Source organism: Miniopterus schreibersii (assembly GCF_964146895.1).
Source record: "Miniopterus schreibersii genome assembly, chromosome: 13".
Taxonomy (NCBI): domain Eukaryota; kingdom Metazoa; phylum Chordata; class Mammalia; order Chiroptera; family Miniopteridae; genus Miniopterus; species Miniopterus schreibersii.
The window spans coordinates 49,957,655-50,101,833 of NC_138113.1; the positions used below are offsets into that span (position 1 = coordinate 49,957,655).

Consider the following 144,179-nt stretch of genomic DNA (forward strand, 5'->3'; position numbering starts at 1 on the left):
TGTTGATAGTCATGTATTCACTTATCTAAAATTCACAACCGTCTTATGAGTTACACACGCTTATTGTCCCCATTTCAGGGTATTGTTAGGAAATGGGGTTGTGAAGCTCTGAGTTGGTCACTTATGCTTGGCCACCACAGGGAATAATTATAAAACCCGGCTCAGATATGTGTTATATTACAGCTGTCTCAAAGTTCACAGTGGGTTGGGAAGTTCAAATTGAATAATGCATATACAATGCACATAGTGTAATGCCTAGCATATTGTAAGTACTCAATAATGTGATTGCTGGTGATATTGATTTTGTAGTAAGGCAATGACAGTTCAAAAACCATGTAGACAGAGGCTGTAACTGAGAGAATCTAGGATTTACAGAATGCTTTGCCATATTTTGCCATGTGTCTTAGAGAAGCAAATGTAGGGAGCTCTTTTTTGTAAAGGAAACAATATCAAATTTTAATAAAATACTACTGAATTCTGGAGACAATGAGTGAGGTTTACAGACTTCATTCCTTTAGCAAATAGATAAATCTGTTGAAATGAAGGCCAAATTGTCTGTGTCAGAGTGTCAAGTCGTGAAACCTGTAATTCCTGATAGTTCTGCAGTTGTTTGAGCAGAGATGGTCAGGATGTAAAATGAGAAGACCTGTGTTTTGAGGTCATATGTCCTTTTGCCAGAGGAACTCACAGTGAAACACTCTTACTTTAGCTGGCCCGGGAGAAGCTGGTGACAGCTTATTAGAATACACAGGGCCATTAACTCTTCAAATAATTCTCCGGCAATCAAAACATTGCTTATTGTTGTCATTCGATTGCAGAAGTAATTGGTGATCTTCAGAGAAAAACAGAAAAACATGAGCAAACAAGAAGAGATTATCATAATCGTAGCCTCCAAATCTCACCTATCTATAAATACCTTAGTGGAAACCTTTCCAGAACTCCTTCTATGCATTTTTAAAAGAAACAAAAGTAGGATAATAGCACAATGTACACTTTTTTATAAATTGCTTTCTTTACTTGGCAACATATTCTGAATTTTTTGTTTTGTTTTAGTTGATGCATTTCTGCAACATCATTAATCTTTGCATAGATATACAATCATCAATCTAATTTTGAGGTTCCAAACAAAGCTTTGTTGGCCATCCTTGATTCTACCACAAGACTCTACATGTTATCATCGCTGATAATTTCCTTAGGAGAAGTTCTCTAAAAGAGGAATTGCCTTGTCAAAGCACTTGAACATGTATAAGATGTTGTGATACATTTTCCAAATTGCCCTTCAAAGAAGTTGCTCCGATTTACCACTCCCGCTGTCAGTGCACATACTGTTACTTTAAGACAAGCTCCAAAAAAGAAGATTGTGATAAGCTCACGTATGTCCCTTTTTATCTGTGAGTAGCCAAATACAATGTAAATAGAATTGCTTTCTCCATCTAAATTAAGATTAGGGTAGTCTGCTTGGGGTAATCAGGGCTAGCAGAAGGATCACTCCACAGCTGGGAGCTTGAAACGTAGAACAATGGATAAAACTACAAAAAGAAAGGAAAAGCCTACTCAAAGAAAGGTGAAGCAATTGGTAGCATATTTTTGCTGATCTTGTAAAATTGCTTTTTTAAATGTATGTTTTACAAAAGAACAAAGGGACTTCAGGGAGGTTATTCCAAGGCTGGAGGGTAAAAGAACTAGGAAGGGGCTTGCAGGCTCAGAAGAGGACTTCAGGAAGTCCAGATTGAAAATCTAAGGATTAATTGTTAGCAACTTGTGCTTACACAGCACTTTTATAGTTTCCAAAGCACTTTTTAAAAAATGGTTGTTTTTTTTTTTATTGATTATTAGAGAGAGAGGGAAGGGGGAGAGAAGAAGAGAAAGGGAGAGAGAGAAACATCAATGTGAGAGAGACACATCAATTGGCTGCCTCCTGCACGAGCCCCAACCTGGGCCAGGGGTCGAGCCTGCAACTGAGGTATGTGCCCTTAGCTGGAATTGACCCCAGGACCCTTCAGTTGGTGGGCCATCGCTCTAACCACTGAGCCAAATCGGCCAGGGCAAATGATGAAATAATTTATAAAATTCCTAAGGGGGGTGGGTGTTGTGACAAGGTAAACCTTGTCAGAAAAGCACAGAGTTGGCTCTCCTCTCCCACCCTCCATCTGATGTTCTTCCTTTAGGCGTGCCTCTGCTTCCTTTCTCCTAAGCTCCAAGGGCCCTTCTTTTGCCTCTGTAACTTATTTCCTGAGCCCATGCAGCCCAGTGACTCACTTCTTCCATGGCTCACTTCTACCCCTGTGACTTTCTAAATAAACTTTTGCTCGTATTGGGCAGGGTGGGAGTGGGTGGGGAGCGTGGAGCTTTAGGGAGTGCGAAGGCCTAGGAAATGCCGGGTGGCGTGCTAGTGGCAGAGCGGTGGGTAATATCTAACTGACCCAGGGTGAACGTGCGTAGTGAAGAGAAGGCCAACATCTTGGGGTAGGGAAAGGGCCAGGGAAGAAGGGCCAGAGGAGGAGAAAAAGAAGGCATGGCCAGATACCCAGGAGGAAACCAGCTGTGAGGTCACCGGCTGGAGAAGGGAAGAAACAGGGAGGGCCCATGCACTGTTAACATATTTGAAGGATTTCTTGTGGGAAAGAGATTAAACTTGTTTTATATAACAAGCATGTGACGAGCACATATACAACACAAACATGATCTGTGTGTTACATCAATCGCTGCTGTCATAGGTGGCAGCGACACCAGCCTGCAGTGTTTGAGGGACTTCATGCTTTGCTTAGCAGAGCGGTGGGTTGTAAAGTTGGTAAGAATGTGTACAGGTTGTACTAGTGAAAAGGACGGTGGAGATAGTAAAAGAAGGGTCATCCTCTTGAGTAAGAGCCATATGTAATGTGGAAATAAAAGGCAGTTATAAACCTAGAAAGCCCCAGATTCATACAAGAGTAATCTTATGATGGGAAGCGTGGGAATAAAAGACTATAGGTCACTAAATGTTACGCTCCTTGGTAGGGAAAAAAAAGGAATCTTATAGAAAACTAAAGAGGTGAGGGGGAAATCCTATTTAAATTTAAATCTGTTAGATTACCCACATGAAATGCCACTTTTAAGTCAATATTATCAAAGAACAGCAATTTCACGTGGTTTCCCCTTATGTATAGATTGTCTATTGTTATGGTAAATGAAGACCAAGAGACTTTGAGATATTAAATAGCTAAGTACAGTTTAATTGTAAAATTTCTGTTTACTTTCCCAGGAACATAATCTTTAATTGCAACTAGTGGGATTTGGGAATGCTTCAAGGAGAGGTGTTCGCAGTGGTGTTGAAGACTGCTTGACTTAGTAACGGAGATGGTGTAGAAAAACATCCCAGGCCAAGAGCAGCCGCATAAAGGAACGGCTAGAACAGTGCCTATGGCATGCTACCTTTTGTGTAAGAAAGGAAAACACAGTATATATTATTTGCTTGTGTAAATGTTTAAATTTTCTGTATTCTTACAAGAAACTGATGTCAGTGGTTGACTATTTGGAGCTGGGTGTGGAATCTGGGTGGATGCGGGACAAGGGTGTAGGGAGGACTTGCTACTGGGCCTAGAGTTTAAGATCCAAGAGAGAATTTAGTGGATGGTGTTAGATCACGAAAACCTTGAATGCATTACTATAGGGTTTGTACTTTAGTTTCTAGGTAATGGAGAACCACTATAGAATTTTAAACAGAAGATTGAAATAAAATATTCACGGAAGGGGTAAGAATTTTCTCTGTAACACCTGAAGTGCAAGAAATGTTACATTCTTTCGTGTTCCAAAATGAAATCAATTTTGCTTCATCCTTCATTTATCACAACTGGCAAAAAACAACAACGGGTTTTTTGGGAAATGGTGGTGTTGGGAAGGAGTTATCCCCATCTTCCTAACTCCGTTAGGATCATGGAAGAGTTATGGGAGCTTATGGGTGGACTAAAGAAAAATCTCTCAGCCTATGGCCTCAACGTTGCTGTTTCTTCATACCTTGGAGCAGGACCGACTTACATAATTTGCAGGGTCCAGGGCAAAATGAAAATGCAGGGCCATTGTTCAAAAATTAAGAAATTCAAGGTGGTGACAGCTGAGCATGAAACCAAGTGTGGGGTCCTTCTGTGGGGGGGGCTCTTTGCTACTGCACCGATCTCAGTCTCAACAGCTGGCCCTGCCTTGAGGGCTGGCAACCTCTAGCGGGATACACTTCTTTGCTAAACTAAGCTCCAGGAGTCTCCACTGTGTTTCCCCCGAAGCTTGGTGCTTGTTGCCCAGGCCCTTGGCTTTCTCATCACCACCAGCGGCGATCTTGCCATCTCCAGAGCACTGCTGCCCTGCTTGCTCAGTTCCTCCTCAATTTTCTTATCTGAGTCTGAGTTTTCCTGAAAGTAGAACCTGAAACAAAGATTTGGGTGCTGTAGTTATTTGGGAAGTTGACCTAGAAGCAGGAGTGAGATACAAGGAGCCAAAGAGGCCAAAGAAATATATAGATGTTTAAGTGAGATGGCCACTGCTGACCATTCCTACCTACAGCTGGGAAAGAAGTGAGGCCAACTGGCCCTGGCTGGGTGGTTCAGTTGGTTGGAGCATGGTCCTGTACACCAAAAAGGTTGTGGGTTCGATTCCAGGTCAGGGCACATACATAGGTTTTGGGTTTGATCCCCTGTTGGGAGTGTATGGGAGACAACTGATCAATGTCTGTCTCTCACATCGATGTTTTTCTCTTTCTCTCTCTCTCTCCCCCTTCCTGTCTCTCTAAAGATCAATAAAAATATATCCTCAGGTGAGGATTAAAAAAAATAAAATAAAATAAAAAGAAGTGAGGCCAACAGGAGTAAAGTGGTGCACAAGGGGTGTCCCTTAGAATGCTTCCCAAACTTTACTATGCACACAAGTCATTTGGGGATGTTGCTAAAATGCATATTGTGACTCAGTGGGTCTGGGGTAGCGCTTGAGATGCTGCATTTCTGCACACCCCCAGGTACTGCTGGTGCTGGTGGTGGTCTGCAGATCACATTTTGATCCACAAAGCATTGCATCTCAACCTCAACCCCCTGCCTCTCTTCCTGTCTCTCCAAGAACTCAGACTTGGCCTCCAAGCTTTAAGCACGTAAAGCACAAGGGCAGAGAAGGAGGTAGAGATCCCCTTCCATCTACAAATTGTTCCTATTTCCTCAATAGGTTATCTGGATGGATCTATTTTAAAAAGGTAATACAGATGTCAGTATGAGGCATAGAAAAGAATCATGAAGAAATGAGAGGCAGCTATGTCAAGCAAGAGTTGGCAAGGGGTCTTGAAGGTTAGAATGGAAGCAGCCACCCAGCCAGAGTGGCTCCATTGGTTGAGTTTCAGTCCCTGTGAACTGAAAGGTTGTCAGTTCGATTCCCAATCAGGGCACATACTCAGGTTGTTGGTTTGATCTCTGGTTGGGGGTGAACAGAAGGCAATCCATCTATGTTTCTCTCTCACATTGATGTCTCTCTCCCTCTCTCCTGCCCTCTGTTTCAGCATGTCCTTGGGTGAAGATTAAAAAAAAAAAGGAATGGAAGCAGCCCGAAGAGACTTTTCAGAGGTCCACTCAGCTGGCTGAGGAAGCCAACCTGATGTTAGCAGGAGACCGAGAAGGGAGGAATAAAGGCAATTGCAGAGGTTTGAGCCTGGATGTGCCAAGAATGATGAGTGTACCATTAACCAAAAGAGGCAAAAAGTGCAGTAGCTTGTGAGGGAATATGAGTTCCCTTTCACTCACACCAAATTTTAGGAGCTGTATGTCCTTGTATCTAGGAGAAATCCTAGATCAGAACAAAATGGTAAAATAAATACCATAATGGATATCAAATGAGTATGGATGTGAAGTACAAAGTGTTTAGAAATAAGAATGTCAGGACACATATTCATTGAGTGGAAGAAATCTAAAATAATGGGGGGGCTGTTTTGGTAGTGTAGGGCAATTCTACTAAGAAGTTCTAGATAAAATAAAAACCTTTGCTCATAAGGAGGCCTGTCTCATTTTTTTCTATAACAAACTGTTGTAAATCTTTCAGAAAACCTTTGAAGCTTCCAGGAAAGCCAATCCACTCCCTGCCATATCTTCTCTGATATTAGAATCTGAGAAGCTGGAGTTACTTGTCTGGGATCTTTTATGAGCACAGTTTATACACAAAATAGTCTTCTGTGTTCCCTTTTAATGTGGTTAAATGAATGTATTTTGGAATGTAAATTTTTTTCTAATTTTTTAAAATTTACCAACAATTTTACAGGAAAAAATACATATAAAACAACTTGGTAGAGCTTTTGGATCTTTCCTCAATTCTCATTAGTGTATATGCATATGATTTACATGTTCCTCGTGGTATTGGCTGTGAGTCAATGGTGTGTAAATTGCTTAATGGCCACTCATCCCTTTGTAATGTGACCTAGATGTTCCCCTCGTCAAAATATGGGGTTTGCCTCTCCTTTTGAATCTCAGCTGGCCTTATGACTGGCTTTAACCAAGAGATTACAGTATCTGCTCTTGCCCTCTTGCAATGCTGCCACCAAAATATGAAGAAGCTTGACCTAGCCTGCTTCCTGCGAGAGACCATGTTCAGAGATAAAGGCCCACCCTTCAGCCAGCACCAAACTCCAGACATGTGAACAAAGCATCTGAGACCATCCAGCCCCAGTCTAGCTGCCAGATGATTATAGTCAGATGAGTGATTCCCAGGCCACGCCAGCAAACACACCATGCAGCTGAACCCAGCACAAATTGCTAACCCACAGAATTGTAAGCAAATAAAATGATGGTTGTTTTAAGCCACTAAGTTTTAGGAGTTTGTATGCAATAACAGTTAACTGATATAATTGGGTACATGATATTTGCAATTTGGAATTATCATTATTTTGGATATAATTTTTTATGTATTTTGACAAGTTGCAAGATAACAATTTAAAATGATTATATGCAGTTATATTTTATTACTTCACCACAGTTTACTTAAATTTTTCCCAGTCATGAAACATTTGGTTTGTATAGTTTTCCATTTTATGGATAATATTATTCTAAACATCATTGTATAAGTGGCTTCTAGATTTTTTTCCCTTTTCTCTAGGAAATTTTCCTAACAAAAGTGAAATCAGTGGGTGAAAGGATGTCACATATTAACTCTCATTACATATTGCCTGACTGTTTTCCAAAAGATTATTATCAATTTACAATGCAGCCAGCAGCATACCTATCTCCCCATGCTCATTTAGCAAACTTTCTATTAATTTAGCAACTTTTAAATTGAGTATGCAAATATTAACTTTATATCTTGATTAATATTCACAGATAGAGCCCGGCCGGGAGTGGCTCAGCGGTTGAGCATCGACCTGGGATCCAGGAGATCGGGGTTTGATTCCCTGTCAGGGCACATGCCCGGGTTGTGGGCTCGATCAGTGACTCTCTCAACATTGATGTTTCTGTCTCTCTCTCTCCCTCTCCTTTCCTCTCTCTGAAATCAATAAAGATATATTTAAAAAAAAAAATCACAGATAGAAATAGATACAGATTAAGAGATATATAGACAGACTCCATGCAACCACACACCCACCCAGATGAAGATTCAAAACATTTTCAGCTCCCCAGAAGTTTCTCTGTGCCCTTTCTCAGTCACTACCACCCCCAGAAGTAGCCACTGTTCTGACTTCCATCACCACAGATTAGTCTTGTCTAACCTTAAACTTTGTACAAATAACATCGTACAGATTGTACCCTTGTGTGCCTGCCTTCTTTTTCTCATCATTACGCCTATGAAATTCATACATATTCTTGCTGTGTATGGCAGGGGCTCAATCTTTTTTGTTGATGAATATTATTTCATTAAATGAATATACCACAATTTCTTTATCCATTTTTCTTTTGATGGACATCTGGGTAGCTTTCAGGTTGGTGCTGTTGGCCTATTTTAATAGTTCAATTGTTGTGAATTGGTACCTTAGAGGTTCCAAATAAAAGAACAGAAAAAAACTCCAGAAAGGAACTAAATGAAATGGAGACAAGCAATCTACCAGATGCAGAGTTCAAAACATGGGTTATAAGGATGCTCAGTGAACTTACGGAAGAGTAGATAAATTCAGTGAAAATTTTAACAAAAAGATAGAAACATAAAAATGGAAATAATGTTACAGAACTGAAGTCATTTTTCACCTACTTGCATCAAAGCCCAACCAAATACAAACAAGAGTTTGCAGCAAAGAAAGTAAAGGTTTGTTTAAGGAAATGGTGCCAATCCTGGAGTCACAGGTATGGTCTAAAATTTGGCTCCCCCATGGCCTGCATAGCATTGATTATATATGGGGAAAAATTGTTCATGGTGATTAAGAGAGTAGGGGTCGTAGGCTCTACTGATTGGTTGGGGCCAGGGTTGGGAGTAGTTGATCACTGTATCAGGTCCTGATGTCAGCCATGGCGCCAGTCTGTCTAGGTTCATGAGGATGTGGTCGGTAGAGTCATTCTACTTTCTTGGGCCTAAGGCTAAAACATAACTGAGATCACAATGTTACCTTTAGTTTGACTGAAACTCTGTTCCCTCGATCAACAGATCTGAGGCTTTTTCTTAAGACAGTTTGACACTGACCAGAACCTGGTGTTCTATCTAAGGGCTTTAAAGGTGGAATGAAAAAAAAAGAAAGGAAGCAAATGAGTCATGGTGCCATTAGACTATGGTGTCAGCTTGAATCAAGAAGGCAGAAAGGAGAAAGGGTCATAGGCAGAAATAGAGTTTCTGTGTGGTTAAAATAGAAAACATAAAAAAAGAGCCAGCTAGAAATGAAGAATACAATAACTGACATGAAGAATCCATTAGAGGGACTCCAAATTAAATTAGATGAATTAGAGGATCTAATCAGTGATTTGGAATGCAAGGTAGCAGAAAACACCCAATCAGAGCATCAAAAAGAATAAAGAATGCAGTGAGGACACATACAAGAAATAACCAATGAATGCATAAGTAAGTGGAACAACAAATCTCTCTCTCTCTAATCAATAAAAATAAAAATAAGAATTAAGAATCCAAAACAATGAGGATAGTTTAAGAGGCCTCAAGCATAAAAACATTCTCATCATAGGGGTACCAGAGGAGAAGAGAGAAAGGAATTGAAGACCTATTTGAAGAAATAATAACTGAAAATTTCCCTAACCTAGTGAAGGAAATAGACATACAAGCCCAGAGAAGTGCAGAGGGTTCCAAACAAGATGAACTCAAAGAGGCCCATACTAAGACACATCATAATTAAAATGCCAAAGATTAAACCTAAAGATAGAATCTTAAAAGAAACAAGAGAAAAGTAGTTAAATACAGGGGAGCTCTGTCAGCTGATTTCTCAACAGAAATTTTTCAGGCTAGAAGGGATTGGCACAAAATATTCAAAGTGATGAAAAGCAAGGACTTTCAACCAAGATTACTTTACCCAGCAAAGCTATCATTAAGATTCAAAGAACAGATAAAGAGCTTCCCAGACAAGAAAAGGCTAAAGGAGTTCATTACTACAAAACCAAAATTACAGGAAATGTTAAAGAGAAGATATTCACCAATGTATATCCAATAAAGGGTCAATATCCAAAATATATAAGGAACTCATTCAACTTAACACCATAAACACAAATAATCCAATTAAAAATAGATAGAGGACCTGAATAGACATTTCTCCAAGAGGAAATACAGATGGCCCATAGACATATGAAAAAATGCTCAGCTTCACTAATCATCAGGGAAGTATCACCTCATACCTGTTAGAATGGCTATCATCAATAAATCAATAAACAACAAGTGCTGGTGAGGATGTAGAGAAAAAGGAACTCCCATGCACTGTTGATGGGTTTGTAAATTCGTGCAGCCACTATGGAAAAGAGTATAAAGGTTCCTTAAAAAATTAAATATAAAACATAACACATGACCTAGCAATTTCACTTCTGAGTATTTATCCAAAGAAATCCAAAACACGAATTTGAAAAGACATATGGACTTCTATATTTATTGCAGCATTATTTACAATAGCCAAGATGTGGAAGCAATCTAAGTGTTCATTGACAGACAAATGGATAAAGAAGTGGTACGTATAAACAATAGACTATTACTTGGCCATAAAGAAGAATGAAATCTTGCCATTGGCAACAACAATGATGGACCTAGACAGTTTATACTAAGTAATATAAGTCAGACAAAGAAAGGCAAATAACCATGTGATTTCATTTATGTATGGATTCTAATATGAACAAAACAGAAACCTACTCATAGATACAGAGAAATAATTAATGGTGGCCAGATTGAGAAAGGCATGGGGGATGGGTGAAAAAAGGGGAGGGCTTAAGATGTATACATTGCCAGTTATAAAAACAGTCATGGGAATGTAAAGTACAGCATAGGGAATATAGCCAATAATATTGCAATAACTATGTATGGTACTAACTTATCAGGGTGATCACTTTGTAAGTTATATATATGTCTAATCACTATGTTGTACATCTGAAACAAATATAATATTGTATGTCAATTGTAATTGAAAAAATTAAATTTTTTTTTAAAGAATCCATGAGAGAAAAAAGTCATATGGATCACAGAATGCTACAGACACACATGCACGCACACACATATGTCCATACACATTATTTTTAGTGAAATGTTATAAAGATATATCAGCTTAGGTGACTGTTCAATTGCAAGTTGTTTTAGTGTAGTTTTGTTCTGTTATTTAGAAATCTAAGTTTGATGAAAGGTCATGCAGAAACCCACCATTTAATTCAGCAAAAACACATTCTAATCCTGTACCCTTCAGTCTCAAGAATTTTCAGTGCTGTTTACCACAACTTGGTAGCATTACACAGCATATGCAGGACTAACTCAGACTTTATATTAATCTCCAAAGGTCTAAAATTGCAAAGCAAATATCATGAGGTGAGTGAGAGCTTTGTGACGGACACTCACTCATGACAAGGTTATATAACAAGTAAAAATAGAGTATTTGGTTAAGAAACAACTTAAATACTGACAAGTTTATCTACAAGAAAAATCCACAAAAGGGAAAGATCCAGGAGGGCTCTCCTGAAGTACGGAGGCTTCAAGTGAAAATAGTGATTTAAACTGCCTGTGAGGCATTGGATTAGACTTCAGGGGATTGGGAGAAGGACATGGTTCGCAGAAGGATGGGACAGAAGCAAGAACAGTGTGAGCAGAGAAAGTGAGACTGATTGAGATTAGAACTGAAGGTTCATGCTGGGAAGCAGTTTTGAGGCCAAATGGGCCAGTGGTGAGTAGGACAAGGAAGGTTATTAGATTTAATAGTGGGCAGTGCATGGAGATGGTAGAAGTGCTATTTCAGGGGACTTGTGGTCAATGAATAGAACTATTTATTATTTATAATATACTGTTTGATTTTTTGTGAATAATATCCTTCACAGCTTTCCATGAAAAATAACACTATTATCCTAAAGATCCCTACAGAAATGTTTATGCTTTTATTTGGCACTGAATCTAGCTCTTCATAAGGAGCAGTCTCCATGCCCTCCCATATGTCTTACTCCTTCAGGCTGTTGCAGATCCAATCAGAGGCTCCACGGTAAAGCAGTTGGTTCTTTGGCTTTTGCATAAGTCTCAAAATAATGTGCATCATGAGAAGAGGGACAGACAGCAAAGGGTCACATGGTATGGCACATATCTACTGTGTTCCTTTCGTATCACAGGTGAATGCACGTATAGTTAGAGATTAAAGAAATGCCCTAAGAGTTGGTTAGATGAGAAGAGTTCTATTTCAATACGATGGTGTGTTTTAGTTGGTTGTGCTTTATTGGACAAACATGATCAGCAGTTGATCTGGAAAAAGGAATTTAAATTATCCACATTTCATAGCATCACAAATCCAACTGTAAAGAGAGAAGATATCTACATATATATGGATGAGTCTATAAAAATTTAAGATATAATATTACTCAAACCAAACATAGAAATGACATAATGAATGCTTAAAATTTGTGTAACCACCTTCTTACATCGCACACGAGAATAAACTCAAAATAGATTAAAGACTTAAATGTTAGACTCAAAACCATAAAAATCCTAGAAGAAAACTTAGGCAGTAAAAGCTTGGTCATTTCTCATAGCAATATTTTTTCTAATATATCTCCTCGAGCAAGAGAAACAAAAGAAAACATAAACAAATGGGACTACAACGAACTCAAGAGTTTTTGCTTAGCAAAGGGAACCATCATCAAAATAAAAAGACAACTCACTGAATGGGAGAATATATTCGCCAATGATACATCTGATAAGGGGTTAATGTCCAAAATTATAAAGAACTTATAAAACTCAACACCAAAAACCCTCCAAACAATCCAATAAAAAAATGGGCAAAAGACCTGTGTTCCATGTCACTAATCATCAGAGAAATGCAAATTAAAACCACAATGAGATATCACCTCACACCTGTCAGAATGGGTGCCAGCAACAAATCAACAAACAGCAAGTGCTGGCGAGGATGTGGGGAAAAGGAAACCTTCATGCACTGTAGGTAGGAATGCAGATGGTGCAGCTACTGTGTGAAGCAGTATGGAGCTTCCTCAAAAGATTAAAAGTGGGAACTACCTTATGATCCAGCAATTCCACTTCTTGGAATTTATCCGAAGAAACCAGAAACACTAATTCGAAAGACTATGTGCACCCCTATGTTCACTACAGCGTTATTTACAATGGCCAGGATTTGGAAGCAGCCCAAGTGCCCATCAGTAGATGAGAGGATAAAAAGCTGTGGTGCATTTACACCATGGAATATTCTCTGCCGTAAAAAGGAAGACAATTTTACCCTATGTGACAGCACGGATGGGCCTGAAGAACTTTACGCTAAGTGAAATAAGCCAGTCAGAGAAAGACACGTACCACATGATCTCACTCATATGCGGAATTTAATGAACAAACTGAACTCAAAATAGAGACAGACTCAGAGATACCAATCGAAATAGAGACAGACTCATAGGTAGAGAGCAGGCAGACAGCTCTGGTGTTTGGGGGTGTAGAGGGATTGGGCAAAAAGGGGGGGGGGAAGGGAACTCGAGGACATGGACGACAGTGTGGTGATTACAGAGGATGGGGGGAGTGGAGGTGGAAGAGGGCATGGAGAGGGTAAATGGTGATGGAAAAAATATAAGAAAAGAAAAGAAAAGGAAAGAAAAAGAAAAACCCTAAAGACATAACAGGAATTTTTAAAGTTATGATTGGAAAGAGAAGAAGATTAAGGAAAAGACCTTTACTTGGATAAACACTGTAATAATACAATGAAATGAAAAGAAAAAAATTTGTGTAGTTATTAAATGCTCCAAAAATTTCAGGGCATTCAAAATAACAGCTAAGAAAAACCTGGTTTATTACATTTTTATTTATAAAATTTTATTCATGTAACTTACTTTTAATGACATGAGATTCTACACTTTTCTTTCATTTTTTTGTTTAAATCAATAAGAAAAGTGATTGTAGTTATGAATATGAGTAAGCTACAGTCCCTGGGATGAGACTTTTGAGGACTTTGGGCGGCAGTGAGTGTATTTTGCCTGTGGGAGGAATGTCAGTCACTGGGGAGGCAGCCTTTGTGATGGCTACCAGTGGTCCTCCTCTTCTTGCTTTTGTGTAATCCTCTCACTTTGAAAGTGGGCTGGGCCTAGCGACTTGCTTCTAACAGATGGAATACAGGACAGGTGTCCCGGCCAGTTTGGCTCAGTGGTTACAGCATCACCCCGCAGACTGAAGGATCCCTGGTTTGATTCCGGCCAAGGGCATGTACCTCGGTTGCAGGCTCCATCCCCAGCCCCGGTTGGGAGGCGACCAATCAATGTGTCTCTCACATCGATGTTTCTCTCTCTCTCTTTGTCTCTCTCTCTGTCTCTCTTCTCTCTCTCCCCCTCCCTCCACTCTCTCTGAACAAAAGCAATGGAAAAAATATCATTGGGGGAGGATTAATACAGGAAAGATGAGGATGTCACTTCTGAAATTGGGTTATAAAGATAGGTGACTTTTGTCTTGCTGCTTCTCTCTTTTTTTAAAAAAAAAAAATCTTTATTGATTTCAGAGAGGAAGGGAAAGAGAGAGAATCATCAATGATGAGAACGTGGTCATTGATGGGCTGCCCCCTGCACACCGCTGACGGGGAATCTCCTGGGTCCTAGGTTGACACTCATCCACTGAGCCACCCCCGGCTGAGCCTGCTGCTTCTCTCTTGCTTATTCATTCGATGGAAGCCAGCTGCCTTGTTGTGAGCTAATTATAGATATCATATAGTGAGGTCATGTTTTTTAATCCACTCTGCCAACCTCATCTTTTTGTTGTTGGTTGTTTTTTGTTAATTCTCACACTAGCATGTTTTTTTCATTGATTTTTTTTTTTTTTAGAGATAGTGGGAGGGAGGGAAGGAGGGGGGTGGAGAGAGAAACATTGATGTGAGAGAGACACATCGACTGGTTGCCTGCCACACGTGCCATGACTGGGGCAGGGATCAAACCTGCAACCCAGGTATATGGCCTTGACTGGGAACCAAACTCATGACCCTTTGGGGAGAAGGCCAACGCTCAACCACTGAGCCACACTGGCCAGGGCCAACCTTGTTTTTTAATTGTTGTACTTAGACTGTTTACATATAATGTATCTATTAATATGTTAGAGTTTAAGTCTGCCATTATATTTTTTGTTTTCTATGTGTTCTGTTTTCCATATCTCTAGTTTCTTTTTCTCTGCCATCTGTGGGTTACTTGAACATTTTTGAAGAATCCTATTTTGATTTATCCACTGTTGACATAAGAAATGCCCAGCCCTGGCTGATGTGGCTCAGTTGGTTGTATCATTGTCCCATACACTGAAAGTTTGTGGGTTCGATTCCCAGTCGGAGCACATACCCAGGTTGTGGGTTCGATCCCCTGTCAGGTACATGGGAGGCAACTGATCCATGTTTCTCTCTGTTTCTTTTCCTCTTCCTTCCTGTCTCTCTAAAATCAATAAAAACAGCTCCTCAGGTGAGAATTAAAAAAAAAGAAAAAAAGAAATGTCCAATCCTGTAGAGAATTTTTATGAGTTCATTTGAACAAAAGTGATGATATATGTAGGGAGCAAGATCTCAAATGCTCCTGAGAGTAACAGTTTTGCAGCTTCTTTTATGCACTTAGAATTAAGCGGGGAATGTAAAAAAGGTTACATGGAGGTGAGAGAAAGCAAGGTGGGAATTGGATGACAGGATAGTTAACAAGATTGTGTGCTTTCTTGAGGGTGGTTACAAGTAATTTCAAATGTGTATAAGCCTAGATCAGGGGTGGGGCACGTCCTGCCTATAGACTGTATATGGCCCTTGAAATCATTTGGTCTGGCCCTGCCAAGGCAACCGCAGGTGGGACTCAAAAATCAATAAATACAGGAGCTAATTTTTAAGTTGATAATTTTGTATGACCCAAGAATGATGATATAAATAGCCAAGCGGCCCTTGGCAGGAAAAAGGGTCCCCACCCCTGGCCTAGATGAACAGGAACAGTGGACAGGGCTTGCTTAAGGCAAAGATAAACCTTTTACTAAAGAAGTTATGTGTCTGGGGCATGACTACCCATTACAGGCCCAGTTAAGAATTTATGACCAGATCACTCTGTGAGATTACGTTCCATAGAATTCCTGTTTTTTCATCCACACTGGTGTTTTTCACCAGGTTTGTTGAGCTATAAATGACACATAACGTTGTGTAAGTTTAAGGCATACAATGTGTTGCTTTGGTAAACTTTTATATTACAAAATAATCACCACCTCTATAGTTTTTAATTACCATTTTTATTACCTATTTTTAATTTTTTGGTAAAATATACATAACATAAAATTTATAATTTTTAACCATTTTAAAATGTACAATTTGGTGGCATTAAATACATTCGCTATGTTGTCCAACCATCTCCACTGTCCATTTCCAGAACTTTTTCAGCATCCCAAACATAAACTCTGTACCCCTTGAACAGTGAATCCCCATTTCCCCCTTATCCATAATATTTTTAAATTTTACCCTTTGTGCAGTTTTTTTAGTGGTTTCTTTACATATTACAACATTATCTATACTTATCACAATCGACTCGTGTCACCATGTTACCTGTTCAAGTTAAGTAGAGAAACCTTACCTTCATTTACATCTTTGGCCTCTCTGTTTATAATATAACATAAAAGGGCTTCTATGGAAAGTAACCTCACAGGGCGATCTGACCATAAATTCCTAACTGGGCAGGTCATGGTAGGTAGCCATGCCCCAGACACATAACTTCTTTAGTAAAAGGCTTATCTTTGCCTTAAGCAAACCCTGTCCATTGTTTCTGAACATCTAGGTTAACACACCTTTGCAATGCCTCTTTCCAGACCCCTCTTTCTAAAGCCTGAACACCTTTAAGAGAGCACATAATCTAACCTTTCTATAATCTGACCCCTGCCTTGCTTTCTCCCACTTTAGTGTAATCTTCCTAACACTCCCTCCTTAATTTCAAATGCACAAAAGAAGCTGACAACTGTCATATTCTTGGTAGCATTTATCTCAGTCTGTTGAGATCTTGCTTCCATGTATATACTGTTTGATTCAAATAAAGTTTTATAAAAATTCTCTACAGGTATGGACATTCTTATGTCAACATACTTACTCTACATACAACATTGTTAGAGTTTTTGCTTTCACTGTTAATTTAGAAATTTAGAAAACTAAAGAGGAAAAGGAAAGCTTATTGTACATACTAATATTTTTGCTTATTGTGTTATTTCTTTCTTCTTGATGTTCCAAGTTTCCTTCTTTTATTATCTTCTTTCTGTTTAGAAAACATTGCTTTTGGTAGGTCTGCTTATGACAAATTCTCTTAGTTTTTCTTCATCTGAGGATATCTTGATTTTATTTTCATTATTAAAGAATGTTTTCCCTTTTCCTGTGGGAGCCACCTTGAGAGGAGTGTGGACACTGATATCAGTGTACTCTGAACAGAGGAAATCATCTGGCAAAAATGTCACTTTGCTTGCTGTGTGTAAGGCTTCCATTTAACCAGATATTGTGAACTTTGTTCACTCAAAATTGTGCAAAAACAATAGACAGCCCTATGCTGTCAGTGAATTGGCAGGTCATCAAACCAGTGTTGAGTCTTGGGGTCCTGGCAGAACTGTGGCTTGAATTCCTAGAGTTTGAGGTGGGGGAACTTATCATTCTGGCCAGGATGCTTTTGGACATGTGTTGTGGGGGCTGCACATTTGCACCGACCAAAACCTGGTGCTGTTGGCACCACAGAGTGAACACAACACAGCAGAGATATGCCATCTGCTCTGCCCTGGCTGCCTCAGCCTTACCAGTGCTGGTCATGCCTAAAGGCCATCATATTGAGGAAGTTCCTGAACTTCCTTTGGTGGTTGAAGATGAAGTTGGAGGCCACAAAAAAAGAGGCTGTTTTGCTTCTTAAGAAACTTAAGGCCTGGAATGATATCAAAAAGGTCTATGCCTCTCAGTGAATGAGAGCTGGCAAGGGCAAAATGAGAAACTGTCATAGTATCCAGCGCTGAGGACCTTGATCATCTATGAGGACAACAATATCATCAGAGCCTTCAGAAACATCCCTGGGGAAGCGCTTGAGATCTTGCTCCCATGCATATTTCATCAATTTGGCTCACATAAACTCTTTTTATTTTTTAAATTAAATTTTGTTTTTGTTTTAAAATAAACTCATAAAGATTATCAACAGGGTTGGATATTTCTTACGTTGATGAGGTTTTTATAGGAAAAAGGAAGCAGAGAAAGGAGAAAATAAGGCTGAGATCTAGTGATGGAATTATTCTGCTTATTGTAAGCAAACTGAACATTTTGAAACTTGCTCTTGGTGGGCATCTGGGCTGTTTCTGCATTTGGACTGAAAGTGCTTTCCACAAGTCAGATGATCTGTATGGCATCAGGCATAAAGCTGCCTCCCTCAAGATTACCTATAACCTTCCCATGCTCAAGATGCTCAATACAGACCTTAGCAGGGAATCTTGAAAACCCCAGAGATCCAAAGAGTCTTCTGAGCACCACGCAAGAAGATTCATCACAGAGTCCTGAAGAAGAATCCACTGAAAAACCTGAGAATCATGTTGAAGCCAGACTCATATGCAAAGACCATACGTGAGAACACCATTCTTCACAGGGCTAAGAACCACAAGCTCCGGGTGGATAAAGCAGCAGTGCTAGGCTCCAAATCAGATGAGAAAAGGGTTCCAGGCAAGAGCCTGTGGTAGGGAAGGAAGGAAAGAAGACTTTTGGTGATACAAAACAAAAGCCTTTGGTGGGGAGAAAGACTGCAGCTACCAAGAAACCAGCAGCTGAGAAGCCCAGAGAAAAGGAACCTACCACAAAAGAAAAGAAGCCTGCAACATAAAGTTAAATTTGTTTATTCTGTAAAGGTCATCACTTTGGAGAGCTAATTTTGAATAAAAACCTAATCAAAGTCAGTGAAAAAAATTATTTTCACTGGACACAGGATACTTGGTTGATAATTCTTTTCTTTTAGTACTTGAAAAATGTTGTGCCACTTCCTTCTAGGTCTTGTGGTTCAGGTGAAAAATCTGCTGTAATTCATATTTGTGTTCCCCTTTAATGCATCATTTCTCTCTGGCTGCTTTCAAGATATTTTCTTTCTCCTTAGTTTTCAGAAGTTTAATTGTCATATGTCTCTTGAAGTGGATTTCTTTGGTTTCATTTTATGTGAGATTTGTTCAACTTCTTGAATTTGTAGGTTTATGTTTTTTACCAAGTTAGGGAAGTTTTCAGCTATTATTTCTTTGAATACATTTTCAGTCCTCCTCTCATACTCTTCTCATTCTGTGACTGCAATGATATGATTGTTACCTTTAAAAAAATCCTGTAGTCCTTAACACTGTTCTTTTTATTTCAGACTATTTTTTTCTCTGTGTTCAGGTTGGGTAAATTCTATTTGTCTGTTTCTCAAGTTCACTGATTCTATCTCTGTTATTTTTATTATGCTATTGAGCTCATACAGCAAGATTGTATTTTACTTATGTATTTTTCAGTTCTATAATTTTCATTTAGTTCTTTTTGATAATTTAGATTTTCTCTGGTCCCTTCCAATACCACCTTGGCAAAAGTGGAGCACTAAATCACACTGCCTTGTTGCAAATGGGTGAGGTGGAAGTTCAGTTGTCTCCTTGTTCCACTGACAACTTCCCAGTGAAAGCGGGGCATCAACTCCCACTGTCTTGTTGCCTCTGAGTAGGGGTGCAAACTCAGCTCCATGCTCAATCTGCTGATCCCACCTGCTGGGAGAATTGGAGTACCACCTGCTTTGGCCAGGTAGAAGATCAACCCTTCCAAAACCATTCTGCAGGAGAATTGGAGTGTTGCCTCTCCCATCCATGGATTAGGGGGATTGAGTGGAAAAATAACTCTCTTGGCAGTTCTGCTGAAATCATGCTGGGGAGAGGGTGTAGTTTTTCTGTGTTTGGCTGGAGTAAGACAGATATTGCCAATAAGGTTTTCTATTGTAAGGCCACCCTTTTTTCCACTGTTTGGCTAGGGAAAACAAGCTTTTCTTGGAGCTTTTATTATCTATGTCTGTTTGTGGTGTTGGGTTTGAGGCTTTTCCAGTGCCCTGTCTGAGATATAACAGAAAATAAGGAAACCCAGGAACTTACCACCGTGTCATTCTTCAAGTGCAAGATCTCTATTGTAGCCCAACTTCTACCTTTCAAAATATTCCCTTGCTCACCCTAGATGGTTTGGCTCAGTGGTTAGAGTGTTGGCCCGTGGGCTGAAGGGTCCCAGGTTCGATTCCAGCCAATGGCACATACCTTGGTTGCAGGCTCCATCCCCCTACCTAGTTGGGACACGTGTGGGAGGCAACCAATCAATGTGTCTCTCTCACATTGGTATGTCTCCCCACCCTCCACTCTCTCTGAAAAAGCAATGGAAAAAAATATCCTTGGGTGAAAATTAAAAAAAAAAAAAGATTCCCGTGCTTAACTAGACATATGATGAGGCAAGTGACTATTACTGATAAAAAGAAATACAAACAATAGAAGCAGACCCACAAATGACTTAGAGGTTATATTTATCAGATAAAAAAAACTTCCATGTTATTTTTGTGCTATGTCTAGGGTTTTTAGGGATGAGCTGGAGGAATGGAATTACTTCATGTTAGTGGAACTGGAAGTACCTCAAAAAGCCATTTTTTAAACACTTGCTTAATTTACTACCTGGAGTCTCCCCCATGTTGTCAAAAGTCCTGAATCTTGTATTTCAGCAATTTACAACCTAGATCTGCCCTGAAAAGATGCATAGTAAATTATGTAAACAGATGAGTCAAAAGCATACCTAATAAAAGGAAATAATAGCACCCTAAATTTATATAGGGCTTCATGATTTACAGAGCACTTTCTATATACATATACTCTGTATATTTACCAATTAAAATATGCATTTCCTATTATATATTTTACTGTCAACAATGTTCCAAGATAGGTGGAGTAGGTATTATTATTATTATTTTTTTTTAAAAGGGGGCTGTTTGGTTAAGGTTCTTGCCTAAGGTTGAAAAGCTGGTAAATAGAAGTGTTATGACTTTTGTGAATTTTAGCTCTGGGCTCCTATTACTAAACCACACTACTTAGGGTAAATGATCCTTTATTCTATTAGAAATCCCATGCTTGACAAATAATTATGGAGCGTGATTTTTTTTTTTTTTTAATGTTTTTATTTATTTCAGAGAGAGGAAGGGAGAGGGAGAGATAAAAACATCAATGATGAGAAACAGTCATTGATCGGGCTGCCTCCTGCCTGCCCCCTACTGGGGATTGAGCTGGAAACCCAGGCATGTGCCCTGACCAGGAATTGAGCTGTGACCTCCTGGTTCATAAGTCCACACTCAACCACTGAGCCACGCCAGCTGGGTGATTTTATCTTTTTGAGGTACAGTGCCTTATGGGTTTTGAATCAGACAGATTCAAATTAAAATTCCAACTCCACCATGTTTAAGTTGTGTAACTCTTCTGTACCTCAGTTTCTTCATCTGTAAAATGAGGATAACGATATTTACCTTAAAAGTTTCTTTTGGATAATCACACATTTAAAGCAAAGTGCTTGGCTTAATAAATGGTAGCTACTATTATTATAAAAGATAAACAAAGGAAAAAAAAAAAACCCAACCCATTGCATTTCCATAATGAGGAAGTAATGATTCAGACTTAAAACTTTTGGAAACAGGGAGGGTGCATCTGTCCATTCCTGTGTGGTTGTGCAGCACTGCACATGTTGCTTAATAAACATTGGCATCTCTGTCATTTTAACTGTAAGGGACTTAAAGGTCATCTGTTTCAAGCTTCTTTTATAAATAAGGAAACTGAGGCTGGGCGAGGTTGAATGAATTACTTTAGGGTTACGGTGCTAGTGCTCTTCCTGCTATACTTGGTAAAGCACACAATGACTAAGCAGAAAACAAACTATACAAAGACACCCCAGATTCCAGAAAGAAAAAGATTCAGACCAATAAAACCTGAGGTAGCAGGTCCAAAGGTATGAATACCCCCTGCAGGCCAGGCACCATATATGAGGGCAATGCCTGTATACCATCCTCATAGAGATATATAAGGGAGTAGCTTAACTGGTAGGCAACCAGTTAGGAGTACCCTGGCCTTCAGAAGCGGTGAAGGTTACACTGGGAGGGCTTTGCTGGCGAGAGAGGCTGTCTTCTACAAACATTAGTGGGGCTGAAGGAAGGAGGTGGTAGATACAGAAGGAGAGGCATTATTGTCAACACTGCCTATCCAATTCCTAGTAGTAGGTCTTTTTTTTTTTTAAATATATCTTTATTGATTTCAGAGAGGAAAGGAGAGGGAGAGAGAGAGACAGGAACATCAATGATGAGAGAATCATTGATTGAGCCCGCAACCCAAGCATGTGCCCTGACTGGGAATCGAACCCTGATCGCCTGGATCCTAGGTCGATGCTTAACCACTGAGCCACGCCCGCCCGGGCCCTAGTAGTAGGTCTTAATGGGGGGCAAGTGTCATCCAGCTAGTCATCAAACAGTCATGTAAGTGGCAATGTGCCCCAAACCACACAGGATCTATAAAAGAAGTAGAAAACATTCAGTTTAATAGTTTTTAAGTAGTAGTTGTGTTTTCACCATTTCTTAAACTGGCCCTAATAGCAATTTCCAGAAATGTCTCATGTGGAGATTTTTTTGGGGGCGGGGGCTTGAAACTGAAAATTTAATTTTTAAAAATGATAAGGAATGGTATTTTTCATAATCTAGTATTTCATAATAACACATTTTGTCAGTTGACCCTTGGTTTTATATTGGCCGTCACTAGAAGAGTCAGCAAATTAGCAAGGTCTTTTCCATATGGTCTTTTTTTTACAATTATAATTATAAACATAGTCTTTCTTATCTTTATCTGAAAGTGTATTTTGCATAAAGGTACATTTCTAAAGCAATTTTTTATAAATTCTCAAATCTAAAAGATGGAATTTGAACTTTTTCTCTCTTGCCTCTGTCTACTTTCAGGGTTCTAAAAATAAATCAAAGAGAAAAGAATATGTAAGATATAAGATATATTGAGTAAGGGTGGGCTAAGATATAGTTATGTGTAACAGCTATTAAACATTTTTAGAAGATGTCAAAGTAGTTCTATGAAATTTTTTTGTTGTTAGAGATATGTTTGGACGTCAAAAACAGTTTACAAAATAGTAATATATAATAAGAACTATCTTTCATAAAAATGTGCATATAGATATATATGTGTATATATAAGAAAAACTGGAAATTCACTCCAAATGTTAAAATGGATTTTTTCCCTGGGTTTTGGGATTTCATGGGATTATTATTTGTTTTGTTTTTTGCATTTTCTAAATTTTTTTTTTTTTTACAGTGAATATGTATTTTGGTCTCCTATTTTTAAAAGTTTACTTAAATGTTACAGAGAATCAAATCTGGAGTGGAGGAGAGGACCAGAGCAAGGTTCAGAATGATTACAAATGGAAGGTTCTCCAGACTGAACAGAATGTGGGGCAGGAGTTCATATGATACTGGAGTGGTGTTTGTCTGTGTAAATTCTTCTTTGTTGTGTGCTGAAATATAGTCATAGACAAATAATTTATAGTTGTTCTGGAAACTAAATCCCCCCCTCTTGTTTCTAGAGACCCTTCTCTGACAAACTAAGGTTAGGCTTAAAGCAATTATGCGCTGGGTAGAAAAGGCCAGTACAGGGTAAGGAGGGAACACAAAGATTTCTGCCCTTACAAGTACTATTTTTCTCTCTTCTCAGGTAAATTTGAAGCCCCTTCTCTTACTTATTTATTATCTTTCCTTTAACAAATACCTAAGGCACTTTTTCTATGCTTAAGTCATGGGGGTGAAAAATAAAAGTCAGCCCTGACCTAGGAGCTAACAATCTAATTGAGCTAACAAGGCAAATCTTTTAAAAGTTAACCAAAAATAGAGTGGTAGTGTGCACCTAGGCATTAAATGACAACACAGAAAAGTCCTATAAGCAGTTCAAGGAGTGGCCGGTAACTTGACTATGAGGTCATGGTTTAGATCAGCACTGTTTAATAGAACTTTCTACAGTGATGGAAATGTTCTTTCTGTGCTGATTAGCACAGTAGCCACTAGTCACATGTGGTTACTGAATACTTGAAGTAAGGTTAGTATGATTGAGGAATTGAATTTTTAATTTATTTTAAATAGCTATGTAGCCCGGCCGGGCGTGGCTCAGCGGTTGAGCGTCAACCTGGGATCCAGGCGATAGGGGTTCGATTCCCGGTCAGGGCACGTGCCCAGGTCGCGGGCTCGATCAGTGACTCTCTCATCATTGATGTTTCTCTCTCTCTCTCTCCCTCCCTCTCCTTTCCTCTCTCCGAAATCAATAAAGATATATTAAAAAAAAAAAAAAAGCTATGTATAATGACTAATTACCATATCGAGGAGTGCAGGCCAAGCTCTAGAAGGTATATAAGTTAAAGTAGGGCTTGTACAGTTACTTTAAGAAAGGGGAGAAGTTGAATAGCTAATAAAGAAAAGCATTCTAGGAGAAAAAACATAAATGAGTTGTGCTCAATTCACACCGAAAGTATGAAAGTGTTTGGACGTGGGTGTGTGAAAGTGCTCAGTGTTTGGATGAGGGGCTGTGATGGGTTGCTACACTGTCCAGATCATGCTTCTGAGAGTTAGGATTTGAAGCTTTAGGTAATGGAGAGTCATTCATTATTTCCTTTTTTTAAAAATTGAGATATTATTGACATATAACATTATATTAGTTTCATGTATACAACATAATAATTTGGTATTTGTATATTTCTGATCAGTGGATAATAATAGCTCTCACCATGTGCCAGGCATTATGTTGAGTGCCTTACATGGATTATCTCATTTAATTATTATTATTTTTTAAATTAAATTTATTTTATTTTTAAAATATATCTTTATTGATTTCAGAGAGGGGAAAGGAGAGGGAGAGAGAGAGAGATAGAAACATCAGTGATGAGAGAGTCATTGATCGGCTACAGCCCGCAACTGGGGCATGTGCCCTGACTGGGAATCGAACCCTGATCACCTGGATCCTAGGTCGACGCTTAACCACTGAGCCACGCCCGGCCGGGCTAAATTAAATTTAAATAGGGAGGGAGAGAGAGAAGCCTCGATGTGAGAAAGAGACGTGGATTGGTTGTCTCCTGTATGCTCTCCGACCACTCACAACCTAGGTATGTGTCCTGACTGGGAGCTGAACTCACAACCTTCCTGTGCATGAGACGATGCTCCAACCACTAAGCAACACTGGCCAGGGCTGTAATTATTATAACAACCTTTTCAGGGAAATGAAGCTTCATTTGGTGGCCCTGTAAGGGTAAGAGATCAAAGGCAGATGAGTGAAGCAATTATAATCTTGGAGACATGTCAAAGGTACTAATGAAGGTGAGGAGGTAGAAATTTAAAAGCCCCACTTAAGACATTAAGAAGTTATACTCAAGCCCCTGGTTGAGCATTGACCTATGAACCAGGAGGTCATGGTTCAATTCCCTTTCAGGGCACATGCCTGGGTTTCTGGCTCTATTCCTAGTAGGGGGTGTGCAGGAGGCAGATCAATGACTCTCTCTCATCATTGATGTTTCTCTCTCTCCTTTTCTCTCTCTGAAATCAATAAAAACATAATAATAATAAAAAATGTTACACTCAACAGAACTTGATGTCTGACTGTATGGTAAGGGTGAATGAAAAAGGGAATGAGACAATCTTTATCTCCAGGGATACTCCTGAGGATAGAATCCCCAGGAACACCAATGATTCTGGGGTGCAAAAGGCAGTTGACTCAGCAAAGGGGTCCTGAGAAGGATGCAGATGGGTAGAAATGGAAACAGTTTAGTGGAGTCCAGGAATCTGATAGAGAAAAGCTTTTCAAGAATCCTGCAGTAAGTTAAAGATGAGGGTGGAGAAGTGGTAGAGGAACCTGGGAGAGTTAAGGTAATACTTACTAAAACTGAGGAGTCAAGGAGAGGAAAGTCGGTTTGGAAGGGAAATATAAATTCTGCTTCTGGCATGTTGATTGGAAGTAACCAGTCCTCTGAAAGATGAAATCTTGATGGTTGGAGGGAATGTGAAGTTAAGAGTTCATGAGGCAGCTCAGGGGTGGAGAGGGGTAACTGTAATTTTTTTCTCCCAGGACATTAGGTCAAGGAGAAAGAGAAGGTTTGAGGATATAACCTGAGGATAGAACTATCCATATAAAAAGGCTAAATGGGAACTTACAATAGTAACAGCCACCACCACCATTTATCCTGTGACTGCCATGTGCTTATTATGGGTATTTACATATATTATCTCACTTCATTTTCCTAAGAATCTAATGAAGTATTATTAATTCCAATTATAAAAAAGGAAATTGGAGCTCAAAAAGGTTTTTTTCGAAATTAAATAAAAAAAGATTGCCTACTCTGCTGCCAGACTGTTCTGGGCACAGAACAAGACAAGCAAGGGGCCTGCTTTCCTGCAGCTTTTATGGATGAGGCGCGGACAGGAAAAAAGAAAGAAAAAGAAGGGAATAAATGAATCGGATCGCTTCAGATTTAACAAGTGGTGGGAAAATAATAAAACTAGTGATATAACCGGTATTATAATAAATACAATACAGCAATGGAGGAGGGTGTCGGGGAAGGTAGAAGCTCTATTAGAGTGGTCAGGGGAGGGCCCTCTGACGGGGACAAGCGAGCTGAGTAGTTTAGGAGGGGAGTTTTCCAGGGCAAGGAAGAGGGTAAGCGCGCAGGGACCCCCAGGCTTTGCTCGTTGGGCTCCTGGATCAAAGCTCAAGTTAGTGCAGCCGAAGGAAGCTTAGTGCGCAAGGGGGTATAGGCCGAGGCTGGAGAAGCCACCAAATCAGGGGAAGGAGTCACACAAAGGGGGCAAGTGGGTCCGATGCAATGGAATAAGGAGCCTAAGAGGCAGGGGCCAGACTGCCCGGCTTTCCGACGAGTTTCCATTTCGCGAAGCTGCGGGTCCAAGGCACGGGGGTGAGGCAACCGGTCAGGAAAGCTTCCAGGGCCAGGGCAAAAGGGCAGAGGCCCGCGGGGGTGCGGGGGTGCGGAGGGGGACCTAGTGGTGTCGCGGGCGTCGGGGCAGCACTGCCGGCCGCGCCGAGTCCTTCCTCGCGGGGGGCGCCCGCGCGGCCCGCAAGTAGCTCGGGTCACGGGTCCCCGAGTCACCCCGCCTTTAATGCTAGTACGCGCCCCCCGCCCGGCCTGGCTTGGTTTCTCGACCGCGGCGGCGAGTTCGTCTTCCAAAACTTCGTAATGACAGTACCCCCCGAGTGACAGGGAGAAGAAATAATTGACGGCTCGGGAGAAATAGGGCGGGAAAGAGACCTTTCCGTTTCTGTCCTGTTTTCTCTCCCGGGGTTCCAGAAACCACGGGCTTTCCGGTTCGCTCGCCAAGTCACCCCCTCCAACAGCGAGGCTATTGGTTTGGCCTCTAGACCCGGATTGGCTGAAGGTTTACGCCTGGGCCAGGGATTGGCGGACGTTGGTTTCTTACGCACCCCTCGCTCCCATTGGTTCGTTTTCCCGGTTTCTGGGAGGAGTGGTTAGGGACGGTTTCCACCCTCTTGTTTACGAAGCGCGCAGTTGTAGCACTCGCGGAGCGCCAGGGCTGTCCCCAAAGTTCCCTATTTAGCTCTTTGGGCCAATTGAGTCCTTGCTCCACCCTCGACCTCTCCCTCGCACGCCTCCCGCGCGGTACCGCCCTCACCTTTAGAGCGGCGGCGCGGGAGGACGCCCGTCGCGTTCCTCCGCCCGCGCTCGCCCGGCTGCTCCCCCTCGCGGGGGCTCTTGGTACGGCCCGCGCCGCCTCCGTCCCTGGCAGGGGTGGCTCCCCCCGATCTCTGGTCGGCGGTTCTTGGTGCCGCCCTGGAGAACCAGGTCATCGGCCGGTTCCCGTGAAAACAAAAACAATCGGCGGCGCGGCCGCGGGTAGCCGAACGCGGCGAGAGGGGACCGGAGACGCGGGGCCGGGTGGGGCAGCAAGCCGGTGAGGTTGCGACGCGCCAGAGGCCGTGCGCCATGGGGCAGCCGGGCACGGGCTGCGCGGGGCTTCCCCGGCGCCGGGGCTAGCGTGTCCGCCGCCTCAGCCGCCCGCGCCGCCCGCCTGGGGGACAAGGAGGAGGACGCGGCCTCGGCCGGGCCCGGGCCGAACGGCTGCGGACACCCGGGCGCCGGGGAGCCGAGCGCCGCCGCCGCCTCCGAGATGGATCAGTGCGTGACGGTGGAGCGCGAGCTGGAGAAGGTGCTGCACAAGTTCTCCGGCTACGGGCAGCTGTGCGAGCGCGGCCTGGAGGAGCTCATCGACTACACGGGCGGCCTCAAGCACGAGATCCTGCAGAGCCACGGTAGGGCGGCCCGGGTGGGCGCGCGGGGCCCGGCCTGCCGGCGCCCCTCAGGCCACGGCGGGCTGGGAGGGGTGCCCTCCCGAGTGCCGTTCCCCGCCTCCCGGAGATGCGGAGACCCTCGGGCCCCCGTGACTTTTCTCCCTCATCTCGGCCGGTTTGCCTCGAACCTGCCCGACCTCGTTGTTAATTGAAAGAGCGCGAATCCACGCTGAAACCTATCCCGGAGCCTCGTGCTTCAGCCATGTTAAACGTGCGTGGGGGTCGGCCCGCGACACCTGCAAACTGCTGCGCTCCCGGGTGGGTGCCCCTTGCTCCGCCCCGGAAGGGGGCATCTCGCGTGGTCCCCGCGAATAGCGTTGGACCCTTTTTCTTCCCCTGCTCCAGATCCTTGGCTGGGGACTCACTTTCTTCTTCTTCTTTTCTTTTTTTTTTTTAAATTAGAAAGTGGAGTGTTATTCTTAGCTGTGTGTTAACAGAACAGTGGCTCCTGCGACTTCATAGTTTGCGGTGTGGAAGCAGCTCTTGGGCTCCGCAGCAGCGCTGACAAGGTTCCTAGAGAATTAGCTCAACCGAACTGGTCAGCTGTCCTGGTGTAGCCTCTGATGAGACTGGGGAAGAACAGGCAGCAGTTCTTCCTGAAGCAAACTGTGGAAGAAATGTTTCGTTACTTGCCTCCGTGGGTCAAGTTTTTACTTGTTTTCCTTTTAGAAAGCACGTTTTCTATGGGAGGTACTTTACCTAGGTTATTTCAGTATTGCCCTAAGGCCCTGGAGGCAGACACTTTGCCAAAGTTGACTTGTGGTAGCTGGTTGGGAAGGGTTTTTGTTTTTTTAAGTAACATTAAAGATATGTTTATCTGCACATTAAAATAGGCAGTGATGATTCCTTCTGATCAAGGAGTAAAGGACTTTGTTTAATAGGTGTATTCAGGAGGTCGGGGAGGGGATTTTTTCAAATCGTAGGCTGAGCAGAAATGTTATGCGAAGAAAGGTTTGGGAGGTGGGGTGAAATGCGGATACTTGTGGCAGGTGAGATGAGGGCAGTGGCGCTCCTGGAGCTTGTCCCTTCCTTCTCTCCTTCCTTCTTTCTTCACCTTCCTTTTTCCAGATGGCTTTCAGTTGAGAGTCAGTACTAGACGGTGGTAAGGGAGTCATGGCATCTCATACTGTACTCCACAGTTACTTTTGAACTCCTGGCCAGAAGCAGACTTGCGTTCATAGTGGGGGTAGGAGTTGAAATATTAATGTGGAAAAATGAGCAGACCTAGATGGTTGCCTGTGAAGGGGAATGGAGGTGTGGAGTAGGCTGGGCATCCTGGGGAGGCTCTGGTGAATTTGGTTTTGGACGTGAGAGGTAAAGCGGAAGCGACTAAGGGCTAATGAAGGTAGGGTCCAGGGCTTGATGCTTACTGGTGGCTGAAGATGTGTAGAAGGTATTGGTCTGGAAAAGGAATATAGTTTTTTTAGCTTAATTTGCCAGTTCAAGGATTGCTCGGAGCCCTGATTCTTATGCTTAATTATTTTTGATTCAATTTTAGGTTATCTTAATTTCCCCAACTCTGAGGGAAGAGGAGAGCACTGTTATTATGTAGTTGTACCAACATTTAAATGAGAGTTTCCCTGTAAGCATGACGGTTGGTCTAATTTAAGATTCGGTATGGTTGATGCTGTTTGATCATGCCTAGTGTGCCCTTGATCTAATTTGGATAATGCACTGGTACTTCTCAAACTTCACTCACACGTGCGCACTCTTATTTTTCAGATGGATTCACGACTTAAGTATGTTTGCCCTCACTCTAGGCAATGATATTTGTGAAGTCACAGGTTTGGAGTGTTTGGCATAATAAACTACATGTTAAAAATAAGTTCATAACTATTAAAATATTTCACATACAGGCAAAATTCATATCAATGGTATGGGAACCACACTTTGGACAACCGTTGATTAACAGATAAATAGTATGGGTAAACTTTGGTGATTTGACTTGTGATTATTTATATGCTTTTTTAGCACTTTTTATCTGTTGGCAGATATATTTGTATATTTCCACTTGTGGTGGAAGGGACAACAGAAAAGAATTACATATCTTGTGTTGCTGATATTTTAAATTCCCATTTGGTGAAAGAAGAATAGACAGTTTTATGACATGTTTAAAGTGTACTTGGGAAAATAACAATCTTTGTAAGAGTAAAAGGCATACAGTATTTTTTATTATTGGTTTTAGGCTATTATTAAAGGGAGTTGTAACATGGTTTCTGAAAGTGATTCTCCAGGGTTTTCTGAAGTTAACTTTTATTTATTTGGAGTAATGCATTCAAATGGTATAAACTCAAATGACAAAAAAGGACACCCAGTAGGAAACAAATCTTTCTCCCCTCTTTCTTATTCATTGAGCTCTTAATTGGCCACCTCAGACAAAGATGCTTATTTTCAGAAAAATTTTTAAGAGAATTCAGGTAAATAATAACTTGTCATCATTTTTACTTTGAGGCACTGGACATGTAATTCTGCTTACTGTGATTTAGGCTTAGTATTATCTCAGTTTGGAAGTTGGTAGAGACAGCTTTATTTGTGGGAAGTATCTAAAATTCCGTTTTTTCTGTGGTGTGTGATCTGACTCCTGGTAGTAAACTCACTTAAACCATGATCCTCTATCTTTATTTATTTCTTTGGTGAATCAAAGAGAATTCGGTTACTATTTGCAGAACTGTTTCTTTCTTTTTTTATATAATTTGAGGGTGCAAATGAGTAGGTAAGTATGCAATTAAGCATGAAAGAAAAAACAAATTATGGTGGTCACATTTTTAATTTCTGTGATTGGTCTTGTATGAGTAGACAGAAACCAGAGGTCAAGCATCACATCTGGTATAACTTTCCCTTCTAGAACTTGTGTTATTATACATAAGTATTGAAAAGTATGCTTGTATATAAATTGTCTGTGCTTTTCAGAGCCTACCAGTGTTGAATAAATTTAAAAGGATCGGGGTTTGGGGGACTAGTGGTGTTTACTGATTCAGCCTTGTTCTTCAGTGTACTTGGGGTAGGCTAGTATCCTGATCTCCCATTTGTTAACCAAACTTTTTGCTAAATACTAACAGGGCACTGTTATGAGAATAATAACTAAGTTTTGAATTGAATAAAATTTAGTCTGGAAAGTAGCACATAAGTATAAGTAGGTCAGTAAAGTTTGGGTGGATAACAGTAGCCATTGTTCAAATACTCTTAAGAGGAGAATAGACTAGTAACCAAATTACTTGAGTTGTTTTAGGTGGTGAGAATAGAGCGTTGTTGGTGTTTCTAGTGGGTTTAAAAGCAGATTTAACTTCGTCAGACATTCTTTTCCAGGTTCATTCAGGAGAGAATTCTTTGATGTGGCACCTTGCTCACTCAGACTAGTATAGTACCCAGGCTTCTTTTGGTTGCAGATGGCAGAAGCCTTTTAATTAAAATGGAATTTGTTGACTCACAGCTATCTAGGCTGAGGTTAGGCCAGGTTGGCGTCAGGGGCACAAAGGATGTTGTAGACACTGGTCTTATGTTCTCTGCTTCGTAGCTGTGCTTTCTGTGGCTGGCTTTATTCTCAAAGTTGCTTTCTCCATATGGAGGTAAAGATGTCCAATGGAGCTCATGTCGTCTGAACTGCTAGGCACCCCAAAGACAGGAACATGCCTTTTGCCTGCATTTCCAACAAAATTACCAGGAAATATCCTTCTTGTCTTGACTTGGGTTTGGGTCATATCAGCCTCTCCCTGAATCAGTAACTGGGGCCAGGGCATGCAGTCCAATGGCCATCCTGGTCAGCGCTTACCCTGTGTCAGTAGATGTGTGCTCATGTGATCCACTGTTGATCAGATAGAGGCGAGAGTACTAGAAAGGAAAACTTGCACCCTGGACAAAAATGATGTCTCTTATAGATATATACAGGGATGGGCAAAAGTAGGTCTACAGTTATTCGTATGGAAAAATAATACAATAAATAAAATGAATAAACTCGTGTACTCACACCTGTAAACCTACTTTTGCCCACCCTTGAATTACTGTTGAGTTACATCATGTGAGTTACACCAGTGGCAGTATTCTTTGAGACGTTTTCTGGACTAGTCCAACCTTTATTTCTCAGTTTTTGCCTTGCTTCCTCACTATAATGTTTGTGTAATTCAAATACTGAATTGTTAGTATGACTTAAATCTGTAGACTGGAGAAAACAGTTTGATTCATGTTACCTTTGGGAGCTTACTGGACATTGCTTTAGTACTTGACATGATAAAATTATTTTCCTAAGGTAATTTTATCTTTTAGGTTGTTCTTAACTCTGGATAATAACAGGTAGAAACTTGCCAGCACTTCTGTGATACTATCATACTACAGCTAGTAGACAAATTTCCATTGTTTTCATGTTTTAGTCTGTTAGTTATTAGAGCGGTGAAAATGGTGTTTTAGCAAACTATTCACTTGGGGTATTAAAACTGACTTGTTTTTATTTGTGTCCTGCTTACTCATCTGTAAAATATTTGAAGATAACCCCAAAATGCAGCCTAGGGGAGAGTTGTGGAGGGCTCTGTCCCTGAAGTATGTACGTGGAGCCCTGTGGTACTCACTGTAACTCCCAGGAGCTGGTAGATACCAGGGAGATGATCTCCAACTAAGCATTTCTTGGAAAGCTCCAATAATTTGTAGAACAGTGGCAGAAACTCTGGCCTTCCTCTTAGATTAGGTGCCAGTCTGATGCCTCAAAGAATAGGGACTAGGGCCTCTGGCAGGACTTGAGGCTTTTAGAAATATGCTTTCACCTGAGCTCAAAATGATTCTTTGGGAGCCTTGTTTGGGGAGTCCATAATAAGGTTTATATTGTCCAGCCTTTCTCCACTTAAAATTAAGGCCTGAATAGTAATTTCTTTTTATACTGGGGCACAGCATCTGCTGGGTGTTATCTTTGATAGGTTTGCAATATCTGTGGAATCCACATATTAATATTTTATTGATATACGAAGACATTTGGGAGGAGATAAGGAGAGACTTCTTTTTTTCTTCTTCTTTTTTTTTTTCTAAAAAAGGCCTCAGTCCTCCAGGAATTTGGAGGCTAGTTGAGATAAGAAGATGAGTCTGTACTTGTGGAGTAAAACACAGTTTTTCCCTTGAGCTCAGGAGACCTGGGTTTGAGTCCTTGTTCTGCCATTTACTAGTTCTAGAATCTTGCTTAGCCTGTTTCTTTTTCAGTAAACTAATAATTTATATCACAGAGTTATGGGAATTAAATAGATAATAGATGTGAACTGGCTTTGAAATATGTAAAACAAAGTATATTTGTTATTTTGAAGGTCTGTGCCTTTAATCAGTGTTAAGCAGTGTTTTAACTGAGACACTGACTCTTTAGGTGTATTTATTACTGGTGGTGGTGTACCATTCTGCCCCAGGGATCTATCTGCTTAATACTATATGGATAGTCAAACAGTAGTATAAGGAGCACAGTGTTAAAGAAACTAGTGAGATAGCGAGGTCAGACCTTTACACTTGAGAGGGGCGGAAACCAAGGCCTTGGCTCAGAATATGTCAGTGCTCTGGTTGATACAAATATCAGCAGTTCAGAGAAATGGGAAGAGAAGGAGCCCTTAGAAGGAACTGCTTGGGGAAGAGGGGTATTTAATTGAACTTGAGAGTGCCTGGTCAAATAGCAGTTAATCACTAATTATATGTGGAACTAGGCTGTCTTTTGCGAGTTACAGAGGACAAGCAATCATTCTCATGCTCTAGTTAGGGATGAGACTGGTGTGTTTTTAACAAACAAACAATCCATGTAATGCAAGACCATATACGGACAGTTCCCAACTTACAATGGTTTGACTTATGATTTTTTTACTTTATGATGGTGCAAAAATGATGTGCATTTAGTACAAACCATACTTTAAATTTTAAAATTTAAAATTTTCCCTGGGCTGGAGATACGTGGTATGATGCATGATGCTGGACAACAGCACTAAGCTGCAGCTCCACTCAGCCTTGCCATCACTAGGGTAAACGATATAAGTCTGAGCATGGTTTAAGGTATGCTAGGCTAAAGCTATGATGTTCAGTAGGGTAGATGTATTAAGCATTTTTGACATGATACTTTCAACTTACATTGGGGTTATTTGGAAATAACCCCATCGTAAGTCGAGGAGCTTCTGTATATAGGCCAAGCGCTGATTAAGTGGTACAGACAAGGGGTAGGATTTGAGACAAGGAGCCTCTTCTAACATGTGGGAAATTTCAGTAGAGACACTGAATGTGGGTAGTAGGAAGAAAGGAGGGGGTGCCAGGAGAGGTGGTTGGTAAGAACAAAGGTGCAGAGGAGTGAGAGTGCAAGAGGAATTCTGGGAACAGTGGTGGGGAGAAATGAGGTAAAATAATTTAAATTAAGTTGGAATAAGGTTTTATATAGTCATGGATGCTAGGGAGGGTAGTAGCCTAGGGGAAGGTATTGAATGACTTCGGTTGGGAGGAGTTTTGAACCAGAGGGACATTATCAGAGACTAATTGTCAGCAGCATTTAAGTGGGTTAGAATTGGGAGTGAGGTTTGGCAAGAAGACTAGTTAAGATTAAGTGTCAACCTAGGTCTGATGAAATAGGGACCTGGTTTTGGGTAGTGGTGGTAGAGATGTTAAGGGAACTCATGCATAGAATTCCTGAGGGAAGAAATTTCCAGGACTTGGTGCCTGAATGGATAGAGTCTGGCAAGAGTGGGAGAGAAGGACTGGAAAAATCAAAGGCTAATCTAAGGTTTTGAGCATGAGTGGCAGGTAGACAATTATGGAACCAGGAAGAGAAAAGAAAGTTTAGGAGAGGGGAAGGTAGAAATTTGAGTTTGTTTTTAAATATGAAATCTCCATTTAAATGCTAAAATAAACCTTATGTGGTTCAGCCATTTATTTCAAAGATAAAAAGAGATGCCTAGAAATTAATCTCTACATTTTGAATTTGAAGGGAGTGAGTAGGCTCTCTAAAGTGGGACTATCTAGCAAGCATTTAAAAACTTGAGCCTCCATCCCCTTTTTCGTCTTTCTCTGTCCAGTTCTTGTCTCCTAGTCTACTGTTTGAAGCCTTCCCTTTCTTCCCTATGTCAGTCGTTCCGGTCTAGCTCTCTGCTTCAGGGGCACTATTAGTCTGTACCATGTAATTTAGCTCTTAAATATAAATCTCCCCCCCCCCCCCATGCTTGGTTTTGCAGTGCACTAGGCTGTGATTTGGTGCATGGATCACAATACCTATTGAATCCACTGTTCTGTTGTCAGGGGTTGACCAACAAGTACTATACTTTCCTTTGCAGATTTGCTAGCTATTAATATACTGAAAAAAGTTTTTGTTTTCAGTGTGTACTGCCTGTAGAAGAAAAATGAGCATGTTCTATTTATACCCTTTCCTTTTCCCTCTGAGTAAATCTTTTTTGAACAGCTACTGTGTCCTAGGTGCTGAGGTAGCTCATAAGAAACATAAAACTTTATTTTTTAAAACCTTTTTTTAAAAATACATTTTTATTGATTTTAAAGAGAGAAAGGGAGAGGAAGAGAGACATCAATGATGAGAGTCATTGATTGGCTGCCTCCTGCACGAGGCATTGAGCCTGCAACCGGGGCATGTGCCTTGACCTGGAATCGAACTGCTATCTCCTGGGTCACAGGTCAATGCTCAACCGCTGAGCCACGCTGGCCGGGCAGAAGCATAAAACTTTAATAAACCACAGCTTAGTTTGCTACTCACAGTATGAAATAGTCTTGTATTATTTTTTAATACCAACCTTAACTTTTCAAGTTTCTGTATTTTACTGTTTTGCAAGCATACCCATATTCACCTTGTCGATGACTTCTTTAGAATCTATCTTAGACCCTTTCATCCTGGGTACCCTTTTACTCCCATTCTAAATTTCTTAGTCTGTCTAGAACCCAGCCTATGCCCTGAACACTACTGACACAGTAATTCAATGCTCAATAAATGTTCATTGAATCTAAGTGTCATGGTTCTCCCTTCCTTTTGACTTTATTTTTTTCCTGTTTTGTCTTTGCCTTTGTTTCATTTTGTTTATTTTAAGGTATAATTTTTTTTTTTTTTTTCATAAGAGTAGGATAAGGTAGAAATTTTTTCCCCTTACAGCCTTAGAGATGCCTAATCTTTTGGATTTTTCTGTTTTAACTTTTTATAAAGGAACTAACCTAGAATGGTCTCTGGAGTGTATTCCTCTATGAGATTTAAGTTTTCTTTTAGGTACAGTTAGGACTATGTTTACTAAATGGGTTTCTTTGTATTTGTCTACATCAAAAGTATGTGCCATTTTGCTTTCCACTTAATTCCAGATTTAAGCCCTCTGTTCATTTTATGAAAGTGGAGTTAGCTTTTAATAACTCAGAAGAGCTCAAATGCAATATATGTAATCTTTATAAACTTGTATATTTAAAATTTTTCTGCCTCCAGGATATTCATAACAATGTTAAGTCAGGTATTAGTAATTTTGAGGGAATCCTGCTATCTATTTCCACCATAATATTCTAGTCCTAGGTGGTGAGGTTTTCAGCCTTTTTGGAAATCTGAATAATTATCATTATAGCAATACCTTTCTGTGTTGTGCCTCACCATTTTCTATAGAGCACTCTCAATTATAGTGGGTCTCATCTCTCATGCATTTGACTCTTAGGCAGCATGTACTTCTTGGTGTTATTGACAACTCTAAATTGTCTTTTATAGATCAAATTAGAACTTATGATTATCTGCCAGTGTGCAGACATATCAAGCTACAGCATTGTAGTGCTGCCTATCAACCAGCTGTTTAGTTTTAGCAACACTACCTTTAACAGTGTATGTACAAATTATTTGAGGTCCTCCACCCATATCATAAAAGCAACTGTCAAACAAAATTGAAAATGCAAATACTAAGTATGAGAAACACAGTTTTCATTTGTAGTGATATCTTTGTCTCGATTGTATTAGATGGCCTAAAATGATGAGGAAATCTTGTTGTATGGTTGGACATATGGTTGTCTTAAGCTATGTGATCAGTAATGTAGGAAAATAATTGAACAGATATATATACAAAGTGCTAAACTGTATTGATTATTTACAAAACCAGTATATAACTAGGAATTTTATGATTTTTCACTTTGTGAGAACCAGGCATCCCTTTTAATGTGTAAGTTTGTCCTACCTTCCTACATTCTGCTTGGAATACATTTTTATAGGAACACATTATGTATTAAAGTTGAGATGAATTTCATTTCTTTAAACTTCAGGATAATTTTCTTTTACAATCAAGGAAACACAAGCCTGTGAATTCTCACTCCAAGTCTTTACTACATGTTTAAAGTTTTTTTTTTTTCTTTTTGGGAGGTTATTATTTGGATGAGAGAAGAAACTTATAATTGGGGTGGCTCTATTTTGTGAATGTGTTTTATTTGAAAATTGGGGTGTGTGGGGGTGGGTACACTTGTCTACTGAAATTACATATTACTAAGTGAAAGAACCCAGTCTGAAAAGGCTATATATATTGTATAATCCCACTATTTGACATTCTCAGAAAGGCAGAACTATGGAGACAATAAAAAGATCATCAGTTGCCAGGGATGGGGTAGATGGGAGAGATGACTAAGCAGAGCCCTGAAAATGCTCTGTAAGATATTGTAATGAGGGATATACCTATGTCTGTACATTTGTCAAAACCCATAGAATGTGCAACACCAAGAGTGAACCCTAAGGTAAACTATAGATGTTGGCTGAGTGTGTTGTGTCAGTGTAGATTTGTCCTTTGCAAAAAATATCAGAAAACATTAATAATGGGGGAGGCTATGCATGTGTAGGGGCAAGGTGTGTAGGGGAAATCTCTGTACCTCTTCAGTTTTGTTGCAAACCTAAAACTGCATGCATATACATATAATTGTGGTTACTGTAAATGATGATGGACACTGCCTCAGAACTATTTCTTTCATTATTATGTAGGGGCCAGAATCCAGGGAGGTTTATTGCTTTGAAAAGTACAATTGACACAGGATTCATCCTGGGTAAAAAGTGACTACCACAGTGGCCAACCTGTATTCCATTGTTCACCTTCAGATCTAGTTTATTTATGGTAAAGATGGCTGTCTCAGTAATCCCCACAGCTTTACTTCTAGGAACTGAATCCAGTTAGATTTCTTTCACAGAAAGGGTCTCCTAGAAGCAGGTTTTGTTTTCAGATAGAGCAGTCAGAAGAACATTAGAACTTTCCCTTTAGGACTGAAGTTTGGTTTCACTCAGTTTGGTTACTACAGTGATTTTCAAACCTGTTTTTACCTTTGGCTGCTTTCCACTGAAAATGCATTAGTTGACTCTTTCTCTTTGAGCAGGGCTTTCCCAGGGTTCTCTTTCAGATTATTTCATTATACTTTTCTTGTGCTTCCAAATACTTTGTAGAAATTATTTTTTCTTGGGGCATACCAAGAACTCTCAATGATAATTGACCTTATACTACTAGAATCTATCATTTATTTTACTTATTTATTTTTTAAATATATCTTTATTGATTTCAGAAAGAAGAAGGGAAAGGGAGAGAGAGATACAGAGACATCAATGATGAGAGAGTCGTCATTGATTGGCTGTCTCCTGCACGTCCCCCACCGGGGATCGAGCCCACAACCCAGGCATGTGCCCTGACCGGGAATCGAACCATGACCTCCATCAAAATCCAGATATGTGAGTTGTTAAGATTTGAAAATACCTATGGATTTCAAGGTTGGGGCATAGAAGTTCAGTTGGTAAATTTCAACCAGTTTGGTCTCTGCTTTTTTCCCCTCTAATCTGTTGCTTACTTTGTTGTCTATTGACTGTAGAAACAAACATGTCTGGATGGATAGGAGTTATGGCTTCCTTTTTAAAGTTGTTTTTTAAAATTGAGTTATAGTTCACATATCATAAAATTCACTCTCTTAAATTATATAATTAACTACCTTTTAATATATTCAGAGTTGTACAGCCATAACCAGAACATTTTCATTACTCCCAAAAGAAATCTCTTACTCATTAACAGTCCCTGTCCATTCCCCCCTCCCCCAGTCCTTGGCAACCATGAATCTACTTCTGTCTGTAGATTTGCCTGTTCTGGACATTTCCTATATAGAATCACATAATATGTGGCCTTTTGTATATGGCTTACTTCACTTAATATAATGTGTTCAGGGCTCATCCATGTTGTAGCATGTATCAGTGCCTTGTTTCTTTTTATGGTTGAATAATGTTCCATTCTATGGATATACCACATTTTGTTTATTCGTTAATCATTTGGATTGTTTCCACTTTTGGCTATCTTGAATAGTGCTTCATGTACAAGTTTGTGCGTGGACATATGTTCCTTATCTTGGGTATATATATACCTAGGAGTGGAATTCCTGGGTCATATGGTAACTATGTTTAACTTTCTGAGGAACTGTGAAAGTATTTGTATAGCAGCTGCATCGTTTTACAATCTACCAGCAAATGTATGAGGGTTCTTAAATTCTCCACATCCTTGCCAACACTTCTTGTTGTCATCCTTCTCTTTCAGTATAGCTACCGCAGTGGGTCCGAAGTAGTTTCTCATTGTAGTTTTGATTTGCATTTCCCTGTTGACTAATGATGTGGAACACCTTTCCCTGGGCTTATTGGTTATTTGTGCAACTTCTTTGGAAAAAATGTCTATTCAGATTCTTTGCTCATTGTTTTTTGTTATTTCTCTTGTCATTTTTGAGTTGTAAGAGTTATTTATGTATTCTGGATGTTAGGCCCTTATCTGGTATATAATTCGCAAATATTTTCTCCCATTCTGTGGGTTGTCTTTCACTTTCTTGGTAGTATTCAAAACTCAGAAGTTTTTAGTTTTATTGAAGTCCAACTTAATTATTTTTTTCTTTGGTTTCTTGTGCTTTTGGTATCATATCTGTGTAGTCCGAGGTCAAGAATACACCCACTTTCTTCTAAGAATTTGATTCCAGCTTTTGTATTTGTTTTTATTCCATTTTGAGTTAATTTTTATATGTGGTGTGATTCTGTGGTTTTCTAGTTATCTATCCCAGCACCACTTGTTGAAGGTTGCTTTCTTTTTCACTGTTCTTTTCCCTTGCTTTATTTACCATCAGTCCAAATACTTACATTAAATTCCCCCAAATGTGCGAGGCATGTGATAAGACTGGAGTATATAGATTACAGTGAGTACCTTGTCTTGTTTTCAGGACTTATGTCTAGTTGAGACTGATGATAGCATATATACATGAAGTTGTTAAATGGTATATGCTTTAGTGCCAGAGGAGTAGTGGGGGGAACAGAATTCATTAGGAATTATGGAGACCGAATAAGCTTATGGGCAGAAAGGTGAGGTTCATAGAGGAGATGTTAGTTAAGGCTTAGATTAGAAAGACTAGAAATGGTCAGAGTAGAGCTACTGAAGCAGTTAGATTCTTATGGCCCAAAGTATCAATGGAATACCTTTTAGATTTTGAAATTTTCCTAAATTATCAAGTCTTCTCTAGCCTAAATTATGTTATTAGAAGTTGGAAAGACTTGCTACATACTTTGTGCAATTGTACTTAGAGATGAGCGCAGTTTCTATTTTGGCCACCCCCTGTTGGGTTGGGAACCTTATGGGTACTATTTTGTGTTTGCTTTTTACTTCTTTAAGTAGTTGTAATTGAGTAAGATTTTCTATATTCCAACTTTACGGTCCCTGCAGCCTTCTAGGATTTCTGTTCTTGAAACTCTAGAGAAACTGTTCTTGTCATGTTAACTGATAACATCCACATTGTAAACCCAGTGGTCAGTTCTCAGTCTACCATTTACCTGACATAGCAGCATATTTAACACAATTGGTTACTCCCCCCTCCTCGACATGTTTTCTTCAGTTGGCTCTCCCAACACCATGCTTTCTTGATTTTCCTCTTATCACAGGTAGTGTTTCAGTAGTCTTTGTTAGTCTTCTTTTTCACTCCCACTTCACCTTTTCTCATAAACTTGGAATTAGTTCATTGGATCCTCTCCTTTTACTACGTCTTTCTACACTGGCTCTCTAGGTAATTTCATTTAGTCTCATGGCTTCAAGTATCGTATGTGTGCCAGTGACTCGCAGATTTGTATATCCAGCCCCGACCTTACTCTTGAACTCCTCCAGGTTTGTATATCCAGCTGACTTCTCCACGTATGCACTGGGGCGACTACTCAACATCTCAAATTTAGCAAGCCCGCAAACTGAACTCTCTCTCCCTTCCTTTTATACCTGCTCAGCCTTTAGTCTTTTTTATCTTAATGGAAAACAATTTCATCTTTCTTGTTGACTCAGGCTAAAAATCTTGGAGTCATCTGTGAGTCCTTTTGTTCCTAAATATCCAGTCAGGAATTCCTACTGGCTTTACCTTCAGAATGTATCCAGAATGCAACCACTTCTCACCACCTCTACAACCAACACTCTGGGCTGAGCCACAACCTCCTAACTAACTTATCTCCCTGCCTCTGTTCCTGTAATCCTCTTGTCAGCCAGAATGACCATATTAAAATGTTATATCAGTTTATGTACCTGCTGTACTCAAAAGCTGGCAGTAGATAATCCCTTTCACTCAAAGTAAAAGCCAGAGTCTTTACAGTGCCACAAAGGCCCTACAGATCTGGACCCTGATTATCTCTTGGACTTCCTCTCCTACTTTCCTTTGCTGGAAATCTCCTGCAGTCACACTGACCTCCTCATAATTCCTTGCATAGTCTAGGTATATTTCTGCAAGACTTTTCTCCCCTCAGCCTGGAATGCTTTCTCCTGTAGTGGAGGGAAATAATTTTACCTCTACCCCTGAAATAAAAGACAGATTAACAAGAGAAAAACAAGTTTATTGACATGTATACCTCATGTATACAGGGAGATACTTAAGGAAAAATGAGGAACTTAGAGATGGCTTAAAATCGAGGCTTAAATACCACCTTCAGCTAAAGGCAAAAGAAAGATATGGGGAGGTTACCAGGAAAAGCACAGTAAGCAAGAATATGCAAGAATATGGTTTGTTATGCAGATCTAATCCTGCCTTCCCCATTGATAAAAAGTTTTGTGTTTTTTTTTAATCCTCACCCAAAGATATTTTTCCCATTGATTTTTAGAGCGAGTGTGTGTGTGTGGGGGGAGAAACATTGATGTGAGAGACACATCGATTGGTTGCCTCTGCATGTTCCCCAACTGGGGCTGGGGACCAACCCTGCAACCCTGGTATGTGCCCTTGACCAGGAATCGAAGCCATGACTCTCCAGTGCATGGGCCGACTCTAAGCACTGATCCACACCGGCCAGCGCTAAAGATTTTTAATTTATTTTTAGACAGAAGAAGGGAGAGAGAGAAACATCAATGTGAGAGTGAAACATTGATTGGCTGCCTCCTGCATGCCCCCTAACAGGGAAAGATCCCAAAACCTGGGCATGTGCCCTCACCGGGAATTGAACCGACAACCTTTTGGTGCATAGGATGATGCCCAACCAACTGAGTCACACCAGCCATGGCTATAAAAGTTTTGTGTGTTTTTTTCCAATTACAGTTGACATACAATGTTGTATTATTTTCAGGAGTACAATGTAGTGATTAGACATTTATGTAACTTATGACGTGATTATCCTAATAAACCTAGTACCCATCTGATACCGTACATAGTTATTAGAAGATTACTGACTGTATTCCCTATGCTATATTTTACATCTCCATGACTATTTTGTAACTGCCAATTTGTACTTCTTAATTCCTTCCCCCGTTTCATCCATCCCTGCAATACTCCTTCCATCTGGAAACCATCAAAATATTCTCTGTTTCTATGAGTTTGCTTCTGTTTTGTTTGTTTACTTTTCTTTTTAGATTCCACATATAAGTGAAATCATACAGCATTTGTCCTTCTCTTCTGACTTATTTCACTCAGCACAGTACCTTCTAAATCCATCCATGTTGTTGTAGATGACAAGATTTCATTCTTTTTTTTATGGCTGAGTCATATTCCATTGTATATATGCACCACTTCTTTTTTATCCGTTGATCTATTGATGCACACTTAGGTTGTTTCCATATCTTGGCTATTGTACATAATGCTGCCACGGACATATGGGTGCATATGTCTTTTCGAATTAGTGTTGTGGATTTCTTTGGATAAATACTCAGAAATGGAATTACTGGGTCCTTGTTTGTCTCTTTTTATAGCCTTTGTTTTAAAGTCTATTTGTCTGGTATAAGTATTGCTAGCCTAGCTTTTTTTTCCTCCCATAAAATAATCTTTTTCCATAGCTTTACTTTCAGTCTGTATGTCTTTTGATCTGACGTCTCTTGTAGACAGTTTTATTACCCATTCAGCTACTATATGTCTTTTGATTGGAGCATTTACTCCATTTACTTTTAAAGTAATTGTTGATAGATATGTAGTTATTGCCATTTTATAATACATAATTTTGATCTTTATTTTTTCTTTTTTGTCCTCACCTGATGATATTTTTTCCATTGATTTTTTTTTTCTACTTTTTTTTTAGAAAGAGTGGAGGGGGGGTGGAGGGAGAGAGACATTGATTGGGTGCCCCTCACATGTGCCCCGACCAGGGTGGGCCTGGGGATTGAACCTTCAACCCAGGTACATGCTCTTGATCTGGAATCAAACCTGCAACCCTTCAGTCTGAAGGCTGATGCTCTTAACCACTGAGCCAAATTGGCCAGCGCTGCTGCTGCTTAAAGAAGTCCCTTTAACATTTCTTATAATACTGGTTTGGTGGTGGTGAACTGCTTTAGCTTTTTCTTGTCTGGGGAGCTTTTTATCTGTCCTCCGATTCTAAATGATAGCTTTGCTGGGTAGAGTAATCTTGGCTGTAGGTCCTTGCTTTTCATCACTTTGAATATTTTGTGCCAATCCCTTCTGGCCTGCAAAGTTTCTGTTGAGAAATCAGCTGACAGTTGCAATTAGTTTCATTCAAGGGAGCCCCCATAAGACTGTCAGATGATTACTCATCAGAAAGAAGCTAGCTGATTTTTTCTTGATGCTTTTAAATTCCCTTTTTGTCTTAACCTTTGGTATTTTAATTATTATGTGTCTTGGTGTGCGCCTCTTTGGTTTCATCTTGTTTGGGACCCACTGTGCTTCCTGGGCTTGTATGTCTATTTCCTTCACCTGATTAGGGAAGTTTTTCATCATTCTTTCTTCAAATAGGTTTTTAGTTCCTTGATTTCTCTCTTCTCCTTCTGGTACCCATATGATGTGAATGTTGGTACTCTTGATACTGTCCCAAAGGCCCCTTAAACTATCCTCATTTTTAAAAAATTCTTTTTTTCTTTTTGCTGTTATAATTGGGTGTTTTCTGGTACCTTATGTTCCAAATCTCTGATTCCATCCTCTGCTTCATCTAATCTGTTGTTGATTCTGTCTAATGTATTCATTTTATAAAATTGATTTTTTTTTAAGAGTGAGGAAGAGGGGGTAGAAATCAATTTGTTTTTCCACTATATGCATTTATTGGTTGATTTTTTTGGTATGTGCCCTGACTGGGGATCTAACCCGTAACCTTGGCATATCGGGATGATGATCTAACCAACTGAGCTTCTTGGCCAGGGCTCTAATGTATTCTTCATTTCTGACTGGTTCTTTTTTTGTTTTCTATCTCTAATTTTATGTTTCCTCTATCTTTGTTTAGGTTCTCACTGAGATCATTGAGCATCCTTATAACCAATGTTTTGGACTCTGGTCATTTGCTTGTCTCCATTTTATTTAGCTCTTTTTCTGGAGTTTTGCTCCATTCATTCGTTTTGGGACATGTTTCTTTGTCTCCTTATTTGGGCTGCCTCCCTGTGTTTGTTTCTGTCTATTAGGTAGAGCTGCCATGTCTCTTGGTCTTGATAGAGTGGTCCCTGTGGGGCCTAGTAGCACAGTGTCCCTGATCACCTGAGCCAGGTGCTGCAGGAGTGTCTCTTGTGTGGGTTGTGTGTGCCCTCTTGTAGTTGAGCCTTGATTGCTGTTGGCACCTCATTGGAGGGATTGGCCCTTGGGCTGATTGGTTGCGAGGACTGCCCATGACTATAGTAGAGGAGCTGTTGTGCAGGGCCTGACCCTGTGGAGCAGGGTTTGCTTTATTGCAGCTCTCTGCTTGGTGTCTGCTGAGCCTGCCCTTTGAATGTATCATTTGGATGTGGTTGGATGGTGCTCTAGTGTGGTCTGAAACTGGCCAATGGGTGTTTTGGTATTGGGCCTCTTGGGAGGTGCAGGCCAGGGTCAGCTGCTGCCTGTGACCTGCCAGGGGCCACTTGATATGAGCTACAAAGTGATCTGCAGATGTTGACCACTTGTGCTGGGCTTGAAGGTGTCTGGGAGAGACTAAGCTGTGAACTGAGGCTCTCTGCCACTAGTGCCAGGCTTGGGGCTGCCCAGCAAGAGGGAGGTACAGGGCATGCCAAGGTCAGATGCTACTTGTTTGGGGTTTGTGAACCTTTGAGAGATACTAGGAACATCTGCAGCATGAGCCAAGATAGGCTGTTCGTATGGAAAAGGTGCTAGCAGTGGTTTGGGTGGGCCTGCAAGTTGGGTGGAGCGGGGTCTTTGAGAATCACCAGGGCAGGGTGAACAGAGTTGGCTAGGTTGATGGAGGCTCAGATATGGTGCCTGCCTGCCGGCTCTCTCAGAGAAGGGCTCAGAAAAGAAACAATGGCCTCTGCAGGCACTTCTGTCTGGGAGAAAGCTTCCCCTCCAGCCTGACGCCATACAATTCAGTTCCTCCCTATCTGTGCCTGGCTCTTTTTGAGTGCTGGAGCTCAGAGTGAGTGAGTCCGAGTAAGGTTGTTCCGGGCCCTTTAAGAGGAATGCCTGGGACTTCAGCAGCCCTCCATGTCACTCAACCACTATCTCCACGGTTGTTGTTATTTTTTTAAATTTAATTTAATTATTTTTTATTAAATTTATTGGGGTGACAATGGTTAATATGAACATATAGGTTTCATGTGTGGTTTCTATGTTACAAGATCAGTATATTGCTCCATGTGCTACCACTTCCACTGGTTTTTACAGTTAGAAATTATGGGGACTTCTCTTCCCAGCACTGGAACCTTGGACTGGGGAGCCTAGTGTGGGGCTGGGACCCCTCGCTCCTTAGGGGGAACCTCCTCAGCTGAAATCTCTCTCCTGATTTTCAACTGTAACATGTGGGTGTTAGAGCAGCCAGTTCTGTGTCTCTGCCCCTCCTGCCAGTCTCCATGTGGCTTTTTCTGTATATCCTTAGTTATAGGACGTCTGTTTAGCTAGATTTCAGGTGGTTCTCACTGATGGTCATTCTGTGGTTTAATTGTAATTTTGGTGTGGTTGTGGGAGGTGGCAAATATAGCCTTTACCTACTCTACCATGTTGACTGGAAGTTGATAAAACTTTCTTGTGATTTAGAGCCAGCCTTCTCTTCCTGGTACACCCTTACAAATGGAGATTTCTTTTATAAATGTAAATTTCCCTTACAAAACGGTAACTTCCACTCTGTTTATATAGTTTCTCCTCTGTCTGCTATTTCTCAAAGTAATCCTTACGCTAAAGAGGCATATTTTGGAATAGCAGATTCTGGCACTCTTCACCTTTAAGGTAGCCAGATAGCTAATTCCCTCACTTCTTTCAAGTCCTTGCTCAAATGTCATTTTCTCAGTGAGACCTGCCATAACCACCTGTTTTAAGATTACAATTGCTTAACCCACATACACTTCCATCTCTTTTACTCTGCTCTCTACCCCCACCCCACCCCACCCCCGTAGCATGTATCATCTTCTGTCATATAATTGATTTATTTTGTGTATTATTTATCTTTTTCACCAGAAGGTAAGTTTAGGATGGGGATTTTTGGTGGTTTTGTTTTACTGCTATACCTATCACATAATGATAGCTCAATAAATACTGGTTGAATGAATGAAGATACTAGGGCTGCTGTACTTTTGTTCTTGTTCAAATTCTTGGGCCACATCCTCCCAGACCTCTTGAATTAGAAACTCTTGGAAATGGGGTCCAACTGCTTTGTTTTAACTAGGTCTCCAGGTGATTCTGACGCAAATGAATTAAAGTTTAAGAACCACTGCTTTGTAATATTGAGTAGGATTTCAGAAGCCAGGCCTTTTGCTTGCTGGTGGAAATATGTATATATTCAGGGTAATTGACAAATATGATTGAGTTTGTCCTTCCTCTCTTCTCCTTTTCCTGAGGACGTGGCATAGGGAAAGAGGGTGTAAACTATGGTAAATTTCAGCGCATTTATCATGTGAGTCAAGAGTCGCCATGACGGCATCTTTAGTGTCCATTGATCACTAGGACAAACAGGACTCAGCATGTAGTCACACTAATGGCTGAGATTTATTACAGCAAAAGGGTATAAAGCAAAATCTGCTCAGGGAAAAGGGACATGGGGCATGGTCCAGAGGAACCCCAGAGAAATCTTTTAAGAGTCCTCTTCCAATGGAGTCACACAGGATACATTTAATTCCCTCAGCATCAAATTGTAACGTGTTAAGTGTTTTCTACTAGGGAAGCTCATTAGAGACATTGTATTGAGTGTGTTTTATTGGAGACTGGTCATATGGGATTCCTCCGCCTAGCACATACCAAGATTCCAGACTCCCAGAAGGACAGCAGGAGTTTAATGTAAACCACTTTGTACCATCAGTTTAGGCACAGTGAACCATTCTTTTCAGTTAGGGTGGTGGGAGCCCTCCTGAAGTCCAAGTTCCCCGATGCCAGCCCAGGATTAATCTGGCAAGCAGGCCTTTTTAAGGAGAGTAGTTTCCAAGCCTGTTATTTTCACTCATTTCTGCACATCATGATATCCAGAGGAGTTTCTTATTTTTTCTTCTTCTTCTTTATGTAGAATATAAAACAATTAGGCTAAATAATCTCTCTTTAGGAAATTTAGTAACAGTCAAATGCTTTGCAAATAAGTCGAACAGTTTAAGCAAATTGAATACGTGAATTTATTTATTGAGACATTTTCTGAAAAATGTCTTGGAAATATTACTCAGTCTATGCTGATTTTAGTAATTACAAAAGTGGTTTATTTCACAGTAAATTCTTCTTATTTATTCCATAAAATAAAAAATATTAAGGTAACTTTCTTAGTTTGCACTTGAAAAATATTATCTTGGATGCGGCCCTCTGCTTCAAAGTAGACACTGAGTTTTTTTCGCTTTTCTTCCATCTTTCATTGTTCCAAAGGGCCTGTTTGAAAAGTGCCATCTTTGGGTTTGTTCTCATAACCAATCTTTTTTTCTTTTTTATAGGCCAAGATGCTGAATTGTCAGGGACACTTTCACTTGTTTTGACACAGTGCTGTAAAAGGATAAAGGATACTGTTCAGAAATTGGCCTCAGACCACAAAGACATCCACAGCAGTGTTTCTCGGGTTGGAAAAGCCATTGATAAGGTATGGTGTTGAAGGGAGTGTTTGGTATTGTTAAGTATCATCCTTCATCTTCTGTCACTGCTTTGATAACATTAGCTTTCTCAAATTATTCTATGTGATTCCTTTCATTCCTGCTTTTAATAACTTTTGCAGATCCGTTTATTTTTTTTACTGTGTTATTCTTAAAGTTCCCTGTTGCTATTACTTAAAAATAAAAAATAAAACCAAAAAAAACCCCCTCTTTTTACAGCCTTGTTATTTATCCATTTGCTTATATGAATAGAGCTCCTACTGTCATGATGAGTAAGCTTGCAAAGAAATTTTAACCTACCGCGAAGGAGTTTGTTTACAGGAGTAACTTTTCCTACCTCCTGAGTAATTTCCTGGCTGTGACTCTGTCTGCTCTATGGAATAATTAAGAAAACACCCTTGTAGTCTTCTCCCCTGTATCATCCTAACTCTCATCTTCCTGTGTGCATGCTGATTGCTTTTCTCCAGTGTTGCTTTGTGTGTGAGTTGGTTGCTAGCCAGCGAGGTCTGTCACTTGTGTTGGGTGATTTTTCTTAAAACATCTCTTGAATCTTTGACTTAGTGGCTCACTTATAAGCAATTATCATTTCTAGCATTGTGCCAGTGCTAAAGTTCATAGCCCTAGTGGGGCCTAAGAAAAGAGGCCTATGGTGTGGTACTTCTGACCACTTCAGCCACTGGGGAGTTTGTGACTGGTTATGGACATTTTTGTTCACACGTTGTAAAATTCTGGTAGAGCAGGAAGAACTTCTAGGGGAGAGCTCTTTGTAGCAAATGCATCTCCTAACCAGTCTTATGAGTTGCTTAGTCTGTACACAAGAGTGATGACTGTAATGTAGATAGAATCTCATGGAATCCAGAGAGTGGCTCTAACTCCTGGATAAACCTGTTAGAAATCATCCTATGGAAGAGTAGTATTGAAGGTTAAACTTGAGGAAGCCTAAGTCAGAACTGTGCTTCTAACGAGGTATCATTAATGGGTAGGTGCAGTATGTCAGGACCGTGAGTGGCAGGGGCGCTCTGCGAACTGTTTGGGTAGCTGTGGCTTATAGAAGTGTTAGTGACCTTTCAGAGAGCTCTGATCACTTCCATAGTGCCGAGGGCTTCAACACGGCAAAAGTAGCCAGAAAGAGGGGGTGTTGGTGGCAGCAGTGCCATTTCTGGATCAGTGATGGCTGTTGCCAACAAAGGCTGAAAAGGCAGTGACTTTTCTCTGATACAGCTTTGAGGTTGTGATGCCTATTGGGTAACTCTGAGGGCGTGAACAGAGTTTGGGAAGAGGCTTTGGCAGCAGACCTTTTGGGGCTATGGCATTGGAAGTCTTCAGTTGTTACCTGAAGTGATTATTGCTGTGTACCAACTGAAGGGCTTACTTGAATGGTGGTGAGGCACTTTAGAGATGATCTTAAATTATTGTGGGTGAAAAAACCCTCAGTTTGTCTAGGCTGAAGTAACTACTGGTGGTGTTTATTAGGAAGCTTCAGATTTCAGTGGCTGGCAGTGACCAAGGCATTCTAGTGACTTTGATGGTTCAAACCCCGGAAGGTTCCTGGAGGGATTTGCTTGACCACCAGGCTGCCTGCAGTTATGACAGAGGGCGGGACAGCAGGACCAGAAGATGCCACGACAGTGAGAAGAGCTGAAGCTCCCAAAGCAGCCAATCAGAAAAAGTATCTGAAAAAAGATCCCAGATTCTGGGAATAGGTAGCAACTCCTCAGCAACCACCTCAAGTGTGCGGACTACTGGCCACCAGGATCCAGGAGCATTTGGGCAAATATTTCACTGGCTTTGCATTCTATTACTGGTTTCCCCATTTCCTAGTTTGTGTCTGTTATGTCATCAGGACCCTCTTTTACTCTTGTCCCCGTAGCTACTAGTAACTACTGAGCACATCTTCCACCTGATCTTGCAGATCTACAGATGTTCATAAGGGTTGTCAAATATTTTGGCTAATCTTTGAGGCAAAGCATTTAAATGTATTTGGTGCTAGAAATGGCAGTATCTCTTTGAGAATGGATACCAAGGGAACACATAGTGAGTAACCTAAATTCTGGCTTTTTGGGTGGGGTGGGTTTGAGGTAAATGTTCCTAACTACATATTTTAATTTACTCATTTCTCTTTTGAGGACATATTTTTTTTCATGTACTTGGAATTTGCAAGGACTTTTTCAAGTAATTTTTCTTTTTGGTAGTTTTATGTTCTTATGAAAGTAGTTTAAATTCTAGGTGACCTAGATTCTTCTGATCCATCATATGAAACTATGTTACTAAGTAGATTCTGATAAGTATTTATTGAATTAGTGCTAGGGCACAGAAAAAAGCCTGGATCTTTTAGCCCAGTTCTCTAACATCTATTAGTGCATTCTTTCTCATTTTTATTTTTATTTTTGGCATCTACTTGGCCTCAGCTGTGGAGGAAGCTGTTACCCTACTAGAACTACCTAGACATTGTGCACGAGCTTCTCACATACACAAGGAGTTCTGTGTAGGCTGTTGTCACATGAGACTCCATTGACTTGTAAAGTCTTTTTTTTTTTTTTTTTAACTTGTGACCGGGTAAATTTGTACAAGCTTCCAGGGTCACCTGTTGTAAAGGCTTGGTAGGCTTGTATGGATTGGTCGTGAAAAACAGGATGAAGCAGAAGCCATTGTGGCACAAGCTTTAAAAACCACAACAAACAGACTTGAGTAATCAGCTGGAATGCTGTCCAGCAGCCTGTGAGCTTCATTTTCAGGACACTTGTTCCCATCCTCCCAAGAGGAGGACAATCCAAGAAACTATGACTCCTTTGTGAGCTGGCTGGTTTACAGTGAGGAACTTTAGTAAATTTTTGATACACTAAACGATGTTTTTTCCTTTAGTGTTTTAATGCTTCTTGTGTTTTAAAAATCTCTAGTTATTACTTCTCTGAAAATGTAAGCAGAAAAAGAAGTTTGTGGTACTAGCCAAGGTGTTTTGTGGCTTTTTTATTGTAAACATAAAATGTTGAGAATTTCTGCTTTAATGTGTTGACTTTTCAGATGTCCATAGTATTATGATCACTATTTAAAATTCATAATATCAGCTATTGGGTTCTGTGGCAATTTTTTGGTAAAAACAAATCATGTGTTAGTCTATTTACTCCCCCCCTCCATTTTAAGAAAATTTAGAACTCTGTCCTGTTTAGCGTGTTTTATTCAGTGTTTTACTTTTCTTTTGACTTTTTTTTTAGTTTATTTTTTAAGAAGTAAGAAAAGTCAATGAAATGATTACTTCTTTAGACTTGTGTGTGTGTTAAAATATATAATGTTAAGATTTTAAGGTATTTGAAATTTGCTATGGGACAGTTAAAAGTGAAACACATAGGACATGTTCTTTGGAAGATTGTGGTCTAGTTTGGTCATGCAGAAGTGCTTTTTGTGTATATAGAAGAACTGAAAAAACTCTGAGGCAACATAAAATACGTTTGAATGGGATGAACTCTGCTTACTATAAAGTAAAAGGAAGACCATTGTGCTGTTAATTGACCTAAGGTTTGTGGAGTTGGTATCTTAAATTTGACTTGGAAGAATGGATAAGATTTAGAGCAGGAGAGCAGTGAGGTGTGGTTTTCTGTGGAGCCAGGAAAGGTGTTGAACAACAACTGAGAATGTGCTTGACTCCTGTTAAAAACTCTCAGGACTGACTTGATTAGAGTGGCTCACCCTGTTCGGAAAAGAGCAAGATCAGGTTCGGGGGAGGCAGATGATGGAGGTCCTATGGATTTAGTCCAAGGAGATTAGGGGAAAAGGGAGTGAATGATAAAAGCAGTTGAGGATTTTCTAGGATGAAATTAGACTAAGGAGAAGTCAGGAATAGGAATATAATAGCCATCATTTTTTTATTTTTTTTTTTAATGCGTTTTAATTTTTTAATTTTTTAAAATTTAAAATATTACAAATGTCCCTTTATCTCCCCCAATGACCCATTCCACCCTGTCCCATCCCCCCTCCCCAGTCCCTCTCCACACCATTGTCTGTGTCCTTGGGTTGTGCATATATGTATATAAATTCTTTGGTTACTCTCTCCCCCTCCACCCACCCGCCCTCCTCCCTCCCTCTGACATTCGTCAGTCTGATCCATGCTTCCATGTCATTGAATCTATTCTGTTCATCAGTTTATTAAGTTCTTTAGATTCCACATATAAGTGAGATCATGTGATGTTTGTCTTTCTCTGCCTGGCTTATTTCACTTAGCATAATTTTCTCCAGGTCCATCCATGCTGTCCCAAAGGGTACAAGAACCTTCTTCTCTACAGCTGTGTAGTATTCCATGGTGTAAATGTCCCACAGCTTTTTTATCCACTCATCTACTGGTGGGCACTTGGGCTGCTTCCAGATCTTAGCTATTGTAAATTGTGCTGCTATGAACGTAGGGGTGCATATATTCTTTCTGATTAGTGTTTCAGGATTCTTAGGATATATTCCTAAAGTGGGATCACTGGGTCAAAAGGGAGCTTCATTTTTAATTTTTTGAGGACCTCCATACTGTTTTCCATAGTGGTTGCACCAGTCTGCATTCCCACTAGCAGTGTACTAGGGTTTCCCCATCATTTATTGAGTGTTAACTATGTTCCAGATACTGAGCTAAGTCTTCAGTATATTTATTTACATCACATCATGCAGGTACATTATTCCCATTTTGTGTGTGAGGAAACTAAGACTCAGAGATATTAACATACCCCAGGTGTACAGCTTGGAAGTGATGAATCAAGAGTTGGAAAAAGGTCTTAAGAGTCTGTTCTTAAACACTGCCATAATAGGAAATTAGGCCATTGCAGGGCCAGTAATGTTTTGAGGGAGAGAATAATGTTTAAAAATATTTTTTAGCCCTGGCTGGTGTGGCTCAGTTGGTTGGTGATCACCCGGAGCACCAAAAGATTGCTGGTCCACTGCCCAGTTAGCACACATGCCCGGCTTGTGGGCTCGATCACCAGGGATTATGCAGGAGGCATCCAATTGATGTTCTGCTTTCACATCAGTGTTTCTCTTCCTCCCTTCCTCTCTCTCTAAAAATCAATAAAAAGATTTTTAAAAATAATAAAATGAAAATATTTTTGAACCATATTGCCCTAGCTGATTTTTGTCACTAGATGGAGCATCTACACTGGTGAGGCAAATGCTGACTTTTAAAAAGCAAATGGAGTAATGCTATAAAAAGTGAAATATAGAATATTTTAAGGTAGTTCTGGTGAGCAATTTGGAACTGCCTTTTATGTAGGTATGGTTGGGGTTTGGGAGGAGAAAGAAAGATATCAGTGGAAGGTAATTGTCTTAAATTTAGCCTTAAATAGTAGTTTAGGTAGACTATGTGGGAGAGGTCAGATGTGTACTAGCTCTGAAGTTCTGTTATTAATGTAATGAATAAATCCTTATCAAGTAGAGAGATGTTACTGTTATTGAAGGAAAAAAAGGAAATTAAAAAGACAGAAAATTCACTCTGCTTAAGAAGAAAAATTGCTGAGTTCTGAAATACAGACAGATAATTTAGTATATATTTGGGGTGGAATTTTTAGAATGATTGAAAAGGAATAATTAACAAAGTTATAAAGAGACAATAGTGATTAAAAAACCAAGAACATGTTCCCTAAAAATAAAATAAAACATCTAACTAACCCCTCCACCCTCAGAATTAGTAGTGAGTAATCCAAGAAAATATAGTAGACAATGTCTCTAAATATTTGCAAGGCCACAGTTTTCGCTTGGCCACAGTTATTTGTTTCAGGGAGGGTGTCTCAAGGTCTTTCCCTAGTATCTGTTTTAGTAGAGCCCTTACAGAAAGAAGGGCTGGGAATGTGTGAGCCTAGGAGTGATTTGTAGCCCTTGAGAAAAATCTGAGACCCTGGTTACCAGAGTCTTTCTTTAAATCCAGCTTTTTTGAGCAAAAGCGATTTCTGTTCGTAGGAACCAAGAGTCCTGACTCCTATAAGCAGCTGTATGCTCTCCACTCATATGGGGCTTCAGTGTCTATGAAACAATATTGGTTTTGCCTTTTTCAGTCTGAAGAGCATTCTCAAAAGAGAAGATGAGTTCTGCTTTTTCTACCGTCTGTCACATTACATAATTAGCTCTAAGCTATGGGTCTGTATCGTTCTTACTGCTTCTGCTCTGAGCAGAATGAAAAGACAGTTGATAATGGTAATTATTTGTTGAATTATAGTTCAGTTCTCAGAGGAAGGCCTGGACCTTTGCAATCAGATCTTATATTAGAATGCAGGATCAGAGAATCCTACTTGACCTGGAGCTGGTACAGACCCATTTTTGCTTGAGGCTACAAAGTGAAATAGCTTGCATGGTTTAGCATCCAGGCCAGGTTGGGTTGAGATAGGAATAGGTCTTTACACCTATTAAGCTCTGTCAACTGACCCAGTCTGTAATTGTACTCAAGTGATTTTAAATTAATGAATTTGTTATTAATGCCTCTGTTAATGTGCTTTTGTATTTTTGTTCTTATTTATGTTTTTTAAAAGGAAGATTCTTTTAAATGTAGAGTAGATGATTTGGTGGCAAGACCTGCCTCTCAGATTCGGCTACTGCGTATTGGAGGCTTACTGTGGGATTGCTCCTGATAGAGTTGCGTGTACCTTATTTAATTTAGTCTTTACCAATGCTTTGTAAGGTAGGGATTATTGTCTGCAGATACAGATGTGAAAACTAAGACTTTTTGATTAAGTAGCCTGCCTGAGATCACAGAACTAAAGAGCAAATGGAAGAACTGGAATAAAAACCCAGATTTTAAGACTTTGTGGAGCTTTTCTCAACTTGAATTCCTTGAGGAAATCAATCCCTAGTGAGCTGAATTTCTGTCCTATGCATCTAAATGGTAAGAGGTATGTGCCATCTTTGGGAGAATTGCTAAAATAGTCACTCAGGCCCGGCCAGCCGTGGCTCAGAGGTTGAGCATCAACCTAGGATCCAGGCGATCAAGGTTCGATCCTTGGTCAGGGCACATGGCTGGGTTGTGGGCCCAATCCCTGGTGGAGGGTGTGCAGGAGGCAGCCAATCAATGACTCTCTCATCATTGATGTTTCTGTCTCTCTCTCTCTCTCCCTTCCTTTCTCTGAAATCAATAAAGATCTATTTAAAAAAAAAAAAAAAGGCACTCAGAAGCAGCTCACCAGAACCGAAAGGTGGTATATAAGATAATTGTGAGGAGATAGGGATGCAGGTGTGACAGATGGTTAATTATGGAGGATTTTAAGGATCTTAATAAGCCCAGCAGAGTAGTTTGGCATAATCTGACCATGCCACATTACCCCCCTTGGTTTATAAAATAAAAACTTATCAGTTTGGCTTTATCTCCCCTCCCTACCCCCTTTCCTTGATCTGGCAAAACCTGCCTTTCTCTTAACTTTGAAAACCAAAGTAGAGGAGTCAGTTTCATACCATGGGGAGAATGGAATGTCTAAAAAGGTAACATCTACATCTAAAATATATCTGCAAATGCTGATGATGACATACTACTAAATTTATTTTCTAGTCCATAGTTTGAAGCACTGATGTTTGGTCTATGCCTAAATATGGATTATTTCATCATGGGACATGTGCCTCATCAAGCTTTACTAGGCTTGCTAAGTTTTTCCCTAAAGGGTTGATGTCAATTTGCAATCCTACCATTATGTATAAGAGTTCTTGTTTCTTAGACTCTCATGTACGCTTGGTGTTATCAGCTTTTTAAAATTTTTAAGTTAATCACATGGATGTGAAATAGTACCTACTTGTATTAATTTGCATTTCCTTCATCACCTTTGAGGTCAAGCATCTTTTTCTGTATTTGATTATTAGAATTTCCCCCTTTTTTTAGTTTCTTATTTTCTGCACATTTTTTTTCCTATTAGGTTGTTGGTCTTTATTTTTGATTGGTAGGAATTTAAAATAAAAAACAACTTTTGGATACTAATCTTTTGTGGGTTATATGTGAAGTAGTTATTATTTCAGACTGAGTGGAGCTAGATTCCAAATCTTCTTCTTATCTGTTAAGTATTCTGTGTGGTATTACCTCTCACTCCTAAAGCAGAGTAACTGGATGCTTAGAAGTGGGGGGGGGGGACATCGATTGGTTTCCTCCCACAGGAGCCCCAACTGGGGCCAGGGATCAAGCCCACAACTGAGGCATGCGCCCCTGGCCAGAATTGAACCTGGGACCCTTGAGTCCGCAGGCTGACACTCCAACCACTGAGCCAAACCTGCCAGGGTTTTTTCTTCTTTTTTTAAAAGGAAAAAGTGTAGTAAAACAGAAGTGCTAATAATAGATATTTCTCTTCATTAGCCACTTCTTGGCTGGTTTGCAGTGCTGCTGATTTTCTGGGCAGCCTTGCAAACCAGTTTGGTCGCCTAGCAACAGAAGCTGGAACACATCCTAGCTCTGATGCAATAGTAAGAACGTGCAGTTATAACAAAAGGAGTTCTGACACTGTATTGCATTTCCTCAACCTCTTTTTATAATTATAGTTTTAAATTTTACAGATAAACAGAAAATAATCTATGAAAAACGTTTACTTATTTACCTCCGTAGTTTTAACTAGAAAATCAGAATGGTAGAAGGGAGTTCAGAAATTTTAATTAAATGTATTGCTTACTCACATTTTAGTTGTATTTCCCAAGACTAGCAAGTAAGTTATATTATTTGAATGTAGTAGAGATACCCTGAGTGTTAAGGGTATACGATTTTTCTTACCTGTATAGTAGTGACAGTGGTACATAAAGGTACAATGGAAATAAAGGTACATGAAAAGCATCATTGTGGGGACATTTGTAATACAGTCAACAATAAGAGATTTTTTAAAAAAGATTTTAAAACAGCATCATTGTCAAACTGTTTCAATTTGTTGAAATACTATACTCTTAGAGTTTCCTAGATGATCAACATTTCCTTGTGGTATGAAAAGGAAAGATTTGAAGGAATTCTTCTGTTTGATCTGAGCAGTTAAGTCTCTGGTTATAGCTATTAAAATTCTGACTTAATGCTTACTGACAATTGTTTTAATATGGTCTGTGCTTTGAGCTGAACAAAGTTGTTTTTATTTTTTTTAAATAAACTTTTTATTTTATTTTATTTTAATTCTCACCCGAGGATATGTTTAACTGACTTTTAGAGAAACAGAGAAATATTGATCGGTTGCCTCTCATACATGCCCTGACCAGGGATTGAACCCGAAACCTTTTGGTGTACAGGATTTCCCTCCAACCAACTGAGCCACCTGGCCAGGGCGAAGTAGTTTTATTTCTTTCCTGCAGAACAGACACCTTATAATTTGTTGGGAGTTGATGGGATTGGAGAATAATCATTAAATGAACAAGTAGAAATCTGAACATTGTTTTTGGATTGAATGAGGTTAATCTGTTGAGGACTCTTTTGTAATTAGTCTCAATGATTCTTGCTCATAGGGTGCACTTAGACATTTATAGAGTAATTGACAGATACGTGCCCTTGACCGGGAATCGAACACGCAGCCCCTTCCAGTGCATGAGCTAATGCTCTACCACTGAGCCACACCGGCTAGGACAATGATGACAGTTTTCTATTTTTTCCCCCCATTTTGGATGCCTTTTTTTCTTGTCTTATTATTATGTCTAGGACTTTCTGTATATGTTAATAAATAAAGTGGTGAACCTGGGTATCCTTGTCTTGTTTCTAATCTTAAAGAAAAAGCTTTCAGCTTTTCATTGTTAAGTATGATATTATCTGTGGGTTTGTCATATATGATCTTTATTATGTTGAGGTATGTTTCCTCTATCATTTTGCTGAGAGTTTTAATCATAATGTTGCATTTTGTCATACTTTTCTACATCTATTGATAGGATCATTTGATTTTTATCCTTTATTTTTTTTTAAAAATATATCTTTATTGATTTCAAAGAGAGGAGAGGGAGAGAAAGAGAAACATCAATGATGAGAGAGTCATTGATCAGCTGCCTCGTGCACGCAACCCCTGACTGGGGATTGAGCCTGCAACCTGGGCATGTGTCCCGATCAGGAATTGAACCCTGATCGCCTGGATCCTAGGTCGATGCTCAACTGCTGAGCCACGCCCGGCCAGGCTCCTTTATTGTTTTTAAGTAGTGTATCACATTAATTGAATGTGGATATTGGACCAACCTTGCATCCCATGTGTAAATCGCACTTGATCATGATATGTCATATTTTTTAATACACTGCTGAATTCAGTTTGCTAATATTTTGGTGAGGATTTTTGCATCTGTGTTTATCAGGGATATTGACCTATAATTTTCTTTTTTAGTAATATCTTTGTTTTGGTATTAGGGTGATGCTTCCCTTGTAAAATGAGTTTGGGTGCGTATATGTTTGGTAAAATTAATCTGTGAAGCCATTGGTCAAGACTTTTGTTTGTTGGGAGTTTTTTGATTATTGATTAGATTTTTGTTAGTAGTTATCAGTGTTCAGATGTTCTGTTTCTTCCTGATTCAGTCTTGGAAGATTGTATGTTTCTAGGAATTTATCCATTTTTTCCAGGTGGTTCAATTTGTTGGTATATAATTGTTTGTAGTACTTTCTTATAATATTTTGTATTTCTGTGTGTTGGTTGTCATTTTTCTTTCATTTCTGATATTTTAAATTTAGGCACTCTTTTTTTCTTGATGAGTCTGGCTAAATCTGGCTAAAGGTGTATCTATTTTGTTGTATTTTCAAAGAATCAGCACTCATTGATCTTTTGTATTTTTTTTAGACTTTATTTTTGCTCTCATCTTTATTACTTCCTTTCTTCTACTTTGGGCTTTGTTCTTCTTTTTCTAGTTCCTTTAGGTGTAAGGTTAGATTGTTGATTTGAGAGTTTTCTTATTTCTTGAGGTAAGCCTGTATTGTTATGGATTTCCCTCTTAGAGTTGCTTTGGCTGTGTCCCACAGATTTTGGGTCGTGTTTTCATTTTCATTTGTCTTAAGGTATCTTTTGATTTCTTTTTTGATATCATTGTTAACCTACTTATTGTTTATTGTTATTTAGCCTCCATGTGTTTGAGTGTTTTTTAGTTTTCTTCTTGTAATTGATTTTTAGTTTTATATCTTTGTGATCAGAGAAGATGTTTGATTTCATTTCTTGATATAATTTCAATCTTCTTAAATTTATTGAGACTTGTTTTATGGCCTTACGTGTGATCTATCCTGGAAAATGTTCCATGTGCACTTGAAAAGAATGCATGTTCTGCTTTTGGGTGAAGTGTGTATCCTGGGCATTTTAAATATTTTTTTATGAGACTGTAGGATTTATTTAAATTTTATGGAAAATATTGATGTTTTTGTTTTAGTATGCAATTGACCTGGTGGTGGGTTCAGTCAACAAGTTGTTACCAGTCTTCTCTGAGTTGTCGTTTCAGTGTCAACTTCGTTAACAAAGCTATTACAGAACTATTTTGTTCTGTTTGTGAGCCAACCAGTGGCCGTTCTAGGACTTGGAAACTAGGTCCATCCCCTAGTTCAGTTTTCAAATTCTGTGGTATGCTACTTTGGGTCATACACATGCCCATGCAACTCAAGGATGAGGCCAGGAGTTTATAAACAACTTTAAGGGGCCACTTTTCTGAGTTCTTCCCTCTCTGTGATCTTTCTTATACTTTATGGTTCTTTGAGGCTGCTATTTTGGTTATCTGGCCAGAAAGCTGGGGCTTCATTTACCTTGCCTGCTATACATGTACCATGACTGTGTCTGTATCTGGGGCTAAGTAGTGGAAGGACAGAGAGCAAAGATGCAGTAGGGGTTTTTTTCCCTCTCTCTTAGGACTGCAGCTCCTCTTACTGAAAAGAAAGGATCCCCTCCCGAGTTTTAGGTAGCCTGCTATAGTAGACAGAGTTCTAAAGCTACCTTCCCTGTTCCCTTGTTGTTATTCAATCAAACATTAATCTAGATACTGCTGTGGAGGGACTTTGCAGATATAATTAAGGTTACTAAGCAGTTGGCCTTAAAATGGGGAGATTATTTAGGCAGGCCCAATATAATTACATGCAGAGATGGTCAGAAAGAAGGCAGAGATTAAAAGTGTGAGAGGGATGTCACCTCTGTTGTTAGCCTTGAGGGTGGAGAGAGAGGCATGAGATAGAATGTGGGTAGCCTGTAGAAGTTGAGAACAATCCCCACCCTACAGTCAGTAAGAAAACAGGGACCCCTGCCCTACAGCTGCATGGGTTAATTCTGACAAGAGGCTCAATGAGCCTAGAATGGGATTCTTCCCAGATTACAGATAAGAGCCCAGATCACTGACAACCTTATTTCAATTTTGTGGGACCTGGAGCAGAGAAACAACTGAGTCTATTGGACTTCTGACCTATGGAGCTGTGAGATAATAACATTGTGGTGTTTTAAGTTGCAACAGAAAACTAATACACCTGCAGCAGACTGCCTTGAGCTAGAGATGAAAGAAAATGGAGGGGAAAAAGCATGTGATTTCCCCTATTCTCTGAGTGGTAGGAAAGCCCATTTCTGTTCCTTATGGCAGAACTAAAGGGCTTCCCCTGGAGCTCTCTGTTTTAATTCCAGTTGCCCAGTTCTGGGTTTTGGCTGCATTGCATCCTGACCGAGAGATATTGAGGAGAGAAAAGTAGTAAACTCACCACCGATTCTCTTGACCGTCTTCCTCAATCTACTTACTCCTGTTAACTTTTTAATGTCCCCAAATAGCTGCTCCATTTATTCTGTCCTGATTTTATAACTGCAGTCAGTGGGAGAGACATAGTGGAGTGTGCTTACTTGATTTTAGCCAGAACTGGGTTTATTTGTGCATTATGAAAAGAATTTTGTTCTTTGTGTGAAGCATGGCAATCTTCATTGGTAATCCTTGCAAATTTTTTTAGATATTTTTCCTAAACATTTGCAGGTATAGTATTCTTTTGTGTGTGTGTGTGTGTGTGTGTGTGTGTGTGTGTGTTAATTCTCACCTGAGGATATTTTTTCCATTGATTTTTAGAGAGAGTGGAAGGGGGGGGAGAGAGACATTGATATGAGAGAGACATAGATATGAGAGACATAGATGTGAGAGAGACATTGATCGGTTGCCTCCCTTATGTGTCCCCACCGAGGCCGGGGATCAAACCTGCAACCCCGGGTACATTCCCTTGACTGGAGACTGAACTCGCAACCCTTTGGTGTGTGGGCTGACACTCTAACCACTTAGCCACACCTGCCACAGCAGGTATTCTTTTTTGGCGGGGAAGGAAGGGGGTGTCATAATTTTGTAACTTTTTTATATTCTTACCTAAGGTATTAGGGACATTTTTCCATGTTAGTAGATACATAGTAATGAACCTCACTTTTAAATTGTGAATGGTAATACTAGAATAGTAGCAACTACCATTTTATTTAACCAGTAAGGGAATGTTTTAATTTGCTAGGGTTGCTGTAACAGTACCACAGACTAGGTGGCTTAAACATTTATTTTCCCGCAATTCTGGAGCCTGGAAGTTCAAGATCAAGGTGTTGGCAAGGTTGCTTTCGTCTGAGGCCTCTCTCTTTGGCTTATAGATAGCCATCTTCTTGCTGCATCTTCACATGGTTCTTAGTCAGCTTGTGTTGCCATTACACAATACCATAGACTGTGTAGTTTAAACAACAAAAATTTATTTTCTCACAATTCTGGAGACCAGGAAGTCCAAGATCAAGGCCCTAGCCAATTCATTTCCTATTGCAGGTGGACAGCCTCTTTTCTGGCATACTGATGACTGCCTTCTCACTGCATCCTCATGTGGTGGGGGGAGAGAGAGGGGGAGAGAGAGAGCGCATAAACACGTGCTCTGGTGTTTCTTCCTTGTCGTCTTAGTGCAGGTCCCTATCCTTATGACTTCATTTAACCTTTATCCCCTCCTTACAGACAAATAGTCATTCAGTTAGGCCTTCAGTGTAGGAATTTTGGGGGGACACATGCAGTCCATTGCACAGTCTTTCCTCTGTACCTGTTTCCTAATTTCCTCTTTTTATAAGGATCCCAATCTTAATGGATTAGGACCCACCCTAAAGACCTCATTTTAACTTATAATGTATACTGGGATTTAGGATTTCAGCAACATAGGAATTTTGAGAGGATGCAGTTCAGCCCACAATAGGGAGGTAGTGTTATTTTTTTCTACTTAAGGTAAGGAAGCTGAGGCTCAAAGACCTTATAATTTGACCAAGATCACACAGCTAGTAAGAGATAGAACTAGGATTCAAAACCAGGTAGATTGGCCCCAGAGCCTCCTCTCTTAATTATGTGGCCATACTCCCACCTCCATCCCCCACCTTCATCTCCCATCTTGGCACTGCAGTTGTTGGGATATGTCATGGACTAATTAATTCTATGTTGAGCATATGGGTTTTTACTTTTTTTCCCTATTAGACAAATAGCATGGAACTGCACACCTCTGAAAGTAATTTGTATTGTATAGTGCCAAAAAATCAATTTATTCACAGAAATCTTTATTAAATTTATATATTTCTACAGAATGCCCTTTAAAACATCACCTGTTTACTCTTCCAACAGTAATCAATGAGAGTTTTAGAAAGGAGCAGTGGAAAAACTACTTCCTGCCCGGTGGTGTGGCTAAGTGGATTGAGTGTCACCAAGAGGTCACTGGTTTGATTTCTGGTCAAGGCACATGCCCAGGTTTTAGGCTTGATCCCCAGTAGGGGGCGTGTAGGAGGCAGCCAATCGATGTTTCTCTCTCATCAATGTTTGTCTCTCTTTCTCTCACCCTTCCTCTCTCTCAAAAATAAAAAAAATAATAAAAACACTAAAAAAGAAAAAAACTGCTTCCTGTCATAGACTACAGATGAATTAAACTGGGTACTTATTGGGGGTATCTCAGAGTGAAATGAAGGCTGTTCTTTCTTTTAGATGGGGTGAAAATCATATACAGTGATGTATCCTAATCAATTCATGAATTCTTTCTTTTCTTTTTCAGAACTTTGATTCTGACATTAGCAGTGTGGGAATAGATGGCTGCTGGCAGGCAGACAGCCAAAGGCTTCTCAATGAGGTGATGGTGGAGCACTTCTTTCGACAAGGAATGCTGGATGTTGCGGAGGAGCTCTGCCAGGTAACGGGGTGCCAGCCGCAAGAAGACGAGAAAGAACAAGGAACTCCTTGGAGTTTTTGAGTCTTCTTCTAGCCATAGATAGATTCTTAATATACTGATTATCAGGGCTGACCTTATTTTACTAGGAAATCTTTTTTTTAATCAGTGAAATTCTAACCCTGGAACTTCTTAACTGAACTATTTCCTTATTCCTGCCCCGAAACGTTAGTCCCAGGTCCTCAGCAAAAGGGTCAGAAGTGATGCTACTTTTCTTCATTTTCTCTTTTGATTGGGACCAAGAGCTTTATGTTTGTTCTTCTCTTCTGGCCCAGCTTTGAGAATTTTGCTTATCAAATGAACTTCAAGCTCAAATTTATTTCAGATGAGTGCTATTTGTCTTTTATTTCTATTAGACATAAGCGTAGGAATCTCAGAACAGTTTACCAAACACCACCTAGTCATAATTGTAGCAACTGCCACATATTGAGTATTTACCACAAGCCATGCCCCGCATTTAATTCTCAGTGCAGTCATGGGAGATGGAAATTATTGCTCCCAATCTACAAATGAGGAATCTGGGGTCTGGAGAAGTAACTTTCCCAAGGCTGTACAGGTTCTTGGTAAAGGAACTAGGTAGAATTCAGTTCCAAATTTATGTGTCTTCAAATTCTGTCCTCAGCTACCATGTACTGTTGTATTTTCTGTTTAAGGACTATAAGGATTGAATAATTTAAAGCTAGTCTGTAAACGAAACTTTTAAGCCTTTTCTAATTTTAAACAGATAAACTATAACTCAGGTCTTTCTCTGTACTTTATGGGAATTGTGTGTGTGTCCATATAAAGTTTCTGAAGTAAATGGTGTTATTTAGGATTAAGTTTGTTTACAAGTAACAAAGACCCAAAATACCAGTGGCTTAAACAAAAATGAAGTTTATTTTTCTTGCGCAGAAACAGGAGGTAGTAAGCAATCCACAGTATATACTATATAACTGTGCTCCATTGAGCTTTTAGGACCTAGGCTCTTTGTAGCTCTCCTATTTCTAAGGCGCCCCCTGTCCTCATGGTCCAGGATCCCAGTGAAAACTCTGTACCTTTTGGTATTACAGGAAGGGGCAAAGAGCACATGCTTATATTTCATTGGCCAGAACTTACATCTTGCAGTCATACCCAGCTTTATTCCATATGGTTATATGCCCAGCTAAAATTTAGGGGTTCTACTACTTTGGAAAAGGAGAAAGAATGATACTAGGGTTCAATCAGCAATCTCTGCCCTAGAAATACATGATAAAGAAAAGTGTCTTTAATGGTTTGTCCCGTATTTAATTTAGAATATGCTTTTACTGTATCTCTTTATCCTGATTACTGCTAACAAAAGTTCTTTCTCTTTTCCCAGGAATCTGGTCTCTCTGTAGACCCCAGTCAGAAAGAACCATTTGTGGAGTTAAATCGAATATTAGAAGCATTAAAAGTCCGAGTTCTGAGACCTGCTCTGGAGTAAGTTACTGAGTTTGTTTTATTTTGAATACTGTGAGAGAACTCTGTAAGAAAACTTAATTAGAAAACACATTAAAGATTTTGAGATATATATCTCACCTGGGGTAGACTTCAGAGAAATCAAGGGAGAATTATTTTATTTCTTTTTAGCTAAGTAAATGTGGGGGATGCGTAATATGAGAAATGGCTAGAGCTTACTTCACGTATCAGTTGATCTGAATTCCCCTGAGAGAAAGGGTTTCTTGTATCCAGGCTATACCAACACTTTAGACTAGCATCATGACTGAAGTACTATTGTTCAAGCAGTCTGTTTGATATTTGAACTTCCATAATGTTGCGGGTTCTGTGCTAGTATTCTAAAAAAACAACATAATTGGAACTAAGTGGTATGTATGAAGAGAGCAAATATTGTTATGATGGAGTCCTATTCTAATTACCACTGTAAAATTTAATTATTTACTATACCCTTGTCATTGCTATAAATTATCTGAATTTCTGAGTAAGCTATGATAAATATCATCCTAGAGCAGAGTCAGCAAATTTTTTGTAAAAGTCCAGATAATAAATATTTTAGGTTTTGCAAGCCACATAAGGTCTCCATGGCAAATTCTTCTTTGTTTTATTTTACAACCCTTTAAAAATATAAAAAACTATCTTGGCCATCTGCCATACAAAACGAGCAGCAAGCCATATTTAGCCCATGGCCATAGTTCACTGACCTCTGTCCTAGAATTTTTTTAATGTGAGGATTACTGGGTTATTTATTAGAAAGAGAGGAAGAAAGAAAGAAAAAGAAAGGAGGGGAGGGAGGGAGGAGAAGAGAGGAAGAAAGAGGTAAGGGAGGGGGAGAGAAGAGGCTCATGGGAAGGACAGAAGAGGGAGGAGAGAGAGAAGCTCATAAAGAAGAAACTGGGTGATAGAAACAGTGGTGTTGTTATGAGATCATAGCCTTAGGATCCTGGTATTAAAGTTGGCAGTATTTGAGATCATTTTTACCAGAAAAAAAAAGGAAGATCCTTATTGATTTTATAAAATGCACATTTTTTTCTTCTACTAACCTGTTTAATTCTTATAGCTTAATTTTCTGTTTCTGATCATTTCTGAGTTCTCAGACATTTTTGTAGAGTTCTAAAACCAGCCAAGATGAATAGGTAGAAATAGATAGATTTCTGTGTAAATTTATAAATTCTAAATTCCTGTATAAATTATAAATATGAGGTAGGTATGTACTCTATTTTTAAAGATAGATGTCACTTAAATGGTACCATTGTGTGTGATGCATAGTACCTTTATAATTTTATTTATTTATTTATTTATTGAAAGCAGATTTCAATAAATAGATTGTGACACACCTGGAAGATTAAATTCGATGAAATACCTCTAACACCTCTTAAAGTATGGCAGCCACTCTTCTGTTTATTTTCATATTCCATGTAGATTAAACATCTATAAAGGAGAATGAGGGAACCTAATAAAAATATAATGGGTTTCCCAGGTGCTCTGTAGTGATTTGGAAATAATATTTGAATTTTTCAAGGTAGGGTTCATTTATCCATTAATTTCTCAGGTTTTCCGTCAAATGTTTATTGAGTGCTTACTATATACCAGGACTATGCTGCGTATTTGGACCACCTCAGCACTCAGAGTACGCAAGGCTTTTTCCTTTTGGCATGAAGAAACTTTATAAGACACTTTTAACTTTGTTCTTTTTCTATAAGCTCTAAGTTTCTTACTGATAACTATGTGGTACGTATCAATTATTTCTGTAAATGTTTTCTGTTACTCGTAGCCTCAAGCAGTGCCTTTCAGGCAAAGGGAAGACGTGTTCCATTCAGTTGGTAGTAACAGTGGAAATTACTATACAGTAAAAGTTCTCTCATTTCACGTTTCTGGGAATGTTGCCATGTTACATATCAGCGTAGGGGAATGGAGTGATAATTATAGTATTGAATACTTATGTGCCCAGCATTGTTCTAAGCATTTTACATATATGAATATGTATTTTAACATACCTTATTTTTAACACGTATTAACTTATAATATTCATAATAATCTTATGAAGTAAGGATTCATTTTACAGAGGAATTGAGGCCTAGAGCATACTCTGAAAAAAAGATAGGGAGTTAAAGGTTATATGATAAGTGCTTCTCACATTATTTCCTTAATACTTTCCTGTAAGAGATTTACGTTAGCATATTAGATACTCCATCAGCAGTCCTAAAGAAACTCATTTCACTTTGTAAAACACAGTATTTCCCATGCATATTTGACCCAAGAATTCTTGTTCACCCCCACTCCCACCCATAACACCTATTAAAACCCACAAAGTTGGAGTTCTATGGAACATAAGTTTGGAAATCTTAGCTTAACAGAAATCTCTATTACAACAACTCAAACTTCTCCATTTCTTGCCTGTTACTGGTGAGTATAAGCAGATATTTACTCTGCATCTTTTGAGAGCAAGGTAAGGAAAATTCACTCTATTTGTAGCAAAACTTGAAGAATGTAGGACATCAGTTTAGGGAACTCTGGTTCAGATACAAGGGGAAAATATCTTTCAGTCATGTGGCATCTTCTGTTTGTATATGCAGGGAGGAAGCATGTGGAACCCCCCGTGAGGGGAGGAGGAAGGTCAGAGGGTGCAGGTCACCTCCAGGCAGCCTAGGCAGTTGAGACAGGCCAATCAAAAAACAACTGATATGGACAGAGGTCATGGAGAGACTAGATGAAAAGGAAATCTGGAGAGCCTTAGCTGGTAATTGTAAATAATAGGAGACAGTGGAAAAAAGGCAGAAAAGAATGTCGTGGTAGAGAGAAGTGGCAGAAGAACAGTTAATTGCACTTACAGATCTAGTCAGGAGCCTGCCTACTTTTTGTTCCTGCCCATATATTTCTGAGTTTGTGTACAGATTTTTCTCTTCATCTAGATTACTGTATCTGTTTTTTAAAATCCTCTTGGCACCTAGCATAGTGCTTATTTTTCAAAGTAGGCATTCAAATAAGTGATGGAATAGTTTGAAGCAGAACTTGGAACCAACAGGACCTCCTCCTTCATATGGCAGGTAAAAGCACAGCCAAAAATAACCAAAGATTCTCCTCAACTTTCACTGGGGTTCCGCCCCAATAAACCTATCATAACTTGAAGATATTGTAAGTTGAGAATGCATTTAATACACCTAACCTACCAAACATCATAGCTTAGCCTACCTAGTGTACCTTAAATGTGCCTAGCACACTTACATTAGCTTATAGTTGTGTGAAATCATCTCGCTGCCACTGCCCAGCATCATGAGAGAGCACAAGGGAGTATACCACATGTCACTAACCTGGAAAAGATCAAAATGCAAAAATCAAAGTACGGTTTCTACTGAATGCAGATTGCTTTTGCACCGCCGTCAAGTCAAAAAAATCATAAGTCATTCCATCATCTTAAGTCAGAGACCGTCTGTGGTGGCAACAAGAAGATAACAGTAATTTAATACAAAGAGATAGAGAAATATTAGAAAAACAGAAACTGTTACTTCTGTCAACATTTTGAAAGAAAGTGCTTGTCTTTAGGGAAAGCCAGTTGGTTGCCTTTCTAAAGGTGCTTCAGAGTAATACTACATTGGCAGATTTGCCACAGTCTAGGATCTGACTTTGAACCTTGCAGATTTGGAAACCTCTTTTCTTCAATACCCATAGCTTGCCCTGGGGCCTCATAGCCCTTTAGAATTTGCAGTTCTTTTTTCAGTGCCTCAGTAGAATGGCATAAGGAATCAGAAAATAACCGAATGGTTATAAAAAGAAGTTCCAGAATTTTCACAGAAGAAGAGAGAGTAACTATTTTATTAGTTTAGACCACAGAAAGATTTTATGTTGGACAGGCCATGAACAGTATAAGGCAGGCTGTTGAAATATGAGAAGACTCCATCTCTAAGCCTAGGGATTAGGTGGGGCTAGAAATAAAACAGAGGGATGTGAGGTGAGCTTGCCATTGTGGCTTCTTGGTGTTGTGTGTGAACAGGAGTTCTAAGGAGAAGAAAATGCTTCTCTTTAGTATCTTGTAGTATCCATGAATAAGACATAGTTTATAAGCAGAGAAAGGTTTTAGAAAATGAAAATGAAGGATGAGCCTAAGTACCTGATCATGGAGCCTCGACTGCCGCTGGAGTGACAATGACTAAGCAACTTCCCGGGTCTTGTGTTCTCAGCCTTAGTTTTGGTTTCCTGTAGGTGGGCAATCTTGCTGACTTGGGCTTTTTAAATAGCCACCAGAACCACAGAAGACTCTCATGCCATTGGAGAAAAGGAATGAAGATTTGAAAGGGTGGTGTTTTTCCCCCGGAGTTTGAATTTTTGTTTTTGCATTGTTGTTGTTTTTGTTTCGTTGGGGTTCTTCATTCTGCAAAGGCAGAAGAGATGAGTGGAGGGATACATGTTTAACTCACTGTGCCTATGCGCTAGTCTGGTGGAGAAAGAGCTACTCTACAAAAGAAGCTGATTGAAAATGGAAAGAGGTGCCCGATGGAAAGGATACAGGAGAGAAGAGAACACATGGAATATAAAGGCCAAGAGGGAGAAAATATTTGGGATCATATCATTTTCTGTTGTCTGTTTTATGTTTGTTGCAAAGTTTATATGAAGTTCCAAGACAGTAGGTAGTCCTCACTAAGAATGGATGTGGCCATCTCTTATCTGGGTACATTCTCACCAAAGAATTGAGTACACAGGCCATGACTGTAGAGAAATCGAGAATCTTCATAAAAAGAAAGGGAGCCCTGGCCAGGGTGGCTCAGTTGGTTGGGCGGCATCCCGTGTACCAAAAGTTGCCTTTGATTCTCCGTCAGGGCACATGCCCAGGTTGCGGGCTCGACCCACTGTAGGGGGCGTGAGCGAGGCAGCCAATCGACCTTTTGCTCTACATCGATGTTTCTCTCTCTCCCTTCCTCTCGTTCTAAAAATCTTTTTAAAAAAGAAAGGGAAAACTGAAATAAACCAGCCATGAGATTAAGCGTTTAAAAGGAGGAGGATTTCAGCTAGGCCAGGAGGGGGAACTAAGAGGAAAGACTCCGGAGTTTGTGCTTGAAAAATGCTGGCCTATTATTAACTTAGGTTTATAAAATCTTGGTTTTGTGGTAGGAAACGCAATAAATAAGGCAATGTTATGTTTAAGTACTTTATTAAAAACCCCCAGTCTGTATAGAACTGTGCTGTTCACGATGGTGGCCCCTGCCACACCTAGCTATTGGGCACACTTATCAAACTGCATTTCTGAGGAAATTATGTAAAGTTGGAAGTGTGTGTATTATGTTTTTATGTAGATTCAAATGTGTAATTCTATAGGCTGTATAGTTTCTTAAAATACCATATTAAGAAGAGCAAAGATTCACACCAGTTCTGAGACCAGTAAAATGTTAGTAATTCCAATGATGGATTCAACCCATATCTGAGAAATTACCATTTGAAAATACCTCAGAAATAACATGTTAGCTATCCATTTCAGTCTCTGTTGCCAAGTTTATAGGGTTCTTAACTTTTGGCTGAACTTTGATTTTCGTCATTTTTGCCACTCTGAATATTTAAGCACTTGATTCAGTCACCAATGATGTTCAGCCAAGTCCACACCTATGGAGTTAATAAATGTCACTCATTTCCCTGAACTTCAGCTTTTACCCCCAAGAATATAGCTCTGAAGGAGACTTAGAAAAAGAAGATATTATTTGTAAGCCTTGAAAAGTGCTATGACAGGTTGTAGTGGAGTGTGCTGTGGGAATTGGCAAGAGGCATTTTTATTTTAATATTACCAGAAATAGACACCAGGGCAGATTGGCAAAATTGTGAGAGGAGTGAGATAAACAGACTAATTCTGTCAGTTAGGTTCCTGGGGGAGAACAAACTATGAAGGTGGAATATGTTTTAATTATTTTTGGAATAATATGGAAATTCTAAATATGGAGCTAACAATGTGCCAAGTCTTTTCAGGGGCCTGACAAGTAGGATAATTAATGCTCAGTGTTTCCGTGGGATAATTGTGTAGATGTGGGTTGCTGATAAGTATTATTGTTTTGGGGTCTTTTTAATGAAAGAGGCCCAAAAGGTCCAGAGGATGCAGGGCAGTGAACAGAGATAATGTGACCTTGGGATGTGACTAGATGTCATCCTTTTGTCTACAGTATTTCTCTAAACAAGGAATGGTTCCACAGCTGACAGTACTCTCCTGGCTTACATTGGAGATTTGGGAGCAGAATGTCATTCTATTCTATTTTATTTTATTTTATTATTTTATTTTATTTTATTTTTTATTTTATTTACTTTTTAAAAATATATCTTCATTGATTTCAGAGAGAGGAAAGGAGAGGGAGAGAGAGACAGAAACATCAATGATGAGCGAATAATTGATCGAGCCCGCAACCGGGCATGTGCCCTGACCGGGAATGAACCCGATCGCCTGGATCCTAGGTCGATGCTTAACCGCTGAGCCACGCCTGGCCGGGCCAGAATGTCCTTTTAAAAATCACAGTAATTAACCGAATGTTTATTAGCTTGCTGGTTGTGGTATAGTGGTGGTTGGTTTTTAAAAATTAAAAATCAAAAGTTTTCTACTAGAAATGCCATTATCCCAGAGTACAGCACCCCATACCTTAATGTCTCTCACTAGGCTTTCTCTTTCTGGTCATATGTCTTCTAGTGCTTTGTAGACACTGGGCTAAGTTTTTAGTGCTGATTATAGTTTTGTGCTTTTGTAGTTTCATGTGCTTTGCAGGTTTTGGATTTGGTTGCTATCAGGTTAATTAAGGCTGAGACTATCTTCTACCCCTATTCCTGCTCCAAGAATCAAATACCCAAATATTCAGTGTGAATTTCTAGCTAAGAAAACTTAAAATATTCTTGAAAGGGATTAACAGGTATATGCATATTGTCATATTTCCACCCAGTTGCTTCTATGAAAATCAAAGTGGCACTGAGTGTTACGTGGCAGTGCCTAAGCAACTCTTTTAAATATAATTTTAAATATAATTTTCTTACTGAAAATATGACTTTGAAGAATGGTAACATTTCATCCATTCAGTAAACACATACTAAGTAGCTTATTATTGAATGTCTTTGTGCCAGTCTGTGTGCACAGTGCTTTAGCTAGTCCTCTCTTTTAATACCCACAACCCTTTGAAGTTCCCCATTTTATAGTAAGGAAACAGATTTTTAGAGAATTAAGTAACAGATTGCCCAAATTCACACAACAGAGCCAGATTTAAGTCCATGTATAGTTGACTCGACTAACCTGCACTCCTTGTCTGAATACCCCGTTCAAAGTAGGGGGTGTGCCAAGATGAGCAAGGTACAGCCCCAGCCCCTACTTAAGAGACCAGAAACTATCCTACTGAATAGATTGTGGGATGAGCCATGTGAGAGGTTCAAATACAGAACATCTGAAGTTCAGTGAATGGAGAGATTACAGTAAACCCTCAATTTTGTGAATCTTGAATTAACGGACAAAATTTCTGGTTGGTATGTCATGTGAAATTAACACCCTGTTAATTTAAAAATGCTTTTAACCAAGATTTGCTTATAATTAAATTAACAGGTTGTAGTTTTTTGTTGTTATTAATTCACTGTTTTGTTTTTTTTTTAACAAACTTTAGTGAATAGGCCATATGTTGGAAAAAACATTGTAGTAATCTCACCAACATAAATAAATACTACATATCTACAACTAAAGTCTACATATTTAAATTCAAGAGTAAACAATGTTTGACAAATGATTAGCACGTGATTGTACCTCACTGAGTTTGCTAATGTTTCTGTTGTCACCTGGTGTGACTTTCTGCAGCAGTTTTAAATGCTATGTTCCCACATGCGCTAAGCCACACCCCAGCTGTGGGCATTTGTTTCCTTGCAGTGACTGGTGAATGCACACATTTACTAGGCCTATTCACTATAAATTTAAAGTTACAGTAATACATATGGAAAACTTTTCTGTGAAATTAAACCTTTCATACAAACTTAATTTTAATTACAAAAACATCTCTACGTAAGTAAAAACAGGTAAACTAACTAATTTTTCAATTTTTTAACATACTCATTCAGAAAACCTACTTTATTATATAATGGACTTTCGGCTTTAACAGACACTCCTTCACCAGAATTAGTCCATTATATCAATGTTCTACTGTATTAGGAAAATTGTAGACAATATGGTAATTGAGCCTGCACCTTGAACTTTTCAACTCTGTTCTCAGCTACTCAGTTTGTGTTTGTACTTTTGCAAAAAATTAGCACTTATGTTGGGGGGAAGGCTTCTGCTTTCGTAGAGGGAACAAGTCTTTTTCTTTTATCTGGACTAACTTAAGTTCACCTGGACATATCGCTGTTGATGGTAACGCGAGTTGCTAAGTCAGGCTATCTGAATACGTTTGCCTATTTTTCTTGGCCTGCACCTCTCTACCTTTGTTCTATTGTCAGTGGGCCTATTTTCCTTCTTTCATTTTTTTTAAAAAATATGTTTTTATTGATTTCAGAGAGAGGAAGGGAGAGGGAGAGAACAGAAACATCAATGAGAGTGAAAAGTTGTGACTTGCTGCCTCCTGCACGCCCCCTCCTGGGGGTCCAGCCCACCATCTGGGCATGTGCCCTGACCGGGAATCAAACTGGCAGCCTCCTGGTGCATGGGATGACTCAACCAACTGAGCTACACTCACCGCGTCCTCCTTTAATTCTTCATACTACATGACAAATACCTTTATTTATCCTGTTGGCCAACCACTGCTTTCTTCATCCAGTAATTGCATAACTCCCCCTTCTGGCATAAGCCCCTTGGTTTTCCAGCCTAGCCTTCCTTCCCCTTAAAAAAAAAGGGTGGAGGGGCAGAAATCTTGTTGGAAAATAGAAAACTAATCTCATTTTCTTTCTAATTAAGATTTGTGATAATAGAACCTAAACACCCTGACTTGCTCAGTTCCTCAAATTTATATCTTTCTTTCTTTCTGTATTGTACCACTGTGAGCCTTCCTTGTTTTTATAAAGTAACCTCTTGCCTCTAAGATCCCTGTGCTCTTTCTCTCTGTTGAACCAATTTCAATATGCCCAAGTGTCATTTACCACAGTATAGTTAAATAACACCAGTTCTCCAGCAGCACAGTTCAAATTTCAGTTACGACAATATATTAACTGAATAACTGCATAAAATACAAACTTCTGTGCCAGCTCTTCAGTCTGCAAATCACTACATAAGTAACAGGTGTGCCTCATGATCATAATCAAATGTCACTTCGTCACTTCTCTCCGAGTCTCTCCGTGACTGTTCACTGCACATCTGTTATTCATTCCACCCTCGGAGAGCAAGTGTATAGTTGTGTTGGCACCTCATCTCCCAGTGATAAACCCTTGACACAATATGGAAGTGAATAATTGAAAGAGGGACTTGGTCAGCAAAGGTGAATTGCTAGAAGTGAAATTGAATGTGATTAGAAAGACTTGAAAAATGACAGCTATGTCGAGACCTGGGCCCTGTAGGAAGCTGTGGTACAAAGCACATGAAAAGGTTCTTTGAATATAAAAAAGCAGAGTCGCTTCAACATCTTGTAATTTAAGTTGCACGGGGAACGGAAAGCTCCTTACGGTTTAAAAACAGAGCGTTTACTTCTGCTTTGGATTGAAAACTGTTTAAAAAAACCTCCATCGGTTTGGCAAATATTCAGGCCAAGTGTTGAAGTTAGTTACCTCATTGAAAGAAAACAGTAATTACAAGGGGATTGAAGAACTTTACTGCCAATAAAAGATGGTTTCATCATCTCAGAAGTCACCATGAACTCACTAATGTTATCTGGGGAAGCTGCTAGTGTGGATCAGAATGCTATTGTGAAATTTGTGCCCAGCCAGGTTTCAAAGATTAGTTAAGGTGTATGCTACGATTGTGAAGGAATCAACCCCATCAAGAACTTACACAGCAAAAGATGTAGGGTCGTGAAGCAGTCATAAAGGAGGTAATGATACATGAGCTTTCTTATTAGGACAACACAAGAGTGACTTTAAAACCTGTGATTATCTCGCCAGTTAATTGTGGCTAAGGAATTAGGGGGTCAAGAAAATATACATGTGGTTGCCTGGGTACGGTCCTGGGGGTATGAGGCAGAGGCCCTATCAAGCAAGGGTTTCACCTTAATGCTTAAATGTATTTACATATTTGGGGGTAAAAATGGGATATATCATCCTTAGTTTAGAAAATGACATTTTGCCAGCAAGATAGAAGCTTAGAATAGTTATTTTAATCCCTTGCCTTGTGAGATTTAGGCTTAATGTAATATTCGGAGGTTAAGTGAATATAATACATTGTCCCAGAAGAGAATGACAAGAAATAAGACCTCAAAAAACATGTGAATCCCTAGCCAGTGTGGCTAAGTGGTTAGAACATTGGCCTGCACACCAAAGGGTCTTGAGTTCGATTCCTGGTCAAGGGCATGTACCTGGGTTGCAGGTTCGATCCCTGGCCCCAGTCTGGCACGTGCAGAGGCAACCAGTCAATGTGTTTCTCTCTCATCGATGTTTCTCTCCCCCCCACCCCCTTCCACTCTCTAAAAAAAATCAATGGAAAAAATATCCTCAGGTGAGGATTAACAACAAAAACATGTCAGAACTTGTATTTTGTGAATTTGGGTTTTGCATTCTCCTGCACTCCCTCTATCTGTTTACTTTTCTAAAAATTTCTTGGGGAAGGGTAGGAATTAACAATGCTAGTTTTTTTCTGATTATTTTGTGTAGCTGTGTTTTATAACAGAATTTGAAAGTATAAAAATAAATTCAAGTAATAAATTAGGAATTACATTGTCTAAGAGAAACGCTTCTCTGTGTTAAAAAAATGGGGCACCTCTATAGCTTGAAAAGCTTGACTTCATAATTCATGGCTTGAATTAGTTGTAGGAAATGTAATTTGCAATTACTCCGTTAGCTTTTTTTTTTTTTTTTATGTTGATTTTCAGAGAGGAAGGGAGAAGGGGGCGAGAGAGAAACATCAGTGATGAATCATCCATCAGCTGCCTCCTACACGCCCCCTACTGGAGATCGAGCCCACAACCTGGGCATGTGCCCTGACCGGGAATTGAACAGTGACATCCAGGTTCATGGGTTGATGCTCAGTCACTGAGCCACACCAGCTGGGCTACTCTGTTAGCTTTTTGATGAAAAGGGAAAATTAAGAAACTTTGTTTACTTTTGCATTAGGTTAAAAATGTATTACCTTTTTACATATAAAAGTAATATATGTTTACTATAGAAAACTTGGAGGACATAAGACAGCATAGGCTATTTTAAAAATCATTGTCATCTGGAATACTGTTAGCTGCTGCTCATGGTGTGTCCGCATGGTGGTTTTAGCCCCTCGGTGCTGCTCTAATAGTTGGTGTCCTGTTCTGATTAGTCATAGCCAGTGCTGTGGTGGCTGATAAGTAATGCGTGAAATCCAACTTTTCGGAAGTCATAAATGTTAAAAATTCTGGTAACTGGAAGTTACTTTTTTCTCTGTATCGCACCTTTTCCCCCTCTTTAACATTATATCATGAAATTTGCCTATGGAAACGAAATAATTATTTTCTTATTTTGTGAATTGCCCGCTATGGACTTTACCCTTTTTCTGTTGGCTTTTCATTGTTTATTAAAATTAAAAATATATCTATCTTTATTGATTTCAGAGAGGAAGGAAGAGAGAGAGAAACATCAATGATGAGAGAGTTGTCATTGATCGGCTGCCTCCTGCATGCCCCCAGCCAGGGATCGAGCCCACAACCCGGGCATGGGCCCTGTTTATTAAAATTTGTAGTTACTCTTTATTTGACTCTAGAAACTTTTGCACATATACCTCATATCAGAAACAAAACAGAAAGCTTACTGCCTCTGTCACTCATTAGTAGGAAAACATACTCATGCTTTTGTGAGTGAGAAAAGGGGTAGGATAAACTTTAGGTAGGTGACCTAATTTAAATGCACTCTTAGCATCTGAAGTCAGGAGGGCGCCTGGCAGACTAGACACTGTCAAAGCCAAGTACTTTTGGTACTGATGGGTGGTGGTGGGCAATCACAAAACATGGCTGCTGGAAGTACCTTGCTGGTATCAGTGGTATTTCTCAGACTTGGTGTTGCAACGCAACTGTTTCATCTTAGTGCCAGGCAAGGATCCAAGGCTTGCTTAAATTTAAGTAAATACTTCCAAGGTCCAGGTAATTAATATTTTCAAAAATCACTTAGATTTGAGGTCAGAAAAGCTTCATGATTTGATTCTAAGCTGTGGGCTCATCAAGTTGGCGAGTATTCATGTGCACCAGCAGCCCTTTTGGGGAAGGGTGGGATCCCATGAAAGTGCCGCTCTGTGAAGTCTAATCTCTGTCAACAGATTCATTATGAGTAACTTGAAGCCTTTTGCTCTTACAGTTGTAGAGATACTCAGAGTTTATACTCATACCCAGTTCAGATTCCAGTGGTCCTTGGTAAATTGGCTTAGGTGGGGAATATTTGTCCAACTAAAGGTCAGATTAAAGAAGAATATAATACTAACAGCTTGTACGTCTTGATATGTTCAAAGAAACAAAGAAGCGCTCTTACCACTTGATTGCAAAATTGAATTTAACTGCTGGCTGGTATACTTTGCTTTAGTGCTCAACTGAACTGGTAGTTCCATCTCAAGACTGGTTATTCCAACTCTTTGTACTATAGAGGCCTGAGCCACGGTAGTTTAAATCATTCAGTTTTTCCCCTCGTTAGCCCTATGTTTGTACAAATCATTTTGGCACAGTGTAACACACTACCCCATGTTTATGTGGCTTTATCTGCCTGATTAGCATGAAAGTGCCTTGAGAATAAATACTGATATTTGCTGTTTTTAATTCCAAAGTGGGTAGCACAAATATTGCACCTAATAAAGTTTAAAGATAGATGGTTCCCTTTCCGAGTCTTGTGATTCATTTATAAACGTGCTAGTTTAACAGGAAAAGAGTAATGGACCTAGGCAATTAAGCAGTGAGTCTCCTGGCTGACACCTGCTTCAAAGTATGGCCTTGCACAGTTCCAAATCTGTTATGTCACTCATCAGAGTTGATCTTGCCTTAGTGTAAAACTGTACTAAATATGCAATTGTCATCTAACAACATTAAAAAATTTTTTTTCACTGGTTGGAAAGCCTCTTTAGTTGTAATTGTTATATTTACCTTTTTTTTTTTAAGTCTCTGGGCCTAGGGATGGATGTTACCACCAACTTCCACAAGATGGCAGATGAAACACTTTTTTTTCCTCATGTTCTTAGGTTTCAAACAATTTTTAACACACCTTACCTAGGCTCTTAAGTATTGTTAAAATCTTCTTTGCTTTTTCTTTAGGTGGGCTGTATCAAACCGAGAAATGCTTATAGCCCAAAACAGCTCCTTGGAATTTAAGCTACATAGACTATATTTTATTAGTTTGTTAATGGGCGGAACTACAAATCAGCGAGAGGCATTGCAATATGCTAAAAATTTTCAGCCATTTGCCCTAAATCATCAAAAAGGTGAGTCAGGAGTCACATTTTTAATGTTTTCAACAGGCCTTTGGCCACCATTGGAATTGAAGCTTATCTTACCTAGATCTAATACATATTTGCTAATAAAGACAATTATAGATGATAATCACAGAAAAAGCGCTGGCTAGCTCTAGAACAAAAATAAAATATTAAAGACTCATAAATGAAGTCAGAAAATGACATTGCATTTTTTGGAATTTCATATTAAACTAAGAGGAGACATGAGAAAAAGTAAATTATGCACTTGCTACCCCCTTCCCTGGCCCCCATGCTGCTGTTATTGCCACAATAAAGTGTTTCAGGGTGCACCAGGTGGCAGTAGTTAACCCCACGCGTCATTTTTGGAGTACTAGGTTAATTCTACAGTCAAGTATATGTGGTGGCCCCTTTTATAGCATAATTATTACTTCTCAAGATAGTGGTAATTATACTGTACTATTTATAACAATACAATAACTGGAAGTTCAATATTTAGTGATTTCTTTTTTTCTCCCTTTTCTTTATGCCATTTCTTTTAAGGTGAAGGGAGAAACCAAGCTTTTAAAGATCAGAATTTTAAAAGACATTGTGAAATTATTTTAGGCTGTGTCAGTTGGGGAGTGGTGATTCTTGCCTTTCTTGGCCTATTACCTGCAAACCAGCTCTATTTCAGGTGTAATCATTCACACCTCTAAATTGCTGCTGCTTTTGTTTAGACATTCAGGTTTTGATGGGAAGCCTCGTGTACCTGAGACAAGGGATTGAGAACTCACCATATGTTCACCTGCTTGATGCAAACCAGTGGGCTGACATCTGTGACATCTTTACACGGGATGCCTGTGCCCTCCTGGGTCTCTCTGTGGAGTCCCCTCTCAGTGTCAGGTATGGAAATTGGTCCTATTACTAAAATATGCATCACATTGGTTAGTTCTTCTTAATTAGCTGCCTAGTTCTTGGTGTTTAAAGCTGAGAGATTGTCTTTCTGAAGAAGAGTGCAGTTGATATTTCAAGAGATTGGCATAATTGACAGTGACAGTTTTAGAGCAGCAGTTCTCAGTGAAATCTGTGAATCTCTGGGGTCTCAGCCTTTTGCACTGGATTGACATTTGCATAGATGGTGGGGAAACAATGGTGAGTTAATTGCTTGAGCCTTAGCACAGATCAGAGCCTTAGCACAGATCAGAGCAGTGGTCTCAAAACCCGCTGCATTCCTCACTCCATGCACTTGCAGTTGAGACATGCTAGTTTTACTTAAAAATGTTCTTGATAACACATTTTAAATGATTAGTTTTATTAATTCTTGACCTTTGAGTACACACCTTTTTAATATTCTTTGTGACAGAATAGGAAGTTCACATAAAACACTCCAGCTTCATGCCAAATGTGATGACTATCTCAGGAAAAAGCACCTGTATGTTTGAGTTATGAGCTAATAAGCTAGTTTCTTTTTTCATGGAACACAGTTTTTACTTGAAAGAACCACTAAAAGACAAACTACAGTTATTCATACTCAGGTGTTTAGATGACATTTTAAAAAATGAGCAAAGGGAGACTGTCAAGGAAAGCAACTGACAATATCTTTTGACATAATGATAAAATTCAAGATTTTGAGCTAAAATAGAAATTTGGGAAAACTTATACCACACTGAGCTTGATAGCTTTCCAGTACTTAAGGACTTTTCTGAGGAGATTGGTGGTGATATTAGTGAATTTATTATTTTCTATATTGTGTAATTAGATGTGTTAATACTTTGAAGATCTTAATTCAGTATGATCTTACAAAGTCGTGCATTGAGTAAAAGATTCCTTTTAAGTACACGACAGACCATTGGATTTGAATATAGCACAGTATAAAAATTCAATGGCAAGGATTCAGATTCCATGGTACAGTTAACCTTTAAGAAACTACTGCTTATTGAGTTTTGTTGTGGCATTAAAGAATATCCACAATTACCTGAAGAGCTAATTAAATTACCACATGTCTGTGTGAGGCTGGATCATTTATTTCAACCAAAAGAACACGTTACAACAGATAGAATGCAAAGGAAGATTTAGGAATTCAACTGTCCTCTATTAAGCCGGTCATTAAGGAGATTTATAAAAGTGTAAAGCAATACCACTTCTCAGATTTACTTTCGGTTTGGAAAATACGGAGTTTGGGGTAAGAATGTTATTTATAATGTAATAAGTTTATTTTTAAATGAATTAATTAAAATTTTTCTTGGTTTTAATTTCCAATACAATGAGTGATGTTAGATATAATCCACAAAAACAAATACTGTTTCATATCCTTTATATTTAAGCTTGTAAAGGGGGCCTGAAACCAAAAAGTTTAAGAACTGTTTTAAGAAAATAACTTTCTTAGCTCTTCTTTTTGTTTAATTCCTCAACTGTTTTTAATCCCTGCTATGTGGTAGGCATGTGTAGGATACAAAGATAAATAAGGTACAATCTGCATTCCATAGGGTGTACGCCTGAGTGTAGGAGACACTCGTGCAATTGGCTGTAATGCATGGCCGGGCTGCAGGTCAGGTTGTCTGGGGAACAGACTGCAGTGGGTGGAGGGTGAAAGCAGCAGGATTAGGCAGAGGGAAAAGTTGGGACGTGATGCAGGCTAAACAAAGGCCTCAGTCCATCCCTGAGGAGCTCTGGAGCTCTGGTGGGCCCGTGGAGTTGGCCCAAATTGAGACAGCAGGACTGTATCCATGTGGAGCATTCATCAGATGTGACCCTAGTCAGGTGGCTTTCTTCAGCTTAGGACAGTCCTGAAGAGGGACTCAGCTGAGAACTGTCAGTACTTGTGCCCTGAACAGGGGTGATCTGGGTCTAGAAGGAACTGTGCAAGAAAATGTCTTAGAATGTCATTAATGTTAGGAGTGTCATTAAAGCCCATAAAATCTGGTGGTTCTGTAAAATTTGAAATTGTGTGTGTGTACACATGTGTACATGTGCACTAATTTAGCAGAGCAAAGGCCTCTGTGCCTGTGTTCTGTCTAAACACCAGGGCCCTCTGCAGACAGAGTCTGGAGGAATCGACATTTCTGGAACCAAGCTGACACTAGCCCGGCATTGACATTTCCTCTTCTGTCTCCCAGTTTCTCAGCAGGTTGCGTGGCGCTGCCCGCTTTAATTAATATTAAAGCTGTGATTGAACAGAGGCAGTGCACCGGAGTTTGGAACCAGAAAGATGAATTACCTGTGAGTTTCATTTTCTCTTGGTTATTTACCTTTCCTACCATTAGAATGTTAAGGGTTTAAAATGTCAGTCTTGCCTTTTAACTGGGGAACATTATTGTAACTGTTTTACAGGGATTCTCTTATGCAGAAGGTGACATGATTAAATAATAGAAATGGGAAGCAGGCACCTTATGGAGGCACTGGAAGAGTTTTCTTAAAATTTTGACTTAGAGTGGCAGTGAAAGCTAATGAAGGCCCTGGCCAGTGTGGCTCAGTTGGTTGGGCATCATCCTGACGCCAGGACAGGAGTTAGATTCCTGGTCAGGGCACATGCCAGGGTTGTGGGCTTGATCCCTGTTTGGGGGCATGTGGGATGCAGCCGATTAATGTTATGCTCTCATATCAATGTTTCCCTTTTCTGCCTTCCTTTTTCTCTAGAAATCAATAAACTATTCTTTAAAAAAGTAAAAAAAAAAGTAAGCTAATGAAGGAGACCTCAGAAGTCGGGAGGGTGGGATATACTGTAGTGTGCAGTGCACTCTGCATGTGACAAAGCACTTGTGCTACGATTTTTTAAAATATAAGAGCAATGAGTCAGTTTGATTGGATTTCCTTTTATCTTAGGCACTGATATTCATGAGACCATGGGTTTGAGCAGGTTATATTTTTCTAATACCAATTAAAATAAGTACATAGCTATTAAATTAAAGGTCTTAGACATCTGCAGTCATCATTGGCCCTCCAGTGCCCTGTGTCCACTGCTGTCTGGAACAGGCCGTGGTTTTAACCATCAATTCCATTCACTTGCCAGCTTTCCACCTTCCCTAAGTAGTTTGTCCATCTCTAAAATGGAGACCGTCCTTCTCTTTGGGGACTATTAAAGGCTAGAAATAACATAGGTCTACTTAGAATAACATGGGACACAGTAGATACTTGAGTTTTGCCTACAGGGAGTGACAAAGGTCATAGTAGGTGTATTTCCACCAGGCCTCTGACGAGCACTGCAACTTCTACTGGAATTATTCCTGTACAGTTGTATCACAGATCCTAACAGACTAAAATGTGCATTTGGCTTTTTGCATCTTTTCTGCCACATGTGTGCACAGGTTTGTTTATCTGCAGTTACCTTGTTCTTCCAGCTGGTAACTGTTGGTTGGTTGCCCAGCATCTCCTTAGATCTGGTTTGATTCAAAGCACAGGTGCATCCCCAGTCCTGAGTGTGGTCAGGGCACCAGCAGCACCCCTGCTTGACTGTCGCTCGTTTGAGCAAGTGGAGAACTTGAGCCTTCCCTTGCTTTGCTGAGACAAGTGCCTGCAGGACTCTGGCAGTTTCCCAGTTATGCTGGAAGCACCTCTGACGCTGGTGCACTAGCACAGAGCCTGCTGAAATCGGAATTCACCTAAAGCCTGTGCGTCAGGGTAGTAAAGCACTTGGAAGTGATGACCTGGCCATATTCTCTCAGGATTATTGTTACACTTTGTTGACTTTCTTGAAAGAGTCTGGGTAATAGACTTTTATATTGAGGGCCATTGTAGATTTAGAAGGAAAGAAAACAGAATTAGCATTTGTGGAGCCCCTGCCATATGCCAACCACTGTTAGGTGATTTCATAGCGTTTGTTTGTTTTGTCCACTGCAAAGAGAAATAATTGATACAGGTGCCATGGGCTGTGATGTGAAAAGTCCTGCTGAACTTTTGCTTAAAGCCCTTGTTGCAGGTGGTTTCTCTGGGCCATTATACACAAAACGTGGGAAACTTGGGTCCATAGCTCACACAGAAGCAAACCATGTTTAGTTTGATTTTAAAGGAATTAATACACTGAATTCTATCACCTAGCTAAGTGTGCTGCAAAACAGTCAGGATTTCTCATAGGTTTTACCGTTAGGTGTATCTGATGAATTTTCAACAGTGTTCGATTTCTAGAGCATTCATTTGCCTTTGACTTAAATCTCAAACATTAGAATTTCCTTTAAAAGTAGTGTTACATATCATTTCAAAGGGGAGCATTTTCTCAATCCATTGAGATTTTGCTCCCCTGCCATTGTCATCAGTTTGGCTCAAATAAACTCATAAAAGTTCTATGGGGAAAAAAGTAATTTTGAAGGTTAATTTAGAATTATGAAGTAATATTTGAATCCCTACGACTTTCCCTCTCGAGTTAGAAGAGCATTGTGAAAGGTCGAGTCAGAGGAATAGATGTGACCATGCTCTCTGCTGCATAGTGCATGCCAATATGAAGGTGTTCTGAGGAATAATAGGCCTTTTGACTTTTTTTTAACAGATTGAAGTGGACCTTGGTAAAAAGTGCTGGTATCACTCTATATTTGCCTGTCCCATTCTTCGTCAGCAAACAACAGATAATAATCCGCCCATGAAATTGGTCTGTGGTCATATCATATCCAGAGATGCCCTGAATAAAATGTTTAATGGTAGCAAGTAAGTGTCTGACTTTTTAAATGTTAGTAAAATTTTTCTTTTGTAACTTAGTGGGAAGAGGAGAAGTAACGAAGGTGAACAAATGTCGCTAGAATTTAAAAATAGATTTCATAACTATTCATTTGGCATAATGGGTGGTATCTGATTTTTTGTTGTCAGTCTTTTTAATTTGTTCACGAATTTGGTGATTAGGTTTATAAGCATGATCTTTAACTCTTTTTGGGTAGGCGATCCAGTGTTAACCTCCTTCCCCCTTTTTACACAAATGGTAGCATGTAGCAGACTATATACTGTCCTGTGGCTTAGTTATATATACTGGAGATCTTACATATGCTACAGAAAGAGTCCTCATTCTCTTTTTAAAGCTGCAGATTATTCTACTACATGAAAATAATGATCATGAAACCAATTCCTTATTGATGAGCATTTAACTTTTGTTACTGTAAAGTGAATTACCTTATCTGTATGTGATGCATAAATTTATAGAATTGAAATCGCTGATTCAAAGGGTATATATATATATATATATATATATATACTTTTCATACATTATGATCCCAACTTTTTATTAGAAACATCTCAAAAGCCTATTTCTTGCGTAGGCAGCTAGAAAATTGTTCACTGGAGGTTATTTCAGACCCAGTATGGAAAAGTCTTTCCTTTAAGAGGAGGCCCTGGCATGTAACAAGGTGTTTGTGCCTTCCCCAGACCAGGCAGCCTTGCTGGTTTTGTGTGCCCCACTACAGGGCATGTCGGCTGCTCTTAGTAAGCTACATACAGCGTAGGCTCAGCAGCTGGCATCAGATTTGCCGCACTTCTGTAGATTGTGTGACCAATAGATTTGAAACTCATTTGGTGGAGATAGGTGCAACCTAAACCTTGGAGAAGAAAAATTGGATTGACTTCTGAAAACCCCCAAAACAATTTTTAGACCAGTTGTCTTTGCTTTGTTTACAAAACAGTTTTTACTGATTTCCACTAAAGAAGAGCCTTTCAGTTTAGGGTCTGGCTTAGATTGGTATTTATTTGTGACCCTTCAAAGCTTGGCTGTTCTATTAAGGGAAAGCACAGTTCATCCTCAAAATATAGACATGTTTGTGTATGTTTGTGTGTCGGTCTGTGTGTGTATAATTGTTAGAGGTAGTATATAACAATATGATATTGAATGCTCAGTACTGATCCTGTGCCTTCATTGTGTGTTTTTCCCCTTGTCTTTAGATTAAAATGTCCATATTGTCCAATGGAACAAAGTCCAGGAGATGCCAAACAGATATTTTTCTGAAGAAATAATTTTAATTTGCAATTTGTAAGTGAAACTGAATTGTGGGTGCGTTTCAGAAGAGAATGTTCCATTTAATGCAGCTCACCAAGGACTCCCGTGTTTTTATAAGCTAATGCTCCAAAAACTTTGCCAACATTTTAGTGCACACACACTGAGGGAGTGTTCCAGATGAATATTATCATAGGGCTTTATTATATTCTTGGTCTTTATTTCTGATCAAGTAAATACACCAGCAGTTGTCATTCAATGCAGGTTTTTGTACTTAATTATATGGTGATTTTTTTACTTTTTAAGAGCAGAAACAGAAATTGACCTCCCTGCCATGTGATTAGTATTTCTCCTGCTTTTACTTTTGTCATTTTCTTGATAATTGTAAGCTTTGGGAATGTTTGTGAAGAAGTTTTATTTCCTGTTACGTGTACATAATTAAATGAAAATTCTTCAGAGAAAGTTTGAAAAACTGAATTGTGCTTATAAAACTAATTTGCCTCTTTTTTTTTTTTTTTTTTGCTTAAAGAAGAAAGCTGTGATAGATTCAAGTTTGCTTTTTGATCTTTTTCTCTGCTCAGTTCTCACTGAAAAGTCAGCAGACCGCATTTGAGTTCTGCTGGTAGCCTGGCTGCCTGTTTTTTAAATCAACATCATGAATTTAGCAGGTTGGTGTGAGAAGTCTTCCCCTAGAATAGAGTGGAAGGAGCACTATTGTTTCTTTGCTTTTATTGCCAAGAGGTGCTTGTTTTAAAAGTGTGTTCAATAAAATGAAATTCTGAAGTTAGAAGTGTTCTTAAGTTGATATTTGCTCCCTTGGTCTTAGTAGCCCTGTTCTCTGAAATTTGCCTTCAGGACTTGGCTGTCTGTCGCATTTGTAGATCACTGCAGACACAGTATTGTGTGTGTGTATGTGCACCAGCATCAAACAGTGTGTGTGCATCTGGAAGGGAAGAAGCATGTTCCAGTCCTCAAATGCAGTGACCAGAGTCATTACTTTAACCCTGAAAGTTAGAACCTAGCAGATTTTCTGTAGTGCAGAATATGTTTATTGCTGTTTTTGTATTTGAATAGTATACTGTTCAATGCCTCCCCTACAGCGTGTATCATCTCATTGACTGTGAATCTGTATATTATTCTAATGGATACACAATGATCTTTTCTCTTGTGAGGTATCTTCATTTAATGCACTATCCAGAAATAGCCATGTGTAAGAGTCTTTCTCTGTATGATGAACTACATGGAAAAGACTTTTGTGGACATAATTCCAACAAACCTGTTGCATTACTTCATTATAAGAAGAATGTTATATGGATGTCACCAAATACTTTGCAACTTTATTTCATCTGACATGGAACTGAACATCAATATAGGAAAACTTTCATGAGAAAATGAAAAAAGAAGAAAATAGAAGCCAAGAGAACCATGACACTTCACATTTTAAACTACAGATTGACTTAGGTTGGGAGGGAGGGGGAGAACGGATTTGGTGCTAAGTTAATTGGAAGGTGTCAGCCTTTGCAGTAGTATACATACCAGCCTGGCTGGGTTTTCCCGAAGTGCTTACCTGGGAGAGTTGGGTTTGGTTTATAAAGCTGGGGTACTGCAGAAAGCCCTGCTGGACTGATGCCCGGCCAGGCTTAGGCGGAGGGCTGCTGTGTGCTGTGCAGGTGAGCCAGGAATCGTGGGTGGGGGCCTGCTCAGAGTGCTGGCTTTGTTCAGCCTCAGCCTGAGCCCCACAGCCACTTTTGCCCCATGTTTCTGCTTTCCTGGAACAACCCTCTGAAGTTCCCCTCTCTCTACTAAAGCAGTGAAGGAAGAAAGCAGAGAGAAGCTCCTTGGACTCCAAACAAAGGTAGAGAATTCAAGGCAGTACTCTGGCTGAGGATATAAAACTGGTTTATTATATATTTTTTTCCTTTGAATAAAAACCCAGAGTGTCTTTTTTTTTTTTTAATTTTTTTTTTAGCTTTTCTTGCTAGGCCAGATTTAGCTTTATTCATCACTTACCCTCACCTACCACCTCCAACACCTGCATGTCATTCAGGCTTCACCAGACTGGAACAGCACGGACATACTGCTCTCGAGGCTGGTGGTAAATATTTTTGGCAGCTAGAGAGAGACTCATAGTTGTCTTGGGCCAGTTTCAGGGACAAAAGCCAGAGCTCTGCTTTGTCCCTCTCCCAGTGTTGGGCGTCCTGTTGACAGTTTCCTGTGTAAGGTCCTTGCAGTCCTACTGGGCAGGTTAGGGCCAAAACTTTGAAACTTGACCTGATGATTTCACGTGAAAATTATGTCTTGTGACCCTTAACTAAATGCATGGACTTAAAATTCATTGGTGACTAAATGTGAAGGAGAGGTGGATTTGAAGAGGCCAGACCTTAACCAAAGATACCGAAATACAGTAAGCTGTCCTTCCTGCTCTAGAAACGCCCTCACGGGGGCCCAGCACCTTATCACATGGATGTCAGCAGTGGAGGTGTCCTTTGTCACGCTCTGCCTTCCACCTGGAAAGGTCATGGTAGAACCAAGGTTTCTTACAGTCAGACCACTTAAAATAATGTACATTGAAAACATTTTCAGGGTGGTTAAGTTTCTTTAGGAACCATTTCCATTTATCAGTCATGGACTCTGCTAACCCAATAAAACCTTATTAGATCCTTAGATTCTACTTTAGCCAGAGCACCTGTGCTTTCAAGTACAGTCTGAAGCGCAGTGGCTGAAGTTGTCTTTAAATCTTCTTTTTCCATGGTGTGATCGTCACAGATGCCATTTCTGTCATAGTGCTGATTATGTGAGACTTCTAATACATAAATGAACGGGTATTGGTGCCTCTTGATTTTAAAACTTTAAAGAAAAGAGCCACCTCACATTCATAGGGTGTGTGAGTATTTTATGAGTGTATGAGCATTTAATTGAAAATAAGAAAGTTCTGAAGTAAATCTTTTGTTTTGATTTTCCTGTAGCAGCTGTGTATACAGAGACATTAAGACCCACGCCAGCTTATGTGGGGAACGAGGACCCTTTTTTGTCTCCAGGTAGTCCCACGGGTTATGCAGTTTCCGTTCAGTATCCTTTATGCTGTGAGTTATTTCCACCTCAGTGATTCAGCCTTTGGGATAGTAGAGACTGCAGAGGCCAAGAGCTCTTGGTTATCCGCACAAGACAAGCTGCTGGCAGACATTAGCCCTCTGGTTCTCCAACTCAACCTCTGATGAAGTGGACTGTCAGCCAAGCTGGTCAGTTTTCTTAGAAGACTCAGGTTATTTTCAGGGAAGGTATGGAGGCATGATTTGGTTAAATTCATCATTAGGATGTGTAAGGTGAAGACACAAACCAAATACCTTTCATTAACTCTACATACATTATCTTTGGTAACACTAGAGTGCTGTGGTCTTGAAGCAGTGTTAGCAAGGACACACCGCTGGTACTTCATAAGCCTGTCCTGCTGTGGCGGGTTTATGTGGCACAGTAGTGTTTACCATAAGCAGGTACAAACTTCATGGACTGTTTATTGAACTATAATTGATTAGATACCAAAAATAGAATGACAAATGTATTTTAATAGCAGATGAGGCAACTAGTTTTAGGGTGAGTTTTCCACTGTTGATTTTACTTCAAGACATAGGGAGAGAAAACAGTTTTGTTTTCAGGACATTTCCCTCTACAGTTTTAAACTGTAGTGAGCATATGCTTCATTTACTTCCAAAGAGGCAAAAGCAGCTGGAATTGACTTATAGCACATGCTTTGTTTCATGTTGTCGGTGAGGACCTACACCCAGTTTAGCAGTCGCATAACATTCTCCAACAAGGCAGATGTGGGGTTCCCTAGGATTTAGTGCCTGATCTTTTCTTTTGGGAAGGGGTGGGAGTGAATGTATTGGGGATGGGAGGGAAGCAGGAGAAAAAAATGGGAGTGTGAGTGAGTGTGCATGTCTCTGAAATTCACCGTGACCCCCACCTGTGTCTAGCAAGGAACAGGTATTTAATGTATTTTGCTCATGACTGCAGTGTGCATGTTCCCCTCCCCCCCATTCTCTAAACTTACACTAAAAGGATTCATCAAATCATCTTGTTCAGATGGCTCAGGATTGTATTTCTTTTGCTTACCCTGTGCTCTTGGGTTCTATAGTATTTCTATAATTATGTAACAAGAATAGTGTTGCACTGTAATCTATTATATAGAGCTATATGTATGGAAAATTTTGATCAGTTTTTTAAGCAATGTATCCTGTTTGCAAAGGCACAATAAAGTTGCATATTATAGACAATAGGCAATAAAGCTAACAATAAACCTTATTTAACACAAACCATACTCATATTCTCGGTTCATTTGATTTTGGAAAAAGTCTAGCATATCCAATAGTTTCAGAGATTTCATTTTAATTAAGTTCTGATATATTTAATTTATAAATTTCAGACTGATATAAGAGAGTTTGGAGAACTATAAGAAATATTTTCTTAATGTGTGCATTCCTGTGTCAAATACATGGCTTCTCCTGTGCATATGTTTTAAAATTAAAGAAATGGACATTTAAAAAATCTTATGGAACCAGTTTGTATAAATGTGACAGGTATGAGGCAGGGAGTATGGAGGTGTCAGGGTGAGAAGAGAGCATTACTGAATGCCTTTGCTAAGAGCCTGCATATAAAGAATTTAAAATATCTTTTGTCACCACCTCATCCTGTTTCTGTGCCACTAGCAATGTGAGGAGAGGAGGTGGCTGAGCACCTTCCCGTTTCTAAGCAGGTGTTAAACACTTTAGTGTTTGCACTAACGCCCACAAGCTGTGGTCAGCTGGGACCCTGCCCTGCTCTCTGACCAGAGTGACAAGGGCCAGACAGCCCCACCCAGGCTGTCGGCATTGCCAGGGAGGAACAGAGGCTGAGCTGTCCCTCCTACTCAGAGACAAACTAAGGTAAGAGAGACTAAATCTATTTGTTTGCCCTGGCTGGTATGGCTTAGTGATTTGAGTGTCGGCCTGCGCACTGAAGGGTCGCTGGTTCGATTTCCAGTCAAAGGTCTGTACCTCAGTTTCAGAAAGAAAAACATTCCTATCTGAGATTTCAGGTTTCCTACCTATGGGAACCATTGTGGGTCCCACCCAGTTACAGGTGGAGCTAGTGGCCCAGGTGATGTAGGCGAGGCCTGGCAGGACAGGCCAAAGATCTCACCACCTATTCCTGCAGCATTTGGGCCTCCCTGGGGCTGAAGGTGTGGTCTGTAGTAGCACTTGCAGCACCTGGGAGCTTGTGAGACATGCTGAATGTTGGGCTTCAGCCCAGACCTGCTGAGTCAGGCTGCATGTTTGATGAGCAAGCTGCCTCTCCTACAAGGAGCCTCTGGGGTGCTCCCTATTCTATGAAGTACCCTCCCTTTTAATGTAACATGTAAGGATCACATGCACTGAACATGAGGAGTACATGTTTCCCCGTTTCTTGATGACTAAGTCCTGAGTCATCAAGAAAAGTTAAATTTAGTGTGCTTTGAGAAAACTTCTGGTGCACAGTTATTTTTTTAAATTAGTGTATTTCTTTGAGCATCTAGGTAATTGAGGAGGTGTTATATTTGCAGCATGACAAAATGTGTTTTTCATCCCCTCCCCACCAAAATGGGGATGGATGAGCACCAGAGGTGTAAATAATAGAATTTTGTGATGGCAAAATACTGAAAATGCACCTAAGATAAAGCAGTAACTTGGATGCCCCTCACTCCCTAGCAGAGAAGCTTGATGATGAACATTGCAGCAAACAAATGTCACTTCCCTGAGAACATGCTTTTCTAACTTTTTTTTCCCTGCTACCCTGTAAGAAAGAAAATGGATATCATAACCCTATATGTACATAAAGTTAAACTTCTGAAACAGGTTTTACAAAACTCTAATCCTTCTAATGTGTGATGCACTCTGATATTTTCCATCTCTCCTATTTAATGCTCATCAAGACTCACTAATGGGTCAAGATCTACAGTTTAAAAAACCTTGCATTAGGGGACAGTGATGAAATGATCCATCCACCAAGCTACTTTGAAATCTCTGTCAGCATATGTATGATAGAAGGTATTCTTTTCCTTTTTCCAAAAAGGCCTTTGCAGTGGGGTGTTTCTTGTTCTCCTGTGAGTCTTTTTTTTATTTTGTTGTTACATAAATTAACCCATTTATTATAGGCTAGCAATGTTTCAAACTGTGGAGCTTCTACTGGTCTTTCAGTTCCTTCAGTCTGATGGCAACTCTACTGTGAGGGCAGAAGTGGGGTTGTAGGTCCAGGTACCACCAGCTACTGTTTTCAGGCAGGAGCCACAGTGCCAGATCCCCACAGCTCATCTCTTCACCTTGATTTTGCCACAGAAGGAGCAAGTGTTCTTGCGTGCTGGCTGATTTAAATTTTCTTCACCATTTTCCTGAGGGAGGTGCCATGACAGGTCCTGTATTTACTGATGATTCTGACATTGGTGTGGTTAGCCATGTCGCCGCAAACTAGGTCAGATCCCAAGAGCCTGTGAGTCTTTTCTGTGCCAGTAAATATATCCTAACATTAATAGTATTGTCTACGCAAGAGCTCCTGTATGTCCGGGATTCTTGAGCTTTTTTAGCTATGCTGCTTCCTAGCTTAGAAAAGTGCAAAGTGCTGCATGCGAAATACTGGCTTGTGCAATAGAATCCATTATGAGTTTAATAACTTAGACGTGTGTAAAATGCAGAAAATATTTAACATGGCATGGCACCTTCAGTGATGTAACAGGATTTATTTTTAAGTGCCTTCTAGTTATAACTGTTCCAGGCAGGAAGGAGAGGGGAGTGGGAGAAGAATAAGCTTTCAGTTGCATTAGCCCCTTTAAAGAGCCTTTCCCGGAAGCTCCGCCCAGTGATTTCATAGCCACACTTGGCTGCAAGGAAGTCTGGGAAATGTAGTCTTTTAGTTGGGCACTTTGCCACCTGTAATGAACGAGTGTTCTGTTAGGAAGGAAGAAGGGGAGACTGGTTCTTAGCAAAGCAACTTGTGGTCTCTGCCACACATAAATACGCATCTCAGCCAGGAAACATGGAGTTTCATTCACATAATGGAATTAAAGTATCAGCAGTCGGTGCAGCTTTTCACCTGCTCTGAGATAAACAAACGGTGTCTGCTCACTAATATATCTCCAGCTGCATTTCTTAGTCCCTGGTGGTATTTGTGTTAGAAGCAGTGCCTTGGCCTAACTTCACACAGGACCCCTGCTCTACTCTTGCTCTAGAACATACTCCTTCCCATTTGTCTGAATTCACAGCAGGTGGCGACCTTTGTTTTCTATCTGGGTTGCATAGGTTAAAAGTATCCTTGGTTTTGAGGTACTTGTAGATTTTTTAAATGTTTTCACCTAATTTTAAAAATTAAAAGCAGACTATAAAATACTCAATATGGCAAAGCTATATTGAAAATAATATAGAATTTGGTCTATGGGACTGTGGGTGGAAAAGGGATCACATACTAAACCTGACAAGCTCAGGGAAGACCGCACCGCAGGCCTTATAAACCCAGAGACCAAAAGTAACCACACAGGTGGTCTGAACATGAAATTACTAAAAGCAGGTCATGGTGGGAAGTCACATCCTAGGCCTACAGCTTTCTTGTCAAAGGTCAGTCTTTACCTTTGAAGTTGTCTATTGTCTTTGTGCATCTAAGATAACATACCTTTGAAATGTCAGAGTAATTTTCTTTTCCAGTCCCCTCGTAGGCACAACTGCCCTGAGACCATGTTGTTACCTTGTTGCCCGCATCCCATCTCTATGTGCTGTAAATGTTAACTATCCTGTGCCCGCCAGTGTAAAAGAAGTATGTGTGTGTCTCCGTTTACTCTCTGCCCAGTCTCAGAGGTTTCCCTGCCTTGCTTTCTCCCGCCACCCTAATCGACCACCAATGACTTTCATGTAACCCTCTGCACATCTCCTTTGATTCTAATGTATAAAATAAGCTGCACAGCTGCCATTCTCTGGAGCATTTTCTCGATCCGTTGGGATTTTGTGTCTCAGCAATTGTCTTCAGTTTGGTTCAAATAAACTCTTCTAAGACTTCTTAGGCTGGACGTTCTTTCGTCAACAGGATTAGACCTGAGTTCAATCCCTGATGCCACCAGATTTTAGTTGTATGATGTTGGGCAAGTGATAGAAACTTCCTATGCCTAAGTTTCCTCATCTGTCAAGTAGAATAATTCCTACCTCATAATTTTGACTAGGCCTAAATGATTCACCTGGCCCATGGTGAATGCTGCATAGCTAGCTGATAGCTGTTACTGAGTCAATAAGACGTCACATCTGAAGATCACAACGAGCTAAGGGAGAGCAGAAAAAAGGAATTAGTAACTGATATGCAAAGGTGGGATATGCCTGAAGGGATGGGGACTGAGGTGGCAGGATGGTAGAGCACATGGTTTTCCTGCTCTGCCAGCCTTCTCCAACTGCTGAACTATGGTAGAGCCCTCTTGTGCCGCAGACAGGCACAGCCAGCAACAGTGCAGGTGGTGGTGACACTCAGGGTGCCAGGCTGAGGGGAGCTTCACAGGACAGTGCTTGAGGACACTGAGGTCCCTGGGTCTCCTTTGGTACTGATTACCTTGTACCCCTTTTTGAGAATAAAAATGGGAAGAATCAGACATTCAGTGTAACTGGTACAACACTGGTTTTGAAAAATTTGGTACATGTTCATTTATTCAGCATTACTTGTTACTATGTTCCAGGAGCTATTTTAATTAAGCACTTTAAAAAGTGCATATAAAGCTCACATATTCTTCCCACTAACTGTTAGAGGTAGGGAATATTATTACGCCCATTTACAAGTGGAGAAACTAAGCTATCAAGGCATTAGGTCACTTGCCAGAGGACACAGTTCATAACAGCCTGGAAGCTGATGTCAGAGTCTCTACATTTAACCTAATCTAAGGCAGTCAAGGCCTCCTCTAGTTTCCTTTGGTGGAGAAACAGCGTTTAGGAGCGGGTTTAGTGATGTCTACCCCAGGTGGTCATAAAATTGGGTACAGGGACGGATTTGTACAGGGACAGAGGGCAGGAGGGAGGGGTAGCTTCCTGCTGGTAGAAAAGGGAGACCTATTTTGACCCTGTGGTTGAAGAACACAGGCGATTTCGAAGTGTAAGTCGGCCTCTCTTAAGAGCAGTTTACTGCCAGAGAAAGAAATTACAAAGTCGTCTGTTTTATTTCGTACACAAATAGGATGATATGTTTTTGTTAAATGAACCAACCACATTGAGGCTGGATTTCAGCTAACTGGTACCAAGCTTATGGCATCATAGAGAGTCATTTCTCTACTTCCTGTTTTTCAGGGTCCAAAAAATGTGTCGTGGGTATCTTAGCATGCTTTAGGTCTCATGGCCTGCAGATTCATTTTCTGTTTTCTCCCCGGTCCTGAAAGCTACCCTATATTTTTAATCTTCAAATTCTTGTTTGCCATTTTATTTATGGTAAGTGAAACCCTTTTTTAGGGGGTATGAAAAAATCATACTTGACTTTGTAGCCGCCTTTTGCTCTCTGTTCTGTGAAAGTATTTGGGTTTTACAAATGAAGGTTGTGGAAGGCGGTTTCTGGAGGGCAGGAAGAGCTCTGGCTTTGACCCGGTACTGGCTGAGCGCGCTCAGTGAATGGTGTCTTGGAGCTGTGCACTTATAATTGGTTCATTTTTCCGTACGTACCCTTTACCTCAACAAAAAGAATGAAGATTTTGTGATTTTAAGGAGTATCAGCTCACCTGTTACCAAGGAAGAACAAAAGAGAAGAAGGTGATGGAAAAGAGGCTAATTTTTTAAAATCCTCACCCGAGGACATGTTTTTTTATTTTATTTTAGAGAGAGAGGAAGCAGTAGGGGGAGAGAGAGAAACATCATTCTGTCGTCTCCCATATGCTCCCTGACCCGGGATCAAACCCACAGCCTAGGTATGTGCCCTGACCAGGAATTGAACCCTCAACCTTTTGCTATACGGGACAATGCTCCACCCAGCTGAGCCACCTGGCTAGGCCTCATTTGTGAAAATGGGGAGTCTAAGGTAAAAGTGTGGACTGACTCAATAATTTTACTTTTGCGTATTTATCTTAAAGAAACAAAGGTGTGTATAAATTTTTAGCAGTGTCATAGTAAAAAATTGGAAACAAATGGTGTGTAATAGTTAAATGATGGCACAACCAAAACTGGAATGTTATTTTGCCAAGGAAAGGTATGCTGTAAATGTTTGTTTATTAAAGCCACTTATAGAAAGCATAGTGCAATCCCATTTTATTTTTTAAAAAGCGAAGTATATATTTTACATATATGCATAGAAAATAATCAGAAGAAGTGTATCATAATATTAACAATGGATTATACCAGAGGTAAAGAATCATGGATGATTCTTATTTCCTTGTCTATTTAAGGTTTTTCTTCCAGTAAGCACACATTTCTTGTACAACACTGTAAGAGAGGAAATGCACGTGTTGGGCAATAGTTCAGGCACTTCCTCACCAGGACAGAGTCTGTTCTGCCACATCCTCACATGATCCTGGGGAGGCCAGGGGTGCTGCTGGCAGCTAACAGTTCGTCTTTACAAACTAAGAAGTCACCAATGATCCCAGGGCCATGTTCGAATATGGCATCTGAAGTTCAGACATTCAAGAGGATCTCCATTCAACTTCACTGATGCTCAAGTCTTACTGGTAAAGGGGTCTTTTGTGGGTCCCTCTGCAATGAAGGGCTGGAAGAGCAATTTTGCCTCCATTTATGGATTTCACAGTGATTTTCTTTAGAGATCGAGTTACTCATTTTCCAGGATTCAGTTCACCCCTTCCACTTCATTTGAGGAATTCCTACTATCTATACAATTTCACGCTTGATTGTAAAAAATTCTGATACTTGTTTGTTAAGTAAGTTTTTATTGATTTTTAGAGAGGGAGAGGAAGGGAGTAGGATAGAGAGAGAGAAACATCAATGAGAGAAAAACATCGATCGGCTGCCTCCTGCATGCCCCCTGCCCCCACTGGGAATCAAGTCCGCAACCTAGGCATGTGCCCTGATCAGGAATCAAACCAGTGACTTCTTGGATCATGGGTCAATGCTCAACCACTGAGCCACACTAGCCAGGCAAAAACTCTGATACTTTTCAACTACATTTTAGAACTCTGTGGAAGGCAGAAGTTCTCTTATTTCATTACCTTCTCAGGGCTCTGCGTGCAGTAATGGGTCTATCACAGGTGCTCAAGAAATGACTGGTTCCCTTGCGGCTCGAGACACAGAACCCCGCGCTGAGACAGAGGCCTCCAGAAGGAGATCTGAGTGGTGCAGAGGAAGAGCCCAGCCCAGCTGTGACTCTGATCGAGCCTCTCCCCATCTCTGGACTTCAGCCGCCTCCTCTGAAAAATGGCCAGGGAAGAGGTTTGGACCAAGTGGTGGTGAGGCCCCCACCAGCTCTAACCGCCTGGCTCTGAGGACACAGCTGGCCTTTTCTCCAATATGTGTGCACATGGTATCGTAACCCTTACAGTGCCATAGACGTACAGTTTTGTTTTGTGTCAAAGACAAAGTAACCCTTTCACACACCCCTCCCAACGAAAATAATAATGAGAATGAATATTATATAGAGATGGAAGACTGAAAAAACCAAGAGGGAAGGACTGCCACTCTCCTTGTAAGGCAAGTTCTCAGTTTGAAGTCTTGTAGTGGCTGCTGTGCAGGGCCTGTCGCCATGTTAGACGTATCTCTCTGCAGGGCTGGGCTTAACTCCGGGCCTGACCAGGGGCCTGAAAGAGAGACAGCCATCGTTGCAAGGGCCCCTGCAGTGCAGTGCAGCATCCATCCATGTCTACCCGCCTCCCCAGCCTCCTAGCCTTGTACGGGTCTGAGGACCTGCCCCTGAGACACCAGCACAGCACTGACTGAGGGACCTCAGCAACCTGCCAAGTGCCTTACTTGTACCATCTAGTTTAATCCTCAGCAACCTGAGGTGCAGGCATTGGTCACGAGAGGCTAGAGAACATGCCCAAAGTCACGTAACTAGGAGGTGGTGGAGTCAGGATCTGAACCCAGGACCTGTGTCAAGGTGCCCGTGGAGGTGAGAGAAGTAGGCTGATAAATCATCTGCTGACCTGACCCTCAACCCCCGGAGGGTGTGAGCAAGCTACAGCCATCGGCCAAGGAGAGCGACTATTTAAAGTCCCCTTGGTGGCCACACTAGAAACGTGTGCTAATTCAGTACCGGGCTAGCGCCTCCTAAGTGAGCTCATTTGTCATGAGCGTCTATACACACTGTGCTCCACAACCTCTCTGCTGAAGCTGAGCTGCCCTCGATCATCACCGAGTGTGTTAGCTCCAGTGTGTGGGTTCCTCAGACGTGTTTCATCTGCACAGCTTTGTATTTCGGAGCCGAGTTTTATTCTCAGTTATTCATTTCAAAATGAGAATTTTCAGAAAAGATTCCAAAAGCTCCCAGCTGCACCCCAAGTATTAAAATTGCTAAAAATCCTTGTTTTTAAAGTCTGTATTCTCTTAGTTTATCACCTATGCATTGAGAATTTATTACATTTCCATTGTTAAAAATAATGATGTGTAAGACGCTGAACTTGGATCCCTGCAGAGAAATATCAAGGAGTGTGAAATGCAAACCCAGGTATAAAATTTGAAATGTTTTCATCTACTGAAAGGAACGGGTGAATGCAGGTGGCTTTCCTGAACCCACTCCTCTCTTAGCCCCCAACCATAGGGAAGAGCCTGAGCTTTGGACAGAAGCCACAGCTCTGCTACTCACTGGCATTATGGCCTTGAACAAGCCACTACATGTGCTAAGCCCCAGTAAAATAATGGTCATGGTAACTGCTTTAAAAGTTGTTATGAAATTTAAAATATGCATATATATTTATATGGCAAGTAACTGGTACATGATAGGCTTTCATCAAATGGTGGCTATTATTATTGATAATCTGAGTGTGAACATGTCTCTGCCACCTTGGGTAGGTTTTCTAATCTCTGAGTGAGTGATCTGTGAGATGGGACCACAATGTCCATCACATGGGGTTGCTGTGAGAATGAGAGAGATCCTGCGTGTAACCTACGGCATAGTGCAGGGCTAGAGTGGATGCCTGTTAGATATTAGCACAGGGCTGCCTCGGCCTCGGCGAGAAGGAGAGAGGAGACTGACGCCTTGTTCTTTTTATGATCATTTCAGAATGATCCTGGGCTGAAACTGGATGGGGTAGTCACTTGAGCTGCCCAATAGCTGCCTCTGGTCCCCCCTTTCTTTCACTCCAGTTCTGGGCAGCCAATCAAGGCCCTGCACTGACACAGGGAAATTAGGAACGAAGGCCATTATTTATTTGGTTCAGGTGATAAAAGATGGGCTCTCTCAAAAAACTACATAGAGGAAGAGGAGGGGAGCTTTCTTAAGAAAAAAGCAAAACCCAGCTGAAATCATCCAGATAAAGAGACCTCAGGCCTTTTGTGGAGCTAGAGTAAACTGGGGGAATCCTTCAGATGGGTTTGGGTTTTTTGTTGTTTGGGGCTAGGCCAAATAAGATGTAGATTTACTGAAGTCACATTTCTCCCCCATCTGCCCAACCTGGGCCTCCGTTTTCTCCAGTTGCCAGCCTTCTGCCTCTGCTCAGGCCCTACGCTGACTCCCGGTCCCCAGGACCCCACTGCCATGGCCTCTTGGAAATGTTCCCATCGCCTGCTGCTCGGGAAGCTAGAACCTGAGCCCAGGGCTGCCCAGGGGGTTAGCAGACCCAACAGTTATAAGAGACTCACCTGGGACATTTGCAAACGCGTCTTCGGTTCCCTAGATTAAGGAAAAAGAAGGGGTAGAGTGGCTGCTCCCCAATAGTCCCCAAATATGGTTTCTTCCCTTCTCCTTTTTCTTTAGGTTTATAATTCTCAGAGCCCAGGTGAGGGCTTCTTTTCCATTCCTCTTTGCATCAATTAAAACAACAAAAACAAGAGCAAACATACCAAAACCCCTAAAACATTTCAGATAAAGATGTGGTTCACCTGCGTGGGAACCAAAGGATAAACTTCAACCCTTGGTGGTTTTGACCCAGCCCTTGTGGGCACTGGTCCCTGGACCCCAGAGACGACCCCCCCGCCCCGCACGTGCGTTTGCAGTCCTGCGGGCCCCGAGCACTCACTACCTGCCGCGCAGGGACAGGGAGGGATCCGTCTTCCATTTCAAGAACTTGCTGGGGAGTGGAAGGGGGGGCGCGAAGGGGCTCGCCCGCGTCCCACCTCCAGGAAGAAACAGGCTGTGCCTGGCACTGAGGTGCGGCTCGGGGGCCCCTGAAATCTCGACCCCATCACCGCGTAAGGGTTGCCGGGGGCACGCTGCGCAACGGGGCGGGAGCGGAGAGGACCGCTCTCCCCGCGATTCCCTCGGACTTACTGTGGATGCAGATGACCGTGATGATCAGAGACAGGAGAAGCACCGCGCAGGCCCCGGCCAGAGGCGCCCAGATGTAGATGACACAGGGGAAGTGCAGGCCCCTCGGGTTCACTGGCAATGGAGACACCGACGTTTAGGAGCGGGCCCGGGTCCTTCCCCCACCCCGACAGCCCGCGCCCCTCTCCCGTTTTCCCACCACTCGGGCAGCCCTCGGGCTCTCCCTCCAGGATCAGGGCCCGTGGCCCCGGGAGGGCTCTCCGCGGGATTTGTACGGCCCCTGATCCGCCCCCGCCTGGGGGGATCAGCGCCAGCCTCACCTGCTGGGCCCGCTGCGGGCCGGCACCCCTCGGGGCGCGGGGACCCGGGCTGCGACCGGTTGGTGGGCGCGGGCGTGCGCGTGGGGGGTCGCGGCGCGGGCGTGGTGGTGGGCTTCGCTGCGGGAGCAACAGAGCGTGGTTGGGGCCGGGCCGGGGGCGCCTGGGCGCGAACCCTCCCCACCGCTCCGCGCGCCCCTCTGCCCTCGGGGACGCCTCCTCCTGGTGTTCCGCGGGAGGAACGACAGGCGGACGCCCGCGCTTCCCTCCGCTCTCCCGGCGGGGGAGACGGGGTGGGAACCTCCTGGCTCCGCGCCGACCCCTTGGTGGCGGGCGTGGCAGCCGGCAGTTCCCCGGGCTCCGCGACGGGCCACCAGGGCGCCTCCACCTGGAGCGCAGGCGCCCGCTCGCTCCCTCGGCCGCTCTCCAGGGCTCGGCCCCGTCGGCGCGCTGCCCCGTGGGCTCGGGTAAACATCCCCATTCTACCGACGAGCAAACGGAGGCTCAGAGAACCTAAGCACCGCGCCCAGAGCCACGCAAGCACCTCAACTCCAACCCAAAAAGTTATCTCCAGTCCCTACCCAGCGCGCCTTAGCCTCAGTTTCCCCTTTTGTGACATGGAAACGGTGTGTATCTAAGGAACCCCCTGGGGCGCTAAGAGGCTCGAAAGCGGGGCGTGCATGTGGAAAACGGGTTCAGAGGGGAGCCCCAAGCCCTGCCCCGAGCGGCGCGGCGCCGTGCCCCGGGCGCCCGGACCTGGCAGGAAGACGGGCACGAAGGGGCTGAAGTACAGCATCGAGTTGCTCATGGTGGCGCAGAAATAGTAGCCTTGGTTCTTCTCGCGGAAGTTGCGCAGAGTGAGGGTGTACTTTCCCTGCGACCCCTGGCCAGAGACCTGGGTCTTCAGCTCGTCGGGCACCTTGGACCGGGTTTTGCCGATGTAGACGAGGAAGGAGGGGCTGGTGGGGTCTCGGGACTGGTAGAGCCACGAGCAGCCCGTCGACTGGCTGTCCTGCAGCAACTCGCAGCTCAGCTCCACAGTACTGCCCAGGGTCACCACCTTCTTCTCCCGCGGCATTCGGAACCAGTTGGACGCGAGGGTCACGTTGAAGTCTGCCGCGGGGGGGGCGTGGGCAGGCCGAGAGGCTGAGCCCGGAGCCCCTCGCCTCCCCCTCTCCCCCCACCCTCGGCCCCCTCTCCCCCGCCTTCCCCGAGGGTCGCAAACTCACGGAGCATCAGGGCCAGCGGCAGGAGCAGCCGGGTCGCCGGCGAGGTCATGGCGCGCTCCCGGGCGCGCTCAGCTCCCCGCTCAGAGGCGAGTGGAGGCGGCTCAGGAGGCCGCGCGGTGGGACCCGGGGGGGGGGGGGGCGCCCTTCGGACGGCCGCCGAGCCAGATTTCACCCTCAGAGGATGTGATGTCACCCGAAGCCCCACCGAGGAGAGCTGGTCGCCCACCTTTTCGCGATTGTCACCTTCCAGCCCAGGGAGGGGTTGGGGCCCTCGAGTCGGAGCCGTCGCGGCAGCCTGGTGGGGGGGCGGGGGGGGGGTGAGAACTGCGGGTCTGAGGCGGAGGGAAAGGGCTTGGAAATGGCACTCTTGCGGGGGAGGGTGGTGGTGACAGGATAAGTAGAGAGTAGGGACTTCAAAAAATGAGGGTGAGGGTGCGCGCAGGGAAGCAGAGGGGTGTCCACTTCCTTTGCCGCCACTCAAAGTGTCTCCCTCGCGGTTACCTTGGGGCTTTGTTTGCAAAATGAGCACTGAGGGCTGAGAGGTAAGAGGAGCTAGTGAGGGACCTGCCCGCTTCTCGGGCGCTCGGCCAGGGCTGGCGGTTCTCTGCGGACCATACCCTTGCCGCCTTCCCCAGACCTCGGCCACACAGCCTCATTCGTCCCTTCTTAGGGTCATTGCAACAGCCTCTCTCCTGGCCAGGCCTCCAGCCGTGGACAGTAGCCTCAGAAGGGGACCTGACAGTGCCACTCCCGCGACCTGCCAGGGCGGAGGAAAGCCTTTGAGCGCAGGCTCCTCCCAGCCCCCGGCCCCAGGCCCCCGGCCCCCGGCCCCAGGCCCCCGGCCCCAGGCCCCAGGCCCCCGGCCCCAGGCCCCCGGCCCCAGGCCCCAGGCCCCCGGCCCCAGGCCCCAGGCCCCAGGCCCCAGGCCCCCGGCCCCAGGCCCCCGGCCCCAGGCCCCAGGCCCCAGGCTGCGTTCTCTCTCACAGGCCCTGAGATTGTCCAGACTCTCGCCTTTGCAGTTCCCTTTGCTTGGGAGACTTTCTGCTTAAGCCCTGGGGCCAGCTCCGGTGCTGGGAGACTTGGACCTCATTTCTCTGTATTCCCAGTTCTGGGTGCTGGGCAGGGGTATGTGTGCAGCCTGGGCGGGTGCTTGGGTGAGGGCGATTTTCCCTCTCTGGCCCTGGCCCTTCCTTTTTGTCTGTTGCTGTCCTGAAACCTTCCAGACCCAGTGAGTGCCCTCCTCCCATTTCTTCAGGGTTTCCAGGTCTTCCCACTGTGAATCCTGTATTGGGTGCGCTTCACACTGTTGCTTAATTCTAGAGTCAAGCCACCTGGCAGGATCTGTTCTATGTGTCTGCCCCACCTGGAGTTCTGCCTGGTGGGGACCATGTCCCAGACACCCCCTGGATGTCACATCACAGCTTGGGCTGAGCTGTGTTTATGAACTGTACTCCCTTTGTGGAATCCTAACTGAAGTGTTGAAAGGGCTTTTAAAAAAAAATTACTTTGATTTCAATGCCCCTTCCCCTTCTCGAAGCATCAAGATGCTTACCAAAACATCGCCCGGCCGGGCGTGGCTCAGCGGTTGAGCATCGACCTAGGATCCAGGCGATCGGGGCACATGCCCGGGTCGTGGGCTTGATCAATGACTCTCTCTCATCATTGATGTTTCTGTCTGTCTCTCTCTCCCTCTCCTTTCCTCTCTCTGAAATCAATAAAGATATATTTAAAAACAAACAAACCATGGAACATTCAACATTTTATATTTGAAACTGTTTTTAGAGTGCCTTTTAACTTACAAGAGCTACATATTCTTGAAAAACTTGAGACAATACAAAAAAGAATAGAGGGAAAGTTCTCTGTCTCAACCCTCCTCGTAGTCGTCCATTCTCCAGAGAACATCACGGTTACATCTGAGCGTGCCCCTCAGATATTATCGTTCATAGACAGATGTTTGTACATTGTCTCAGACACGTGCAGTTGTACTATGTGTATGTATATCTTTGCAACTGACCTTCTTATCTAACAGTAGAAGGAAAGGTTTTCACTTAAGCTTATGTAGAGCTACCCCATTCTTCTAAATGGGTGCATTTTCATTTAAGCAGTGTCTCAGTGTTTATCATTACTAACAAGGCTGTGGTGGACACAATGTACCTGTGTCATTGAAGACTTGCACCAGTACATGTAACATTCCCACATTAAAGATGAGGGAGACTGGGAAGGAAACCCTTTGTAGCGATGGTTATGAATAGGGCACACAGCAGTGGATGCCCTGGCCTGTCGATGTGTGTGTATGTGTGTGCGTCCCTAGTTAAACAGGCCCAGTGCTGCACCTTAACTCACATCAATGAAAGTTAACAGCCAAGTCCAGACAGGCCACCGACCTGGCAGTCCTCATTTTAGAGAGCAGCTTGCTTTTTGCTTCATCTGTTCCCGCTGCACGGAGTGTCAGGCCCTGCCAGCCAAAGGGTCTAATAGGGAGGGTGGTGAAGAGGGTGGACAGCTACGAAAGTATACCTCGCCCAGGGGAGGAAGCATGGAGGGGAGCCAGAGTCAACCTGCAGATATCCGGACCTTTGGAACTATGCCCCTGAGTAGGATGATGGTCAGATTTGGGGGTGCGATGCATGAAAATAGGGCAGTCCCATCTCAGTCTCCTGGAAAGGAGCTGCAGCTGGCTTGGAGGCCTTCCAGCCTTGTGGCTTAGATGAGTATCAGCCATGGGAGAGGCAGCCTCTATTATACAGAGCGTGACGAAGGGTGAGGGGGATGCTAAGGCATCATGTCAAACCCACCAAGGAGGCTTTGTGACCCCAATGGTATTTTTCACAGAACGTGGTAGATTCTCAACATAACCACAACAACATCCGCTCTGTATCAGGCAGGAGAGCAGATGCAACTGCAAAAGTTTTGGGGATGCTTGCTCGATTTAGGGCCAGGTGTGCAGAGGGCTGGATATGGCCTGCCTCTCACCTCCAGGTAAGCTCCCACCCCCCACAATGCAGCACTCACACGGGATGGTGGAAAGAAATGACAATAACTGCACTCTGCCAAGCGAACCCCTAATTTTTTAAAAACATCCAGAGAGACATAGGGTAAGGGAGCAATCAGTTTCTATGCTAAGTTTAAGCAGGTCTTTGTTTTTCTCAAGGTGTTTGTTCTTAAAACATGAAAATAAAACAATTTTAATTTACACAAATTAAAGACATATTCAGAATGCATGACTGGGCAGGGCAGTGGTAGGAATTAATCAGGGCTCTGTGCCACAGTTCCTAAGATGCTGACTTAGACACAACCTGGAACGATGGCTGTGGAAGTTGTCGGCTGTCTCCTCTTGCCTAAGGAGTCAGCTTGTTTGGGCCTACAAAGGCCTTTGAGCTCTAGAGTTATCAGGCCTCCTTGTGCATCTCTTTACTGAAGAGCAATAGAAAATATTTGAAAGATTATCTGTACCTCAAATTCATTTGCCATAAATCTCTTGAAATTATTGCCTTTAATTTTGCTTTGTTTATGGCAAATAAAAAGTTCAACTTAGTTTCTCCATTAGATTTTGTTGAATGCAGATTTTTAAAGATCACAGTGATGAGAGAGTTGGTACATGTTTCCTCATAATACACCTGCTTATGAGAACAGACGTTAAACACTCAAAAGGATCTACATTTAACATGGACCATGCTACTCCTGGTATAGTCAAGGCCAGAATCTCTGTATGGTTCCAGAGGGACTTCTGGCAGATTTGGCTGATTACTCATTAAACAGTTGAGACTCGTCTTATAAAACTCGCCCACAACAAAACAGACATGGGCAAGATTATGGTTCTTGGAAAGGCTAAAAGTCAACTATATTTTTGGTAAGTGTTTCCTCCTTAGCGTGTTTTAAAAGCTGAAAATATTAAGTGCTGGGAGGCCCCAAAACTTAACAAATGTGTTCTGTCACCAGTGAGACATACGGCATTTTGCTGCTCTGCAAAATCTGTGACCTTTCCCAATAGGCAGTTCAAAGGCCAACGTGGCCACCTTGGCCATAGTAGAGAAAAGGTTTTAATTCTCACCTCTCTTAAATGTGACCTCTGTTCCAAGGACAGATGCTTTTGTCTACATTACTCATGGATAGCACGTTACACATTCTCCCAACAGCCAAGGAAGCTAAAATGGGCAACTATTATATCTGCCTTCTAAGCCACAACAACAAACTAATATTAACCCTGTCTAAGAATGAATCTAATTATTTTTCTAAGAAGTCTATACTTACAGTTCTCTGGAATAACCAATAGAAAAGAAGACCAATTCTGATTAACAAAGAGTAAATGTATCCCATTTTTCCTCCTCCTGCTCCCCATTCAAATAATCATATAGAAACACTTAAAACTGGAAAGATGTAGCACTGCTCTTCCACTAAACATTTAATGAAGACTCCAGCTCGGCTGGGCATGGCTCAGCGGTGGAGCATCAACCTAAGATCCAGGAGATTGGGGTTCGATTCCCGGTCAGGGCACATGCCTGGGTTATAGGCTTGATCCCGAGCTGGGGCCTTGCAGGAGGCAGCCGATCCATGACTCTCTCATCACTGATGTTTCTATCTCTCTCTCTCCCCCTCCTTTCCTCTCTCTGAAATCAATAAAGATAAGTTTAAAAAAAAAAAAAAATGAAGACTCCAGGAGAAGTTTCTTTCTTCTGACCTGAGCGCCAAGGCATATACTGCTAAGCTTAAAGCAGAGGCTAAGCGGCTTGGTGGGAATAGTCGGTGTCTGGGGGAAGCCAGGGTTTCCTCGTGAGTCTCTCACTGCTGTGCTTCGAGATCCTAAAAGGTGCTGCTCTTTAAGCCTCCCTGGAGCTTCTCTGTGCTCTTCTTCCACTTGGGCCTGTTTGTTGTGTTGATCTTCCCACCGGATCGCCTGCTGGTTTTCACTAGCTGTTAAATGGCCGTCACCAATCTGTTTCGTTCCTGCTTCCCCTGTGGGAGGCCGCAGGCTGAGTCGGTAGCTGCTTGCAGTCCCCGCAGAGCGTGGGTTTAAGTCGGCTCACACTGTTTCTCTGCATTTGGGAAGAAACTGTGCTCATTTGTTTCGTGGCTCATATTATCAAATTCTCAAGAACTTGCACGTCTCGAAGACCACGTCTTTCTTCAGGTTCTTTCACAAAATAATGGGTCTGTGATCTAACAGCCTTGAAAGAGTTTCTCCAAGATCCTTGATGATGAGGTGCACTGGCCAGCCCTGGGGCCCTAGCGAGTCCCTCTTCCTATTGCCACTGCCTCGCAACCCACAGTGGTCTCAGTCCCCTCACAACTCATCCTGATCTGGACTATCCAATACTTTGTTACTTTTTAAATAAAATTTCTTATTTTGAGATCATTGTAGATTGACACTGCAGTTATAAGAACAGTACAGAGAGATTCCGAATTCCCTTCACCCAGTTTCCACCAATGGTAACATCTTGCTTAACTATAGTACAATATCACCAAAGGCTACTTTTTACATTTAATAATTAATTTTTGAGATTCATAATTTATTTGTGTTATTTTTGAACAGTCGTGCACTACCAATAGTTGTAATGGTGGTGTAACCTAAATAACTTTTTAATACTTAGAAATTTATGGCTACAGGAAATTTCAACTTATATACATTTTTGGCAGAGAAAAATGATCCGTAAAAGATCTTCAAGCATAAGAACCTATTATAGTAGAACAAAATTCTACGGAGGAAGTGGGATAGAATTTATAAGTTCAAGGAGAAAAAAGAATGATGAAAAATTTCCAAAAGTTAAAGAACTTGTTCTTATATTTTTAAAATGGGTGATGGTTGAAATAAAATTGATATTTATTTATAATCTATTAGAAACAAAAAGAGTGATGTAAAAATTTTATTTTAAAATATCAACATCTACAACACATGGAAATTGTATGCTTTAAAACTGTTTATATGAAAAGTGTTTGATGTCAAGTTCAAACTGAATGAAGGAGCGCACCCATGTTCATAGGAGCATTAGTCACAGTAGCTAAAAGGGGGAAGCTACCCAGCTACCCATTGATGGATGAGTGAATGAATGATCAAAATGTGGTATATCCATACAAAGGGGCCTTAAAAAGGAAGGCAATTTTGCCATATACTACATGAGGACCTTATGCTAAGTGGAAATAAGCCAGTCACAAAAAGACAAATAGTATGTGATTCTACTTACGTAAGATACACAGAGTAGTCAAAATCATGGAGGTAGAAAGTAGATTGATGGTTGCCAAGGGCTGGGGGCTGGTGTAATGAGGAGTTGTTGTTGAATGGCTATAGAGTTTCAGTTTTGCAAGATAAGAGTTCTGGAGATGGATTGCCCAATAATGTGAATGTATGTATTACCACCGAATTGTACACTTAAATATGGTTCAGGTGCTTATATGTTGTATGTATTTTTATCACAATAAAAAGTATTTTTAGCGAATGTAGCAATACAGTCTTTCATATCTCAGGGGAGGGCTGAGGCAAGAGCAGTAGGATTTAATCACACCTGCCACTGTGTATCCATTTCTCTATTGATGGGCCTTGGGCTGCTTTAGTCTTTATTGCTATAAACAGATGCCACAGAAAGCAGCCTTATACCTTGTCTCTAGAGTCCATGCACAAGATTTTCTCTAGGGTGCCGACCTGCCAGAGGACTGACTTAAGGCGGATGTCGACCTTGAGAGGTTTTCCTCAGACCTGTAGCTATTGAGATGCATTGGTCGCCGAGCTGCGGAGAGGCCGAGGGGGTGCCGCAGCCGCAAAGCCGGGCAGGCGCGTGGGCGAGGTTTGGGCGCCTGAGCCCGCGCGGGGTCCCGGCTACGCCCAGGCTCGCGGACCCGCCGGGGGCCCGCCTTGCGCTTGGGGCCGCTCGGCGGCGCGGGGGCCTCGGAGGACGCGCTGCGGGACGCGTCGGGGACCCGCGGCTGCCGGCTCCCGCCCCGCGAAACCGTGACTCGGAAGGTACGTGCAGCAGATGCCCCGGCTGCGTGAACCTGGGTCTCCGCTCGCCGGTGCTCCGCGAGGCCCGCTGCCGCCACCTGCAAGCCCCGTGGGGCCGAGTTCCCGGGCCGGCTCCTGCACGTGGGCTCCGGGGGCCGCTGCTGGGTGCTGGGGGCTCGGATGCCCGCCTGCGGCATTCACCCGACGCGTTGCTCCACCTGCCCGCGCGTTTGCGCCTCGGGCCCCACCGGCTGCGCTCCGAGGCCAGTGAGCAGCTCCTGCGCGCGGAGCGTCCGCCCGTCGTGCTCGCCGGCTGTCGGGTGCCCCCGGTGCTGCGGGAGGAGCAGGTCTTGCAGAAGAAGGTAGACGCTGGCCCTGAGCCCAAGCTGACTGGCGGGTGCGGGCCGGAGGCTCGAGGTGCAACCCAGTGAGGCCTGGGTCCCCACCCAGCTCCGAGCCCCCGCAGACCCCTGGCAGATTTGTTTGCCTGGGGGATTGTGCAACTGGCGTGAGTGAGCCTCAAAAATGCAGAGTGACCGACATAAATTATATGCAGAGTGTTCTCGCTGGGTTTTCACAAAATTAGGGGGCCCCCTCTCCAGCTCACATTGTTTCTTGGTAGCTCTAATTCAGAGTCTTCTTGGTCTGGGAGTTGGGGAGAGCAGAAGCGACAAGACCATATAAAGTTTGTCACTGCCAGAGTCAGTAATGAGCATTACACATGAGTATGTCTTTTCCAACTGGGCCTCCTGGGGCCTCCTCGCGGAGGCATCCTGTCTGTGAGCTGACTCTCAAGCTCCCTCAAAGCCATTCAGGTTTTCGTTTTAAATTTGGAGCTGCAGTGTTCATACTCTCATTTTCATGAGCGACGTTTTTGTTTTAATTTTAACTGATTTTGAAACAATTACAGTCTCCGAGGAAACTGGAAAAATAATACGGTACATCCTTTGTAGCCTTTGCCCAGCTTCCCCACATGCTAAGGTTTTACATAAGCAGAACCGAACTAGAGACTGGCATTGGTAGGACTGTTTGGATTTTACAGGGGAACTCTGGGCCAAACAACCTGCTTTGACTCTTTTTTTGTGTATTGACAGGGATGTTAAAGTGAGTTGAAAGGGTAAGACATGTTCTGATCTGGAAATGTTTATGGAGTCATAGATTCTGGTTATGTTATACTTCAGCGACCTTTAAAACACAGAACCCTATGGAAAGGGATGTGTTAGTGTACATAGCTGGCACTTAGCTAGGTGATGGTAATCCTACTTTAAAAACTAAACTGGCAGGAATAGACTAACTTTCTCACCTAGGTGGCCTGTGGCTAGTTAATAAAACCAGGAGATGCAACAAACAAACAAACCTGTAGCTATTGAGTTCCTATTTACCCAGATGGTTACATGGTTTATAACTCTTGGGTTTGTCAGGGTTGTTGTTGTTGTTGTTGTTGTTGTTGTGTGTGTGTGTGTGTGTGTGTGTGTTAATCCTGACCTGAGGATAATTTTTTCCCACTGATTTTTAGAGAGTGGAAGGGAAGGGGAAGGAGGGAGAAAGGAAAAGGGGGAGAGAGAAAGAGAGAGAGAGAGAGAAACACTGATGTGAGAGAGACACATCGATTGGTTGCCTCCTGCACATGTCCCAACTGGGGTCAGGGATTGAACCTGCAACCCTTGACCCGAAATCGAACCCGAGACCCTTCAAGCAGGCTGATGCTCTAACCACTCAGCAACACTGGCCAGGGCAGTCAGTCTTTTCAATTCTGCCCATCTGATGGATGCGAATCGGTATCTCATTGTTTAAACTTGCACCTCCCTGATTAAAGTTGAGCGTGAGCATCTTGTCGTATGTTGGGGGCTCAGCTTGCCTCTCTGCAAAGTGCCTATGTACATTTTTTGCCTGCTGCTATGTTGGACATCAACAATGTAACTTCCACACACCAGATACTGTCCCTGCCTTCCAGAGCTCACATCACTTAAAATACCAATTTTATTGGTGCTTAGAGAACCCGATTTCTTTGTAATAATTGTGCATTACTAATTTCTTTTTTCTCCCCAGGCAATAAATATTTTAATTTTTGTTTCATTTTTATGACAAATAATTTTCAAGTTTATTTCCTTTTTGAAAACTGTAAAGCTAAACCACAAACAGATACAATCAAGACAGTTTATCTCACATTCAGATGCTCCATCTGCTCCTCCCCCAATTCAGTGAGCACTGACCAGGCAAGTGTGGGGTGGGGAAAGACTTTCTTGGGTAGCATGTCCTGAGTCTGGGGTACGTGGGGTGGGGGCTGGGGAGCATCAAGGTTGAGGACAGGCTCTCACATCTGTCTCCATCCACATTTACCTGAGACCAAGGGGGCCAGGAGACCCCAGGTCACTGTGGGTTAACAGAGAGCGAGAATCCGTCCCCCTCCAGAAGGGAGGGAGTGACCTACTCCTCCTGCCTTCACAGCCCAGGTGAAAGCTTTGCTTTTAGCCTAGCTCTCTGGGTGCTGGACCTGCCCACTCCCCTGGGGTGGGGCCTGCACTTCAAGGCTTGCAGGCTCACCCTCAGTTCAAGGCTGCACATTCTGCACTGTGCAGGAAGGGCACCAGGTGGTGTGACAAACAGAAAGCCTGACAGCAGGTCTGGAACTTTCAACCCAGCAGATTCAAGTTGGGATGGGGTGGGGGTTGGGAGGATCAGGTAAGTAATTGTCCCCCTACAAAACTTTATTTTTGGTTAGAATAGATTACCATCTCAAATCTCTTCCACAAAAAACAAAAAACAAAAAACAAACAAATCAAAAGAAGAAAACAAAACAAAACAAAAAAAACGCAGCCACACGTAAGTTGTTTTCTGTTTTTTTTTTATTATAAATTTTTTTTGCAACATTTGACAAGCTTTATTATTATTATTTTATTATTTTATTTTTAAAGTTTCTTTATCTTTATTGTTGAGAATATTACAGGTGTCCCCTTTTTATCCCCGTTGATCCCCTCCACCTCACATCCATCGAACCCCAGGCTTTCCCCAGGCCAGTGTCTGTGCCCATGGGTTATGCTTATAAACATATAAGTTCTTTTATTAATCTCTCCCCACCCATGCCTTCCTTCCCCCCTTCCCTCTGAGATCCCTCAGTCTGTTCCATGCTTCTATGTCTCTGGATCCACTTTGTTCATCAGTTTATTTTGTTTATTATATTCCACTTATAAGTGAGATCATGTGGTACTTGTCTTTCTCTGGCTTATCTCACTTAGCATAATACTTTCTAGTTCCCTCCATGCTGTGCCAAAGGCCAAAAGGTCCTTCCTCTTCACAGCTGTATAGTATTCCATGGTGTACATGTGCCACAGCTTTTTTATCCACTCATCTACTGACGGGCACTTGGGCTGTTTCCAGATCTTAGCTATTGTAAATTGCGTTGCTATGAACATAGGGGTGCATAAGTTCTTTGTGATTGGTTTTTGGGCTCCTTAGGATATATTCCTAGAAGTGGGATCACTGGGTCAAATGGCAGGTCAGTTTTTAATCTTTTGAGGAAGCTCCATACTGCTTTCCATAGTGGCTGAACCAGTCTGCATTCCCACCAGCAGTGCACTAGGGCGTCCTTTTCTCCACACCCTCGACAGCACTCGTAGTTCATTGATTTGTTGATGGAGCCATTCTGACAGGTGTGAAGTGATACCTCACCGTGGTTTTAATTTGCATCTCTCTGATGATCAGCAATGTAGAGGATTTTTTCATATGTCTCTTAGTCATTTGTATGTCCTCTTTGGAGAAGTGTCTATTTAGGTCCTTTGCCCATTTTTTAATTGGATTGTTTTCTTCCTTTTGTTAAGTTGTATGAGTTCCTTATATATTTTGGATATTAAACCTTTATCCGATGTGTCGTTGGCAAATATGTTCTCCCATACAGTGGGCTCCTTTTTCATTTTGTTGATTCTTCTGCTGTGCAGAAGCTTTGTAGTTTGATGCAGTCCCATTTGTTTATTTTCTCCTTAGTTTCTCTTGCCCTAGGAGATGTATCAGCAAGCATATTGCTACGAGAGAGATCTGAGATTTTGTTTCCTATGTTTTCCTCTAGGATTTTTATGGTTTCATGTCTTACATTTAAGTCTTTTATCCATTTTGAATTTACTTTTTTGTATGGTGTAAGTTGGTGATCTAGTTTTATTTTTTTGCATGTATCTGTCCAATTTTCCCAATACCATTTATTGAAAAGACTGTGTTTATTCTGTTGTATGTTCTTGCCTCCTTTGTCAAATATTAATTGACCATAATGGCATGGGTCAGTTTCTGGGTTCTCTGTTCCGTTCCACTGACCTATATGTCTGTTCTTGTGCCAGTACCAGGCTGTTTTGATTACAGTGGCTTTGTCATATAACTTGATACCTGGTATTGTGATTCCTCCAACTTTGTTCTTCTTTCTCAAGATTGCTGTGGCTATTCGGGGTGTTTTTTGTTCCATATAAATTTTCAAAGTGTTTGTCCTAGATCTGTGAAATATACTGTTGGTATTTTAATAGGGATTTCATTGAATTTATAGATTGCTTTGGGTAGTATGGACATTTTAATGATGTTAATTCTTCCAATCCATGAACGTGGTATATTTTCCCATTTGTTTATATCTTCCTCTACTTCTTTTTTCAGTGTCCTATAGTTTTCCGAGTAAAGGTCTTTTATATCTTTGGTTAAGTTTATTCCTAGGAATCTTATTTTTTTAGTTGCAATGGTAAATCAGATTGCTTTTTTAGTTTCTCTTTCTGAGAGTTCATTATTGGTGTATAAAAATGCCATTGATTTCTGGGTGTTAATTTTGTATCTGCTACCTTGCTGAATTCATTTATTAAATCTATTAGTTTTTCAGTGGAATCCTTAGGATTCTCTATGTACAATATCATGTCATCTGCAAATAATGACAATTTTGTTTCCTCCTTTCCAGTTTGGATGCCTTTTATGTTTTCTTCTTGTCTAATCACTGTGGCTAGGACTTCCAGTACTATGTTGAATAAGAGTGGTGAAAGTGGACACCCCTGTCTAGTTCCTGTTCTTAGAGGAAATGGTTTTAGTTTTTGCCCATTGAGTATGATGTTGGCTGTATGTTTGTCATATGTGGCCTTTATTATGTTGAGATATGATCCCTCTATTCCCACTTTGCTGAGAGTTTTTATAAAAATTGGGTGTTGGATTTTATCGAATGCTTTTTCTGCATCTATTGATACGACCATGTGATTTTTGTCTTTCAATTTGTTTATGTGGTGCATCACTTTTATTGATTTGTGGATATTGTACCAGTCTTGCATCCCTGGAATAAATCCCATTTGGTCATGGTGTATGATCTTTTTAATATATTGTTGGATCCGCTTTACTAATATTTTGTTGAGGATTTTAACATCTATGTTCATCAGACTGTAATTCTCTTTCTTTGTAGTGTCTTTATCTGATTTTGGAATTAGGCTAATACTGGCCTCGTAAAAAGAGTTTGGAAGCATTCCTTCCTCTTGGATTTTTTGAAATAGTTTGAGGAGGATGGGTGTTAGTTCTTCTTTAGATGTTTGGTAAAACTCCCTTGTGAAGCCATCCGGGCCAGGGCTTTTGTGTGCTGGGAGCCCTTTGATTACTGCTTCAACTTCATCAGCAGTTATCGACCTGTTTAGGCTTTCTGACTCTTCCTGACTGAGTTTTGGAAGGTTGTATTTTTCTAGGAATTTATCCATTTCATCCAGATTGCCCAGCTTGGTGGCATATAGTTGTTCCTAGTATTTTCTTACAATCCTTTGTATTTCTGTTGGGTCAGTTGTTATTTCACCTCTTTCGTTTCTGATTTTGTTTATTTGGGTCCTCTCTCTTTGTTTCTTGGTGAGTCTGGCTAAAGGTTCATCAATCTTGTTTATCTTTTCAAAGAACTAGCTCTTGGTTTCATTGATCTTTTGTATTTTTTTTTTAGTATCTGTCATTTATCTCTGCTCTGATCTTTATTATTTCTTTCCTTCTACTTACTTTGTGCTTTTCTTGTTCTCTTTCTAAGTTTTTAAGTTGTAGGGTTAGAGAGTCTATTAGAAGTTTTTCTTGTTTTTTGAGGTAGGCTTGTAGTGCTATGAACTTCCTTCTCAGGACTGCTTTCATTGTGTCCCATAGATTTGAAGTTGTTGTCTGTTCATTTTCATTTGTTTCCAGGAAGCTTTTTATTTCTTTCTTGATCTCTTTGGTAACCCATTCATTGTTTAAAAACATGCTTTTCAACCTCCATGTGTTTAAATGTCCTTTGGTGTTTTTATTGTAGTTGATTTCTAATTTCATGCCACTTGTGATTCGAGAAGATGCTTGATATGATTTCAGTCTTCTTGAACTTGTAGAGACTTGTTTTGTGTCCTAACGTGGTCTATCTTTGAGAATGTCCTGTGTGCACTTGAGAAGAACGTATATTCTGCAGCTTTGGGGTGAAATGTTCTGTAAATGTCAATTAAATCGATCTGATCTAGTGTGTCATTTAGGGTCACTGTTTCCTTGTTGATTTTTTGTCCAGTGAAGTGAGTGGGGTGTTAAAATCCCCTAGTATGACTGTATTGCTGTTGATGTCTCCCTTAAAGTCCTCTAGAAGTGTTTTGTTTTTTTATAAATTTAAGTGCTCCTATATTGGGTGCATATATATTTATCAGGGTTATATCCTCTCGTTAGATTAATCCCTTTAGTATTATGTAATGACCTTTCTTGTCTCTCGTTATGGTCTTCATTTTGAAGTCTATTTTGTCCGATATGAGTATTGCTACCCTGGCTTTTTTTTCATTTCCATTTGCATGGAAAATTTTTTCCCATCCCTTCACTCTCATCCTGTGTGAGTCTTTTGTTCTGAGGTGGGTCTCTTGTAGACAGCATATATTTGGGTCATGTTTTCTTATCCATTTAGCCATCCTATTTCTTTTTATTGGGGTATTTAATCCATTTACATTTAAGGTTATTATTAAAAGATACTTATCTACTGCCATTTTGTTTCTTATACCTATGTTTCTTATTCTCTTTATTTCTACTTCTAACAGTCCCTTTAACATTTCCTGTAATGCTGGTTTTGTGGTGATAAAGTCTTTTAGCCTTTTTTTTTTTTTGTCTGGGAAGCTCTTTATTTCACCATCCAGCTTGACTGATAATCTTGCTGGATAGTCTTGGTTGCAGATCCTTGTTTTGCATTACCTTGAATACTTCATGCCATTCCCTTTGGGCTTGTGGAGTTTCTGATGAGAAGTCAGATGACAGCCTTATGGGAGCTCCTTTGGAGGTAACAGATTGCTTTCGTCTAGCTTCCTTTAAGATTCTCTCTTTGTCTTGGATTCTTGACATTTTAATTATGATGTGTCTGGGCTTGAGCCTCTTTGGATTCTTATTGCTTGGGACTCTCTGTGCCTCCAGAACTTGTGTCACTTTTTCCTTGACCAGGTTAGGTAAGTTTTCTGCCATTATTTCATCAAACAGGTTCTCTAACCCCTGCTTACTTTTGACCTCCTCGGGTACTCCTGTAATATGAATATTGTTACATTTTATGCTGTCCCACAGCTCCCTTAGACTGTCCTCCTGTTTTTTAATTGTTTTTTTTGCTTTTGGGTCTCTGATTGAGTGATTTTTTTCCTAACTTGTCTTCTAAGTCACTGATCTGATCCTCAGCTTCCTCTAATCTGCTGTTTATTCCTTCCAATGTATTCTTTATTTCTACTATGTCATTCTTCATTTCTGACTGGTCATTTTTCATAGTTTCCATATCTTTTTTCATGCTGTTGAGCATCCTTACAATCAGTATTCTGAACTTTATATCTGAGATTGCTTATCTCCATTTCATTTGGTTCTTTTTCTGGAGACTTCTCTTGTTCTTTCATTTGGGGCTTGTTTTTTGGTCTTCCCATTTTGGCTACTTTTTTGGTGTTGTTTTTTTTTAAGTGTTAAGTAGATCTGCTAAGACTCTCAGTCTTTTTGGAGGGTCTCTGATATAGGCCAATGTCAGATGCAGTTTGTGACTGGCCCTGAGTACCCTGTTTGGGGCTATCAACAACCCCAGGCTTGAGGTCTCCACTGCTGGAGCTGAGTGCATTTGGACAGGACCAAGATGCATATCAAAGTCTGCTTTTCTAAGGCCTGAGTCCCAAAGCAGATCAGGCAAAGACTCAAAGCACCCTGAGGTTTGCCTTTGCTTGCAGACTGATTAATCTGATTGTCTTAACAAGGCTGTAGAAACTCTTCTGGGCAAGGTTCGGGGCTCTCCAGCAGGGTGGGGCAATTGCTTCCCCCGTCAGGCAAAAGCCAAAAATTTACCTCCCGAGAAAGATGTCCCCCACAGTCTGGGGGAATGATTCTGCCCAGACTCTCCCCACACAGCTCCAGTCCACTCCACTCCCCCTCTGCCGGAGCCCAAGGTGAGTGGCTGCACACAAAACTTTGTGTGTTGGCTGTTGAAGAGGGCGCCTGCAGTTCCAGCAGCCTCTCCCTGGCAGACAGAAACCCGGCTGCTTTTCACAGCCAGATGTTATGTGGGCACCTTTCTCAGTTCTGGTGCTCTGGGCTGGGAAGCCCAACTTGGAGTTTAGACCCCAGAGTCCTCAGTGGGAACCCCTACAGCTGGGATATTCCATCAGATCTTCAGTTGCTGCCTGTGGGAGCCCAGCCAGCCCTCTCGGGTCCACACTTCCTACCAGTCTCTATGTGGTCTCCACTTTTCCTCCTTGGTTATGAGGGTGCTCTCCAGCTCACCTTCAGTTGGTTTTCAGGATGGTTTTTCTATGTTTTAGTTGTAAATCCAGATTGGTCCCAGGAGAGTGTCAGTGTAGCTTCTACTCAGTCTGCCACCATCTTGGATCTCTTTTTTGTTTTTATTAAATTTTTATTATTAAAAAAATAAATCTGGTGTTCACATTTCTATAAAGAATTACCCTGCTTTTGGAAAGCCCTGCCCCAGCGGGGCCAGCTAAGCAATACTTTTCCCTGCCCACATCTACTGTGCAAGAGTAAGTCTAAGTTCAGCCGTACCCACCAGCGCTGGCTCTGTAAGCTTTCGAGAAAGCAGAGGGGAAGACTAACTTACTTCAAAACCTTTTACAAATATATTCGTACACTTTCATGTGCTCCTGTCCAGAGGTCAGGAAAACAAGAGCTTGGGAGAATCCTGCCCAGGCCTGGGGAGCTGGCGTCTGCCTGGTGAGCGCCACTAACTTCAACAGCCGCACCAGCCTTCAGCTCCGTTTGCTCAGGAGCTGTCCCGAGTCCTGTTGTATTCACAGTTAAGGTTCTGGCAAAAAACATCGCGAGACAAAATAAAATAAACCTTTCAAAAGGCTCATTTCTTTCATTTTCCTAGCGTGTGTCTGTGAGAGTGTGAGAGAGAGAGAGCTTCAGAGAGAGAGAGAGCTTCAGAGTTTGTCTTGAAGCAGTTTACCCCAAATAGAAACTTGAAACAGTCAGTGGAAATTTTTTTTACACAAAATATTTCATCCTGTAGTGGGTGCTGGACGAAGATCCATGAGGTAACTTCAGCTCAACCATAAAGCGGTCAAGCTTTTCACTCTCAAGTTTTATGACCTTACAGGTGGGAAACCCCGCCCCTCCCCCCTACTGTCGAGGGGATCTGAGCAGTTCTCCTCTGGTGCCTGGGGGGTGAGCTGTGGAAGCTGGAGATGCAGCAATGGAAACATTGCAAGAGGGGAGGGCAATTGTTTCCACCAGCTAACCACCGGAGCCCAGGGGGGCTGAAAAGGCTCCAGCTCCTCCTGCGGCACAGTGACCCATTTAGGAGAGTTTTCACCCCTGGGAAGAGGAGGAGGGGAGGAGCTTGGGAAGGAAAGAAAAGCAGGTGGAGAAGCCAAGGCTTTCCCCCTCCCTTCCTCCCCAGCCAGCCCTCCAGCCCCTCCGCCTCTCTCTCTCTCTTTGGGTGGGTGGGCGGAATGAAGGGGATTAGAGAATTTCTCAGGATTTTCACTTTTTCCGATTAGCATAGGAGAGAAATGAGCTGCTTCCTCCATACCCCAGACCCTGAGGTACACTGTCCCCCTGGAATGTTGCTCCATGTGTCCCGAGGCAGAGCCATGAAGCAGGATCTCCTCTATCCCCATAACTTCCTACCGGGACTGCAGAGGGTAGTTTCCATCCCCCCACCCCCACCCACCCCCAGCAGCGGATGTGAAGTGGAGGGGAGCTGCAGGGAGCTGGGGCGCCTGCTGGGGTTTGCAGTTGGTGTCCTACTTCATGGTCTGCGGATTCCAGCGCTGCAGGTGCCAGTGCGGAAGGACACCCCAGCAGTGGGGGGCAGACGAGGGCACACGTGATACCACCCACATAGGGGTACCAGGATGTGGTGGGTGCAGCTAGGACAGGCACAAAAGGAAGCCCAGCCCACGTTGACACCCTCAGGGGGACGTGGGGGCCGGATTGGTGAGGGTGGGCAGGGGACTAGGGCCGCTGTGCCCGCACTCAGTCTTAAAGGAGGCAACGAAGCAGGCCTGGTGGAGCAGCGGTGGGGAGCCAGGCTGCAGCCAAGCCTGTTGCAGAGGCCGACAGACGGACGTCCAGAAGCAGTTTAGTGGGTTGGGGAACAGCACCAATTAGGCTGGTTGATGCTGGAGGAAGGGGGGGCGGTTCACAGCGCCCATGTAAGCTTCCACTCCCTCCCCTGCTCAGTTGCTCATCCACAATTCTCTGGGCCAGCCTTGGCCGAGGTCGGAGGTATCCAGCCTGGTTGACCCGAGGCCTGCATCCCTCCCACCATGTCTCACTGGAAGCTATTTTTCTGTGCACAGCCGGCCCCCACGTGCGCAGCCAGCACATTTCCTCTCTCACCCCAGCAAACAGTGGCGGGTCCTGGCCGGACGCAGCAGCTGCACCCGCAGGGCACAGACTCGGCAGCGTGCAGCCCCAAGGCAGAAACTGGGGTCCCAGAGTGGGGTGGGCAGGGCCCTGGGGTGGGGGGGGGGGGGAGAGAGGAAGAAGAGCCTGAGGGCCCCTGGCAGGGGCAGGGACAGGAGGGATCCAGAATCGGGACTTGGAAGTGAACTTAAGAGAAGCTCCGGTCCGACACAGAGGAAGAAAAACGGGGGCCCAGGAAGAAGGAGCTATTTGCACGTGTCGCCGGAGGCCCTGACAGCGGGACACGGCGACCACACCCCCGGGCCCGCGCGGGATAAAATGAAAGTGCGGTTCAGTCCAGCAGGGGGCGACCTTGCTCCAGTTTGGGCCGCGCAGGGTCCGGGAGGGGCGCGAAACTCAGCCGGCGCCCGACCCCAGGCAACACTGAAGCTCGTGCACGGTCCTTGCCAGCCACCCACCGGGCATCGGTCCTAATTAGTCACGTCCCCACCAGCCCAGGTCGCCCCGGCGGCGGGATTCCCGCCGGGTCCTACTTTTCTCCCGCGACCGAGCTTACTGCTGGTGGGATAGAGCTGGGTTTGCATTTTAACAGGGGAGCCAATGACTTTAATTTAAAACTGGAATTTCTGGCCCAAGACAGGGCGGGAGGACATCCCGGGTACGCTCCTACCCTCCCCCAGCCCCGCGGTACCTGCGCGCTGCAGCCCTGGGAACGGCTGGAATGCCAGCGCGTCCGCGGCGGGTGGAGTCCCAGCTTTAGGACTTCTCTGGGCCAGGCTGGGAGCTCCCCAACCCTCCTTCCCTCACTTGTCAGGAAAGGGGCCCACTGAAGATCCGGGGGTACCGGACTCGAGATGCGTCCCCGGGGCGCCTGGAGCTCCGCCCGGGGCTGACCCGGTCGCTGTCTGCGGGTCCCCTGGCGAGGTCCTGTCGCTGGACCATTGGGACCCGCAGCCCCGAGAGGGGGCGCTGGGCGCGGGGGCCGGGGAGCAGGAGGGGAGCGCCCTGCAGGAAGCGGACGCGATGGGGTGCTCCGGGGTGTCCTGGGGCCCCGGTGCAGTGTCCGGCCCCCGGCTTCCCGCGCGGGACGCTGAGGTCGCTGTGGAGGGAAAGGGGGGGGCGCGGGGGGTGCAGCCTCCCGCGCACGGGGCCCCGAGGGCCTGGCGGAGGGGACCCCTCGGAGCGCTAACTGGGGAGGTCACAGAAGCCAGGGCCTCTCCGGGACTCCTTTGGCCCAGTCACCGATGTCACCTTGTGCTGACCCTGGTGGTGCCGGGAATTAAAGCCCCTCGATCAAAACGCGTCCTGCCGTCAGCCCCTGGGGGTAGGGATGGGGGTTTCGTTGATCTTTGAGCTGATTACACAGCAGAGGGGGCCTGGGCCCTGCACTGAATCTGTGATTTTAGCAAATCCCTAAATCCCTCTTTGCCTCAGGTGTGTTCAATCAATATTTAACCTGAAAATGTTTGCCTTTTTTTTTTTTTTTGGTTAAAATTATTTTAGAAAATAGAAAAGAAAAAAAATAATTGCTCATAGGGGCAATATGGAACTATAGTCATTTATTTTTTTTAATTCTCACGGAGACTGTTTATTGATTTTTTTTGAGAGAGAGAGAGGAAGGGAGAGAGAGAAGCAGCCATGCGTTGCCTCCATTACGGGCCCTGACCTGGGATGGAACCCACAACCTAGGTAAGTGTCCTGACCCTGACTGGAATCGAACCCACAACCTTTTTGGTGTAGGAGAGGACACCCCAACCAACTGAGCCACCCAGCTGGGACTATAATCACTCTTAATTAACATTTGAGTGTATTTATTTTGTATTTTTTTTTGGTTCCAATCCTATACTATGTATTTTTAATTTTTTTCCATCGTCATATTTCCTATTTATGTTTGCAGCCTGCTTTTTAAAAATTCTTACATCATATAGATTTCTCTTACATGTAACATGTTCTCATGAGTCTCACCAGGTATCCGCATAACATTCTGTTCATATTTTGCCCATTTAAACCGTGTTAGTTAGACATTTAGGTCATATTTACTTTTCCCACATGACACAGTGATTTCTAAATAGAATGTAATTTCATTTTTTTATTTCTTATCTACCCTAAGAGTTCTTAAAAGGTGTTCCAGTTTTTTAAGTGAATAGATTTTCCCCATTTGCTTTTAATTGGATTGCCCTGTGGTCTGAGAATGTGGACTGTATTTATGTTTTTTGTAATGTGTTGAGCTTTAGATTAATGGTTGAATTTGTATATAACTTTAAGCATAGTTTTAAATGAGTAATTTAGTATAAAGTTCTATATATTAGATCAAGCTTAGTAAAATATATTATCCATACCTGCTATGTTCTTTATTTTTATCTACTTGATCTGTTAATTTCTGAAAGAACTGTAAGTTTACCAAATATGTTTGTGGACTTACCATTTTCTTTATTATTATTTCATTAACTGTTATATTTCTAACAGTTTGTGTTTTACGTATTCTATTTATTAATTTTTTTCAGATTTATTGAGATGTAATTGACATGTAACATTGAAGTATGTTGTTTAACCTCCAAATATGTGGGGGTTTCCTAGATATTTTTCTGTTATTGATTTCTAGTTGAATTCCATTGTAGTCTGAGAATATACTTTGTATGATTTATATTTTTTTAAAGTGGCTAAAGCTTGTGTTATGGCCCAGAATGTAGTCTGTTTTGGTAAATGTTCCATGTGAGCTTGGAAAGAATGTGTGGACTACTGTTGTTGGATGGAGTAGTCTATAAATGTTAATTAAATCAAGTTGGTTGATAGTGCTGTTCCAGTTAATTAACTCATTACTGATTTTCTGCCTACTGTATCTATCAGTTAGAGAAAGATGTTGAAATATCCAGCTACAATAGAGAATTTGTCTATTTCTCTTTGCAATCCTGTTGGTTTTTGTCTCATATTTTGATGCTCTTTCTTAGGTGCATCCACAGAGGGTGCAACCACAATCTTCCATTAAGGGTAGTTCAGTCTTCTTAAGAATTGACCCCTTTAACATGTAATGCTCCTTTTCAATCGTGATAGTATTGTTTGTTCTGATGCATGCCCTATCTAAAATTAATATAACTACTACAGCTTTCTTTTGATTACTGTTAGCATGATATAACTTTCTTCCTCCCTTTATAGCCCATCTGAATCTTTACATTTAACATAAATTTCTTCTAGAGATTAAAGATGGTGGTGGAATGAGTGGAAGTTACACCAACACTCTCCTGGGACCAAACTGGAATTAGAACAAAAATATAGAAAAACCATCCTGAAAACCAACTGAAGGCTAGCTGGAGAGCACCTCATAACCAAGGAGGAAAAGTGGAGCCCGAATAGAGACTGGTAGGAAGTGCAGAGGTGCGAGAGGGCTGGCTGGGCTCCCACAGACAGCACCTGAAGGTCCTGAGGGATATTCAAGCTGTGGGGGGTTCCCACTGAGGATTCTGGGGCCTAAACCCCAGGCTGGGTTTCCCAGCCCAGAGCACCAGAGCTGAGAAAGGTGCATAACACCTGGCTGTAAAAAGCAGCCGGGTTTCTGTCTGCCAGGGAGAAAGAGCTGGAAATGCAGGCACCCTCCTAAAGAGCGAACACACAAAGTTTCATGTGCAGTCACTCACCTTGGGCTCCAGCAGAGGGAGGACAGAGTGGGCTGGGGCTGTGTGAGGAGAATTTAGGGTTGTGGGCTCTGGAGATAGAGCTCAGAGGGCACCCCTCTGGATTCCTGTGCCAAGTTATTCCTCCATACTGCAAAGGCAGGCCTTTACCTTCCAAGCAGCTTTTGCTTGAGGTGGAAGCAATTGCCCCACCCAAATGGAAAACCTCTCGAGGAGTTTCTAAAACCTGAGGCTCATTAAGAGGATCAAGTTAGCCTGCAGGCAGAGGCAGACTTCAGAGTGCTTTGAGGCTTTGCCTGATCTGCTTCTGGATCCAGACCTTGGAAAAGCAGACTTTGGTGTGCATCCTGGTCCTGTCCAAACACACCCAGACCCAACAGAGAGGACCTCAAGCCATGGATTGAGAGCTCCGAACAGGGTACTCAAGGCAAGTCACAGTGTCTGACATTGCCTGCACCAGAGACTGTCCAAAAAGACTGAGAGTCCTAGCAGGCATACCTAATACACAGAAGGAAACCCAAATAGGTGGCAAAAGTGGGGAGACCAAAAAACAAGCCCCAAATGAAAAAACAAGAGAAGTCTCCAGAAAAGAGCTAAATGAAATGGAGATAAGCAATCTCTCAGATATAGAGTTCAAAATACTGATTGTAAGGATGCTCAACAGCATGAAAAAATATATGGAAACTATGAAGGAAATGAAGAATGACATAGTGGAAATAAAGAATACATTGGAAGGAATAAACAGCAGATCAGAGGAAGCAGAGGATTGGATCAGCAAATTAGAAGACAGGGTAGAAAAAAAATCAATCAGAGATCCAAAAAGAAAAAACAATTAAAAAAACAGGAGGACAATCTAAGGGAAACGTAACAATATTTGCATTATAGGAGTGCCAGAGTAGGTCAAAATTGAGCAAGGGTTAGAGAACCTGTTTAAAGAAATAATGGCAGAAAACTTCTCTAACCTGGTGAAGGAAAAAGGCACACAAGTTCAGGAGGCACAGAGAGTCCCAAGCAAGGAGAATCCAAAGAGGCCCATGCCCAGATGCATCATAATTAAAATGCCAAATATTCAAGTCAAAGAGAGAATATTAAAGGCAGCAAGAGAAAAGCAACCTGTTACCTACAAAGGAGCTCCCAGAGGCTGTCAACTGATGTCTCATCAAAAACTCCACAGGCCAAAAGGGAATGGCATGAAGTATTCAAGGTAATGAAAAACAAGGATCTGAAATAAAGACTACTCTACCCAGCAAGGCTGTTATTCAAAATAGATGGTGAAATAGCTTCTGAGACAAAAAAAGGCTAAAGGAGTTTATCACCACCAAACCAGCAGGGGATGTTAAAGGGACTGCTGTAATTAGAAGCAGAAACAGAAAGAGAAACATAGGCATAAAAAATTAAAATGATAACAAATAAGGACCTATCAGTAATAACCTTAAGGGTTTTAAGGGAAAGATCAACAGCAATGCAGTTATAGTCATGGACTTTAACACCCCACTGACTTCACTGGATAGATCTTCCAGACAAAAAGTCAACACAAAAACAGTGACTCTAAATGGCACGCTAGATCAGATGGATTTAATTGATATTTACAGAACATTTCACCCCAAAGCTGCAGAATATACATTTCTCTAAATTGCACACGGGTCATTCTCAAAGATAGAGCACATATCAGGACACAAAACCAGTCTCTACAAGTTCAAGAAGATTGAAATCCTATCAAGCATCTCATATTACAAGGGCATAAAATTAGAAATCAACTACAGTAAAACCACTTAAAAACATTCAAACACATGGAGGCTAAATAACATGTCATTAAACAATGAATGGGTTACCAATGAGATCAAGAAAGAAAAAATTTCCTGGAAACAAATGAAAATGAACACACAGTAACCCAAAATCTATGGGACACAGCAAAAGCAGTCCTAAGAGGGAAGTTCATAGTACTGCAGATCTACCTCAAGAAGTAAGAAAATTTTTTAGTAAACTATCTAACCTTACAACTTAAAAAATCAGAAAGCTCCCCTGTGAAGCCGTCTAAACCAGGGCTTTAGTTTGCTGGGGGTTTTGATTGTTGCTTCAATTTCATCAGTTGTTATTGGCCTATTCAGGTTTTCTGATTCTTCCTGATTCCGTTTTACATGATCTCACTCATATGTGGAATCTAATAAACAAAATAGACCAAGGAACAAAATAGATCCAGAGACAGAGAAGCATGGAACAGACTGACAAATCTCAGAGGGATGGTGGGGGTGGGTAGTGGGTGGGGAGAGATTAATCAAAGAATTTATATGCATATATTCCTAACCCATGGACACAGACAATAGTGTGGTGAAGGCCTGGGGGTGGGGTTCGAGGTGGAGGGGATCAATGGGGGGAAAAAGGAGGGATATCTGTAATACTTTCCACAATAAAGATAAATTTAAAAAAATAAATTAAATTACCAACTGCCCCCCAAAATAAATAAATAAAGTAAATTTCTTCTAGACAACATATGATTGTGTGTTTTTTTTTCAATAATCTGACAATCTCTGTCTTTTAGTTGGTGTATTTAGAGCATTAACAATTAAAGTGATTATTGAAGAGGCAGAAAAAGCGTTTGACAGAATCCAACATCTATTTCTAATCACTGCATTGTACACCTGAAACTAATTTAATATTGTACATTAACTGTAATTTAAAAGTAAAATGATAATAACAATAATAATGAAATATTGCGGTTTGTGACAACACGGATGGAACTTGGCAGTACTATGCTAACTGAAATAAGTCAAGTGTAGAAAGACAAATACCTAATGATTTCACTTATATGTGAAATTGGGGGAGGAAAAAAAAGACTGAACAACAACCACAAAAACAGACTCATAGATACAGACAACAGATTGGCAGTTACCAGAAGAGAAGGGGGTTGAGAGAGGGAAAAATGGTGAAAAAGATAAACTGTATGGTGATGGATGGTAACTAGACTTGCAGTGGTTAACATCGTGTAACAGATGCAAATATCAAATTATGATGTTGTACAACTGAAATATATGTAATCTAAAATTTTACCACAATCAAAAAAAAAGAAATCGAATATTAGAAAAGTAAAGTGATTATTGATGTAGTTGGATTACTATCTCTCAGGGTTGTAACTGTTTTCTATGTGTTGCACTTGTTATTGGATTGTTTCTTTTTCCTTCCTGCCTCATCCTTCCTAAGTGCTTATCAATGTTTTTCTAGCACTTGCCTGAGCAACATCTTGGCTCTGTGCATCAAAACATGCTGCCTCACACCTGTACTCAGTGAGGCAGGTACAAAAGTGTTTGTCCAATGCTGCCTATAAAGTGAATTTTGGGAGGAAACCCAACGCTCATCAGTGGGGCAGTAGGAATTTAAATTATGGTTCATTGACCTGAAGGAACACCATGCAGTAGTTCAAAGTAAGCCCGCACATTCACATGTTGTTGGGTAAAAAATAAGGTGCCGAGCAATATAGACATTATAATTCTTTACATAAAAATTATGTCTCTGTGTGTAAATGCACAGAAAAAAGTTCTGGTTTACAAACAAATGTGGTAATGGTAGGTTTGGGAAGGCAAAAACTATCAGTTACTTTTTTTTCTGACAATATGGCACTCAGGTTTTTATTAAGCTTTTATAAAATGAAAGCTTAAAAGTGCTTTTCCTCTGAAGGGAGTCATCTGATGTAAGCCGCCTTTTCCGACCTCAGTGCTGGGACCGCTCATCTGAAATGGGTGCACCACACGCCTGGTGGCCCAGTGCCAGAGATGCAGGGAGCAAAGCTGTTCCCAAGCTCTTGCCAGTTCCAGTGCTGCCCTTTGCCCCATTCTCTAGGCCTTTGGGCAAACTGAGTCAAGGCGGACACGCTGTAGTTCACAAAGACAGGAGCAGAGCTCACTGGGGCAGAGCGAGGACCTCCTGGGATTTGGAGTGCTGGTGGCAGGAAGGACTCTGGGCATGGGGTGCTGGAGGACCCCAGATGGGAGAGGGAGGGAACCTGGTCCACGTATGAAAGATCCACTCATGTGGACCTGTGCTTCTTGCCCCTGATTCTTAGGGACCCAGGGGCCAAGCAGCTCTGGTGAGATTGCAGTATGGTTATACTTTCCAGGCGTCAAGAGACAGGAATTACTGAAATGCCTTCTCTTCGAGGCTGTAAAAGTCAAGAGGCCTTCCATACATGCACTAAGTCTGTTGGTTACATGATAGATGATTTTCTCTTTTACACAGTTGACTGGTCAAATGTGTCAGTTCACACACAGAAAGAGCCAGGATTATAGCATTTACTAGGCCTAGGGTTACAATGAGACCCAGCTCGTTTAATTCGGGACCTTGAGGACAGAAAAGTCTGCCTGTTTCTTTTGAATTGTCCTTTGAGAGAGGAAATCACACACACAGAATCACTTCCTGTAATTATGCCCCCAAATTAAGCAAGTTAATCTCATTGGGGGAAGTGGGCTGAGGGTTTTACCCCTCCTTCTAGGGCATCACTCTGGATTTTATTGCTGCAGTTAATCGAGGTGCATTTCAGAAGTGTGCGACCTGCAAGTTAGTTTCCTGACATTTGGAATCAAGGATGTGAGGGTCTAGAGCTGCGAGATACATCCTCATGCTTTTAAAATTTCTCCCAGCATAGTTGTGGGGTGGGTTGATATTGTCACCTCTGTTGGAAGACAAGCCTGTCTGTCCCAAATGTCAGTGAGTTTGTTCTGATGGAAACCCTCTCAGAGGTACATTATATTTGACAGGAAGGCTCAAGCTTCAAGAAGTCAGTTTCCTCAGTAATATACAGATTCAGTGCACTCTAAATGTCAACCATATATTCTTGACAAGCTGGTTATAAAATGTATATGAAAGTAAAGGAGCTAACATAGCTAAGATAATTTTGCTGAAGGGTAAGGGGGCACCTGCTCCTCCAAATATCATGATTTATCAACCTCAGTAATTTAAACAGTAATAGACCAATGGAAGAGAGTAGAGGGCCCAGAAGATATATATGAAAATGTTGGAGGTGGCTGTCCACATCATTGGGCAAAGGATTTGGTCTGCGGTGCTGTAACCATTGGCTTTCTGTGTGGGAAAAAATGGAAGACTTGACCTCTCTCGCAAGCCACCCACAAGAATATTCCAGGGAGAAGAGAGACTGAATATGAAAGACAAAGCTTTAAACCTTTGTGAAAAAAATAGCTTTATGACATAACATAAGGGGCAGAATTTCTTGATCAACATGGAAAAGTACAAACCAAAAAGGTCTGATAATGTTACCATATTAAAAATTTTTAAATAGTTTTTTATTGCTTTTAGAGAGAGAGGAAGGGTCAGGGAGAAAGAGAGAGAGAGACATCGATCGGTTGCCTTCCGCACGAGCCCCTGCCAGGGACTGAACCTGCAACCCGGGCATGCGCCCTGACTGGGAATCAAACCAGTGACCTTTCGGTGCATGGGGTGATGCTCAGCCAATGGAGCCACACCGGCCAGGGCCACCGTATTAAAATTAAAAAAAGGAAAGAAAAGAATGTGGGACAGACATCTCAGGTTAGGGAAAGATATTTGCAATGCATAGAAACAACAAAAGATCACTAGCTCTAATCTATGAGACTGCTACAAATTAATGAGATAGAGACAAATGACTAAATTAAAAATGAGCAAAGTTCAAGAACAAGCCAACAGCCCTATGAAAGGACACCAGACGTCGTTTAAATTAGGAAAGTGGAAACGGAGGCGCTGCTATCGCTTCAAACCCAGATCGGCAGAAATGGGCAAGAGGAGGCGGCAAAGGGCTTTTCCGCGCTGCCGGCGGGTCGCGTCTGGTGTAGCCGCGTTGCAGGCAGCTGGGCCGCAAATCGTGAAAATAAAGCAGCTCGATTTCTGCGACCTCCCCACCCCAGCACTTTCACTTTTAGGTCCCATCGCTCAGGGAAACTTCGGAGTACAGGAATGTTCGCAGAGATACAGAGAACAGAAACTGGAAATCTGTAATCACAAAAATTGGAAAAAACACTATTTAACCACAGACAGATGGATCAAAATCAAAAAAGAAGAAATCTAAACAATGAAATGCAGAACATTACCTGAAAAAATGTATAGGACAAAAAACAAAACAAAAGACAAAGCAATAGGAACTGAAAAGAAGTAATTAAAAAAAAAATTAGAGATTCGGTTCACAAAGTCCAATACTTCACTGATAGGAACAGAAAGAGAAAACAGATAAAATGATGGGGAGGAAAATATCAAAGAACCGATAGAGGAAAATGTGTTAAAAGAATAGTGTCTTTTTTTGGAGCGAAAAGCTAAAAAAATGGCCTAAACCAAGGCAAGCTGTTGCGAAATTTCAGCACATCAAGGGCGAAAAGGAGCTTGTCACAGTTTCCAGAGAGGGGGAAAGGCCACATGCAAAGAATCGCAGGCAGAGTGCCACCAGCTTCTCAGCGGCAGCAGGGAGGACGGCGGGGCCGGGGCTGTGGCATCCCAAAGGGAGATTTTCAGCCTAAAATTCTACACCTGATCAACGCATCAGTCACAGGGAAAGTAATCACATTTCAAGGTCTCGGGAAAACGTACGCCTGGAAAGTACTGGAAGGTTTGCATCATCGACCAGGAGGGTAAATGGGAAAAGGGGGTAAGTGTATCCAATACAAGGGGGGGTGGGGAAAGTCTTGGATGTTTAAAAAAAATGCACAGTTACACTTAACTCAGCGGCGAACAGCACACGCAGAGCAGTTAACAGTAGAAACGTCGCATGAACACAACTAAAAACTGGAGATGGTCATGCTAAGAGAGTGAGAAAAAAGGAAAGATTGTATAAACGTGCAAAAAAAAAAAATTCCTCATCTTCCATAACAGAAAATCGATAGATAATGCCTAATATTTATAAATCAAGAGGTAGCAATATATATTTAAGATACAGAAAAACAGATGGATTTCAGGAAATAAAACTAATGAGTTGAAAAGCATTAGCTTTGGCCCGCAGGTTTTCTTTTAGGGACAGAAGAGTATGTACAGAGCCAGGGACTCCTGTTGTAATTACACGCCTTTTAGCATTATTTGAATTTTAAAGCCAATTACCTATCATATAATGACATGAAAGTTTTTAAAGAGGGGGAACATGAGTGCCCAGTTGGGACCAAGCCTGCTTTTGTCTAAGATAGCTGGTTAAGAATCCTTTGAGAAGCAAAGGCTCAGAGCATGATTGGGCTGGGGCAAATTTAGAGATAAGTCAGTTAAATCTTCCCATTTTACAGATAGAGAAATCGAGGCTCCAGGAGGGGAAGAGGAACACAATTAATGTGAGAGCTGGCTCTAGAGTCCAGTCAGTGACTTTCTGTTCACTTCCCACATCTAAAAAGACGAGTAAATGGGAACATAAAGAATTAGAATAAAGCTTGTGTCAGACAGATTGAGTTTAAATCTTGGCTTCATCCCTTGTGACCTTGGACCAGCCACTTTGTAAAATGAGGAATAGTGACATCTATGTAGATGCTTTGGGCTAGAAAAAGGGTAATAAATGTTAAATGAATCTCAAAAAAAGTAGAGTCTTAAATACGTAACACTAGCTTAGTTTTTTGGGTATGAATAAAGAGTAAGCTTATTATATTTTAAAATGTGCCTTATATTAAAATTAGCATGTATTCTTTATCAACATATATTCCCTTAGAATATGTTTATTAATATATATTCTCTTAGAGAAGAATCAGCATGTATTTTTTCATTCCCTAAGAATGAAAAGCTGTTGTATCAGTTTGTTAGAGCCTTGCCTTGCTAGAGGCTGCAAATTGAAACACATCATGAGAATGATGATAAATTTCATTTCTCTACTACCACGTATAGCAAAGATGCGATTGAAGTTCCTTGGCTGTTCAGTTTTATTTTGCTCACTTACATGACAGGATAAGTGCTGTACTTAGAACTTTTATCATGTACAGGGTAATTGAAGTAAGATCATGTAAAGGAAAGGCTCTTAGTTTATAGTCCATGAATTCTGCAGCATATATCTGGATAGAAAATATTTAAATTTACTTTGGAATATGCATGACTTTGGCCAATTGAACAGTTGACAATTTCAATTTTTATATTTTATTAGAATTTGGCATATATACAGAGGAAGGGGTAGATGTTAAGAAACTCATTATTTAAGACCACAGTTCTGAATTCTTTGGGTCAATAAAATACTTGTTTGCTATGATGTCAGCTAAACATTGATGAAGTGTATTTTCCTCTAGCACATTAGGCTTCATTAGATACTCAGAGCTGATGTTCTGATATTTTTTCCACAGCTGTCAAATCTATCTGGTATGTATTATAGAAATAAATCTATCTATCCTGTGTGTGTTATATTGCAAACTTTCTGGGTCAGATGCTCAAAATGTAATTAGAAATTAGATTTTATACAACACTGTGCATAAGAACGTTATAAGAAAAAAAATTAACATATGGATCCGCAGGTATCAATGGATGAATCTCAAAAGTGTGATGTTCAGTGACATCAGCAAATTACCTAAGTGTACATGCAATCTGACATCGTTTATAAGAAGTAAAATGACACGCAAAATAAAGCTATGTGTTATTTATTATTCTATCGTTATTTATAAGTAAGTAGTTACATAATAAAAGTATTACAGGTGTAAAAGTATAAAAGCCTGAACAGGTAGAATCTGCAACCTTCAGGACAGGGATTCTCTTGGTGGCGAGTGGCAGCACAGGATGGAAGAAGGGTGAAGCAAGTACTACTCACATTTTATTTTTTATGAAATTAAAAAACTGAAGAAAACTTGACAAAATGTTAAAATTTGTAAATAAGACAGGGGTATCTGACCATCTATTATATAACTTTCAGTACTTTCTTTATATTTGACATATTTCATAATTTAAAACAAAAATTTAAAAACTTTTTTCTCCTTAGAAGGTTCATAGAAAAATGACATGCCATGAGTACCTGCTGGGTCCCAGGCACCGTTAAAACACTAATTATACTCAGATTTTCGACTCCCCATTGGATTGGCGCCCCTATATTTCCTGTGTTGTTCAAGGGTCAACAGTACTAGAATTTCTAAGGTTAATGAAACATTCTTTTGTTGGTCTTGAGTGAGGGTGAAATTTAGGTTGTTAAAAAAAAAAAAGCCAGGCAAATCATATATCTGATAAGAGGTTACTATCCAAAAGTTATAAAGAACGCATACAGCTCGATAGCAAAAAAACCCCAAACAATTCTATTAAAAATTGGGCAGAAAAACTGAATAGACATTTTCCCAAAGAATACATACAAACAGCCGACAGGCCCATGAAAAGGTGCCCGACCTCACTAACCGCCAGGGAGATGCAGATCAAAACCCCGATGAGGTATCACCTCAGAAATGTCAGCATGGCTGTCATCAAAAAACACAAGATAAATGCTGGTGAGAATGTGGAGAAAAGGGAACCCTTGTTGTGGGGATGTAAACTGGTACAGCTATGCAAAACAGTTTGATGGCTCCTCAAAAAATTAAAAGTAGAATGATTATATGATTCATCAATTTCACTCTGGGCATGTACTCAAAGGAAACAAAATCACTATCTCAAAGAGATATCTGCAGGCCCGTATTTATTGCAGCATTATTTACAATAGCAAAGATATGGAAACAACCTAAGTGTTTGTCCATGGATGAATGGATAAAGAAGAAGTGGTCCATATATACAACAGAACACCGTTCAGCCGCCTAAATAAGAAAATCTTGCCATTTGCAACAGCATGGATGAACCTTGAGGGCATTCTGCTAAGTGAAATAAGTCAAAGAGAGAAAGACAGATACTGTATGATCTCACTTATTTGTGGAATCTAGGAAATGGAACTCAGAGAAACAGGTCACAGGTTGGTGGTTGCCAGAGGTGAGGGTGGGGGTTGAGGGAAATGGGTGAAGGGGGTCAAAAGGTACAAACTCCTGGTTATAAAATAAGTCCTGGGGATGTAAGATACAGCATGGTGGTTAGTTAGCAATACTGTAATGCATATTAGAAGGTTGATAAGAGAATAGGTCTTAAAAGTTCTGATGAGAACCACAAGAAAAACATTGTAACTATGTGAGGTGATGGATGTTAACCAGACTTATTGTGGTAATCATTTCACAATATATACATATATCAAATTATTATGTTGTGCATCTTAAATTAATACACTGTTATATGTCGATTATATCTCAATAAAGTGGAGGAAAATTGCCAGGGTCACTTGCCCATGGCCTCACAGGCTGCCCAGGTCTGCCAGACACCAGCTTCTGCCTTAACTACTGAGCTACCATGTCTGTCCGCTTGCTCCCCCCACACCCCTCCAGCCTCACCTCTTCTCCTGTGTAGCTGGGTTATTTGGTCTGAAAGAACCAACTTTACTTATTTGTGTGCATTTTTCTCAAATAATCCAATAACTCAGACTTTTTTTTATCAAGTTACACAGACCTTCCCCTAAGTTTTTCTCTAAACTCACAAGCTTGTTTCTCCTCAAAGTGTCAAGAAACAGCGTGGCTATTTCTGCCTCCTGTGTGGGGAGTAGGTTAAGGCCTTGCAGTCAGGCCACCTGGACGGAACCCTAGCTCTCCAATTTATTAAATGCTGTGTGACTTCCATCATGCCACAGAGCCTCTCTGAGCCTGTTTCCTCACCTGTTACACAGGTCATTAATATCTGCCTTATCAGGCTGTTAAGAAACTAACAAAGCCCGGCCAGTGTGGCTCAGTTGGTTGAGCGTCACTCCATGCACCAAGAGGTGGCTGGTTCCGTTCCCTTCAGGGCACATGCCTGGGTTGCGGGCTTGATCCCGATCCCTGGTAGGGGGCATGTGAGGAGGCAGCCAATGGATGTTTCTCTCCAATGGATCTCTCATTGATCTTTCTCTCCCTCTCCCTTCCTCTCTCTCATTAAATCAATAAAAACAGCCCTAGTGGGTTTGGCTCAGTGGCTATAGTGTCGGCTTTTGGACTGAAGGGTCCCAGGTTTGATTCCAGCCAAGGGCATGTATCTCGGTTGCAGGCTTGGCCCCAGTCAAGGCACCTGCAGGAGGCAACCAATTGATATGTTTCTCTCACATTGATGTTTCTCTCTGCCCCCCCTCTCTCTGAAAAGCAATGGAAAAAATATCCCGGGTGAGGATTTAAAAAGAAATAAATGAAATCAATAAAAACATATATACATACATTCATACACACACACACACACATATAATTTTTTTTTTTTAAGAAACTAAGGAAAAAGGAATGGACAGTTCCCAGTTCCCTGGGAAGCCCCAGGCAGCCGGGATCTGTGTTATGCTAATGGGCTGCGGTGAGGCCGCAGAAGGGGCCTGGTTCAGCAGGCACAGCAGGCCTCCCTCACGCCCTGGCCCAGGCTGCCACGCACGGCCAGCTTGGGCCCACTGCAGCAGGGCCTAAAAGTGCGTGGGGATTGTTTTTAAGTCAGTGTGGACCCCCAAGTGGAACATCTTCGCCCCCAGGGCAAGCCCCTTCAGAACCCTTGGAAAATCACAGTTTCGCTTTTAGCAAGCCCCTGCGCGGTGAGGGAAAGCCCCCGAAAGCAGTTCTCCCCCAAGGCAGAGTCCTCCACTGGGCTGCGCCTGTTCATGCCTCTGGCCTCCTGCACCCTTCCCACTGCTTCATTCCCCAGCTCCAGCCTGTCCCGCCTCCTTTGTTCTTCTGCCTTTTCCGACTCCATTGCTGTCTTGTTTTAGAGGGCAGGTGCACCTTGGGCACACTTTCTTTTTTTTAATTTATATTTATTATTTTATTTATTTTAGAGCGAGGAAAGGAGAGAGAGAGAGAGAGAAACATTGGTCTGTTGCCTCCCGCATGTTCCCTGTACTGGGGATTGAGCCCACAACCTGGGTATGTGCCCTGATGGGGAATTGAACTCGCCACCTTTTGGTGTATGGGACAACACTCCTAACAACTGAGCCACACCAGACAGGACTGGGCACACTTTCAGGATCTGGATAGTTCGTCCGCCCACAGCCTGGGAAAGGAACCTCTGCCCAGCAAACTCAGTGCAGCCCCTCCTGCTGTCTCCCTGAGCAACTCCCTGCAAGTCTGTCCCAAATAAGCCAGCCCTGATGTGCGCCCTGGCACGTGGTGGAGACAAAACAGGTACCTTAGGTAGGGTCTGAGTTCCTGCCGTATTTATAGCATAAGCTGTGTGCTTTATCTCTGTAAACACAGCAGGTAGATTCGTGCACCGTAAGGAAAGATGTACCACCTGGAAAACACAGAGTTTCAAATTGCTGTATTCTTCCAAGAAACAATCCATGAAAGAAATAATTGATAAGGTGGACTTCATTGATATTGAAAGCATCTGCTCTGCTAAATCAATATGAGGAGAGTGACAAAACAAGCCACAGACTGGGAGAAAACATTTGCAAAAGGCACATCTGATAGAGTTGTTATCCAAAGTACACAAATGACTCTTAAACCTCAACAATAACAAAACAAACAACCTGATTAAAAATGGGCCAAAAATCTTAACACACACCTCACCAAAGGAGATATACAGGTATACAGGCAGCAAATAACACAAGAAAAGATGTTTCACATCATATGTCATCAGGGAACTGCAATGAAAACAACGAGATACTGCTACACACCCGCTGGAATGGCCAAAATCCAAAACACTGACATCAGCAAATGCTTGCGGGGATGTGGAGCAGCAGGAGCTCTCATTCATTGCTGGTGGGGATGCACATAATATAGCCATTTTGGAAGGCAGTTTGCTGGTTTTTTTACAAAACTAAACATACTCTTATCATACAATCCAGCAATCACACTCCTTATTATGAACCCAAAGGAGTTGAACACTTATGTCCATACAGATCTTTACAGCAGTTTTATTCATAATTGCCAGATTGGAAGCAACCAAGAGTGTCCTTCAGTAGGTGAATGGGTAAATAAACTGTGGTGTATTCAGAGAATGGAAAATTATCTAGTGCTAAAAAGAAATGAGTCATCAAGCCATGGGAAGACAGGAGGGAACCTCAAATGCATATTACTAAGTGATGGAAGCCAATCTGAAAAGGCTACATACTGTAGGATTCCAACTACATGGCGTTCTAGCAAAGGGAAAACTCTGGAGACAGTAAAAAGATCAGTGGTTGCTGGGGGGAAGGGAGAGATGAACCGGCGGAGCACAGAGGACTTTTAGGGCAGTGAAACTACTCAGTACGACACTATAATGGTGGATATACATCACTATACATTTGTCCAAAGTCATATTATATAACATCAGGAGTGAACCCTAATGTAAACTATGGGCTCTGGGTCAATATAGGTTCATGGATTGTGGCAAATGTACCACTCTGGTGGGAGGTGCTGATAATAGGGAGGCTCTGCAGGTATGGGGCAGGGCATACATGGGAAATCTCTCTACCTCCCCCTCAATCTTGCTGTGAACCTAACATTGCTCTAAAAATATATAATCTTTTTAAAAAATGTGGCAATCTTTTAATATAAAATCATATCAATGCTTGTAAAGTATTTCTCATCTATAACCCATCGGGGGGGAGAAGGGGGAGGTGATACTTATGATGGGTGAAGTGGGGTAAAGCTGGATATGTGCTGGTGGCCTAGAATGCAATTTGATATCAAGAAGTAAGAGCTATAAAAATGTTTATAACTATATGCTCAGTAATTCCAATCTGGAAAATTTCTCCAGTAAATATAATTTTAGACTTGGCATAATATGGTAGGAAGAGATTTTTAAATGTTGGAAGCAATGGAAATGTTCAGAAATAAAGGATTATTTAAGTAAACGATGATAATCCATTCAATACAATTTTAAGAATTAAAATGATAAAGTGTTATAATTATGAAAACTATGTAGGAACAAGAAAAGTGCTTATGGTATATTTCATAAAAACATACAATGGGAAGGGGTGGAATGGGTCATTGGGGAGAAAAAGAGACATCTGTAATATTTTAAACAAAAATAAAATTAAAACAAAAAAACAAAACAAAAAAAACATACATTCAGCATGATTACAACTATGTAAAAAATGTTTCAAAAACCTTAGAAGGAAATAGATCAAAATCCCTTTCCCTTGCTCTTTTTTCTAGTTTCTAAATTTCTTCAAAGTAGTTTGCTGCAGTTATATTACTTTTACAAATGGAAGACTTAAAAATAAGTCACTTCCCTTTCTCGGGGAGAGCTGCTCGGTGCAAAGCCGCCCCCCCTGCAGAGACAGCCTGCAGGACTGGGCTTGTTTCTTCTGCGGGCCCAGCAAGCAGCCTGGGTCACTTTTTGCCCCATATTGTCTGTGCAGTTTGCCCATATGCTGTCTCTTAATTCTCCAGTCTCTTATGTTTTTATCTTTCTCCACAACTATTAAATTTTTTTTTAAAATTGTGGTAAAACATATCTTCACATAAAATTTACCATTTTTAAGTGTGCAGTTCGGTGTCACTAAGCACACTCACACAGCCGTCACCACCCCCCTCCGTCTCCAGAACTTCTTCCTCTCCCAAAACTGGACTCTGTCCCCAGTAGCAGTGACTCCATTCCCCCTGCCCCAGGCCTGGCACCCACCACTCTGCTTTCTGCCTCCACGAGTGTGACTATGGGGCTGCCTCATATAAGTGGCGCCAGACAGTTGTCCTTTTTCCACAACCCTTTTTAAAGCTCTCCGAGGTAAGGACCAAGCCCGTGGTTTGTTTTCATTTCCACTGTAACGTTTATTTGCTCGCTTATGGAATGTTCGTTGTGCTGGGCAGGGGGCTAAGCAAGGTTCAAGAAGCACATGTGGTTTCCGAGGCCGGCGCTGCAGTGGGACAGTGACAGCAAGGCAAACACAGAAGGAAGAGGGACAGAATGCGGTAAGTGGGGCGGCAGACAAGCCTTCTAGAAAAGCTGAAGGCCATGGGATGACCTGGGCAGCGGGCCCTGAGGACAGTGAGGAGGAGCCCTGGGGGTGCACAGGCGGAGGGAGCTGGGCACAGAGCCTGCGGGGCGGGGGGGGGGCATGTGGGGTTCGTGCATCTGCGTGACTGTGTGCAAGGGTCTGTGTGCAGGGCTCCTGTGGGGGATGGCACGCCTGGGGGGAGACACAGCCCAGGGGAGGAACAAGCCCCAGTCCCTTGTGCTGGGCACTGAGGCTGCCACACTCTGGGCCCACATGACCTGGGCCAGGTGCCCAGCAGCCCGGATTCCCAGACACTGAGGCCGAGGCGCAGGTCACTGCAGCCTGTCCCACAGCTGGAGTGGCTCAGGGGCACGGCCCTGCCTGGAACCGCCACGTTGTTCCATGCCAGCAGCTGTGCCTACGGTGCCTGGGGTTCAGCAGGGAGGCGACCATTATGTCCAGTTTGCAGGAGTGGAAACTGAGGCTTAGGGGCGAGAAGCCAGCAGCCCAAGGCGGGGGAACAGGTTAGTACGAGGGCAGATGGAAAGAGGGAGGAGGCCTCGCTCCAGCTCCAGGGCCATCCCTCCCACAGGCGTGGGGTCACACACTCGCCCTTTCCCAGCAGCATTTGTAAAGCTTTTCATCGATCCCCTGGCCCAGGAAGCCAGAGGGAGGCCTGTGGGTGGAGGCGGGGAGAGGGGGAGGGAGCAGGGCCCACCACAGGAGGTGAAAAAACACCCAGCCTCTCTGAGCACACGAACCTGCTTTCTTGTGCTTTTCTCCTAAAGCCCCATCTGGACCTTACATACTGTAAATGCAACATCACGTCCCATGGTTTAGTTATTTGCACGAACATTCTTTGAGTCTCTCACAAACTCTCAGCGATCACAACTGTAGAACTTTGAGTAACTGTCTACCAGGTAAATGAACCACATTGATCACAATTCCTCCTTAGTGTCGATCATTTAGGTTGTTTTTGATATTTCTAAAATATATAAACAATGCCATTAAATAAGGCTAACAACACTGACAGTGATATTTACTGAGGATTAGTCTCCAGACTGGGTTTCAAAGGTCTGAGCAGTTTCTTTGGGCCCTGTGGGTTTGTTGTTTTTTATTTTATTTTTTAACACTGATTTTAGAGAGCAAAGAAAGGAGAGGGAGAGGGAGAGAGAAACATCGACTGGTTGCCTCCTGTACTTGCCCTTAATAGGGATTAAACTCGCAACCTAGGTATGTGCCATGACTGGGAATCAAACCTAAGACCTTTCGGTGCACGGGGGGGATGCCCCAACTAACAGAGCCACACCAGCCAGCGCGGGCCCTGTGGGTTTGGACCCTCCACTGTGCCTTAGGCAGCTGTGGACATGCTGATGAGCTTAGGGACCGACCCCGATGACACTGCAGCTGCCTTTCTAAATGGACTTGTGCCTCCTGTCGCGAGCAGGTGGGTCGGGGCGAGGGAGTGCTGCTGCAGGGGGGAGGGGCTGCCCTACAAAACCTCCCCACATAAAAGGGGCAGGTGTGCAGGTGGGACCCAGGGTGGTGGCAGCTCTGCCTGACACCCCCTGCTCGTGGGGGGCAGAAACCTGCCTCAAGTGCCCCCAGACCTCTCCTTGGGCCATTCTCTTAGTTAAAGGAAATACTTTTCCTAGAGAAAGAGTCCAGGGTACAGGATTCCTACACCTTTTATCCGACCCTGTTTGAAGTGCAGCCCCAGAGTTTGCAACTGTCGCAGCCAACCCAAGCACACAAAGACAGAGGCTTGTGGCTGGCTTTGGTCGCTGTGATCTGGAACCAGAGAGCAGCTGCCCTGGCAGGCGCCCCCCAGCACATCCCAGGTGGGAAAAGCCCTGCTCTAGGGGGACGTCCAGAGGCCCTGGGAGAGACCCCAGCCCTGGGAGCCTGGGCGCCGGCCAGTTCGGCCTCCCGTTGGCTGATGGAGGCCAGTGAGCCAGACGCCTCTGGGAAGAAACCCACAGAAGGTGTATGCAGAGCAATGAGGGAGAGAAAAAGTGCTGTGACTCTTCTTGACTGCCACCTCCGGGTCTGAATGGTCAGCAGGCCATAACCAGAGGTGCTGGGCTTCCCGGGAAGGGCCTCTTCCTTCCCACGCCACTCACCTCCTGCCCATCCTTCCTGGCCTTTTATCGCCATCGCCTGGCTGTGCGAGGCTGCATGACTCAGCACGTGTCTGCCAGCCATCCCCAAAGACACCCCGGGGATAGCAGCCTCAGACCCTGTCCTCAGGGAGGTGACGAGAGGCACATTCATGAGGCACAAACCGGAGCACGTACCTGAATATGTGGATGTCCGCGGCTGGAGCTCTTGTAGGGAAAGATCTAAGACAGCTTCCCCAAGCTTTGATAAATTTGTAGACAAGCAGGCTGAGGCACTCATGTTTTTAGGTGGTTTTTAAAGTCTCATTTATCTTATCAATAGATGTGCCCTTGAAAACCTGGGAGGAAATGTGGTCTTGTGGGGAAGCGCTGTGCAGGCACACAACGGCCTGTGTTGTCTTCTTAGCTCTGCCCTTGTCGTCAGAGGGTTCCATCTGGGCCATGGGAGTGAAGAGGCGGCCACACCTGCCCCCTGGTTAGCTGGGGACACCTCCCCACGCGTGTGGCAGGGCGATGGAGTTATAGGGCCAATGTGTTCCTCCCGATAAGCAAACCAAAACAAAGAGCAACTCTAAAAGGGTGACTTTCTTGCAAACAATGGAATGTTCTGAGAATTTGTGACAGGGGTTTGTAAATGAGGAGGAAACAGGAACCACTGATCAATTCATAACGATACCACTGAAAGCTGGGCGGGTCTGGGCCAGGGGAGCACCGACCGACTGCACTGGAAGTGCGCGCATCGCCTGAGCCTGGCACGTGGAAAGAGCTCCAGCTCGCCTTCTTTACCCTCTCTGTGCGGGTACCTGACTGTGTCACTGCTGGGTGTGAAGTGTGGTAGTTAAAAATGCCCACTTCTTGCCAGGGTGGTACGGCTCAATGGTTGAATATCAACCCATGAACTAAGAGGTCACTGGTTCAGTTCCCTATCAGGACACATGGCGGGGTTGTGGGCTTGATCCCCAGTAGGGGACAAACAGGAGGCAGCTCATGGATGTTTCTCTCTCATTGATATTTCTATCTCTCTATCCCTTCCCCTTCCTCTCTCTCTAAAATTAATAAACATATTTAAAAAAACAACACCCACTACTTTAAAAAGGGAGAGCAGGTTCAAGATTATTCCTGTAAAATATAGCATTGCTGGCTTCCTCGAGTGGGTTAGAAATGAAGGAGTGACAGCTGGCACCCTGGGAACTGGCCATGGAAATCATCACACATGGACACCACTGTGAATTTTGTGGCATCATAAAGGTCATCTTGGTACATCAGTGATTCAAAACTGAAGTCAAGCGTAAGCCATCAAGCATTCTTGCGTTTAAGGGGTTCTTGGAAGCTTGCAGGGACTTCCTTTGAGAAAAACATGTTCTGGTAGAAGAACTAGCTCAATGTGAAGTGGGCTGCCCAGGGAACGTGAGTTGCACATCACAGGCGGTGTTTAAATGAGGGGTGGACAAGCACTTGGCAGGTTATCATAAAGGGTGTTCAAGTATTATTTTGGAAGTTGAATTAGATAGACTTTAAGCTCCTTTCCCAGCATAGAGGTGCATAACTCTAAAGGATCAGATTTTATCAGTCACGAGGATTTTTGACTTTTAGTTGCAGTTTGCTTCTGCTTTAGCCACAACGAGACTAGAGAAAGAGCCCCTGGGATGGCTTATATGCAGGGATGGCTTATATTCTGGAACTTCATATAGTGACAAGATTAGGTGAACGTGTGCAGGGCCTAAGATTAAACTGCTCTTGCTCTTGTCCCCATGGGTTAGGGTAGGGGAACAGGGCATCTCACCAGGTATCATTGGGTAGTGGTATTTGGGTAAAGTCCTATCTTTGTGATTTACTTTCTAGCCTGGTGACTTGATGGAGCTTAGGTTTAGTGTCCTGTGTGTAAAATGGCAAGAGTTCACCATGCATAAGGGGTTAACTAAGAGAATGCTGGCAAGTGCTTCATAAATAGTGATGGTGGCTGGGAAATGGGGGTGGATATAAGCAAACAATGTATGGAGATCAGGCCATCTGGTCACTTTAAAGTTTTAGTGAGATTGGATGTGGCCACCCTTCCTTGAAAGCAAGTAGAAATGTGTGTTTCTGTGTGCGTGTGTGGTCAGACCGATGACAGCTGTTTAAAATAGATGTACAAAGCAGAGAGTCATTTATATGTGGAATTTTAAAATTTATTTTTATTGTTTGCTACTTGATGATTATTTTCTTCCTCTCCAAAGAGATTTGCAGCAGCAGAAGGTGCCGTGGTTAAGCTCACTTCCGAAGGTGAGTCACTTTTGAATGACCCTAGACACACAGAGGAGGGGAAACCCTCAGGGCAGAGTTATTTGGGGCCAACGTGTAAGAGTAACGTTCTTTGAGTATGTTTTAAATAGTTACAGCCTTAAAAACATTATTTTAAAAATCAAAATCTAGGATATAGCAAAGCAAAAAGAAGAAAATATTTGCATAGTCCCACCCTCAAAGATACAACTGGCAACCTCTGTCCTCTTACCCTCCAGATTCTCTCTCTCTTAAAAATGGGGCCATACCCTAGTTGCTCTAATAATACTTTATATTTGTAAACACTGGCTTTTCTTGTCATTATACATTTGCCTCATATACAGGGGGAAAGTAGGTTTACAGTTGTGAGTACGTGAAACACAGTTTTTTCTTTTTTTGGTAATCATCATAACCCGCATGTCTTTTTCCATACAAACAACTGTAAACCCACTTTTGCCCACTCCTGTATATTGTTTCAAAATTGAAATTGCTTTATTGCTTTGGCTGCCTATAAATGTAATACACAGATGGAAATAATGCACATACATAAACGTGAAATAAAAATTACCTGTAACCTGCCACCTCCCCCAAGCCCCTTACAATCCAAGTTAACATTTTCGCATATACGCTTTCTATTTTTTCGAATGCATCTTTCTTACACACACATAATTCCCTCTCCTCCAAGACTGAGTTCATAAAACATCTACCGTTTTATAACTTGATTTTTAAATTTAAAAATATATTGTGAATATTTTTCCAGTTATGAAGCTTTGTTGCATGCCATTACTTTAATGGCTCCCATCTCTTGTGTGGATGGATTATCATTTATTCCACTGGTGGCTTTTAGCATGTGTTCAGTATGCTCAGACAGTAATGTCACGTGTGTCTTTGCCATTAATGATCCTTGTGCAAAATCATAACAACCTTTTCATGATATGTTTGTAGAAGTGGAATTGCTGGGTCAAAGAAATATACACAACTTTAAGGTTCTTGATACGTATTGCCAAACTGCCCTTTACAATGGTGGTCCCATTGCACTCCCCGCAATGGCATACTCAAGGGCTCATTTACAGGCACTCTCCTCTACCCGAAACATTATAATCTGGTGTAATCTGGTAAAATGTATTTTTAAATGTGTTGCTTTTTTTGTTTGTTGTTTAAACAGCTCAAATCTACATAATTAGACACAAGTTTGTATTTAATTTTTAAAAAGTTTTTTTTCAAATACAGTTTACACTCAATATTATTTTGTATTAGTTTCAGGTGTACAGCATAGTGGTTAGACAGTCACATACTTCACAAAGTTTTCATCCTAATATTTTCAGTACCCACGATGGCACCATACATAGTTATTATAATATTTGTATTTAATTTTTATTAGCGTTTATTATTCTTTAAATTACTGAACTTCTGGTTTCTTTCTTTCAGTATATTTTTAAAACATTCATTTACTTAAACCGCCCGGAATTTCTTTTGGTGTAAGGCTTAATTTTTCCAAAGAATTAACCAATTGTCTCAGCACCCTTTGTTTATAGAATCCATTCTTTCCCCATGTATGTGAATGCCACTTGTGTCATGCAATCCATACATGAAATTGGGGTCTATTCTGTATCTCTTTGTTTTAACCTTTGGTATCAGTAATTGTAAATTGGGCATTGTGTATCTAGTAGCTGGCAATTCCACTGGGAGGGAGAGGCTCTTGCCTTTGAGCAAGAAAACCTTTCTGATTCTAAAAAGATGGATGAGTCCCATTCCTTTATCTCCGCAATGTTTCCCTCTGCTAGGACCTAGGGATGGGAAAGCAGAAGATCCCGGTGGAGAAGCTGGAGTCCAGAATGCAGAACACGGCCAACCTGTAATGAAACCCGAGGGGAACCCCCTGCCCCAGGGGGGCACAGCAGAAACTGCGGATTAGCCTCAGTGATCCTGAACTTTGAGAAGTCAGCCGTGTTCTGGGACCCTGATAAGAAATTGAAAACTAGGACTTTGGGGAAGTGGAGGAGATCTTATTCTCAAACTTTTAGAGAAAAAACCTACACCCAAACCAACCAAACAAAAAGACCCATAGAGCCCCACCCCAGTAAGTCAATCACTTCCCTTGTACCAATGCTTGAAATGCCACCATTTTAAATATAAAAACTAGTAATATGTTTAGCAATTACAATAATGAGTTATACTTCTATGAAACACAAGTATAAATGCGTGGAAATCGTGCCCTCTCCTCTAACAATACTTCTGAACAACCTGGGCGTTCACACCACAAGCCCACACCTGGAGCAGCACAGTGTATCTGGGTGCTGAAATTAATTGGAGGCCAATACAGAGGAGAAGATAAATTACCTTGAGTGATCAAAAACTAAAAGTAGAAAGTAAGAGGAGATGTGTAAAATAAGTTAAGGGCACCGTAACATAGTTTTTAGTGGCCCCAGAGGAACTGGCTTGAGCGGGAAGTG

General features: G+C 41.9%; 2 protein-coding genes and 1 pseudogene across 3 annotated transcripts; 2 read left to right on the plus strand and 1 right to left on the minus strand.

Annotated features, from left to right (window-relative positions):
- The first annotated feature begins 15,190 nt into the window (after positions 1 to 15,190).
- On the plus strand, positions 15,191 to 18,398 carry LOC308566269 (large ribosomal subunit protein uL4 pseudogene; annotated as a pseudogene). Its single transcript has 3 exons — positions 15,191 to 15,196; positions 16,913 to 17,602; positions 17,809 to 18,398. The product of its transcript is annotated as a large ribosomal subunit protein uL4 pseudogene (transcript).
- A 9,277-nt stretch (positions 18,399 to 27,675) lies between these two features.
- Positions 27,676 to 89,517, plus strand: RMND5A (required for meiotic nuclear division 5 homolog A). Its single transcript, XM_081157142.1, has 10 exons — positions 27,676 to 27,906; positions 48,156 to 48,298; positions 63,214 to 63,348; positions 64,721 to 64,821; positions 78,162 to 78,328; positions 79,036 to 79,201; positions 81,415 to 81,517; positions 83,778 to 83,932; positions 85,151 to 85,238; positions 86,375 to 89,517. Exons 1-9 carry the CDS (start codon positions 27,765 to 27,767, stop codon positions 85,212 to 85,214), a joined length of 1,176 nt encoding a protein of 391 aa, XP_081013268.1. The 5' UTR covers positions 27,676 to 27,764; the 3' UTR covers positions 85,215 to 85,238; positions 86,375 to 89,517.
- Positions 89,518 to 95,391: 5,874 nt separating this feature from the next.
- On the minus strand, positions 95,392 to 101,605 carry CD8A (CD8 subunit alpha). Its single transcript, XM_081156146.1, has 6 exons — positions 101,128 to 101,605; positions 100,655 to 101,011; positions 99,902 to 100,018; positions 99,585 to 99,695; positions 98,957 to 98,987; positions 95,392 to 96,957 (listed from the first exon to the last, which is right to left on the minus strand). Exons 1-6 carry the CDS (start codon positions 101,174 to 101,176, stop codon positions 96,906 to 96,908), a joined length of 717 nt encoding a protein of 238 aa, XP_081012272.1. The 5' UTR covers positions 101,177 to 101,605; the 3' UTR covers positions 95,392 to 96,905.
- Between the last annotated feature and the right edge of the window lie 42,574 nt (positions 101,606 to 144,179).

Excerpts from the sequence above, each read along its gene's own strand:
- CD8A (XM_081156146.1), bottom strand. The coding sequence starts at position 101,176 with ATGACCTCGCCGGCGACCCGGCTGCTCCTGCCGCTGGCCCTGATGCTC. Across the intron at positions 101,012-101,127 it reads GCCGCTGGCCCTGATGCTCC|ACTTCAACGTGACCCTCGCG; the intron begins GTGAGTTTGCGA and ends CCCCCGCGGCAG. Across the intron at positions 100,019-100,654 it reads CGTGCCCGTCTTCCTGCCAG|CGAAGCCCACCACCACGCCC; the intron begins GTCCGGGCGCCC and ends TTGCTCCCGCAG.
- RMND5A (XM_081157142.1), top strand. The coding sequence starts at position 27,765 with ATGGATCAGTGCGTGACGGTGGAGCGCGAGCTGGAGAAGGTGCTGCAC. Across the intron at positions 78,329-79,035 it reads TGCCCTAAATCATCAAAAAG|ACATTCAGGTTTTGATGGGA; the intron begins GTGAGTCAGGAG and ends GCTTTTGTTTAG. Across the intron at positions 83,933-85,150 it reads AAAATGTTTAATGGTAGCAA|ATTAAAATGTCCATATTGTC; the intron begins GTAAGTGTCTGA and ends CCTTGTCTTTAG.